Raw genomic sequence first — 132,348 nt, 5'->3', positions numbered from 1 at the left:
GCCTTACCCGCCAGTGTGGGGGAGGGGAATGGCGGCCGCCCGTTCCCTATGGGACTGTATAGAGTCCCGAGCTCTGGGTTGTGATGAGGTGGGCGTCTTTCTACCCCTTGTCCCCAGGCTCTTACTGGCGCGCTCCTGGCCGACCTGAAAGGAGGGGCGCGGCCTTCAGGCGTTCCCACTCCCCGCGCCGCCTGTCTTCCCTTTATCCCCAAACCGGCCGAAGCCGGTCAGCCGCAGATTGTCGAGCGTCCTGGGAGCTGCGGGGATGCGGACGTCCGGCGCCCGAAGCCACCCGGATGGCGCCTGGGGCACGTCCCAGCCATGTGTGCCTCCGCTCCCCCTTACCTGCCGTCGTCGGGCCTAGGGCCCCGGTTGGCGCGAGGTTCCCGTGCCTGTGGCTCGCGCCTGTACCCACCTTTGCCTAACGAACTCGCACCCTGTGTACCCCTTGACCCGCCTAACGGTCGGCAGGCCTTGAATGCCCTGGGGCCCTGGCACGAGGAGGGATCGCGAGCGCGGGCTCCACGGGTGCGCGCCGGCCTCTGTGCTCGGTAGGTTACCGCTGAATCTCCCAGAGCAGAATTGGTAAGAGTGCGTCCATTCACCAGGCGTAGACGCTGCATTCGAGGAGGCCCCCGGGTCACCCCGTGTGCACACATGCTGCGAGATGACTAATGTTCGTGGTTTCTAGCAGCACTGCCCAAAACCTAAGATGCCGTAGCCTCCCAGGCCTCCCCATGTCTGATTTGGCTGCCTTCCTCCCCCCAGCTCTAGTGGACACAGACAATACACAAATTAACAATAAGGTAGTGCTGGACCCTGCCACAGGGCTACGTTAGCTAGTGCAGGCCTGAGTGCCACCCTGGGAAGATGCGGACAAGGCATGTTTCCAACCCCAGTGCCACAGAGTCCGAATCCAGTTTTGACAGGCTTGAGAAAAGTAGAGAGGACATCAAGAGAAAGACAGCCCAGAGCTAAGCAGGGCCTGATCTTCAAAGGCCACTTAGGCCTTGGCAAGGGTGTTAACCCCGAGAGAAGGCTTCGGCAGGTGATCAGCAGGGGAGCCATAAACCCTGTGTGAAGGAAGACTCTTGCTGGATGTGAGGGGGATGCAGATGGAGCAGGCAGGGTGAATGACGGTACCTGCCATGCCCTCTACTACAAACGGAACTAGAAGCACACACCTGTGATACCATTTCAGAAGGCACTTTGGCTGAGGTAATCAAGATTATAGGTGTGAGCCACTGCGCCCGGCCAATGTCTTGGTATACTTCTTATCTTTTACACAGCTCTTTATTAAGGCCGTTAGCCCTTAGGATAGTTGCCGCAAACATTCTTCTCAGTTTGCTTACCTTTTAATTATTTTTGTGGTTTTGTGGTGGTATTTTTTGTTTGTTTTACAGACAATGTTTTGTTCCATGCAGTGACACAATCATAGCTCACAGCAGCCTTGAACTCCCGGGCTCAAGCCATCCACCAAGCTCAGCCGCCTGAGTAGCTGGGACTAAAGGCACTTTCAACCAGGCCCGATTAATTTTTTTTTTTGTAGTGATGGGGGTCTCACTACGTTGCCCAGGCTAGTCTTGAATTCCTGGCGTCAAGCAATTCCCCCACCTTGGCCTCTCAAAGCACTGGGATTATTCTACGTGTGAGCCATGATGCTCGGCCCTGATTTATGATTGCCTTTTTTTTTTTTTAAAGACAGGGTCTCACTTCGTCACTCAGGTTGGAGTGCAGGTATGTGACCTCAGCTCACTGCAACCTCCACCTCCTGGGTTCAAGCAATTCTTGTGCCTCAGTCTCCCAGATTGCTGGGATATGCCAGGTGCAATGGATCACACTTGTAATCCCAGCACTTTGGGAGGCTGAGGTGGGTGGATCACTTGATGTCAGGAGTTTGAGACAGCTTGGCCAACATGGTGAAACCCTGTCTCTACTAAAAATACAAAAATTAGCCGGGCCTGGTGGCGGGCGCTTGTAATCCCAGCTACTTGGGAGGCTGAGGCAGGAGAATCACTTGAGCCCAGGATGTGGAGGTTGCAGTGAGCAGAGATCCCGCCACTGTACTCCAGCCTGGGCAACAGAGGGAGATTCCATTGCAAAAAAAAAAAAAAAAAAAAAAAAAAAGGAAAAAAATACCAAATAGCTGTGATTACAGGCATGCACCATCACGCCCAGCTAATTTTTGTATTTTTAGTAGAGATGGGGTTTCACCATGTTGGCCAGGTTGGTCTGGAACTCCAAACCTCAAGTGATCCATCCACCTTAGCCTCCCAAAGTGCTGGGATTACAGGTGTGAGCCACTACTGCACCCGGCCTATGATTGCTTTTTTTTTTTTTTTTTTAAGACAGAGTCTCACTCTATCACCCAGGCTGGAGTGCAGTGGCGCGATCTCGGCTCACTGCAAGCTCCACCTCCCGGGTTCACGCCATTCCCCTGCCTCAGCCTCTCCGAGTAGCTGGGACTACAGGCGCCCGCCACCACGCCCGGCTAATTTTTTTGTATTTTTAGTAGAGACGGGGTTTCACCGTGGTCTCGATCTCCTGACCTCGTGATCCGCCCGCCTCGGCCTCCCAAAGTGCTGGGATTACAAGCGTGAGCCACCGCGCCCGGCCTGTGATTGCTTTTTAATATTTGGACGTATAGAAGTTTTAAATTTATTGATGTCAAAGCCATGGATATGTTCCTTTGAGGTTTAAGTTTAGACAGCCTTTTCCCATCCAGAGATTGAGCACATACTTGTTATCTTTGGTACCATTTGTAAGACACATTTTGTACAGCTTAGCCTCAATAAGATAGGAATGTGTTTTATTTATTTTCTTCTGCTTTTTTAAAAATTTGTATTTATTTATTTATTTTAGATGGAGTCCTGCTCTGTCACCCAGGCTGGAATGCAATGGCAGGATCTCGGCTCACTGCAACCTCCACCTCCCGGATTCAAGCGATTCTCCTACCTCAGCCTCCAGAGTAGCTGGGATTACAGGCGCCTGCCACCACGCCCAGCTAATTTTTGTGTTTTTAGTAGAGACGGGGTTTTGCCATGTTGACCTCAGGTGATCCACCCACCTCAGCCTCCCAAATTGCTGGGATTACAGGCATGAGCCACCGCACCTGGCCAGGAATGTGTTTTAAAACCAGTGATATCAGCTGGGCGTGGTGGCTCACCCTGTAATCCTAGCTCTCTGGGAGGCCATGGTGGGCTGATCACTTGAAGTCAAGAGTTCCAGACTAACCTGGCCAACACAGTGAAACCCCGTCTCTACTAAATTATCACATCTCATCCTTTTGGCAAAGATCAAGTGTAGGAAAAAAGATAAATTAACCAGGTGCGGTGGCATACATCTGTAATCCCAGCTACACAGGAGTCTGAGGTGGGAGGATGGCTTGAACCCCGGAGACAGAGGTTGCAGTGAGCCAAGATCACACCACTGCACTGCAGCCTAGGTGACAGAGTGAGACTCTGCCTCAAAGAAAAGAAAATAAATGCAATCATAAATAACACGGCTGGGCGTGGTGGCTCACGCCTGTAATCCCAGCACTTTGGGAGGCCAAGGCGGGCAGATCACAAGGTCAGCAGATCAAGACCATCCTGGGTAACACAGTGAAACCCCGTCTCTACTAAAAATACAAAAATTAGCCGGCCGTGGTGGCGGGCGCCTATAGTCCCAGCTACTCCGGAGGTTGAGGCAGGAGAGTGGCGTGAACCTGAGAGGCGGAGCTTGCAGTGAGCCGAGATCGCGCCATTGCACTCCAGCCTGGGTGACAAAGTGATACTCCGTCTCAAAAAAAAAAAAAAGTAATAATAATAATGATATGTCGCCCAGGCTGGAGTGCAGTGGCATGATCTCGGCTCACTGCAACCTCCCCCACCCAGGCTCAGGTGATCCTCCTGCCTCAGCCTCCCAACGAGTAGCTGGGACTATAGGCACATGCCACCACGCCAGGCTAATTTTTTTATTTGTAGTAGAGATAGGTTGGCCAGGCTGGTCTGGAACTCCTGAACTCAGGTGATCTGACTGCCTCGGCCTCCCAAAGTGCTGGGATTACAGGCATGAGCCACCATGCCAGGCCAGAATTTGTTCATAGTAGTACAGAAAATAATGGTGGGACTTAAAATTGATGATATTTTAGATTTGATGGAAACTGTTATACTCCAATTATTTTGTGTGAAGACATGTTACAGCCATTAAAATTTTTTTTTTTTTTTTTTTTTTTTTTTTTTTTTTTGAGACGGAGTCTCGCTCTGTCGCCCAGGCTGGAGTGCAGTGGCGCAATCTCGGCTCACTGCAAGCTCCGCCTCCCGGGTTCACGCCATTCTCCTGCCTCAGCCTCTCCGAGTAGCTGGGACTACAGGCGCCCGCCACTACGCCCGGCTAATTTTTTTTTTTGTATTTTTAGTAGAGACGGGGTTTCACTCTGGTCTCGATCTCCTGACCTCGTGATCCGCCCGCCTCGGCCTCCCAAAGTGCTGGGATTACAAGCGTGAGCCACCGCGCCCGGCCCAGCCATTAAAATTATATTTTCATGGATTTCTTAATAACGTGAAGTAGACTGGGCGAAGTGGCTTACGCGTGTAATTCCAGCACTTTGGGAGGCCAAGGCAGGTGGATCACCTGACATCAAGAGTTGGAGACCAGCCTGGCCAACATGGTGAAACCCCGTCTCTACTAAAAAAATACAAAAATTAGCCAGGCACGGTGGCACTTGCCTATAATCCCAGCTACTTGGAGGCTGAGGCAGGAGAATCACTTGAACCTGGGAGATGGAGGTTGCAGTGAGACTAGATCACGCCATTGCACTCGAGCCTCGGTGACAGAACAACTCTGTCTCAAAACAAAACAAAACAATAAAACGGAACCCTGAGATTTGCAAAAGAAAATATGCAGATGACCGGGCTCACACCTGTAATCCTAGCACTTTGGGAGGCCAAGGCGGGTGGATTACCTGAGGTCGGGAGTTCAAGACCAGCCTGACCAACATAGAGAAACCCTGTCTCTACTAAAAATACAAAAATTAGTCAGGCGTGCTGTCAGGTGCCTGTAATCCCAGCTACTTGGGAGGCTGAGGCAGGAGAATCGCTTGAACCTGGGAGGTGGCGGTCGTGGTGAGCTGAAATCTTGCCATTGCACTCCAGCCTGGGCAACAAGAGAAAAACTCCTTCTCAAAAAAAAAAAAAAAAAAAAAGCTGAGCGTAGTGGCTCACACCTACAATCCCAGCACTTTAGGAGGCCGAGGTGGGCGGATCACCTGAGGTGGGAAGTTCAAGACCAGCCTGACCAACATGAAGAAACCCTATATCTACTAAAAATACAAAATTAGCCAGGCATGGTGGCTCATGCCTGTAATCCCAGCTACTTGGGAGGCTGAGGCAAGATAATCGCTTGAACCCGGGAGGCAGAGGTTCTGTTGAGCCGAGATCGCACCATTGCACTCCAGCCTGGGCAACAAGAGCGAAATTCTGTCTCAAAAAAATAAATAAATAAAAGAAAAAGAAAAAGAAAATACGCAAATGATCCATAGGCTTGAGAAGTGTCCCTTTGAGTGGTAACCAAAGAAATGCAAATTAAATAAAATAACGCAAAGCCTTTGCAACTAATTTTCAAATTAATGATCATTTAAAAGAGTAATTAAGAGAGCTGGAAAGGATGCAGGGAGATGCCATCAAGGTACATTGTGGTTGGAGTGTAAATTGGTACACCCTCTCGCTCAGGGCTATTTGCAGTATAAATGCATACATTTCGGCTGGACGTGGGGGCTCACGCCTGTAATCCCAGCACTTTGGAGGGCCGAGGTGGGCAGATCACGAGGTCAAGAGATTGAGATCATCCTGGTCAACATGGTGAAACCCCGTCTCTACTAAAAGTACAAAAAATTAGCTGGGCGTGGTGACGGGCGTCTGTAGTCCCAGCTACTCGGGAGGCTGAGGCAGGAGAATGGCGTGAACCTGCGAGGCGGAGCTTGCCGTGAGCCGACATCCTGCCACTGCACTCCAGCCTGGGCGACAGAGCGAGACTCCCTCTCAAAAAAAACAAAAACAAAAACACACACATTTCATTAAAACATACATTCCATTCCTACTTTTGCACTGATTTAATTACATGATTGTTCATGGCAGCATGAAATAGGGAAGCTTTAGAAAACAACTTAATGTCTAATGAAGTATGGAATAAATTGTGGTATGAGTGCATGGGGGTAGTGGGATGGGGAGGCTGTGAGGGGGAAGGAAATAAATCTTAGGTAACGTAATGGTTTGTTGCCTTCCAAAGGGCCACAGGACATAAAAAGATATATGTTACGGTATATCTATGTTATTAAAATGTCATGTGGTGGGAAACTAGGAAAAAAGATCTAGAAAGGATCTTTAAGACGGTGATCATGAAAAAAAAAGTTGAGAAAAAATGATCTAGGTTCCGTGTGGTGGCTCACGCCTATAATCCCAGTACTTTGGGATGCCAAGACAGGCACATCACCTGAGGTCAGGAGTTCAAGACCAGCCTGGGCAACATATTGAGGCCCCATCTCTACAAAAAGTTAAAAACATGCTGGGTGCAGTGGCTCACACCTGTAATCCTAGCACTTTGGGAGGCCGAGGCAGGCAAATTACCTGAGGTCGGGAGTTCAAGACCAGCCTGGCCAACATGGTGAAACCCCACCTCTATTAAAAATACAAAAAATTAGCCAGGTGCAGTGGCGTAGGCCTGTAATCCCAGCTACTCAGGAGGCTGAGGCAGGAGAATTGTTTGAACCCAAGAAGAGGACGTTGTGACGAGCCGAGATCATGCCACTGTACTCCAGCCTGGGCAACAAGAGCGAGACCTCAAAAAAAAATTTTTTTTTTAAATATTAGCCAGGCCTGGTGGCACATGCCTGTAGTTCCAGCTACTCAGGAGGCTGAGGTGGGAGGATCGCTTGAGCCCAGGAGGTGGAGGATGCAGTGAGCTGAGATCGCGCCCCTTAACTCCAACCTAGGCAAAGTGAGGAGACCCTCTCTCAAACAAACTTTAAATTTCTGAGTGATAAACAGCATCGGCCACCTCCGGGACATGCTCGGGTGGTGCACTGCAAGCTGCGGAGACTTAAGAAAAGGGCGTCTCGGTTAGAGCCTGGGTATGGGGTATCTCCCCCTCCCCCGCCACAGCCAGGCAGTGCGGTCCGCCCTCCCAGCTGGGATCCCCGCGTCTCTCGGGCCTTCGCTGGAGCCCCACTGTTGTGTTGAAGGAGACCGTCCTTCCGACGCCGAGTCCAGCTCCACAACCACGTAAACAAATTGTGGATTCAGACACCATGAGCGGCGGAAACAAAGGCGTCCCCAGTGTCCGGCCGTCGGCTGAGGAGAAGGGTCTGCCCGACGGCCACCTGGGGAGGGACCCGAGCACGTCCTCTCCGGTTCACGCCGCGCGCCTCCTTCAGGCCGACAACACAGGCGGCTGGTTTTGAACTTTCCGGTGCGAAACTCCCAAGGCTTCAGTCAGGTCACTCACTGTGTAAAGCCAAATCAAATATCTTTTTTGTTTTTTTGAGACGGAGTCTCGCTCTTGCTGCCCAGGCTCAGCTTCCCGAGTAGGTGGGATTCCCGCCCCACCACGCCCGGCTAATTTTTTTTTTTTTTTTTTTTTTTTTTTGAGACGGAGTCTTGCTCTGTCGCCAGGCTGGAGTGCAGTGGCGCGATCTCGGCTCACTGCAACCTCCAGCTCCTGTATTCAAGCGATTCTCCAGCCTCAGCCTCCAGAGTAGCTGGGACTACAGGCACCTGCCACCACGCCCAGCTAATTTTTTGTATTTTTAGTAGAGACGGGGTTTCACCATGTTGATCAGGATGATCTCAATCTCTTGACCTCATGATCCACCTGCCTCAGCCTCCCAAAGTGCTAGGATTACAGGCGTGAGGCACCGTGCCCAGTTAATTTTTGTATTTTTAGTAGAGATAGGGTTTCACCATGTTGGTCAGGCTGGTGTTGAACTCCTGACATCAGGTAATCCGCCCGCCTCAGCCTCCCGAAGTGTTGGGATTACAGGCGTGAGCCACCACGCCCCGCCTTTTTGTCTGTTTGTTTGTTTTGAGACAGTCTCACTTTATCGCCCAAGCTGGAGTGCAGTGGCGCGATCTCGGCTCACTGCAAGTTCCACCTCCCGGGTTCACGCCATTCTCCTGCCTCAGCCTCCTGAATAGCTGGGACTACAGGCACCTGCCACCACGCCCGGATAATTATTTTTGGATTTTTAGTAGAGACGGGGTTTCACTGTGTCAGCCAGGATGGTATCCATCTCCTGACCTTGTGATCCACCTGCCTTGGCCTCCCAAAGTGCTGAGATTACAGGCGTGAGCCACCACGCCCAGCCGCTCCTTACATTTTTGAGCCTTCATAATCTTTTTTCTCTTTTCTTTTTTCTTTCCTTTTTTCTGTCTTTCTTTCCTTTCTTCCTTTCTTTCCTTCCTTGTTTTTCTTTTCTTTCTACCTTTCTTTTCTCATTCTTTCTTTCTCTCTCTTTCTTTCCTTTTCTTTCCTTTTTTTTTTTTTTTAATCGAGTTTCGCTTTTGTTGCCCAGGCTGGAGTGCAATGGCGTGATCTTGGCTCACTGCAACCTCCGCCTCCCCAGTTCAAGTGATTCTCCTGCCTCAGCCTCCCAAGTAGCTGGGATTACAGGCATGTGCCACCATGCCCAGCTAATTTTGTAATTTTGTATTTTTTAGTAGAGATGGGGTTTCTACATGTTGGTCAGGCTGGTTTCCAATTACCGAACTCAGGTGATCTGCCCGCCTTGGCCTCCCAAAGTGCTGGGATTACAGGTGTGAGCCACCACACCTGGCCCGAGTCTTCATAATGTCATTCTCCATTTGGAAGGATGCTTGGCCCACTGCTTACTAGCTCTGCATTTGTGTCTTCATTTCACGCATTTGTCCATCCAGTGAATGTTCAAGTACATTCCATTTGCCTGGCCCTGGGATGATCAGAGGAGAAAAGATCCATTTCCTGGAGAAGCTTAGAATCCAGCAGGGAGATGAAGAAAAATGAGTAATTTTACAATCCAGTCCACAGCTACGAGTTTCAGCAAGCGCTATGCACTACAGTGAGAGCCCCTAATTGGGAGCTATTTGGGAGTTGGGGAGAGTTGCTGAGAAAGTGATGCGTAACCTGGGATTTGGCAGGTGATAGGGCCTGGTCAGGCAGAGGGAAGCAGGCTTTGAGGCTAAGAGGCCAAGGGCCTGGAGCAGCAGCCCCCAAGCTGGACAGGGAGGGAGCCGATTCTACTTGGAGGGCAACCACTGAAGGCTCAAGTGACACAATCCAATTCATGTCCTTTTTTTTTTTTTTTTTTTAAAGATGGGGCCTCATTCTGTTGCCCAGGCTAAGTGCAGTAGCATGATCATAGCTCACTGCAATTCAAACTCCTAGGCTCAAGCAATTCTCCTGGCTCAGCCTTCCAAGTAGCTGGGACTACAGACACGCACCACCACACCTGGTTAATTATTTTTATCTTTAAAAAAATTTGTTGTTTTGTTTTGTTTGAGACAGAGTCTCACTCTGTCACCCAGGCTGGAGTGCAGTGGTGCAATCTCGGTTCACTGCAAACTCCGCCTCCCAGGTTCAACCAAATCTCTGCCTCAGCCTCTTGAGTAGCTGAGATTACAGGCGCCCGCCACCATGCCTGGCTATTTTTTCTATATTTTTAGTGGAGACAGTGTTTCACTATCTTGGCCAGGTTGGTCTTGAACTCCTGACCTCATGATCCACCGGCCTCGGCCTCCCAAAGTGCTGGGATTACGGGTGTGAGCCACCATGCCCTGCCTGTCCAAAAAATAAAGTAAAAAGCCAGGGGCAGTGGCTCATGCCTGCAATATTAGCACTCTGGGAGGCCGAGGTGGGCAGATTGCCAAAGCTCAGTAGTTTGAGACCAGCCTGGGCAACACGGTGAAACTCTGTCCCTACTAAAACACAAAAATTAGCCAGGTGTGGCAGAGTGCACCTGTATTCCCAGCTACTCGGGAGAGTGAGGCAGAATTGTTTGAACCGGGGAGGCAGAGGTTGCAGTGAGCCGAGATCGGGCCACTGCGCTCCACACTCCAGCCTGGGTGACAGAGCGAGACTCCGTCTCTAAAATAAATAAATAAAATAAAATAAAAAACTAAGCAGTAAAACCATCCAGGCTTGGTAGTCACTGTGGTGCTTTCCTCAGGGTCCCTTCCCACAGGCGGCTGCTGAGGTCATTTTATCAGGCCCCCTGGGCTCACCTTTTGTTCCATCCCGCACAGGTGAGCAGTCTGGGCAGGCTTTGGCCAGCTTCGCGCAGGTGCCACTGCACAGACTCTCCCTTCAGAGCAGCGCCGGAGGACGGGGTCAGGAGTCAGTGCACAAATCCCTCCCGTCCTTGGGGCCGGGCAGCCACCGCGGCGGGGAGACCCCTCGCTAAGGAGGAGGTTGGTGTTGGCTCCACTCGCCGGGTCGCCCAGGGCCCTTCACTTCCGAATCAACTCCCCACAGCCGCTGCTTTCAGGAGAAGCCAAGCCAAGTCACATACGGCACGTGCACTGGATCAAAACAATACACGTTTCTACATGCGCCAGACGGTATGTTTAGTATTTAAAGAGCAGGGCTGAAAATGAAAGGTCCTTACCCGGCTTCCTTGCGGTTGTCTCACTGCTTCCCCGCGCCGGGGCAGCCCTCTCCGCGGTGCGCGGGAGCTCGGGGAGCGCGCGCCCCCTGCCGGCCGGCCGGAGCGGGGGGCGGGTTTCGCGCCCTCCGTGCCCTGGTAGAGCTTGGAATTGCTTTGCTTGTTCCCGTCCGAGGCTACTTTGAGGTTCTAAGTGACTCCCCGTTCCCGGGTGCCTCGCCTTCGAGAAGCCCAAAGCTTCTCCATCTCCAGCGCTGGATGAGGCTCCCCTAGTTTTCCTTCTGCCCAGATACCCTGTGCTCTCACACAGGTTGTGCTGCTGGCGGGGAACCGGGACTGCAGTTGTACGTGGCCTGGAGCTCACTTCCGCTCTCCCCCTCGCTGGACCTCTGACCGCAGGTCTCTGAGCCTGTTTCTTGGAGATTTGGGATAGCTGGGAGGCCCCATGACAGCGAGACGGTGAAGCTACCAGCAATGGGGTCTGGTTCTGATGTAGCCATTGACCCCAACTTGCACAGCTGAGCTTGCACGTTCCTCCTCTCCTCCCCAGCCCCTGCCCCCACTCCCAGCTGTGGCTGCCCCGTGTCCTCTCCGGACCACCCCGCACAGCTGTGGCTGCCCCGTGTCCTCTCCGGACCACCCCGCACAGCTGTGGCTGCCCCGTGTCCTCTCCAGACAACCCGGCACAGCTGTGGCTGCCCCGTGTCCTCTCCGGACCACCCCGCACAGCTGTGGCTGCCCCGTGTCCTCTCCGGACCACCCCCCACTCCCAGCTGTGGCTGCCCCATGTCCTCTCCGGACCACCCCGCACAGCTGTGGTTGCCCCGTGTCCTCTCCGGACCACCCCCCACAGCTGTGGCTGCCCCGTGTCCTCTGCGGACCACCCCGCACAGCTGTGGCTGCCCCGTGTCCTCTCCGGACCACCCCCCACAGCTGTGGCTGCCCTCCCAGCCTCCCTCTCACACCGCTCTGTGACTTTGTCCTGTGCTTGCTCCTGACTCATGGATTTCGCCTTATCTTTCATTTTTATTTTTTACTTTAATTTTATTTTATTTTTATTTTTTAAATTTTAATTAGAAAAAAATTTTTTTGAGACGGAGTTTCTCTTTTGTTGCCCAGGCTGGAGTGCAATGGCGCACTTTCAGCTCACAGCAACCTCTTCCTCCTGGGTTCAAGCGATTCTCCTGCCTCAGCCTCCCAAGTAGCTGGGATTCCAGGCATGTACCACCATGCCCGGCTAATTTTGTATTTTTAGTGGAGACAGAGTTTCTCCATGTTGATCAGGCTGGTCTCGAACTCCTGACCTCAGGTGAACCGCCCACCTCAGCCTCCCAAACTGCTAGGATTGCAGGCGTAAGCCACCACGCCTGGCCTCGCTTTATCTTTGATACTTGCCCAGGGCCAAAGGGAAGTCTTTTTTTTTTTTTTTTTTGAGACCGAGTCTCGCTCTGTCGCCCAGGCTGGAGTGCAGTGGCGCGATCTCGGCTCACTGCAAGCTCCGCCTCCCGGGTTCACGCCATTCTCCTGCCTCAGCCTCTCCAAGTAGCTGGGACTACAGGCGCCTGCCACCACGCCCGGCTAATTTTTTGTATTTTTAGTAGAGACAGGGTTTCACCGTGGTCTCGATCTCCTGACCTCGTGATCCGCCCGCCTCGGCCTCCCAAAGTGCTGGGATTACAAGCGTGAGCCACCGCGCCCGGCCAGGGAAGTCTTACATTAGTCAAACTCACCAGATTCAGTAAAAACTCAACTCTAAAATAATTATTTGAGACCGGTGCAGTGGCTCACGCCTATAATCCCAACAATTTGGAAGGCTCAGAGGTAGGGTTACTTGAGCCCAGGACCTCAAGACCAGCCAAAGGGGCCAGGCGCGGTGGCTCACGCCTGTAATCCCAGCACTTTGGGAGGCCCAGGCGGGTGGACCATGTGGTCAAGAGATCGAGACCATCCTGACCTACATGGGGAAACCCCGTCTCTACTAAAATACAAAAATTAGTGTGATGGCGCCCGCCTATAGTCCCAGCTACTCGGGAGGCTGAGGCAGGAGAATTGCCTGAACCCAGGAGGCGGAGATTGCAGTGAGCCAAGATTGCACCACTGCACTCTAGCCTGGGTGCCTCCTGGGTTCATGCCATTCTCCCGCCTCAGCCTCCCGAGTAGCTCCGACTACAGGCACCTGCCACCACGCTAATTTTTTGTATTTTTAGTAGAGACGGGGTTTCACCATGTTAGCCAGGATGGTCTCGATCTCCTGACCTCGTGAGCCACCGTGCCTGGCCAGCAAATTTATGGGTTCTTGTTATGGAGAATTGACCTAGGTTGATATTCATTCTGCCAGAGCCAGTGGAATTTGTAGTTCCTGAAAAGAGTTGTGTTATTTGGCAAAACCTGAACTGGGCATCACTTATCTTCATGTGCTTAGCCAAAGCCCTAGAAAAACTTTTTTGAGGCTATGTGCAGTCGCTCACGCCTGTAATCCCAGCACTTTGGGAGGCCGAGACAGGCAGATCACGAGGTCAGGAGTTCGAGAACAGCCTGGCCAAGATGGTGAAACCCCGTCTCTACTAAAAATAAAAAAAATTGGCCAGGCGTGGTGGCGGGCGCCTGTAATCCCAGCTACTCAGGAGGCTGAGGCAGAGAATTGCTTGAACCTGAGAGGCAGAGGTTGCAGTGAGCAGGCAGAGGAGACCCTAGAGCAATAATCCCTGGAAATAACAGGAATTTCAGGGACAAATCCAGACCCTCAAAAACTGTGAAATTGAGGGAGTCTGAGCAGAGATCTCCAAGGAACCAGGTACTATCTGTGTGCCAGGGTGAGAGGACAGAAAACGGACCAGGTCTGTCTCTGACAGGTTGAGCAGGTGGAGTGGGAAGGAGGGATCTGGAAGGCCAGGAGGGTGGAGGGAACTGCAGGGGTGGGTGATGGTGGGCGGGGCTGGGCTTTAGCTTCCTCCTCCCACTGCCCACCCCACCCTTAGGAGCCCTTTGTGAGGGGGAGGCCCCAGCTCTGTGATGTGGGCCTGGGGCCCAATAACTAGTCCCAGAGGGGATGCCCAGGGCTCAGCTGCATGAGGACAGCAGTGCAGTTGACATGGACATTCTCTTTCCTCTGGGCAGTGTTATTGGTACAGAGCTGTGTCCCAGCCCCATTCCCGAGATCATCCATTTCGTCCTCTTCGTTGTGTTTAGCCTGGTAATCCTGATCATCTTACGCCTCTACATTCCCAGGGAGCCGTCCTCAGTGCCTCCCAGAGAGGAGAACAGCGAGAATGTAAGGAGCCCTCAGCCCACACCCAGCAGAGAATGATTCTATTTTTCCTGCTCTCTTTTCCACTTTTCCACATCAACCAGAGGCGCTCCTGTGATGGGAAATCTCACCATCCCTCTAGGGACAGCAGGGCAGGCAGGGGTTGGAGTGCATAGGATTTCCATCCCAAGCTCCCAGACCATCTGTGGGGGTGCGCGGGAAGCGTCACAGCAAAAGCAAACCCCGGGACTCAGCAGCGAGGACCCGGTCATGAGAGGGGTGAGGTCTCTTTGGGAGGACAGGCCCTGAGCCCGGGCTCATCAGCCACCTTCCCACGCAGGTGCCTCAGGGCCCAGCCTCTGTGCGAGGTGCTCTGGCGGCTGTGCTGAGCCCCTGAGAGCCTCCCACCTGAGACTGGAGTCGCCTCTGGCCTCCTTGGAAGCAGAATCCTCCCTGCCAGCCCAGAGGCACCTGCAGACCCAAGTGTGTGTGTTTCCCAAGCAGCGGAACAGGGACTGAGGACGCCCAGGGCGGGCCTCACGTAGAAAACCCATCTGTGCTTTTCAAAGAAGGAAACCAGAAAAGGTTATTATGCACTTTAGAAACCAGTGAAAGAGAAGCACACAGGGCTCCGTGAGCTGGGCGGAGAAAGTGTGTCATTCACGAGCACTATGGGTCTGCAGCTGTGGGGACAAGAGACTGAGACCTGGCCCGCGCCCTCTTTCTTGTCTCTCAGGATCAAGCTGAAGAGAGGAAATGGATCAGAATTGGAAATAGATATATCACTTTGAAAGGTAAGGCTCTGAGGGTTCCAGAAGCCCCAGAGATGACAGCTTCACTTGTCCCTAGGAACAAGCACGAAGTCTCCTAGGAAGTCATCTGCAGAGGCCTGATGGGGAAGCTCCTGGTAGGGCAATTGGAACCCGGGATCCGTCTCCGATTCCCTGCTGGGATGAAGCCATGGGGTCCAGGGAGTGGGTGTTGCCCAGGAGGGGACCAGTGACCACCTGGATGTGCAGGAGGGGATGCAGGTCTATGTGGGCAGCTGTTTAACATGGCTGAGTCCTCTGAGACTGCCCCTGTCCTCTCCCCAGGAGGTGGCGGTGACCTTCATGATGGGGCGTGTCGGGAAGCACTTTGGAGATGACAAAGTGCTGCCCACCGGGCACCTGGCTATCATTCTTGGGGCCCTGTGGCCTTGTACAGGGATGCTGGGGCTCCAGGGTCTACTCCCCGATCCCGGGGTCTCCCCTAAGGGCACATGCACTCAGCCTCCTGTAAGTCCCAGTTCCCTCCCTCGCCGCCATAACCCATCTCCTGCTTTCCAGATTGCAGAATTCTCTTGAAAGAACTGGACAACCTTGAGGTCTACATTTCCGTGGCGAAAAAGTGAGGCTCTTCCCCTTCTCTCCCATGTCCTTCTTCCTACCAGGGCCTAGGATGCCACCTGGGGCTGATCTGGGAGGGGAGATCACAGCCGTGATGGCACTAAAGCCCTGGGCAGGGGTAGGCAGAGCTTTGTGAAGTCAGCAGGGGGGGCCCTGGAGGGGTGGGGGCCGCAGGTGTCCAGTGCTCCCGGCTGCAGCCTGTGCCTCCTGTCTCCTGCAGGTGCCTGAGGAAGCTCTTTAGGGAGGGCAGCTCCCATCACCTTCCACGCCAAGTCCGCCCAGGGCCAGTGTACAAACGAGCACCTGCTAGGAACCACCAGCCACGCGGGGGGCGTGGGAAAGCTTCTCCCACCAGCTTCCATGTGTCCCCACGGGCTCCCCCGGCTCCTCTGGCCTCCATGCCGACATCAGTCCCGAAGATCTCCGTGGAGTCCCTTGCTCCTCCATTGTCCCTGAGCTCCTCCAAGCCACCAGAGCCTCTGTGTCCCCTGAAGCACCCTTCACACCGGCCACCTGCGAGCACCCTATCACCAAACCCGACGACCTCCGCAGAATCCTTAGGGTATCCGTCATCCCTGAGCTCCTCCAAGTCACCAGAGCCTTTGCGTCCCCTGAAGCACCCTTCACACAAGCCACGTGGGCGTTCCCCTCCCCGACGACGGAATCCTGGCTGGGTGTCCTGGACCGACTCCACACAGGCTGATTCCGAAACGGATGCCATCATATGCCCAATGTGCAAGGCCCCTGAGCGCTCCTGTCTACACAGCTGGTGGGTGCCTTCTAGCCCTCGAGTGATCCGAGGCGTTGGTCGCCGCAGTGAACCCGACCTGGGCCTCTCCCGGAGGCAGGAGGCTGCGAGAGCCTGGTGCCACTGCACCTCCTCACAGTACCCATTCGAGCACCCTAATCTTCCCACCCACCTACCAAAGGCTTCCTTCTAGGGAGACGCCACATGCAGGCAGGTGGAGGCAGGGGCCCTGCTTTCCTCAGCCTGAACGTGCCAACGCTGCTGGACGCACAAGACACCAAAATCCCAGACACTCCCATGGACACCGCATATCCGACATCCACGAACAATTGGGAATCTCCTGAGGACAACTTGGAGGCACGTCCCCTCCCTGATCCGGGCACCCCACAGATGCTGGAAATGCGTGTTCTAATGGATTGGGAGGGACGGAGATGGGGTCCAAACCTGCAGTCCCTGGAGCCCGTAAATCTCCTTGGGAGGCTTGGCGCCCACAGAGACCCCTTCCACAGCGCTGCACACACAGATCTTCCTTCCTAGGGGATCTGAACTCACTTAGAAAACTGCCAGCACGGGAGGGATAACATCAGCTGTGCCCCCCACTGGAGAACCCAGAGACTCTGGGTCATTGTCAACATTGCCCCCAAAATGGGCTCTCTGCTGGGGAAGATGCTCAGGAATTGTTGCTCTTTTGCAATGCCAGTCTCTCCTAACAGAACTGCAGATTCCACGTGTAGACCTGCAAACTTCTGTTCTCTGCAGTTCCCTGAGTCACACTTCAGACAATCACATTTTTTTTTTTTTTTTTTAGATGGAGTCTCATTCTGTTGCTCAGGCTGGAGTGCAGTGGCACCATCTGGGCTCACCACAACCTCCACCTCCCAGATTCAAGCCATTCTCCTGCCTCAGCCTCCCGAGTAGCTGGGATTACAGGCGCGTGCCACCGCACCCAGCTAATTTTTGTAATTTTAGTCGAGAGAAGGTGTCACCATGTTGGCCAGGCTTGTCTTGAACTCCTGACCTTGAGATATCTGCCCGCCTCGGCCTCTCAAAGTGCTGGGATTATAGGCTTGAGCCACCACACCTGGATGAATCACAAATTGTAAACCTGAATAAATGCTGCAACCTCCAATGAGAGGAAAATATCTCCTTTGTCCAATTTTAGTTTTTGTCTAGTCAAACGGTATCAATGTCGTATTTTAAAATTTCATTGGCAACAAGGCCTGAACTAGAGATGGGTGACTTCCTTATTTTGGAAACATGATAAAGACCCACAGCGAGTGGACTCTAGAAATAAACCAGCAGAGGCATGTGGGCTCACACTGGCCTCCAGGGGCTGTGCAACTGGCACATTATTTTGCACATAACTTGGGTCAGGTTTGTGAGGTCTGGTTTTTAAATGAAGCAACAACCATATAAAGATTTTCAAACAAATGAGTCAAATGTATGGCAGTATTTCTATTTTATCCTATGGCAAAATAATTCTTCCCAATTTTAATATTATTTTGTTCCTTAGGATTTGACAAAGTCTTAATGTTCAGCCAACATGGCTTAAGCTGATGAACTACTTAGTTTTTCTTTTGTTTGTTTTTTGTTTTTTTGAGACGGAGTCTCGCTCTGTTACCCAAACTGGAGTGCAGTGGCGGGATCTCGACTCACTGCAATCTCCACCTCCCGGGTTCACGCCATTCTCCTGCCTCAGCCTCCTGAGCGGCTGGGACTACAGGCACCCGCCACCACGCCTGGCTAATTTTTCTATTTCTAGTAGAGATGAGGTTTCACCATGTTGCTCAGACTGGTCTTGAACTCCTGACCTCAGATGATCTGCCCGCCTTGGCTTCCCAAAGTGCTGGGATTATAAGCATGAGCTACTGTGCCCGGCCTTTTTTATTTTTTTGAGATAGAGTTTTGCTGTTGTTGCCCAGGCTGGAGTGCAATGGCACAATCTTGGCTCACTGCAACCTCTGCCTCCCAGGTTCAAGTGATTCTCCTGCCTCAGCCTCCTGAGTAGCTGGGATTATAGGCGCCTGCCACCACGCCTAGCTAACTTTAGTATAGAGACGGGGTTTCACCATGTTGGCCAGGCTGGTCTCAAACTCCTGACCTCAAGTGATCCACCTGCCTCGGCCTCCCAAAGCGTTGGGATTACAGGCGTGAGCCACTGCGCCTGCCTTTTTTTTTTTTTATTTTTTTTTTATTTTTTTTATTGAGACAGGGTATTATGATGTCAGCAAGGCTGGAGTGCAGTGGCACTATCACGGCTCACTGCAGCCTTGACCTCCCTAGGCTTGTGATCCTTCCACCTCAGCCTCCAGAGTAGCTGGAAATACAGGCGTGCGCCACCACACCCAGCTAATTTTTTACTTTTTGGAAAGATGGGGTTTCACCGTGTTGCTCAGGCTGGTCTCACACTCCTGGGCTCAAGTGATCCTCCCACCTTAGCCTCCCAAATTGCTGGGATTACAGGCATGAACCACCGTGCCCAGCAAGAAAAGATTATTTTCCAAGATAGAAGACCAAGTGAGATCCTCAATGCTTCTCTTCACCTCTCCTTTTTTTTTTTTTTTTTTTTTTGAGACAGAGTCTCGCTCTGTTGCCCAATCTGCAATGCAGTGGCACAATCTCGGCTCACTGCAACCTCTGCTTCCCAGGTTCAAGAAATTCTCCCCCCTCAGCCTCCTGAGTAACTGGGATTACAGGCTCATGCCACGACGCCTGGCTAATTTTTGTATTTTTAGTGGAGACGGGGTTTCACCATGTTGGCCAGGCAGGTCTCGAACTCCTGACCTCAGATGATCCGCCTGCCTCGGCCTCCCAAAGTGCTGGGATTACAGGCATGAGCCACCACACCCGGCCCTCATCTCTCCTCTTGCTTGACAAACCTACACAGCCTTTTTGACCTGCTTCCTCAAACCCAGAAATATTTTTGCAAAGCTCTATTCCCCAGAGGATTCTGAGCTGTAGGAGGTGAAAGCCAGGGTCCTTTGTTCCTACTTTCTGCTCTGTGGTTTTCATCTCCTGGGGCAATGAGTGGGGCTGCCCTTTGGCAGGGCTCAGGACCAGGGTGTGAAATTCTAGAGCAGAAAGAACAAAGTTAGATATTTCAAAATATCACCTTGCTCCTTTTATTTCAGGCCCTTGATCCACTTGGATGCCCCTTTCTTTTTTTTTTTTTTTTTTTTGAGGAGTCTCGCTCTTTCACCCAGGCTGGAGTGCAGTGGCGCGATCTTGGCTCACTGCAGGCTCCGCCCCCCAGGGTTCACGCCATTCTCCTGCCTCAGCCTCCCGAGTAGCTGGGACGACAGGCGCCCGCCACGTTGCCCGGCTAATTTTTTTGTATTTTTAGTAGAGACGGGGTTTCACCGTGTTAGCCAGGATGGTCTCGATCCGCCCACCTCGGCCTCCCAAAGTGCTGGGATTACAGGCGTGAGCCACCGCGCCCGGCGGTGCCCCTTTCTTTTTTTATTTATTTTTTATTTTTGACAGAGTCTCGCTCTGTTGCCCGGGCTGCAATGGTGCGATCTCGGCTCACTGTAACCACCACCTCCCAGGTTCAAGGAATTCTCCTGCCTCAGCCTCCCAAGTAGCTGGGATTACAGGCGCCTGCTACCACGCCCAGCTAACTTTTTGTATTTTTTTTAGAAGAGACGGGGTTTCGCCATGTTGGCCAGGCTGGTCTCGAACTCCTGACCTCAGGTGATCCACCCACCTCGGCCTCCCAAAGTGCTGGGATTACAGACGTGAGCCACCGCACCTGACCTGTGGATGAACCTTTCTAAACAGGGCCCGCAATGGGCTGTGGGGCTCCCTGCCTTTTGCAGGTTTGGTGGGGCAGATACCTTTCTCCACCCTAGGACTGTATTTGTTTTCAAGTAGTCTGGCCAAAGCAATATTCCCCAAACTTTAGGCATTCTTGGATCCCTTTATGAGTTTTGCTATTTTGGCATGCTACATTAAGTTTTGCTTAATGTTTTTATGTGAAGCATCTTCCTCCTTTTACTTCTTTTTTTTTTGTTTTTGAGACAGTCTCGCTCTGTCACCCAGGCTGGAGTGCAGTGGCGTGATCTCAGCTCACTGCAAGCTCCGCCTCCCGGGTTCACGCCATTCTCCTGCCTCAGCCTCTCTGAGTAGCTGGGACTACAGGCGCCCGCCACCACGCCCGGCTAATTTTTTTGTATTTTTAGTAGAGACGGGGTTTCACTGTGGTCTCGATCTCCTGACCTCGTGATCCGCCCGCCTCGGCCTCCCAAAGTGCTGGGATTACAAGCGTGAGCCACTGCGCCCGGCCTTACTTCTTTCATTGTGATAAAATTCATATAAAATTCACCGTTTTGAAGTGTACCATTCAGTGACTTTTTTTACAATGTTGTGAAACTATCAACACTATAGTGCCAATTTCTCATCACCCCAAAAGCAAGCCCCCTTGTGTTTACACACACACACACACACACACACACACACACACTCTCTCTCTCTGTCCTCCCATCCCTTGGTAATCTAATCTATTTTCTTTTTTTTGAGACAGAGTCTCACTTTGTCATCCAGGCTGGAGTGCAGTGGCTCACTGCAACCTCCACCTCTCCGGTTCAAGTGATTTTCCTGCTTCAGCCTCTCAAGTAGCTGGGATTACAGGCGTCTGCCATCATGCTCAGCTAATGTTTGTATTTTTAGTAAATAGGGTTTCACCATGTTGGCGGCCAGGTTGGTGTCGACCTCTTGACCTCAGGTGACCCACCTGCCTTGGCCTCCCAAAGTACTGGGATTACAGGTGTGAGCCACTGTGCCCGGCTGGATTTTTAAATTTTCTTTCTTTTTTTTTTTTTGAGACAGAGTCTGGCTCTGGAGTGCAGTGGTGTGATGCTGGCTCACTGCATCCTCTGCCTCCCAGGTTCCTGCGATTCTCCTGTCCCAGTCTCAGGAGTAACTGGGACTGTAGGGCGCGTACCACCAAGCCCAGCTAATTTTTTTTTTTTTTCCTTTGAGACAGGGTCTCACTCTGTCGCCCACATTGGAGTGCAGTGGCGTGATCTCGGCTCACTGTAACCTCCACCTCCCAAGTTCAAGTGATTCTCCCACCTCAGCCTCCAGAGTAGCTGAGACTACAGGCATGCGCCACCACACCCGGCTAGTTTTTTTGTATTTTGGTAGGGATGGGGTTTCACCATGTTGCCCAGGTTGGTCTCGAACTCCTGAGCTCAGGCAATCCGCCCACCTCAGCCTCCCAAAGTGCTAGGCTTACAGGCACCCGACACCGCGCCCGGCCAATTTTTGTTATTTTTAGTAGAGACATGGTTTCACCTTGTTGGTCAGGGTGGCCTTTAACTCCTGACGTCGTGATCAGCCCGCCTCGACCTCTCAAAGTGCTGGGATTACAAGCGTGAGCCACCACGCCTGGCTCCAGGAAATCTGGATTTTTAATGTGATATCTCCAAATTCTGAAACTTTGGCAACTAATGCAATTTTTAGAAGATTGTGGGCCAGGCAGACTGCATTCTATAGAGGGAGAAAAGGAGGCCTGAGGCCGGGCTCGGTGGCTCATGCCTGTAATCCCACCACTTTGGGAGGCCAGGCAGGCAGATCACGAGATTAGGAGTTTGAGACCAGCCTGGCCAATATGGTGAAACCCCATCTCTACTAAAAATATAAAAATTAGCCGGGTGTGGTGGCAGCGCCTGTAGTCCCAACTACTCGGGAGGCTGAGGCAGAAGAATCGTTTGAACCCGCGAGGTGGAGGTTGCAGTGAACCGAGATCGTGCCACTGCACGCCAGCCTGGGCGTGCCCTGCCGGGTACAGTGGCTCACACCTGTAATCCCAGCACTTTGGGAGGCTGAGGCGGGCAGATCACCTGAGGTGGGCAGATCACCTGAGGTGGGCAGATCACCTGAGGTCAGGAGTTCGAGACCAGCCTGGCCAACATGGAGAAACCCCATTTCTACTAAAAATACAAAAAAAATGGCCCGGCGCGGTGGCTCACGCCTGTAATCCCACGTTTGGGAGGCTGTGATGGGAGGATTGCTTGAGCCCGGAAGCTCGAGGTTGCAGTGACCCATCATCGGGCCACTGCACTCCAACCTGGGTGACAAGAGCGAGACCCCGTGTTTAAAATAAGTAAAAAAAAAAAAAAAAAAAAAAAAAAAAAAAAAGGCCTGTAACAGAGACGCGACTCTCCAAAGTGCCACACAGGCAAGTGGGGGCTGCACAGCCCATGGTTTCCAGAAAGCTTCTCTTGGGAATGTAAAATAACACTTACCCTGGGACTCCTAGTTTCTAAACCTCCTGAGCCTAGAGGCCCTGAGGACCGACCAAGTGCAAAGTCCCCGACCCCCTAGACCCCCTACACGGTCCTCCGCTCCCTCTGCACCGCACTCTTCATTCCCTGAGCACCGTGGTTCCTCTGTCTCCGGGACTTCGCCCTCCGTTACCTGGATGGCCTGCAAGGCCATTACCCGCCACTCCACCCTATTTGGGCCATGTCGGCTGCAAGCCTGGCTTCCAGAACTCCGCACTCCCGGAGAGCCACGCGCAGACCCTCCCCCACGGCCCCATCGCACCCTCCCGAGACAGGGAGCTTAGGCTTGCGTCCCCCGCCGACACCCAGCACAGAGGGGCAGTCCCGGAGGCCACGCAGACCTCCCCCACCCACGCGCAGAGACCGAACCGGGGAACCGCGGGAACCAGTACAGCGCGGGGGCAGTGGCAGACCCGAGGCGCGAGGCGCGCATGCGTAGCGCGGCCTTTATTGCATCACTGCGAGTCCAGAACGCACGGCTGGATCATGAGCACGGCCCCGCTGGCGCCTGCGCGCTTGCGCATCTTCCTCTGCCCGGCGCGCGCCGCAGCCGTCGGGGTCACCTCGGGGTTGAGCTTCTTCTCTAGCAAGTGCATGCGGGCCACGGTCTCAGTCAGCATGTCTATGAGCAGTTCCCGCTGCAGCTTCAGGTAGTTGTTGTCCTCCAGCAACACTTGGCTTTTGGTCCGCTGCACCTGCGCCTTCCAGCTCCAGGCGGTCCGCGAGAGCAGCGGCGACCGCGTCTGCGCCAGCTGGCTCTCAGTGGTCCACCGCCCGCCGCGGAACACGAAGGCCTGGTTGCTGAGGCGCATGCGCGGCGCGCCGTAGGCGAGGCCCAGCTCGGCCTGGCGCATGTTGTGGTCCAGCAGGTAGAAGGTGGACAGGGAGGGCCTGCGGCGCAGCGGCGGCCGCCGTGGCGAGAAAGGCCGCGAGATGTAATCGGCCCAAAACTGCTGCAGCTGCTCCCACAGGCGGCTGGCATGGCTCGTAGCGGAGCACTCGAAGGTTGCCAGGGCGCGGACCTTGTAGGGCACGCAGGTGCTCGGAGGGGAGCCTCGGGAGCGCTGGCGACTCGTGCTGCGCTCTTGTCTCGGGAGCCCGGATGTCCAGAATGATGAAGGCGAGCCTGGGGGAGCTGCTGGGAGACAAGAGTCCGGGTGAGCAGCGTGCTTGGTACAGGCCGCCTCTCAAACCGCGAGGCCGGTGGACATGTCTTAGCCCTGCAGCTAGGGCTGCGGCTCTGTCCAACCAGCTGCTGGCCACCGAGGAGCCCGTCCCTCCACGCTGCACAGGCAGCAGTCTCACCTAAACCATCTTCCCCAAAGACCACTGAGGATCAGGCCCTGGGATGGATATGAAGAAGAAGAACGGGAGGAGGGCCTTGTTCTCTGAGTTGCAGCTGGAAGGGTGAGGGGTAGGGAATGGTAGTAAGACAAGTAAGTAGGTATTTAAAGGAGGAGTAGGACTTTGCCAGGTGGGTTGAGGATGGAAAATGGAGAGCTTCTAGGCAGAGGGAAGAGCCGAACAGGGCTTTCTTTTTCTTTTTCTTTTTTTTGAGACGGAGTCTCGCTGTTGTTGCCCGAGTTGGAGTGCAATTGCGCGATCTTGGCTCACTGCAACCTCCACCTCCTGGGTTCCAGCAATTCTCCTGCCTCAGCCTCTTGAGTAGCTGAGATTACAGGCGCCTGTCATCACCCCCACCTAATTTTTGTATTTTTAGTGAAGACGGGGTTTCACCATGTTGGCCAGGCTGGTCTCGAACTCCTGACCTCAGGTGATCCACCCACCTCGGCCTCCCAAAATGCCGGGATTACAGGCATGAGCCACCGCGCCTGGCCACTTTTATTTTGTATTTTTAGTAGAAATGAGGTTTTACCATGTTGGCCAGGCTGGTGTCGAACTCCTGACCTCAGGTGATTTGCCCACTTCAGCCTCCCAAAGTGCTGGGATTACAGGTGTGAGCCACTGTACCCGGCAGGGCAGGACTTTCATATTTCAGATGTGAACACGAGCTTGGATAGGATTGGTGCTGGGAAGAGCAGAAGAGGAAGCTGGGAAGGTGGACCAGTGCACTATGTGAAGATGCTGTACAGACAGGCTCAGAAGCTTAGACTTCCTTTTGTGGGTAAGAGGGAACTGCTGAAGGATTACAAAGCCAGGGTTAGATCTGGATTCTGAAAACAATCTGGGAGGATGTCTAGCATACCCAACAGCATTATTGCCCTCATCATTCAGTCATTTGATAGACTTGAACTAGCATCTGCTCTGTGCCAGACTCTGGTCTTGGGAAGGGGACCTGAAACAGCCTCTGCCTGCCCTCAAGATGCTCCGAATCCAGCTTGGAAGGCAGACGTGTGTATAGAGCACAGTCCAGTGTGTTCACTGACATCCTGGGGTGTGTGCCATGGGCTAGACCTATGCATAGGGCTCAAAGTATCAGAGATTGTGCACACTAAACATGACTTTTGTTCCAAACAAACTATGCCCTCAGGGAGTCCAAAGTCCAGATAACGGACAAGTCCCATTTTGCTCACTTCTCCCTGCACCCCCCCCGACCCCTACCCAGTAAGTGCTGATTCTATTATGTGAAAAAGGGAACTGTGTGTTGTTTGTAATTCCTCTTCTGCCCATGGACAGTGAGAAGAGAAAGAACTGGGGCAGGGTTCCCTCTGTTATGCCTTCATTAATTCATAATACACTTATCCCTCACATATAGGTGGACAGAGGCTGGATGGTACATACCATCCCCAAGATCTGGTTCAGGGAGATGGTCTCTGGAAGCCCACATCCAGGCCCACCCTTGAGATTGTATCTTCTCAGAGGATCCTTCCCCGTTAGTCCTCACTGTATGTTATGCCTCACCTGGAAGATGTGGTGGAGCTGCTGAGCTGCTGTCCCAGGGTTAATCCCATCTCCGACTCACTCAGCTCTTGTCCACCTGCTATGACTCACAATGCCTCCAGGCCAGGCCACCCCAGGCCAAGAAGGGGTGCTGACCGCTGAGCTGTCAGATAGACTCTGGGCTCTCCCCTGCATGCATTCAGTGCATCATTGAGCACCTACTATGTTCTAGGAACAGTTCTAGGGAAGTGAAGAAGATATTCCCTCACTGAGCTGTCATTCTTGGCATGGGAATGAAGGGAGTAGTCATAAGCAGAGTCCAAGACAGGAATTTGTTCTAGGGGAACGAACAAGATAGTCTCTCAGGAAGCTAACAAAAGGTGTCATGGGTCAGGTTCCCTAGAAGCAGAGCCTAAGATGAGCATTCTTATTCAAGTGAATTATTGGGGAAGTGCTCTCAGGAGAAGGGGTTGAGGGAAACAAGACAGGGCAGAGAAAAAGGCTAAGGCTGAGCCAGAATGTGGTCTCACCTGGAGACTAGCTTCCGCTTGCTCTCATGGGGAACTCTGAGCACAGATAGCACCACAGTTAGGCCTCCTTAAAGCACGGGAGCCCGTCTTTTGTATCCTCCTTCTACATGTCAGTTATTGGCCGGGGCAGCTGAGAGTTACCAACCAGCACCTACGGCACCTATGGGATGGGTGCACCACGAGTGATAGGGATCTCAGTGGGGCACCAACTGAGGAGGGAGGAAGATAATAGGATAGATGATGAAAATGAAAGGGCAGACTAGCCAACGTGGCAAGACCCCATCTCTACAAAAACAAATTAGCTGGGCGTGGTGGCATGAGACTGTAGTCCCAGCTACTCAAGAGGCTGAGGTGGGAGGATCACCTGAGCCCAAGAGGTGAAAGCTGCAGTGAGCAGTGATTGTGCCACTGCACTCCAGCATGGGCGATAGAGACCCTGTGTTAAAGAAAAAAAAGAGGGCCAGGCACGGTGTTTCATGCCTGCAAATCCCAGCACTTTGGGAGGGGAAGGTGGGTAGATCACCTGAAGTCACGAGCTCGAGAACTGCCTAAACAACATGGTGAAACTCCGTGTCGACTAAAAATAGAAAAAATTAGCCGGGCGTGGTGGTGGGTGCCTGTAATCTCAGCTACTCAGGAGGCTGGGGCAGGAGAATTGCTTGAACCTGGGAGGCAGAGGTTGCAATGAGCGAAGATGGTGCCACTGCATTCCAACCTGGGCAACAAGAGCAAAACTCCATCTCAAAAAAAAAAAAAAGGAATGACTAAATGAATAAGAATATCCAGGCTGGGCGCGGTGGCTCATGCCCGTAATCCCAGCACTTTGGGAGGCTGAGGCGGGCGGATCATGAGGTCAGGAGATCGAGATCATCCTGGCTAACATGGTGAAACCTCGTCTCTAATAAAAATACAAAAAATTGGCCGGGTGCAGTGGCTCATGCCTGTAATCCCAGCACCTTGGGAGGCTGAAGCAGGCAGATCACCTGAGGTTGGGAGTTTGAGACCAGCCTGACCAACATGGGGAAACGCCATCTCTTCTCAAAATACAAAATTAGCCGGGCATAGTGGTGCATGCCTGTAATCCCAGCTACTTGGGAGGCTGAGGCAGGAGAATCGCTTGAACCCAAGAGGCAGAGGTTGCAGTTAGCCGAGATCACACCAGTGCACTCCAGCCTGGGCGACAGAGCAAGACTCCGTCTCAAAAAAAAAAAAAAAGTCTAATTCTGATACGTATAGTGAAGAAAACAAACCAGGGAAATACAGAAAGTGATTTTGGGACAGGGTGAGAAGTAGGAACTAATTTAGATGTGGTGCTCGGTGAAGGCCCTTGACATTCATGCTAAAACCTGAACAATAAGGAGACCCCAGTCCCTTGAAGACCTGGGGTAGAGGGAGGAAGTGGCTGGGCATGTTTGAAGGACATGTGCCACGTGTGCGGACAGTGGAAGGAAATGAAGTCAGTCCTACCTGCTAAGCCCACCCACTTGACTACAAGGGACAGACCCAGATCCACAGGAGCTCACAAGCTGGGGCAGAGCCCGGTGGTAGCGCCACCTCCTAGGAAACTTCTGTAACAGTTTCATTGAGGTATAACTGACAGAATCAACTACATTTATTTATTTATTTATTTATTTATTTATTTATTTTTGAGACGGAGTCTCGCTCTGTCGCCCAGGCTGGAGTGCAGTGGCGCTATCTCGGCTCACTGCAACCTCCGCCTCCCGAGTTCACGCCATTCTCCTCCTTCAGCCTCCCGAGTAGCTGGGACTACAGGTGCCTGCCACCATGCCCGGCTAATTTTTTTTTTTTTTTTTTTTTTTTTTTTTTTAGTAGAGATGGGGTTTCACTGTGTTGGCCAGGATGGTCTCGATCTCCTGACCTCGTGATCCGCCCACCTCGGCCTCCCAAAGTGCTGGGATTACAGGCGTGAGCCACCACGCCCGGCCAACTACATATATTTATAACGTATAATGTGAAGTATTTCGATAATTTGTTATGTGAAATCATTCCCAAAATCAAGATAATGTATCCATCTGGAGGTATCCATTACCTTTTTCTCTTTTTTTGAGAGGAGTCTCACTTTGTTGCCCAGGCTGGAGTGCAGTGGTATGATCTTAGCTCACTGCAACCTCTGCCTCCTGGGTTCAAGTGATTCTCCTGTCTCAGCCTCCCAAGTAGCTGGGACTACAGGCACCCACCACCACACCCAGCTAATTTTTGTATTTTTAGTAGAGATGGGGTTTCACCATGTTCACCAGGCTGGTTTCAAACTCCTGGCCTCAAGTGATCCGTCCGCCTCCACCTCCCAAACTGCTGGAATTACAGGTGTAAGCCACCGCGCCTGGCCTCAGTATAAATTTTTTTTGGCATTGGCTTCTCGCCGCATAATTATTTTAAGATTTATCCATGTTGTTGCATTTATTAACAGTTCATTGCTTTTTACTGCTGAGTAGTATTTCATTGTATGGAAACACCACACGATTTGTTTTTTGTTTTTTTTTTTTTTTTTTGAGATGGAGTCTCGCTCTGTCTCCCAGGCTGGAGTGCAGTGGCGCCATCTCCGCTCACTGCAAGCTCCGCCTCCCGGGTTCACGCGATCCTCCTGCCTCAGCCTCCCGAGTAGCTGGGACTACAGGCGCCCGCCAACACGCCCGGCTAATTTTTTGTATTTTTAGTAGAGACGGGGTTTCACCATGGTCTCGATCTCCCGACCTCGTGATCCGCCCGCCTCGGTCTCCCAAAGTGCTGGGATTACAGGCGTGAGCCACTGCGCCCGGCCACGATTTGTTTTTCCATTCAGCTGTTGATGCACATTTGGGTTGTTTCCAGTTTGGGGGCTATTGCATATAAAACTGCTCTGAACATTTTGTTCGTCTGTGTGGACATATGCTTTCATTTCTCTTAAGTAAATACCTAGGAATGGAATGACTGGGTCATATGGCAGGTGCATGTTTACCTTTTTATTAAGCCACTAACAGTGAGTGAAAGTTTCTGTTTCTCTGTATCCTGGCCAACACTTGGTTTGGTAAACCTTCATTTTTAAAAAATTCGCTTAATTAAAGGTCGTGGTGGCGTTTTTGAGACAGGGTCTTACCATGGTGCCTAGGCTGGTCTCAAACTCCTGGGCTCAAGGGATCCTCCCACCTGGGCCTCCCAAAGTGCTAGGATTACAGGCAGGAGCCACGGGGCCCAGCTAGTAAGCCTTTTTTTTTTTTTTTTTTTTTTTTCCCGGCTCACTGCAAGCTCCGCCTCCTGGGTTCACACCATTCTCCTTCCTTAGCCTCCTGAGTAGCTGGGACTATAGGCGCCCGCCACCATGCCCGGCTAATTTTTTTGTATTTTTAGTAGAGACGGGGTTTCACAGTGTTAGCCAGGATGGTCTCGATCTCCTGACCCTGTGTTCCACCCACCTCGGCCTCCCAAAGTGCTGGGATTACAGGCTTGAGCCACCGTGCCCGGCCAAGCCTTTTTAATTTTAGCCATAGTGGTAGCGTGTCTAAATTGTGGGATTTTTGCTGTTGTTTTGTTGTTGTTTTAAATTTTTAACAGCAAGCTCATCCTTAATAAATTTATTTTACTTATTTATTTATTTTTTGAGATGGAGTTTTGCTCTTGTTGCCCAGGCTGGAGTGCAGTGGCGTGATCTCGGCTCACTGAAACCTCTGCCTGCTGGGTTCAAGAGATTCTCCTGCCTCAGCCTCCCAAGTAGCTGGGATTACAGGCACCTGCCACCACGCCCGGCTAATTTTTGTACTTTTAGTAGAGATGGGGTTTCACCATGTTGGCAAGGCTGGTCTCAAACTCCAGACCTCAGGTGATCCACCTGCCCTGGCCTCCCAAAGTGTTGGAATTATAGGCATGAGCCACCACGCCCGGCCTAATTTTTGTATTTTTAGTAGAGACAGGGTTTCACCATGTTTGCCACGCTGGTCTCAAACTCCTGACCTCAGGTGATCTGTCTGCCTCGACCTCCCAGAATGCTGGGATTACAGGCGTGAGTCGCCGTGCCCAGCCTCATCCTTAATAAATTGAGGCTTTAATTTGCATTTCTCTAACAGCTAATGCTATTAAGCATCTTTCCATGTGGGTATTTGTTATCTATTTTGATGAAGTGGTTGTTCAAGTCTTTTTTTTTTTTTTTGAGACGGAGTCTTGCTCTGTCACCAGGCTGGAGTGCAATGGCTCAATCTTGGCTCACTGCAACCTCCGCCTCCTGAGTTCAAGCGATTCTCCTGCCTCACCCTCCCGAGTAGCTGGGACTGCAGGCAGGCACCACCACACCCTGCTAACTTTTGTATTTTTTAGTGCAGATGGGCTTTTGTCATGTTGCGAAACTCCTGGGCTTGAACTCCTGGGCTCAAGTGATGTGCCTGCCTCAGCCTCCCAAAGTACTGGGATTACAGGCGTGAGCCACCATGCCTGCTCAAATTGCAGTTTTTGTTTGTTTGTTTGTTTCTTTGAGACAGAGTTTTGCTCTTGTTGCCCAGGTTGGGGTGCAATGCGCAATCTTGGCTCACTGCAACTTCCGGCTCTGGGGTTCAAGCAATTCTCCTGCCTCAGCCTCCTGAGTAGCTGGGACGACAGGCGCCTGCCACCATGCCCGGCTAGTTTTGTATTTTTAGTAGACAGGGTTTTCCCATATTGGTCAGGCTGGTCTTGAACTCCTGACCTCAGGTAATCCGTCTGCCTTGGCCTCCCAAAGGTCTGGGAATACAGGCCTGAGCCACCGCACCCAGCCTGCAGTTTTTGTTTGTTTGTTTTTTGAGACATGCCACCACGCCCGGCTAATTTTTTTTTTTTTTTTTTTTTTTGAGACGGAGTCTTGCTCTGTCACCCAGGCTGGAGTGCAGTGGCACAATCTCGGCTCACTGCAAGCTCCACCTCCCGGGTTCAGGCCATTCTCCTGCCTCAGCCTCCCAAATAGCTGGGACTACAGGCACACGCCAACACGCCCGGCTAATTTTTTTGTATTTTTAGTAGAGATGGGGTTTCACTGTGTTAGCCAGGATGGTGTCGATCTCCTGACCTCGTGATCCACCCGCCTCGGCCTCCCAAAGGGCTGGGATTATAGGCGTGAGCCACTACGCCCAGCCTGTGCTCTGTGTTCTTGTGCTTGGTCTGTTTATTGTTGCACCAATACTGTTGATATCTGGTAGTGTAAATCTTCCAATAATATTCTTTAAGATTGCTTCGGCTTTCTAGGTCCTTTGTATTTCCATATAAATTTTAGAATTTGATTGTCAGTGTTCACAAATAAACCCTCATGCTCACTGTTTAAAGCTTTCTCTTCTTGTCATGAAGACACTCAAGAGCTTAAATCAACCCCCAGAAGGTTGTCTGATAGACATGGAATCAGAGCCCAGGAATATTTTAACCAAGCCACTGATTCATATTCATTCTTTCTCTCTCCACAGTGTGTCTATGTTATTAAAGTCAATTTTCGGCCACGCGCAGTGGCTCATGCCTGTAATCTCAGCAATTTGGGAGACTGAGGCCGGCAGAGCACTTGAGGGCAGGAGTTCGAGATGAGCCTGGCCAACATGGTGAAGCCCTGTCTCTACTAAAAATACAAAAAATTGGCTGGGTGTGGTGGCGCACACCTGTGGCCCCAGCTACTTGGGAGGCTGAGGCAGGAGAGTTGCTTAAACCCAGGAGGTGGACGTTGCAGTGAGCCGAGATAGCGCCACTGCACTCTAGCTTGGGCAACGGTGCAAGACTCCTTCTCAAAAATAAATAAATAAAGTCAGTATTCTTTTTTTTTTTTTTTTAAGATGGAGTGTCGCTCTGTCGCCAGGCTGGAGTGCAGTGGCATGATCTCGGCTCACTGCAACCTCCACCTCCTGGGTTCAAGTGATTCTCCTCCCTCAGCCTCCCGAGTAGCTGGGACTACAGGTGCGTGCCACCACACCCAGCTAATTTTTGTATTTTTAGAGACAGGGTTTCACCATGTTGGCCAGGATGGTCTTGATCTCTTGACCTCAGGATCTGCCTGGCTCAGCCTCCCAGAGTGCTGGGATTACAAGTGTGAGCCACAGTGCCTGGCCTAAGGTCAATTTTTTTTTTCTTTTTTTCTTTTTTCTTTTTTTTTTTTGAGACGGAGTCTCACTGTGTTGCCCAGGCTGGAGCACAGTGGCACAATCTCGGCTCATTGCAAGTTCTGCCTCCCGGGTTCACGCCATTCTTCTGCCTCAGCCTCCCAACTAGCTGGGAATACGGGCGCCCGCCACCACGCCCAGCTAATTTTTTGTATTTTTAGTAGAGACGGGGTTTCACCGTGTTAGACAGGATGGTCTCGATCTCCTGACCTCATGATCTACCCGCCTCAGCCTCCCAAAGTGCTGGGATAACAGGCGTGAGCCACCATGCCCGGCCGCCTAAGGTCAATTTTCATTAGCAATCATATTTGGCCAGACATGGTGGCTCATGCCTGTAATCCCAGCACTTTGGGAGGCTGAAGCAGGTGGATCTCTTGACCTCAGGAGACAGAGACTAGCCTGGCCAACATGGTGAAACCCCTACTAAAAATACAAAAATTATCCAGAGTGCTCCAGGGGCTGAGGCAAAAGGATCACTTGAGGCCAGGAGTTTGATGGTGCAGTGAGCCATGATCATACCACTACACTCCAGCCTGGGCAATGGAGTGAGACAGTATCTCAAAAAAATAACAGAAAGAGGCCGGGTGTGATGGCTCATGCCTGTAATGTCAGCACTTTGGGAGGCCAAGGCGGGTGGATCACCTGAGGTCAGGAGTTCAAGACCAGCCCAGCCAACATGGTGAAACCCCCTCCCTACTAAAAATAAAAATAAAAAATCAGCTGGGCATGGTGGTGTGCGCCTACAATCCCAGCTAATTGGGAAGCTGAGGCAGGAGAATCGCTTAAACCCAGGAGGCAGAGGTTGCAGTGAGCAGAGATTGTGCCACAGCAGTCCAGTCCGGGTGACAGAGCTGTCTCAAAAACAACAGCAAGAACAAAAACAACAAAAAACCAACAAAAACATACTTCAGACAGATCATAGATGACCACCAGGAATGGTATACAACTTCCTTTATTTCATGGCCTACCAAAAAGAGAAAGCTACAAAACCCAAGGAAGTCTCTTTTTTTTTTTGAGACAGAGTTTTGCTCTTGTTGCCCAGATGGGAGTGTAATGGCGCAATCTTGGCTCACTGCAACTTCTGCCTCTTGGGTTCAAGCGATTCTCCTGTCTCAGCCTCCTGAGTAGCTGGGATTACAGGCGTCCGCCACAATGCTTGGCTAATTTTTTGGTATTTTTAGTAGAGACAGGGTTTCACCGTGCTGGCCAGGCTGGTCTCAAACTCCTGACTTCAGCTGATCTGCCCGCCTCGGCCTCCCAAAGTGTTGGGATTACAGGCGTGAGCCACTACACCCGGCCTCTTTTTTTCTTCTTTTTTTTAAGTTCTTGCCTACTCCTGGAAGTCTTTATCTGATTATTTGAAAAGAAAATGTTAGGAGAGATGATGGATAATTCCCACTTAAAATGGATGTTAACTCCTTTCACAAGAAGACCTTGATTTTGAGGACATTTAATGAAGACTTCAGAATTTAAAGATTCACAATTTAAAAAATGGCTCCTGGTTCCTTTGAGGATCCCCATCTCAATGTCACTGGAAAGATGAGGTTTGGAGCCTGTGAGGAAGGGAAGGGTGTGCTACCGGGTCCCAACAGGTCTGAATTGAAGGACATAAGGTTTATTCTGATGGCAGAAAGGAAAGAGAAGAGCATCTGAAGATTTTTCAGATTTTTCCACATCACTGGCATTTGTACCACACTGGGTGTGAATCACACTGGCTGTGAATCACACTGGGTGTGAATCACACTGGCTGTGAATCACACTGGGTGTGAATGTCAGTGGGTCTCTTCTGGCAACCAAGAGGAATATTCCCCAAACCAAGGAAGCTAAATCTTGTTTTTCCCCATGGAAATTTCAGTCTGGCTTCTGAGATAGTCTGTTAGTGACATTTGCCCTTCCCTGAAACAACATGGTGTTCTCTGTGCTAATATAGTTTTAAAAAAGAAGTTGGCCAGGCGCAGTGGCCCACACCTGTAATCCCAGCACTTTGGGAGGTCGAGGCGGGTGGATCACCTGAGGTCAGGAGTTCAAGACCAGCCTGGCCAACATGGTGAAACCCCGTCTGTACTTAAAATACAAAAATTAGCCAGGCGTGATAGTACGCACCTGTAATCCCAGCTACTTGGGAGGCTGAGGCAGGAGAATCACTTGAACCTGGGAGGCGGAGGTTGTAGTGAGCCGAGATCGCGCCACTGCACTCCAGCCTGGGGGACAAGAGTGAGACTTCATCTCAAAAAAAAAAAAAAAAAATCTGAAAAAAGACTGGGCGCAGTGGCTCATGCCTGTAATCCCAACACTTTGGGAGGCTCAGGCAGGATGGATCACGAGGTCAGGAGTTCAGGACCAGCCTGACTTACATGGTGGAAGCCGTCTCTACTAAAAATACAAAAATTAGCTGAGTGTGGTGGCACGCGCCTGTAATCCCACATACTCAGGAGACTGAGGCAGGAGAATCCCTTGAACCCACGGAGGCGGAGGTTGCAGTGAGCTGAGATCACACCACTGCACTCCAGCCTGGGTGACAGAGCAAGACTCCATCTCAAAAAAAAGCAAAATCAAAAAAAAGTCACTTGGGAGGCTGTGGCAGCCAGATCACTTGAGGCCAGGAGTTCGAGACGTGCCAGGACAACATGGAGAAACCCTGTCTCTACAAAAAATACAAAAATTAGCTGGGCGTGGTGGCACGTGCCTGTAATCCCAGCTACATGGGAGGCTGAGACATGATAGTCACTTGAGTCCAGGAGGCAGAGGTTGCAGTGAGCCGTGATCATGCCACTGCACTCCAGCCTGGGCCACAGAGTGAGACTGTCTCTCTCAAAAAAAAAAAAAGTAACATAAATGTTAATTTGACTTTTTGGTTTGTATTATAGGTAAAATTATAAACATGGTTTTATATTGACATAAGAGCTGTAAATTTATAGTGGGTTTATGTTTATAGACATTGATTTATTATTTTTTTACTTTACTTTTTTGAGACTGTGCTCACTCTTGCCCAGGCTGGAGTGCAGCAGCATGATCTTGGCTCATGGCCACTTCTGCCTCCCAGGTTCAAGCGATTCTCCTGCCTCAGCCTCCCGAGTAGCTGGGATTACAGGGCCCACCACCATGCCCAGCTAATTTTTGTATTTTTAGTAGAGATGGGGGTTTCGCCTTGTTGGCCAGGCTGGTCTCGAACTCCTGGCCTCGAGTGATCCACCCGCTTCAGCCTCCCAAAGTGCTGGGATTACAGGTGTGAGCCATCGCGCCTGGCCTATACACATTTAAACAACACTGTGTGGAGGTTTAATATTTTGAAATGTTAGCCAGTGTATGGTTGTTTTTTCAGGCAGACTAAGCTGTGTAAAGAAGTGAGTGGGCCGGGCACAGTGGCTCATGCCTGTAATCCCAGCATTTTGTGAGGTCAGGGTGGGAGGATCCCTTTAAGCCCAGGAGTTTGAGACCAGCTTGGGCAACACAGGGAGATGCCGTCTCTGCAAAGAAAAAAATGAAAAAAAAATGAGTGAAAGTGCCTAATCAAGAAAGAATGAAGCAGATGTCAGCTGGCTCTGGAAGACAGGAAGAGCCACCACACTGCAATCCCAGCTCGGGATAGCATGAGGCGAGGCAGTACTCTCTTCCTCTCCTTGGGCTCTTTGACATCCCTATATACTTTCCTTAAGGTAGTTTCAGTATATCTCTCTTCTTTATTATTTATTTTATTTATTTATTTATTTTTGAGACGGAGTCTTGCTCTGTCACCCAGGCTGGAGTGCAGTGGCGTGAACTCGGCTCACTGCAAGCTCTGCCTCCCGGGTTCACGCCATTCTCCTGCCTCAGCCTCCCGAGTAGCTGGGACTACAGGCACCTGCCACCATGCCTGGCTAGTTTTTTTTGTATTTTTTAGTAGAGACGGGATTTCACCACGTTAGCCAGGACAGTCTCGATCTCCTGACCTCATGATCCGCCCGCCTTGGCCTCCCAAAGTGCTGGGATTACAGGCGTGAGCCATCGTGCCCGGCCTATTTATTTTTTTGAGACAAAGTTTCGCTCTGTCGCCCAGGCGGGAGTGCAGTGGTGCGATGTTGGCTCACTGCAACCTCCGCCTCCTGGGTTCAAGTGATTCTCCTGCTTCAGCCTCCCAAGTAGCTGGGACTACAGGTACGCACCACCATGCCCGGCTACTTTTTGTATTTTTAGTAGAGGCAGGGTTTCACCATGTTGGCCAGGCTGGTCTTGAACTCCAGACCTCAAATGATCTGCCCGTCTCAGTCTCCCAAAGTGCTGGGATTATAGGCATGAGCCACTATGCCTGGCCATCTCTGTTCCTTATAACCAAAAAGAGCCCCCGGTTTAAAAGCTCTTAAAGGTCTGGGAGCAGTGGTTCATATCTGTAATCCCAGCACTTTCAGAGGCCAATGTAGGAGGATCACTTGAAGCAGCCCCTGAGCAACAAAGAGCCCCTGTCTAATTATTTTATTTTTTAGTGACAGGGTCTTGCTCTGTTGCCCAGGCTAGTGGAGTGCAGTGGCATGATCACGGCTCACTGCAGCCTCAACCTCCTGGGCTGAATCTGTCCACCTACCTCAGCCTCCTGAGTAGCTGGCACTCAGGCACATGCCACTAATTTTTTATTTTCTGTACAGATAGGGTTTTGCCATGTTGCCCAGGCTGGTCTCAAACTCCTGGGCTCAAGTGATCTGCCTGCCTCGGCCTCCCAAATTGCTGGCATTACTGGCAAGAGCCACCGTACGAGCACATAGTACATAATGATTCCTTACAAACCCTAGGCTGGGCATGGTGGCTCACACCTGTAATCCCAGCACTCTGGGAGGCTGAGGCGGGTGGATCACGAGGTCAGGAATTCAAGACCAGCCTGGCCAAGAAGGTGAAACCCCATGTCTACTAAAAATACAAAAAATTAGCCAGGTGCGGTGGCAGGCGCCTGTAGTCCCTGCTACTCAGGAGGCTGAGGAAGGAGAATCATTTGAACCTGAAGGGTGGTGGTTGCAGTGAGCCAAGATCGTGCCACTGCACTCCAGCCTGGGCGACAGAGTGAAACTCCGTCTCAAAAAAAAAAAAAAAAAAGACAAACCCTATAGTGGAAAAATGGACAAACGACATGAATAGAGAATTCACAAGGAAAAAAATATATATGGTTAATGAACATGAAAAATGTTGGCCAGGTGCTGTGGTTCACACCTGTAATATCAGCACGTTGGAAGACTGAGGCAGGGAGATCACTTGAGCCCAGGAGTTTGAGACCAGCCTGGGCAAGAAAGTGAGACTCTATCTCTACAAAAAATAAAAATTAGGCTGGGCACGGTGGCTCAGGCCTGTAATCCCAGCACTTTGGGAGGCCAAGGCAAGTGGATCACCTGAGGTCAGAAGTTTGAGACCAGCCTGGCCAACATGGCGAAACCCTATCTGTACTAAAAATAGAGAAATTAGCCGGGTGAGGTGGCGCATGCCTGTAGTCCCAGCTACTCTGGAGGCTGAGGCATGAGAATCGTTTAAACTGGGAGATAGAGGTTGCAGTGAGCTGAGATTGTGCACTGTACTCTAGCCTGGGCAACAGAGTGAGAATCTGTCTCAAAAAAATAAAATAAAAATAAAAATTGGCCACGCATGGTGGTGCATGCCTGTAGTCCTAGCCACTTGGGAGGCTGAGGCAAGAGGATCCCTTGAGCCCGGAAGTTTGAGGCTGCACTGAGCCATGATTGTGCCACTGTACTCTAGCCTGACTGGTAACTTGTCTTAAAAAAAAAAAAAGTTTAATTTCGCTGTAATAAAATAAACTTCAGTTAACATAGTTACACATCTTTTTCTTTGTCCATCATTTTGACAATGCCAGATTAGCATGAGTATAGAGAAACTATAGAGAAATGACCACTACCAGCCTAACTATTAAGAAAGTAATGGGCCGGGCGTGGTGACTCATGCCTGTAATCCCAGCTACTCAGGAGGCTGAGGCAGGAGAATCGCTTGAACCCGGGAGGCCGAGGTTGCTGTGAGCTGAGCTTGCGCCATTGCACTCCAGCCTGGGCAACAAGAGAGAAACTCCGTCTCAAAAAAAAAAAAAAAAAAAGTAATGAGAGCGAACAATACAGTCAGGATGGCTAAAGGTGACCCCAAGAAACCAAAGGGCAAGATGTCTGCTTATGTCTTCTTTGTGCAGATGTGCAGAGAAGAATGTAAAAAGGAAAACCCTGTCAATTTTGCAGAATTTTCCAAGAAGTGCTCTGAAAGGTGGAAGACAACGTCTGGGAAAGAGAAGTCTAAATTTGATGAAACGGCAAAGACGGATAAAGTGCACTGTGATCGAGAAATGAAGGGAACAGCTAAGGGAGGCAAGAAGAAGAAGGATCCTAGTGCCCCCAAAAGGCCACCATCTGGATTCTTCCTGTTCTCTTCGGAATTCTGCCCCAAGATCAAATCCACAAACCCTGGCATCTCTATTGGAGATATGGCAAAAGAGCTGGGTGAGATGTGGAATAACTTAAATGACAGTGAAAAGCAGCCTTACATCACTAAGGCGGCAAAGCTGAAGAAGAAGTATGAGAAGGATGTTGCTGATTGTAAGTCGAAAGGAAAGTTTGATGGCGTAAAGCGTCTTGCTAAAGTTGCCTGGAAAAAGGTGAAGAGGAAGATGAAGACGAGGAGATGAGGAGGAGGATGAATAAACAAAGTGTTTATCTGTCAAAAAAAAAGTAATGGATAAAAATGTGAGTGCTCCCTCTCTCTGTGTGCCTACTTTCTCCTTCAAGCAAAAGGTAGGCATGAGCAAGGATGAGGGTGGCTTTGAGGGAAGGATGAAGAGACAAGCTGTGAGAAGAAGCTGGATAGCAAGGACAAATGGATCAACAATTTTGTTCACTGTTTTCAATATACTGCCTATTTTGAAAAAAGCACAAAAGCTAAAGCTAAAATTTATTCCTTTTCTTTTTTAAATTTTCATTTCATTTCATTTATTTATTTATTTATTTATTTATTTATTTATTTATTTATTTTTGAGACGGAATCTTGCTCTGTCTCCCAGGCTGGAGTGCAGTGGCGCAATCTCAGCTCACTGCAAGCTCCGCCTCCTGGGTTCACACCATTCTCCTGCCCCAGCTTCCCCAGCAGCTGGGACTACAGGCACCCGCCCCACACCTGGCTAATTTTTTTTGTATGTGTGTGTATTTTTTTTTTAGTAGAGACGGGGTTTCACCGTGTTAGCCAGGATGGTCTCGATCTCTTGACCTCATGATCCACCCACCTCAGCCTCCCAAAGTGCTAGGATTACAGGCGTGAGTTTGAGATGAGGTTTCACTCTTATTGCCCAGGCTGGAGTGCAATGGTGCAATCTCAGCTCACTGCAACCTCTGCTTCCTGGGTTCAAGCGATTCTCCTGCCTCAGCCTCCTGAGTAGCTGGGATTACAGGCATGAAACACCATGCCCGGCTAATTTTGTATTTTTAGTAGAGATGGGGCTTCTCCATGTTGGTCAGGCTGGTCTCGAACTCCCGACCTCAGGTGATCCACCCGCCTTGGCCTCCCAAAGTGCCGGGATTACAGGCGTGAGCCACCGTGCCTGGCCTATTTTTATTTTTTTAGACAGGGTGTTACTCTGGTACGGTGGCCCAATCTTGGCTCACTGCAGCCTCCACCTCTTGGCCTTAGACAATCCTGCCACTTTGGCGTCCTGAGTAGCTGGGACTACAGGCTCAAGCCACTATGCCCAGCTAATTTTTGTATATTTTGTAGAGATGGGGTCTCATCATGTTGCCCAGGCTGGTCTTGAATCCTGGGTTCAAGTGATCCACCCACCTTCGCCTCCCAAAGTGCTGGATTACAGGCATGAGCTACCTCACCCGGCCTGATTCTTTGTAGAAAAAAATCATATGCATGTTTAAAGAAAGTGTCTTTTTTTTTTTTTTTTTTTTTGAGACAGAGTCTGGCTCTGTCACCCAAGCTGGAGTGCAGTGGCACAATCTTGGCTCACTGCAACCTCCGCCTCCCGGGTTCAGGCGATTGTCCTGCCTCAGCCACCCGAGTATCTGGGACTATAGGCGTGCACCAGGCGTGCACCAGGCTAATTTTTGTATTTTTAGTAGAGAGACGGTTTCACCATGTTGGCCATACTGGTCTTGAACTCCTGACCTCAGGTGATCCACCCCCCTCAGCCTCCCAAAGTGCTGGCGTTACAGGCGTGAGCCACTGTGCCTGGCCAAGAAAGTATTTCTGCTTCTAGAGTTTCAGGTCCCCTCTCCAGCATTAACCTTTCCTAGCAGTTTCTTGTGTTTCTTTCTAGTAAGCTTGTTTGGCCAAGCTTACATGTATGAGAATACATCTCCCTTTTCAGTATGAAAGGAAACACACCTTTCTCTGTGCTTTTTGACATAACATTTAATCTTGACTGTTGCTCCATGTCAGAATGTAAACAGGCTGTAAACCTCTTGTTACTGCACTTCCCTTTATTGCTTTTCACAGATACTGTGTTTTTACAAATTGAATGTGGCAACCCTGCATCAAGCAAGTCTATAAGCACCATTTTTCCAACAGCACGTGCTCACTTCTGGTCTGTGTCACATTTTGGGAATTCATATAATATGTTTTCATTATTATTATATCTGTCATGGTGATCCAGGTTGTTACTATTGTAATTGCTTTGGACTGCACAAACGGTGCCCATGTAAAACATCTATTTGTTTTTATTATTTATTTAGAGACGAGTTCTCACTCTGTTGCCCAGGCTGGATGAAATGCAGTGGCCCGATCTTGGCTCACTGCAGCCTCCTCAATCAGGAGTCAAGGATACCCCTGCCTCAGTCTTCCTAGTGTCTGGGTCTACAGGTGTGCACCACCATGCCAGGCTAATTTTTTTATTTTTATGTTTGTAGAGACAGGGGTCTCACTATGTTGCCCAGGCTAGTCTTGAACTCCTGGGCTCAAATGATCCACCTGCATCAGCTTCCCAAAGTGCTCGGATCACAGGGAGAGCCACCTTGCCCAGCCAATTCTTTTTTTTTTGAGACGGAGTCTCACTCTGTCGCCCAGGCTGGAGTGCAGTGGCGCGATCTCGGCTCACTGCAAGCTCCGCCTCCCAGGTTCACGCCATTCTCCTGCCTCAGCCTCTCCGAGTAGCTGGGACTACAGGCGCCCGCCACCAAGCCCGGCTAATTTTTTTTTTTGTATTTTCAGTAGAGACGGGGTTTCACCGTGGTCTCGATCTCCTGACCTCGTGATCCGCCCGCCTCGGCCTCCCAAAGTGCTGGGATTACAAGCGTGAGCCACCGTGCCCGGCCCTCGCCCAGCCAATTCTAACCTCTTTGCCAGTCCATTCTGAATGGAAGCAGTGCCTCCGCCTCAGAATCCCACTGAATTCTCCATAGTACCACAGTCTTTTGGCACTTACCTTTGCAGGAGTAGCTCTTTTGCTCACAAATGTGGTTCCTGTAACTACATTTTAAGCTCATTATTTGGATCATGTAGCATCCAGAATTTTATTCTGCTTTGAATAGCTGCTTCCCCAGGTAGACAGGAAACCAAAATTCTCCGACACAAATTTTGGGGCTGAGGGGAGGCGCCGTGGCTCACGCCTGTAATCCCAGCACTGTGGGAGGCCGAGGCAGGTGGATCACCTGAAGTCAGCCTGGCCAACATGGTGAAACCTGTCTCTATTAAAATACAAAAATTAGCCGGGCGTGGTGGCAGCCGCCTGTAATCCCAGCTACTCGGGAGGCTGAGGGAGAATCGCTTGAACCCGGGAGGTGGAGGTTGTAGTGAGCTAAGATCGCACCACTGCACTCCAGCCTGAGCGACAGAGCAAGACTTCGTCTCAAAAAAATAAAAATAAAAAAATAAAAAAAATTTGGGGGTTGAGGATTGGATGACACTAACTCATGCAAACACCAAACCCTGCCTTTCTTCCCCTTCCAGGTGGCAAGAGGGCTTTTCAGATCAGTGATACATCCGCTGATTCTAGTGTTTTCCACCCTAGTATTCAAGCCTTTGGGTGTCCAAACAAATAGAGAACAAGAGATCAGGATCTCTAAAGGTCTAGAAAAACCCTGGGCCACTTCCATTTTGTGAGGTTCTCAGCATACTGAAAACTGAAGATATGCTAAGAGTGGGTTACTAAAATGGTGGCGTATCTTAAATCTTTCCATAGCACCATCCTTTCTCTCGTCCCGTCATCCCTGTATCTCTCTGCCCTGATCCCTAATCTCACTTCAGGAAACATAAATTGAAAGTTCAGATAACCTCGGATTATATTATTCTGGACTGTGTGTTATGCTGGGCGACGAGGCTGCGCAGGCTCTTGGGCCGAGCCATGACTCTGCAGGAACTGCGGCGCCGGCTCACACAGCGCGGAGCAGTGCACGCCAGACCGGCCAGGCGCTCGCGCTGGGTTCTGCTCACGCCCGTAGGGGCCCGCGTTCGCTGCAACGGGCCCTCCTTGATGGCCGATCGTCGGACTCCTACCCCTTCTGCCGGCTGCCGTTTGCGCCGTTAGCGAAGGGCGCGCGATGCGTCCCAAGGCTCGGCTCCAGGAACCAGACGGGTGAGGGCTACTGGGGGTTGGGTTGGAACGCCCGGAAGGCACCACAGCAACAGACGCGGGAACGCCTGTTAAGCCAGCCCCGCCCCGGGACGCGCGCGCCCAGCGGTCTCGATCCAGCGTGGCCCGCCCCTCACCTCCCGCCCAACCAACAGCCACTTCCTGCCTCACTCCCGGCCAATCTTCACACTCCACGAAGAATAGCCGTAGGGGGCGTATGGGACGGTGCGTAGAGCGATGCCCACGCCGGCCAACCGGATGTCGGGGCTTGCGCGGTGGGGCGGGACTTGGCGCCGGCTGTGGCTACTCAGGGGCCAGGGGCGGGCACAGGGCCGGGCTTCGTGCGGTGGGGCTCGCTCGCGCGGCAGCGGTGGCCGAGGCCTCTTGGTTCTGCGGCACGTGACGGTCGGGCTGCCTCCGCCTCTGTCTTTACTGCGGCGCGGGGCAAGGTGTGCGGGCGGGAAGGGGCACGGGCACCCCCGCGGTCCCCGGGAGGCTAGAGGTGAGAGGGGAGACCTGAGGGCGTCCTCGGGCCTGTGAGGACCCCGGGGGGCTGGGAGCGCCTCTGCGGCTGAGGGGTCGGGCGTGGCCGGCGACTGAGGGGTCGGGCTGGCTCTTGAGGGCCCAGGCCCTGGCCGACGCGCCCGCCGTGAGCGAGGAGGCCGGAATGCGGGCCTCTTTGGTTGGGTTGCGGGCCCAGGCAGCGCCGCCGGGGTCGGGAGGCGTGGCAGGTGGCCCGACAGCCTTCTTTGACCTCTGGGAAAGCTGACTTATTCCTATGGCTTTGCTTCTAGGGCTTTCTTAGGCCTCTTTGCCGGCTGCCTGGGCAGCCGCGAGGTGGGCTGGAGTAACTGGGTAAACGTATGGAGTGGAATCGGGCCTACTAGGTACCCCTAGTAGTAGGGAAGGGTGGTATTAGACCGAGAGGGAATGTTTAGGACTAGCGTTACAGTTTAAAATTTGAAAATCCAAAGCGGAGACTGGACCCTGCCTCCCTGAAGAGAAAGGGGAATGTACCAGAAGGAGAACACGCAGTGGTTGAGAAACTTAGAAGTTACAGCACCTATTCTGGAGGCGAGTAATCCATTTGGAGAGGGACAGGGCGTTAAAAGCAGGAAAGCACCCGAAAGCTCATCTAGTGCATCTCTTTTTACAGTGGAGGCCTAGAGGTATGAAATGACTGGCCCAAGGTCATGCGATTAGTTACTGATGGTGCTGGGATTATAGTTCAGGGATAGGCCGTGCAGTGGTTAACGTTAAGGCCCTGACTCAAGTTTTTCATTGGTCATTGGTTGCTCTGGGAACTTCGGCAGTTTTCTTACCCTTTGTGCCCCCGTTCTTGTCAAGTAATGGATATAATAATACCTGATGGATTTGTGAGGATTAAATTAAGATATGTATACAATAAGACAGGGAAGTCCGACATTTAGTAACTGCTCGATAATCATTGCAATACATTATTATAATCTGAATGCCTTTGGACCAATACACTGCCATTCTAGTGAACTGGTTCAGTCCTGTTTCGCAGGACCTGAAGTCACAGTTATGGTGATGGAAGAAACCGGGCATTGTGTATTAACTGCTGGGCATGACACAGTGATTGCTGGTTGAGGGAAGTTAAACTAAGCTTAATATTAAAAGATTAACAGGACGAGGTGAACCATAGTTAAGTCTTTTTACCTCTGATTTAGGAAATGGAAGATTTTGCTTAACTTTTTAATAAGTAAATCTTTTTAAGGGGGAAGAATTTTATTGATCTTTAAAATCATTCTGTATCTCAGTCTTTTCCCAACATTGTTTGAGGGTCATGAATAGAATCAACTGCCATATTGATCAACTGTTGTACATTTGGTATAATTATACTTAGAGCAGAGGTCAAGGACTATGTGGGAGTTCTCCTTTGCATCAACCAGGGTGCACAAACAAGCCAGGTAACTGGATCATGAGAATGCTCGAATGAACTGTGTATGGGGGTCACTGTTGCACAACAGAAATTTTCTGACTTATCTGCAAATGGGTGTCAGCATTCCCCCACACCTTGCTATCTTTACTCCCCAATTCATTTAGCACATTATCTTCTCAGGGCCACAAGGGATAAGTGTTTTGACAGAAGTCGTTGCTGCCGTTTTGGCAATCACACTATTGCATGCTTTTAGTTAGAGTTCTGTTTGCCCTGGAAGACAGCTTAAGCGGATGAAATGGCAGTTGGTGAGCATGAATTGCAGGCTCATGAAACTTGAATCGTGGGCCCAGTGTGGTAGCTTTTTTTTTTTTTTTTTAGACGGAGTCTCGCCCTGTCACTCAGGCTGGAGTGCAGTGACGCGATCTTGCTCACTGCAAGCTCCACCTCCTGGATTCACGCCATTCTCCTGCCTCAGCCTCCCGAGTAGCTGGGACTACAGGCGCCCGCCACCACGCCCGGCTAATTTTGTTTTTGTATTTTTAGTAGAGACGGGGTTTCACCGCGTTAGCCGGGATGGTCTCGATCTCCTGACCTCGTGATCCGCCCACCTCGGCCTCCCAAAGTGCTGGGATTACAGGCATGAGCCACCGCGCCCAGCTATGTTTTGTATTTTTTGGTAGAGACAGGGTTTCACCATGTTGACCAGGATGGTCTTGATCCCCTGACCTCGTGATCCGCCCGCCTCGGCCTCCCAAAGTGCTGGGATTACAGGCATGAGCCACCGCACCCAGCCCAGTGTGGTAGCTTTTGTACCACTTTGGTTTCCGTAACTTCAAAATAGGAATGAGAAGTCTCCTGGGTGCCTCACCTTTAGGGGGCAATTGGGAGGGGCAGATAACATGGTGAACATGAAACTACTTTAAAAAGTGTAATGAATTGGCTGGGCACGGTGGCTCTCACGCCTGTAGTTTGAGCACTTTGGGAGGCTGAGGTGGGCGGATTACTTGAGGCCGGGAGTTGGTAACCAGCCTCGCCAACATGGTGAAACCCTGTCTCTACTAAAAATACAGAAAATTAACCTCTAGCTATTTGGGAGGCTGAGGCAGGAGAATCACTGAACCTGGAAAGTGGAGATTGCAGTGAGTGGAGATGGTGCCATTGCACTCCAGCCTGGGTGACAGAGTGAGACTCCATCTCAGAAAAAAAAAAGTATAAACTGTGCAAATAGAATATGCTGTTCATAATTCCTAGGAAATAATAAAAGTACCTAAACAGTTAAAACCTATACAGCTTTTGGTAAAACTTGTCAGTAAAGTCCTGGTTGAATTATTTGTTGCTCCAACAGATGTACTTTTTTTTTTTTTTTTTGAGATGGAGTCTCCCTCTCAGGCTGGAGTACAGTAGTGTGATCTTGGCTCACTGCAGCCTCCGCCTCCTGGGTTCAAGCAATTCTCCTGCTCAGCCTCCCGGGTAGCTGGGACTACAGGTGCCCACCACCACGTCCGGCCCGGTTTTTTGTATTTTAGTAGAGACGGGGTTTCACCGGGTTGTCCAGGCTGGTTGCGAACTCCTGAGCTCAGGCACTCTGCCTGCCTCAGCCTCCCAAAGTGCTGGGATTACAGGTGTGAGCCACCGCGCTCAGACTTACTTATGTTTTTTTTTTTTTGGAGACGGAGTCTCGCTCTGTCGCCCAGGCTGGAGTGCAGTGGCACAATCTCGGCTCACTGCAAGCTCCGCCTCCCGGGTTCACGCCATTCTCCTGCCTCAGCCTCTCCGAGTAGCTGGGACTACAGGCGCCCGCCACTATGCCCGGCTAATTTTTTGTATTTTTAGTAGGGACGGGGTTTCACCATGGTCTCGATCTCCTGACCTCGTGATCCGCCCGTCTCGGCCTCCCAAAGTGCTGGGATTACAAGCGTGAGCCACCGCGCCCGGCCCTACTTAAGTTTTTAGAGACGGGGTCTTGCTCTGTCATCAGGCTGGAGTGCAGTGGCGTGGTTATTGCTCACTGCAGTCTCAAACTCCTGCGGTTATTGGTTCAAGTGATCTTCCTGCCTCAGTCTCCTGAGTAGCTGGATCTACAGGTGGATGACGCTACTCTCAGCTAATTTTTTTTTTAAATTTTTCATAGATACTTCGCTTTGTTGCCCAGGCTGGTCTCGAACTCCTGAGCTCAAGCGATCATCCTGCTTCCTCCGACTCCCAGAGTTCTGGGATTACACGCGCGAGCCACGATGCCAACCAGGAGACCAGAAATTAAGCTCAGCTTTCTTTCTCTCCCTTCTTCCCTCCCTCCTTTCCTTCCTTCCTTCTTTCTTAAAACTGTGGTATCTGTGAATTGCTTATTTTACTTAGCATATTGTCTTCAAGGTTCATCCATGTTATAGCCTGTGATGGGATTTCCTTCTTTTTTGAGGTTGAATAGTATTCCACTGTATGCCTATACCACATTTGGTTTAATCACTCATCCATTGATGGACATTTGGGTTGCTTCTGACTCTTGGCTATTGTGAGTAGTACCGCTATGAACACGGGGCTGCAAATATCTGAAACTCTGCTTTCTTTTTCTGTTTGTTTGTTTGTTTGTTTGTTTGAGGCAGTCTTACTCTGTTTCCCAGGCTTGAATGCAGTGGTGCCATCACAGCTCACTTTATTTTTTATTTTTTTGAGACAGTCTCACTCTGTCGGCAGGCTGCAGTGCAGTGGCATGGTTTCAACTCACACTGCAAACTCCACTTCCTGCGTTCAAGCTGTTCTCCTGCCTCAGCCTCCCGAGTAACTGGGATTACAGGCATCTGCCACCACGCCCGGCTAATTTTGTGTTTTTAGTAGAGACAGGGTTTCTCCATGTTGGTCAGGCTGGTCTTGAACTCTCGACCTCAGGTGATCCACCTGCCTCAGCCTCCCAAAGTGCTGTAATTACAGGTGTGAGCCACCACGCCCAGCCTGCCCAGCTAATTTTTGTGTTTTTAGTAGAGACAGGGTTTTGCCATGTTAGCCAGGCTGGTCTCGAATTCCTGACCTCAGGTGATCTGCCTGCCTTGGACTCCCAAAGTGCTGGGATTATTGGCATGAGCCACCGCGCCTGGCGTATTTTTTTTTTTTTTTTCTTTTTTTTTTGAGATGGAGTCTCTGTGGCCCAGGCTGGAGTGCAGTGGCGCCATCTCGGGTCACTGCAACCTCCACCTCCCAGATTCAAGCGATTCTCCTCCCTCAGCCTCCTGAGTAGCCGCGGCTACAGATGTGCGCCACCATGCTAGGCTAATTTTTTGTATTTTAGTAGAAATGGAGTTTCATCATGTTTCCCTGGCTCATCTCGAACTCCTGAGCTCAGGCAGTCTACCAGCCTCCCAAAGTGCTAGGATTACAGGCGTGAGCCACCCCACCTGGCCCAACGGCTCACTTTAGCTTCAACTTGTCAGGCTCAAGCCTCTCCTACCTTAGCCTTCTGAGTAGCTGGGACAACAGGTGTGTGCTACCATACCTGGCTAAATTTTTCTTTTTTTGATTTTTTGTAGAGACAGGATCATGTTTTTTTGTTTTTTGTTTTTTTTGTATAGACAGGGTCAGACTATGTTTATGTTGGTCAGGCTGGGAAATAAGATCTTAATAGAGGGAGTTGAAGATTCTTGGGGGAATAGCACATAGAGCAGCTGTAGAGGGAGAGGGTGCTGATTACTAGCTAAAAGACTTAGAAATTTTTGCAGACATGGACTCATGATAGTTTTTGGGTGATGAGTCTGTCTTGTTGTAGGATAGCTTGAAAGAGGAGAAGGAAACTAGAGGCCCGGTAATATAAGGTCACATTAAGTATCCTGATGTCAGTAATGGAGAAGAATGAAAGACTAGGATTGATTGGGTGACTGTGTGGGCAGAGGACGTGAGGAAAAAAGGACATCTTGTGTGTGTGTGCACACACATTTCTAGTTGTGTATCTTCTACTTGTTTTCTCCCCCACCTTTTAGCTGTACTTTCTCAGGCCCAAAAATGAAAATTTACCTGCTACCAACCACATCATCTTGTGCATCTTTGTAGCTCAGTTTTTATTTCTTTAGGTCTGTGGTCCTCTGTGGAAAGAGAGCCCACTACCACCCAAGACACGTCTAATATAATACACAGGGCACTTACGTGGTTAGAAAATAAGAGATAAGCCGGGTGCGGTGGCTCACTCCTGTAATCCTAGCACTTTGGGAGGCCGAGGCAGGCAGATCACGAGGTCAAGAGATTGAGACCATCCTGGCCAAGACAGTGAAACCCTGTCTCTATTAAAAATACAAAAATTAGCTGGATGTGGTGGTGCACACCTGTCATCCCACCTACTTGGGAGGCTGAGGTAGGAGAATCACTTGAACCCAGGAGGCAGAGGTTGCAGTAAGCCAGGATAGTGCCAATGCACTCCAGCCTGGCGATAGAGCAAGACTCCATCTCAGAAAAAAAAAAGGAGCTTGTTTTGGCCAGGTGCGGTGGCTCACGCCTGTAATCCTAGCACTTTGGGAGGCGGAGGCGGGTGGATCACCTGACCAGCCTGGCCAACATGGCGAAACCCTGTCTGTACTAAAAGTACAAAAATTAGCCAGGCGTGATGGCGGGTGTCTGTAATCCCAAGTACTGAAGAGGCTGAGGTGGGAGAATTACTTGAACCTGGGAGGCGGCGGGTGCAGTGAGCTGAGATGGTGCCACTGCACTCCAACCTGGGCGACAGAGGGAGAATCCATCACAAAATAAATAAATAAAATATATAACTTTTAAAAAGTAGCTTGTTCTTAGTTTAATATTCTTGTTGAGTTCTAAAACGCTAATTTGAAAACATGTCTATTGATGATATTTGAGAAACAGTATCCATATTAAGCCTTTAATGTGAGAGGAATTATCTTCTGTGTTAATTATTTTTTTTTTGAGATGGACTCTTGCTCTGTCACGCAGGCTAGAGTGTAGTGGCGTGCTCACTGCAACCTCCACCTCCTGGGTTCAAGCAATTCTCCTGACTCAGCCTCCCAAGTAGCTGGGACTACAGGTGCCCGCTGTCACGCCCAGCTAATTTTTGTATTTTTAGTAGAGAATAGTTTCGCCATGTTGGCCAGGCTGGTCGTGAACTCCTGACCTAGTGATCCACCTGCCTCGGCCTCCCAAAGTGCTGGGATTACAGGCGTGAGCCACGGCGCCTGGCCATCTCTGTTATTTCATTGTAATGTTTTAAGAGGTACCCCCTGTAAATTAGTGTATGAAAGGGCTTTTGTCTGTTGTAAAGCACTTTACAAATGCAAAAGTTTGTTGGAAATTGTATTTGAATGCCCCACATCTGTGTAACCAATTCTCTCTATATGAGAATGTTTGTGTATGTTTCAGTTTTATTTTGAAATTTTCTAGAAATGGAATCTTTTAACTGATTTTAGGGAAACCCTTTAATCTCTCTAGGCTGCCTTTATCTGTGAAATGAAATGTTATTTTTAGCTCTGCGATTTGAAAGCTTTAATTTTAAATGAGAGAGGTTAGTGGTCTTCATAAAGTTTGATAGGTGGCAGTACATTTAACTGATTTTGCTCTTTATGTGTAGATCATGGAAGGGAAGTGGTTGCTGTGGATGTTACTGGTGCTTGGAACTGCTATTGTTGAGGCTCATGATGGACATGATGATGATGTGATTGATATTGAAGATGACCTCGACGATGTCATTGAAGAGGTAGAAGACTCAAAACCAGATACCACTGCTCCTCCTTCATCTCCCAAGGTTCGAAATGGTCTTTGAATCTATTCCTTTTACCTCTTGAGATGATAAAATTATGAAGTTAGCCAGGTGCAGGGAAATGTAGTCTCAACTACTCAGGAGGCCTAGGACAGGAGTGTGAGTCCAGCCTTGGCAACACAGGGAGATATCATCTCTAATAAAATATAAAAGAAAAACATCGTGAAGATAAATTTGGAACGTTTTCAAAGGGAAAGCAAAATTCGCTAAAATACTTATTGATCTCTCTGGCAGCCCTTGTCTTGCTAGAGCCCAATTATATGGGTTGAATTCGAAGGCCAGCTATGAAATTTTTGTGACAGTTGAAAGCAAACCAGGAGAATAGATTCTAGGTAAAAAGGCATGTTGCTGAAAATTTAAATTTTTAATTCATTTATGTATTTAACACAGGTTACTTACAAAGCTCCAGTTCCAACAGGGGAAGTATATTTTGCTGATTCTTTTGACAGAGGAACTCTGTCAGGGTAAGTGTTTTCCAGAGAAATATATCTTAGAGGCAAATATTATGTAAATAAGATGGGATAGTAGATTCCTTTTTGGATAGCATCTTATATAGTGAAATGTCTGACTTTATTTTATTTTATTTATTTATTTTTTGAGACAGAATTTCACTGTTTTGCCTGGGCTGGAGTGCAATGGCGTGATACCGGCTCATTGCCACATCCATCTCCTGGGTTCAAGTGATTCTCCTGCCTCAGCCTCCCAAGTAGCTGGGATTATAGGCATGCGCCACCATGCTAGCTAATTTGTGTGTGTGTATGTGTGTGTGTGTGTGTGTTTTAGTGAAGATGGGGTTTTGACAAGTTGGCCAGGCTGGTCTTGAACTCCTGACCTCAGGTGATCCACCTGCCTCAGCCTCCCAAATTGTTGGCATTAGAGGTGTGAGCCACTGCACCTGGCCTGAAATTTCTAACTTTAATATGTTCAGTGTTAACATCCATGTAGGAAAATAGTCTTTTGGAATTTGTTCCTTTTATTTCCACTCCTTTTCCTCCCCCACTTTACCCTATATTTTGTTCTTTGATTGAGGAAAAAATTTTTCTCTTGATGTTAAAACATCAGTGGAATTATCTCATAGGTTTGGTACTTTTTCATATAGGTTTGTGAGTTGAAGATAATGTATTATCATTAGTTGTGTGACAGATTTAAAGGTTGGAAGTAGAGTGGTTAAATAGGCTAAGAGCAGAATAGGTCCTACTTTTATGAGTATTTACGTAATTTTCCCTAGCAAGTCAACTGTCATTTTAAGACTGATCTTGGGATTTGTGTTACTTACAGGTGGATTTTATCCAAAGCCAAGAAAGATGATACCGATGATGAAATTGCCAAATATGATGGTGAGAATTCCATTTGGTTTAGATATAATAGCAGATACAGGTTTGACATGTTGTCTCCATGGCATTTCCTAAGACTAGTTTAAAAGGAAATAGTAAGCTTTAAGATTTTTCCAGCTGGGTGCGGTGGCTCACGCCTGTAATCCCAGCACTTTGGGAAGCCAAGGCAGGCGGATCACGAGGTCAGGAGATCGAGACCATCCTGGCTAACACAGTGAAACCCCGTCTCTACTGAAAATACAAAAAATTAGCTGGGCGTGGCGGCGTGCATCTGTAGTCCCAGCTGCTGGGGAGGCTGAGGCAGGAGAATGGTGTGAACCCGGGAGGCGGAGCTTGCAGTGAGCCGAGAACGCGCCACTGCGCTCCAGCCTGGGCGACAGAGCGAGACTCTGTCTCAAAAAAAAAAAAAAGATTTTTCCATGGAAGTTTTGCCACCTTTGTGTGTTGCCTAATTTTTTAAAAATTTTATTTAAGGTTCAGGGGTGCATGTGTGTGTGTAGCCTTATATTTAATAGGATTAGATCTGTTTAATCACCTGTGGTACTGAATGTTGGAAATAGGTCATTTCTAGACAGTGGTATAATACACTACAGTTTTAAAAAGCCATGTCCTAATAATATTTGCCAAATAAAGTGTGTTTATTTATTGTTTATTTACTTTTTTGAGACAGAGTTTCACTCTTGCCACCCAGGCTTCTGGAATAGAGTGGCGTGATCTTGGCTCACCGCAACCTCTGTTTCTTGGGTTCAAGCGATTCTCCTGTCTCAGCCTACTGAGTAGCTGGGATTACAGGTACCCATCACCACGCCCAGCTAATTTTTGTGTTTTTATTAGAGATGGGGTTTCACTATGTTGGCCAGGCTGGTCTTGAACTCCTGACCTCGAGTGATACGCCTGCCCTCAGCCTCCCTAAGTGCTGGGATTACAGGTGTGAGCCACCACGGCTGCCCCAGTATAATGTATTTATGCAACTAGGAGGTGTTTTTGTTTTTGTTGTTTTTTTTTTGGCATTTAAAGGACCTTCAGAGGTAGAGTTAAGCAGTGGAACTTTTTTGTGTTGTCTTGTAGGAAAGTGGGAGGTAGATGAAATGAAGGAATCAAAGCTTCCAGGTGATAAAGGACTTGTATTGATGTCTCGGGCCAAGCATCATGCCATCTCTGCTAAACTGAACAAGCCCTTCCTATTTGACACCAAGCCTCTCATTGTTCAGTAAGTGAAATGCTTGTTGGATAAAAGCTTTCTACAAAGGGTCATCTTAGAAGATATTATACAACTTTTACTCTATGTTAAAAAATTCTGAGATTATGTAAGTGGTGGTAGGGATTTTTGGGTGAATTTAAACACTTTGTAATTAATAGTTTTTCCTGCCTAATGCATTATTTTGAAACAAACTGGTTACTCATTTTCCTGACTCTAAATAACTTGCAGATTTTGCAGAACACATTTACTGGAAATCTGCATTAATGTTCAATTTAATTTTATTTATTTTTGTGGAATTTGATAACTATTCAAAAACAATAGAAGATGGAATCCTTTGTAAAGGTAAACAGTTGACCTATGATAAAACATGACCAAGATGAGGGAGAGAGGAAATACATTAAGAGAGTTTTGATCTTCCAAAATGCCATACGTTTTTCTACTTTTCTCTCTGATATTAGGTATGAGGTTAATTTCCAGAATGGAATAGAATGTGGTGGTGCCTATGTGAAACTGCTTTCTAAAACACCAGAACTCAACCTGGTATGTAATTCCCATTTCTGGAATGTGGCTGGACACCCACTATTACCTTGTAAGAATTTTGTAATTGGGCCCGGTATGGTGGCTCATGCCTGTAATCCCAGCTCCCAGCACTTTGAGAAGCCAAGGCAGGCGGATCACGAGGTCAGGAGATTGAGACTATCTGGCTAACATGGTGAAACCCTGTCTCTATTAAAAATACAAAAAATTAGCCAGGCATGGTGGCGGGCGCCTGTAGTCCCAGCCACTCGGGAGGCTGAGGCAGGAGAATGGCGAGAACCTGGGAGGCGGAACTTGCAGTGAGCCGAGATTGCACCACTGCACTCCAGCCTGGGCGACAGAGCAAGACTCCGTCTCAGGAAAAAAAAAAAAAAAAAAATTGTGAAAATAAAGACTTCCTCCTCTGCTGTTGTTTAACTCTTTTGATGAGTTGGGAATATTGACTTTGACACTAACATGCTTTTTATTCGAAGTGTAAATTACAAAGTTGTTACCAACTGTTTTTATCTGAATTTCTGGTTTTGCTTCTGCGTAAGTTTTAGTTTCAGCAAGGTTATTTCTTTGTTTTACGAGGAAGCAATAACTGTCTAGATGTGTGCATTACTTTTTTTTAGACACTTAAATGTTATTTTAAATTTACTAATGATTGCTGGTTATTCCTTTTTACTAAACAAACTTGTTAGCTTTTCCTTTAACTGTCACTAATATATTTGGAATTTTATAAGAGGAATTATCATACACTTTTGAAACGTTGCTTTTGAACACTTTGACTACAGTGACTTCACATAATCCTTTTTTGTTTCTGAAGGATCAGTTCCACGACAAGACCCCTTATACGATTATGTTTGGTCCAGATAAATGTGGAGAGGACTATAAGCTGCACTTCATCTTCCGACACAAAAACCCCAAAACGGGTATTTATGAAGAAAAACATGCTAAGAGGCCAGATGCAGATCTGAAGACCTATTTTACTGATAAGAAAACACATCTTTACACACTAAGTAAGAAAAAGCATTAGTTTGGGGGCTTATGGTATTACATATATATCATGCATTTAATTTAAAGATTGTATATCTGGCTGGGCACTGTGGCTCACGCCTGTAATCCCAGCACTTTGGGAGGCCGAGATGGGCAGATCACCTGAGATCAGGAATTCGAAAACAGTCTGGCCAAAATGTTGAAACTCCATCTCTACTAAAAATACAAATATTAGCTAGGCATGGTGGTACACGCCTGTAACCCCAGCTAGTTGGGAGGCTGAGGCAGGAGAATTGCTTGAACCTGGGAAGGAGCCAAGATCATTATGCCACAGCATTCCAGCCTGGACGACAGTGAGACTCCATCTCAAAAAAAAAAAAAAGGCCGGATCACAAGGTCAGGAGATCGAGACCATCCTGGCTAACACGGTGAAACCCCGTCTCTATTAAAAATACAAAAAAAATTAGCTGGGCCTGGTGGTGGGCACCTGTAGTCCCAGCTACTCGGGAGGCTGAGGCAGGAGAATGGCGTGAACCGGGGAGGCAGAGCTTGCAGTGAGCCGAGATCGCGCCACTGCACTCCAGCCTGGGAGACAGAGCAAGACTCCGTCTCAAAAAAAAAAAAAAAAAAAAAGATCGTATATCTGGAGAGTACCCCAGCCTCCAAATAAGAAGAATCTCAGCCTGGTATGGTTGCTCATGGGTGTAATCCCCGCACTTTGGGAGGCTGAGGCGGGCGGATCACTTGAGGTCAGGCATTCGAGACCAGCATGGCCAACATGCTAAAACCCTGTCTCTACTAAAAATACAAAAATTAGCTGGGCGTGGTGATGAGTAGCTGGTGTAATCCTAGCTACTCGGGAGGCTAAGGCAGCAGAATTACATTAACCCAGGAGGCAGAGGTTGCAGTGAGTCGAGATTGTATCATCCAGCCTGGGCGGCAGAGGAAGATTCTGTCCCCCCTCCACGAAAGAAAATCTCTTCACTTTAGTATCTTAGTTGGGAAATGACCTTAATTTGTCAGCATTAAAAGCAGCTTCTTGGCCAGGTATGGTGGCCCACACCTGTAATCCTGACACTTTGGGAGGCTGAATCGGATGGATTGCTTGAGTCCAGGAGTTCCAAACCAGCCTGATAACATTGTCAGACCCTGTCTCTACAAAATATTAAGAAATTAACTGAGTATACTGGCATATGCTTGTAGTTTCAGCTACTCAGGAGGCTGAGGTAGGAGGATTGCTTGAGCCCAGGAAGTCGAGACTGTAGTGAGCCATGATCTTGCCACTGCACTGTAGCCTGGGTGACAAAGTGAGATGCTGTCTCAAAAAAAACAAAACCTAAAAAACCTCTTTTCCACAGGAACTGAGGTTCGAGATAATTTTAAGAATAGAATAGGTATTTTTGGCTGGGCACGGTGGCTCATGCCTATAATCCCAGCACTTTGGGCGGCCAAGGTGGACGGATCACCTGAGGTCAGGAGTTTAAGACCAGCCTGGCTAACATGGTGAAGCCCAGTCTCTACTAAAAATACAAAAATTAGCCGGGCATGGTGGAGGGTTCCTGTAATCCCAGCTCCTTGGGAGGCTGAGGCAGGAGAATTGCTTGAACCTGGGAAGCGGAGGTTGCAGTGAGCCAGATTGTGACACTGCATTCCAGCCTGGGCGACAGGAAGACTCTGTCTCAAAAAAAAAAAAAAAAAAAAAAAATTGGTATTTTTTGCTGGACATGGTGGCTCACTCCTGTAATCCCAGCAGGATGGGAGGCTGAGGCGAGCAGATCACTTGAGGTCAGGTGTTCAAGACCAGCCTGGCCAATATGGTGAAACCTTGTCTCTACTGAAAATACAAAAATTAGCCAGGCGGGGTGGTGGCTGCCTGTAATCCCAGCTACTCGGGAGGCTGAGGCAGGAGAATCACTTGAACCCGGGAGGCAGAGGTTGCAGTGAGCCAAGGTCATGCCATTGCACTCCAGCCTGGGCAACACAGTGAGACTCCGTCCCCCACTCCAAAAAAAAAAAGGTTTTTTGTTTTTTTTTATCCTATAAAGAGCTTTGCTGATCTACCTAATTTCTTCCCTTTTTTTTGTTGAGAGATGTTGAATAATAGAATAAGTTATACGTATAATTATACATAAATCCAATAAAAATAGTTTTTCAGAAGTATCTTGTAGTTGAACTCCTTTGGATGCTCCAATACCTGGACAATTGACAACTGAGTTGAATCATTTTGATGCAGGTTTTTTTTTTGGTTTGTTTATTGAAGCTTTTCCTGCTAGTTTGAGATCATAAATAGGCATGCCTCTTTCTGAAGAATATAATAACCTTTTTTTTTCCTTTTTTTTTTTTTTTTTTTTTTTCGAGATGGAGTTTCACTCTTGCTCCCCAGGCTGGAGTGCAATTGTGTGATCTCGGCGCACCACAACCTCTGCCTCTTGCGTTCAAGCTATTCTCCTGCCTTGACCTCTCAAGAAGCTGGGATTACAGGCATGTGCCACCACGCCTGGCTAATGTTTTTTTTTTTTTTTTTTAGTAGAGATGGGTTTTCTCCATGTTGGTCAGGCTGGTCTGAAACTCCCGACCTCAGGTGATCTGCCTGCCTCAGCCTCCCAAACTGCTGGGTTATAGACTCGAGCCACCGCGCCCGGACCACCTTTTTAATTTTTTTGAGGCGGAGTGTTGCTCTGTTACCCAGGCGGTAGTGCAGTGGCGTGATCTTGGCCTACTGCGACCTCTGCCTCCTGGGTTCCAGTGATTCTCTTGCCACAGTCTCCTGAGTAGCTGCGATTACAGGCTTGCGCCACCATGCCCAGCTAATTTTTCTTTTTATTATTATTATTATTATTACTTTTTCCAGCTAATTTTTCTGTTTTTAGTAGAGACTGGGTTTCACCATGTTGGCCAGGCTGGTCTCGAACTCCTGACCTCAAGTGATCTGCCCGCCTCAGCTCCCGAAAGTGCTGAGATTACAGGTGTGAGTCACTGTACCCAGCCTAGAATATAACAACCTTTTTTTCTTTTTTTTTGTGACGGAGTCTTGCTTTGTTGTCCAGGCTGGAGTGCAGTGGCGCCATCTTGGCTCACTGCAGCCTCCGCCTCCCGGGTTCCAGTGATTGTCCCGTCTCAGCCTCCCCAGTAGCTGGGATTACAGGCACACACCACCATGTCCAACTAATTTTTGTATTTTTAGTAGAGCCTTGTTGGCCAGGCTGATCTCGAACTCTTGGCCATCTGTTGATTGCCCACCTCGGCCTCCCAAAGTGCTAGGATTACAGGCGTGAACCACTGAGCCCGGCTTAACCTTTTTTTGTTATTTCCAAAAGTAATACATATTTAAGGTATAGAAATTCAGAGGCCATAAATAAGCAAAAAGAAAACACTTAAAGCGAGGGAGAGGGGTTGAAGACAAGTTGGTTAATTGGTACAGAAATAAGGTAGAAGGAATAAATTCTAATATTTGATAGTACAGTAGGGAAATTATAGTTAGAACAATTTATGGTATATTTCAGAAGAGTTGGAAGAGAATTGTAATGTTCCCCATACAAAGAAAAAGTAAATGGAGCCAGGTGCAGTGGCTCAGGCCTATAATCCCTGTGCTTTTGGGAGGCTGAGGTGGGAGGATCAGTTGAGGCCAGGAGTTCTAGACCAGCCCGGGCAGCATAGTGAGACCTTGTTCCTACAAAAAAAAACAATTATTCAGGCTTGGTAGCATGTACCTGTAGTCCCAGGTGCTCGGGAGGCTGTGGTGTAAAGGATCCCTTGAGTCCAGGATTTCGAGATTGCAGTGAGCTGTGATTGGGCCACTTTACTCCAGCATGGGTCACAGAATGAGACTCCGTCTCAATAAAATAAAAAGAAAGAAAAGGTAAATGTTTAAGGTTACAGATATTTCAGTTACTGTGATTTGTTTTTTGTTTTTGTTTTTGTTTTTGTTTTGTTTTGTTTTGTTTTTGAGATAGTCTCGCTCTGTTGCCCAGGCTGGAGTGCAGTGGCCTGATCTCAGCTCACTGCAACTTCTGACGCCTGGGTTCAAGCGATTCTCCTGCCTCAGCCTCCTGAGTAGTTGGGACTACATGCATGCGCCACCACGCCCGGCCAGTTTTTTTGTATGTTTAGTAAAGTCGGGGTTTCACCATATTGGTCAGGCTGGTCTCGAACTCCCAACCTCAAATGATGGGCCTGCCTCAGCCTCCCAGAGTGCTGGGATTATAGGCATGAGCCACTGGGCCCGTCCAATGACTGTGATTTGGTCATTACACATTATATACACGTATCAAAATATCACATGTACCCCAAAAATATGTACAAGTACAATATGTCAATAAAAACATACACAAAGAAGTCACTTACAATTATCTTAAACATCAGCATTGTGATATATATTTGTCAATACGTGTATATACACATACACAACTTTATGTGCTATATCTAACTTTTTAATTTTTTTATTTTTATTTATTTATTTTTTTTGAGACAGAGTCTTGCTGTGTTGCCCAGGCTGGAGTGCAGTGGCGCGATCTCGGCTCACCACAAGCTCCGCCTCCCGGGTTCACGCCATTCTCCTGCCTCAGCCTCCGGAGTAGCTGGGACTACAGGCATCCACCACCACGCCCAGCTAATTTTTGTATTTTTAGTAGAGACGGGGTTTCACCGTGTTAGCCAGGATGGTCTCAATCTCCTGACCTCGTGATTCACCTGTCTCGGCCTCCCAAAGTGCTGGGATTACAGGCGTGAGCCACTGTGCTGGCCCTTTTTTATTTGAGACAGAAACACTGCAATCTCCACCTCCCAGGTTCAAGCGATTCTTGTGCCTTAGCCTCCCAAGCAGTTGGGTTTACAGTTGTGCGCCAACATGCCCACCTAGTTTTTGTATTTTTAGTAGAGACAGGGTTTCACCATGTTGGCCAGGCTGGTCTTGAACTCCTGGCCTCAAGTGATCCCCCTGCCTTAGCCCCCCAAAGTGCTGGGATTACAGGCATGAGCCACCACACCTGGCCCTACCTTTCTTAATAACAAAAGAGCGTGAAGTTCTTCCTCACAAGAATACTCATTTTCATTATCACTGCCACAGCAGCAGAGGATTCCTTGTTTGGATGTGCTGTAACTCAATCTCCCGTGTATTAGATATCTAGGTGTGGAATCTGGGCTTTAATATACATCAAACTTAAGATGCTTTTATGGGGCCCATGTGGCTGGGCACGGTGGCTCACACCTGTAATCTTAACACCTTGGGAGGCTGAGGTTGGGCGGATTGCCTGAGCTTAGGAGTTTGAGACCAGCCTAGGCAACATTGCAAAACCCCGTCTCTACTTAAAATACAAAAAATTAGCTGGGCATGGTGGCACGGGGCCGCCTATAGTTCCAGCTACTGCAGAGGCTGAGGCAGGAGAATCGCTTGAACCTGGGTGGTGGATGTTGCAGTTAGCCGAGATCACACCACTGCACTCCAGCCTGGGAGACAAAGCGAGACTCTGTCTCAAAAAAATAAAATAAAATTTTAAAAAATGCTTTTATGGATATAAAATTGTTTTTTCATTCTCCATGGGAGTTAAAAAGTAGAATCATGAGTGGACATGCATTTTAATAAATTAGAGGTTTGTGTAATTTCAGTAACGTAATAATACCAGCTCTATTAAAAATGAAGAAATGGACTTTTTGTACTGGGAAGTAGTTATAAGTCCACGTATTTATCTTCTCACTGGTATGTATGTGTAAGCCCAATAATTGTGTTTTTGTAGTTTCTTGATTTTTTTTTTTTTTAGTGTCTATAAGTAAAGTCTTTGGTGTTAAAGATTTTAACTATCATTTGCTGTAATTCTTAGAAACTTGAGGAACTAAGCATTTATGTTTTGTGCATAAGGAAATGGGCGTTAACTTGCCCAAGACCCCAAGAGCCAGGCATTGTTCTTACCCCAAAGCCTCAGGTCATACTTCTGCTGCTTCATGTTAGAAGTCATGATCTTTTGTATTATGGTAAAGGGAGCTTGGAAAATTAAGTACTTTTAATTCCATTTAATGTTTTCTTTCAGTCTTGAATCCAGATAATAGTTTTGAAATACTAGTTGACCAATCGGTGGTGAATAGTGGAAATCTGCTCAATGACATGACTCCTCCTGTAAATCCTTCACGTGAAATTGAGGACCCAGAAGACCGGAAGCCCGAGGATTGGGATGAAAGACCAAAAATCCCAGATCCAGAAGCTGTCAAGCCAGATGACTGGTGAGTCTTGGGGACCTGTCTTCAAGACTAAGGGAGCGTTTCATATATTCCATGTGGCTTGAACAACCAAATGTTGGTTGAGTAAGCTCTCATAATTTCAGTAATCCATGATGCAGTCTAATCTGTAGGGAAAATATACAGTACTATAGCTGGAAAGGGGCCATAATGTTATCATCTGTATTGACTCACCATTTTACAAGCCACAGAATGCCATACTTGGTAGAGTTTGTCTGTGGTGACACTGTTGGTTTGTGGCAGAATCTCAGGTCCTTTAACCTGGCTACTCCAGGGCTTCTGTGAACTCACATTTAAAGCCAAAGTCCTGAAATGTTAAATTTTAATTTGAAAAATAACCTTTTTCCTATTTAAACAATACTCAATTCTCTGCTCTGAGTTGGTCGGTAGAATACAAAGCCACAAGGACACCACCATCTGCCTACACAGAGCTTGAAGTCCAGTTGTGAGGCATGATGTTGGCATGTGGTATCGTAAGGGTTCATGAGAAGGTGCCACAGGAGACCAGAGCACCAGGTGTACCTAAACCAGGCATGGTTTCTTGGAGCAAGGCAAATCAGATTGAGACTTGGCAGTGAGGTGAGAGTTAAAAGAGTTGGTGAATATGGGAAGGGGTGTTTCTCATTGAAGAATGTCATATGCAGTAGAGGAGCTGCAATGAGCTTGACATGCAAGGGAGAAATTACATGGCCTTTTATGTAGGGTGCACATTGAAGAGTGAGGAGAAATGAAGATAGCTGAGGCTGTATTCTTGTATATGGCTATCTTTGAACTTGCAACTTCATACGGTGACTCCAGAAACGTCAGAAAGTGAACAAAGAAATTCTTACACTTTGTAAAAGTATCCTCCTATGCTTAGCAATTAAATTCTAGATGATCTTTTTCCTCCTTGAAAGGTAAGATACATTTAACTGAACTTTTGTACTGCACTAGTATAAGTGCCAAGTTTATTTGTATATTTGGTGTATATTAGATTTGGACTTAGCCTTGTTCAGTATTATATTCCTTAACTAGCTTTATCACCTAAGAAGGCCCCTGTACCCATTAAGCGGCCACTCCCTGTTTCCTCCCCCAACTCCCAGCAACCACTAACCTGCTTTCTGCCTCTCTGCATTTGTCCACTTTGTATATTTCATATAAAATGGAATCATACAGTATGTGGCTTTCTCTGTCCAGTTTCTTTCATTTAGGACAGTGTTTTCCAGGTTTATCTGTGTTGAAGCATGTATGACTACTGCATTCCTTTTTATGATTGAATAAATTCTACTGTTTTGATAATGCCACGTTTTATTTATCCATCCTTCGGTGGACATTTAGGTTGTTTGCTCCTTTTTGTCTGTGATTATGAATAATGCTGCTATGAATGTTCATGTACTGATTTTTATATAAATATGTTTTTTCTTTTCTTGCTTTTTTTTTTCTTTTTTGAGATGGAATGTAGCTCTGTCGTCCAGGCTGGAGTGCAGTGGCGCCATCACGGCTCACTGCAACCTCTGTCTCCCGAGTTGAAGTGATTCTCCCGCCCTAGCCTCCTAAGTAGCTGGGATCATAAGCGCGTGCCACCACGCCCAGCTAATTTTTGTATTTTTAGCAGAGATGGGGGTTTTACCATGTTGGTCAGGCTGGTCTCGAACTCCTGACCTCAGGTGATCTACCCGCCTCAGCCTCCCAAAGTGCTGGGATTACAGGCGTGAGCCACCACTCCTGGCCTCTTTTCTTTAGACATGGTCTCTCTGGGTTGCCCAGGTAGGAGTGCAGTGGTACGGTCACGGCTCACTGCAGCCTCTACCTTCTGGGGTCAAACGATCCTCTCCCGCCTTAGCTGCCCAAATAGCTGGGACTGCAGGTATGCATGCCTGGCTAATTTTTATGGGTTTTTTGTTTGTTTGTTGAGACAGAGTCTCGTTTTGTCACCCAGGCTGGAGTGCAGTGGCACGATCTCGTGTCACTGCAGCCTCTGCCTCCTGGGTTCAAACGATTCTCGTGCCTCAGCCTCCCAAGTAGCTGGGACTACAAGCGTGCACTACTACAAAAAATACTTGTATTTTTAGTAGAGATGGGATTTCACCATGTTGGCCAGGATGGTCTCAAAATTCTGATGTCAAGTGATCTACCAGCCTCGGCCTCCCAAAGTGCTGGGATTACAGGCGTGTGCCACTGTGCCTGGCTGTGTATGTTTTTTCTTTTTTTTTTTTTTGAGACGGAGTTTCGCTCTTGTTGCCCAGGCTGGAGTGCAATGGTGCGATCTTGGCTCACTGCAACCTCTGCCTCCCGGTTTCAAGTGATTCTCCTGCCTCAGCCTCCTGAGTAGCTGGGATTACAGGCATGTACCACCAGGCCTGGCTAATTTTGTATTTTTAGTAGAGATGGGGTTTCTCCATGTTGGTCAGGCTGGTCTCAAACTCCTGACCTCAGGTGATCTGCCTACCTTGGCCTCCCAAAGTGCTGGGATTACAGGCATGAGCCACTGCACCTGGCATAATTTTTGTATTTTTTAGTAGAGAGAGAGTTTCATCATATTGGTCAGGCTGGTCTCGAACTCCTGTCCTCAGGTGATCCGCCTTGGCCTCCCAAAGTGCTGGGATTACAGGTGTGTGCCACCGCACCTGGCCTTGTGTATTTTTTTTTTTTACTAGAGACTGGGTTTCACCTTGTTGCCCAGACTGGTGTGGCCTCAAGTGATCCTCCTGCCTCGGCCTCCCAAAGTGCTGAGATTACAGGCATGAGCCACTCTGTCTAGCTATAGATATATATTTTCATTTCTCTTGGGTATATATACCTAAAAGTGGAATTGCTGGGTCATGTGGTAACTAACTTTTTGAGAAACTGCCAAACTGTTTTCCAAATCAGCAGCACCATTTTACTTTCCCACCAGCAGCATATGAGCGTTTTAGTTTCTCTACATTCTTTCCAGCATTTGTTTTTATGAGTCTTTTTTATTATAGCCAACTTGGTACTAAGTGGTATCGTTTTGATTTGCCATTTCCCTATGGCTAATGATGTTAAGCATCTTTTCATGTGCTTATTGTATGTTCATATTGTATATTTATACATTTGTATATCTTCTTTGGAGAAATGTCTATTAAAATCATTTGCCCATTTTTAAATTGGGTTGTCTTTATATTATTGACTTGTAAAGATTTATTTTACTAGGCCCTTAGCAGATGGATGATTTACAAATATTTTCTAAGAGGAATTATTTTAAATTTTGAGATTAAAACCAAATTTTTTTTAGAATACTCTGTTCTGATCCACCAAGTGGTACTATACTGTGACCAGTGTTGCCATAACTGGCTTTCTTTTGTGTTTAAGGGATGAAGATGCCCCTGCTAAGATTCCAGATGAAGAGGCCACAAAACCCGAAGGCTGGTTAGATGATGAGCCCGAGTATGTACCTGATCCAGATGCAGAAAAACCTGAGGATTGGTAAGAACTTCAGTTAACTTTTTTTAATTACCTGGTTTTTTTGTTTGTTTCTTTTGAGATGGAGTCTCACTCTGTCTCCCAGGCTGGAGTTCAGTGGCACAGTTTTGGCTCACTGCAACCTTCACCTCCTGGGTTCAAGCGATTGTCCTCCATCAGCCTTGTGAGTAGCTGGGATTACAGGTGTGTGCCACCATACCCAGCAAATTTTTGTATTTTTTGTATTTTTAGTAGAGATGGGCTTTCACCGTGTTGGCCAGGCTGGTCTCAAAGTCCTGACCTCAAGTGATCTGTCTGCCTTGGCCTCCCAAAGTGCTGGGATTACAGGTGTGAGCCACCACACCCAGCGTAAGTTACCTGTTTTTATTGAAGTCAAACTTAATACTTAAATATAGCCAAGATCCCTAATTTCAGGGTACAATTTGACAATTTTAATTATATTTTCTTCTTTTTTAAAAAATATATTTTTCCTGAAAAACTGTTCTTACTGGAAATACAGAAACAGGAGAAGCTGGTCTGATACTGTGAAAACGTTTCAGCAGGATCTTGGCAGCCCTGGGCCAGCCAGCTGTTCATAGTCCTGCATCACAGAACCTGTTTCTAATTTGTTGTTTGGCCCTCCATAGGGATGAAGACATGGATGGAGAATGGGAGGCTCCTCAGATTGCCAACCCTAAATGTGAATCAGCCCCTGGATGTGGTGTCTGGCAGCGACCTATGATTGACAACCCCAATTATAAAGGCAAATGGAAGCCTCCTATGATTGACAATCCCAGTTACCAGGTTTGTGCCTCTTGATGGTTGTTTTCATTAATCTGTTTGTATTCAGATGGAAGTTTTATCTAGAGTAAGGCTGCCAGGTTGGTCATTATATTCAAGCTGTTGAATTAAAAGCAGAAAGTAGACTTCCTAAGTTGGAAGACAGCCTAATGGGTTAGGTGTTGCAAAGATAAACCTAGAAACTGGAGTGAATAACTTTCTTTAACTTACTTTATTTATTTATTTGTTTATTTATTTATTTTTGAGATGGAGTTTCGCTCTTCTACCCATGCTGGAGGGCAGTGGTGTGATCTCGCCTCACTGCAACCTCTGCCTTCAGGTTTCAAGCGATTCTCTTGCCTCAGACTCCCGAGTAGGTGGGATTACAGGCGCCTGCCACCACGCCTGGCTAATTTTTGTATTTTTAGCAGAGATGGTGTTTCACCATGTTGGCCAGACTGGTGTCGAACTCCTGACCTTGCAGTCCACCCACTTCAGCCTCCTAAAGTGCTGAGATTACAGGTGTGAGCCACCACACCCGGTGAACTTTCTTTTTTTTGAGACTGAGTGTCACTCTAGCGCCCAGGCTGGAGTGCAGTGGCGCAATCTCGGCACACTGCCACCTCCACCTCCTGGGTTCAAGCGATTCTCCTGCCTCAGCCTCCCAAGTAGCTGGGAGCACAGGCGTGCACCACCTCACCTGGCTGATTTTTTGTATTTTTAGTAGAGACAGGGTTTCACCATGTTGGCCAGGCTGGTCTTGAACTCCCAACCTCAGGTGATCCACCCGCCTTGGCCTTTCGAAGTCCTGGGGTTTCAGGCAGGAGCCACTGTGCCCAGCCAAGAGTAACTTTCATAGTTGCTTTGTAATTATATTTAAAAACAAAAGGGGCCGGGCGCGGTGGCTCACGCCTGTAATCCCAGCACTTTGGGAGGCCGAGGCGGGCGGATCACGAGGTCAGGAGATCGAGACCATCCTGGCTAACACGGTGAAACCCCGTCTCTACTAAAAATACAAAAATTAGCCGGGCGAGGTGGCAGGCGCCTGTAGTCCCAGCTACGCGGGAGGCTGAGGCAGGAGAATGGCGTGAACCCCAGGGGGCGGAGCCTGCAGTGAGCCGAGATCGCGCCACTGCACTCCAGCCTGGGTGAAAGGGCGAGACTCCGTCTCAAAAAAAAAAAAAAAAAAAGGAAAAGAGAAATGGAAAACTGTTGATTTGGGTACCCTGCTCTTGGGTGCCAGGGTTGCTTCAGCCATAGGCTCCACAGCTGAGTCTGGACAATCTGTGATGTGGTGAGTAGAGAACTGTGGTTTGAGTCAGCATCTTGACTACATCAAGTCAGCCCACCGCTTGGCCTCAATGCTTGCAACTATAAAAAGGCTGAGGCCCAAGGGAGATGGTAAGGATACAGGTAGTAAGGTTGTGAAGCTTTGGGCCTCATGCAAAAATGTACACCCTCAGACCTTTGTTCCTTTTATCTTTCTAGCCAAGTAAAATTATAATCTCTACGAAGAGTGGCAATTAAAATTATTTATAATCATTAATTTGTCTACTTTGTCTATTTATATGCAAATACTGATATATGTATACACATATACAGAAACAGGAGAAGCTGATCTGATACTGTGAAAACATTTCAGCAGGATCTTGGCATAGTATATGTATATATACATATACTAATATATGTTTTTCTGTAAATTTTTTATTTTTTTCTCATAGTCTTTAAAGATGTTCTGTGAATGTATTTTTAATTGTGTAGTCAAACAATAAGATAAAAGTTTTACTTTAAAAAAGTTGCCCTTATAATAAAAAAATAAATAAATAAATAAATACATAAATAAATGTAAATAAATAAATAAATACAGTAAAAAAAAAAAAAAAGTTGCCCTTTAGGCTGGGCATAGTGGCTCACGCCTATAATCCCAGCACTTGAGAGGCCGAGGTGGGTGGATTACCTGAGATCAGGAGTTCGAGACTAGTCTGGCCAACATAGTGAAACACCATCTCTACTAAAAGCGCAAAAATTGGCCGAGTATGGTGGCACATGCCTGTAGTCCCAGCTGCTTAGGCACAAGGCTGAAGCGCAAGGATCACTTGAACACAGGAGGCAGAGGTTACAGTGAAAAAGAAGTTGCCCTTTAGTTGTTCTCCTGTTGGCGGCCATTTAGGTGGATTGTCACTTTTGCTTTCAGAGTCACTGCTGCTGTAATGATCCTTGTACATCTTTGGGTGTATGTTGTAAGTATTTCTCTAGGTAGTTATCTAGAAGTGAATAGCTGGTTGATGATCATGTGCGTTTTATTTTAAATTACCACTGAAGAAGTATGTGCTGACTTAGGCTCCCATTCTCATTAGCAGTTGGTAAGAGTGGAGGCTGTTGAATGGGCCAGTAACTTGAGGGGTTGGTTTGGACCAAGGTCATGGGTGATAGTAGAAATTGGAAGTAGTTGGAGTCCTGCAGTCTTAGAGGCAGAGTGTGTAAAGTAATCTGTAGCATTTATTATTTATTTTCCTGTTGCTTATTTCAAGTTTCATGAAGTTGGCATTTCTCTCCATTGTTCATGCAAAATTTCTCTTACAGTAGATTCACCATAAACTTTTGTTGATCATTATCTGAAATGATTTTCTAAAACATTTTTTTCTAGGGAATCTGGAAACCCAGGAAAATACCAAATCCAGATTTCTTTGAAGATCTGGAACCTTTCAGAATGACTCCTGTTAGTGCTATTGGTTTGGAGCTGTGGTCCATGACCTCTGACATTTTTTTTGACAACTTTATCATTTGTGCTGATCGAAGAATAGTCGATGATTGGGCCAATGATGGATGGGGCCTGAAGAAAGCTGCTGATGGGGCTGCTGAGGTTCGTGTTTGCTGCTTGTGCATTTGTATCTGTTATTGTAAGGAGCTATTATTTTGTGAAAGTCTGTGTAAGGTTTTTTTCTTCATTTGGCAATATTGGCATAAAAAGTATAACCATATGCCTGCAAAAGACACAATATTGGGTTTTGGGGCATGATTTCATTAGTCTAATGTAGTGGCTTTAGAGACTATTTGTGTTATGTTCAGGGTTTTTTTTTTTATTATTAGTCTGTGTATATATTTTGAAATTTGTCTTTTAGGCTATATTTTAATGCACTCTTATATGTTGAATCTCAGTTTACACTACATATAGAATTTTCAAACAACCGGTCACGTGGCCAATCTAAGAATTGGAGAGCCAGGGATACTGAGATAAGAAAGTCACCGGATCCTGAGGTTAAGGGAGCCTTTTGCAGGTGATGTAGAAGCCAGCTTTTGCACCTATGAGAGTGAAATCATCTTGATTATAAGGAGACCAAGAGGATGGAGGCTTTCTCTAATTTCTTTTTTACATTTTATGAACATTTTCTCTGAAAAAGAAGGTCCTGCGTAGTGCCGTGCCATAACTGAACTGCAGAAAAACAACGCGGCCTATGTTTGGTGTCAAAAGCCGGAACTTTGAGTCAGTCCTGTCTTGTTTTTCAGCCAGGCGTTGTGGGGCAGATGATCGAGGCGGCTGAAGAGCGCCCGTGGCTGTGGGTAGTCTATATTCTAACTGTAGCCCTTCCCGTGTTCCTGGTTATCCTCTTCTGCTGTTCTGGAAAGGTAGGAAGTTTTTTTTTTTTAGAATCAATTTTAGAGACATCACTGTAGTGATTATTAAAAATAACTAAGATATGTTGCCTGAGGTTTTCTTTGTAGTGGCTCATGTTTGGTGTTGACTTCAGAAACCTTACTTTCTGTTCCTCAGTGGCCGTTTATTGTGCCCAGATGGGAGCAGGATTTATAGTCCGTTGGTTGCTATTATTATTTATCCTAATCTGTTACTCTCCATAGTGTTCCGTAGCAACTTTCTAAAAAAGACAATAAACTTAGATACAAAACTAGCCACTTGGGCAATAATCAGCTTTGCCTGCTGGCATAGCTATTTCTATTCTTTGTAATTCAGTCTTTGATTCCTCATTATCCATTCTGCCTTCACCTTCCCCACTCTCAAAACAGTATAGGGTACCACAGCCTTATTGTTAGTTTTTCTTGTTTAGCCTTTTTTGCATGCTATCATGAAAAAAGAAAGTCTTATTTTGGCCTCTCCTTCTACTAAATGAGGATTCTGCTTCATCTGGCATTCATAGCACTTTGTAACTGGATCCCAAGTTCCTTTTCCAGCCTCAGCCTCTGCCACTATTCTGTGTATCTGTGCCTCAGTCACCTGGACTTTTTTGACCTGTATTTTCCTGCCTGGCCCTTTTGTTTTTATTGTTCTACCTTGAAACACACAAGCCCATGTGCACGCACACACATACACACACGCTCTTCAGGGTAGGAATTACATCTTATTTGTTTCTGTATATCTATCCCTGTATACAGCCTGGAACAGAACTTTGCCTTAGACATTCAGGAATTATGTAACATAATACATGAACATGTAAACAAAATTGTACTTTGGGGAACATTTCAGAAACAGACCAGTGCTATGGAGTATAAGAAAACTGATGCACCTCAACCAGATGTGAAGGAAGAGGAAGAAGAGAAGGAAGAGGAAAAGGACAAGGGAGATGAGGAGGAGGAAGGAGAAGAGAAACTTGGTAAGAAATAGAGTCCAGAAAATCTGCTTTAAGCCAAGACCCTACGATGTTGTTAAACCTTTACAGTCAAGTTAAGGATTGTTTTTAGCCAGGCGTGGTGGCTCAAGCCTGTAATCCTAGCATTTTGGGAGGTTGAAGCAGGAAAATCGCTTGAGCCCAGGAGTTTAAGGCTGTAGTCAGCCAGGATAGTGCCACTGCACTCCAGCTGAGCAACAGAGTGAGACCCTGTCTCTCTCTCTCTTTTTTATTTTTTAAGACAAGGTCTCACTCTGTCACTCAGGTTGGAGTGCAATGGCACAATCACAGTTCACTGCAGCCCTGACCTTATAGGCTCAAGTGATCCTCCTACCTCAGCACCCAGCCAAGTAGCTGGGACCACAGGCATGCACTACCATGCCCAGCTGTTTGTTTGTTTATTTATTTATTTATTTGATATGGTCTGGCCCTGTTGCCCAGGCTGGAGTGCAGTGGTGTGATCTCGGTTCACTGCAGCCTTTGCCTCCCAGATTCAAGCGATTCTCCCACCTGCGCCTCCTAAAGTGTTGGGATTACAGGCATGAGCCACCAGACCCAGCAAGATCCTGCCTCTTAAAAAAAAAAAATTGTTGGCCAAGTGCAGTGGCTCACGCCTGTAATTCCAGCTCTTTGGGGGTCAAGGCAGGCGGATCATGAGGTCAGGAGGTCGAGACCATCCTGGCTAACATGGTGAAACCCCGTCTCTACTAAAAATACAAAAAATCAGTCAGGCGTGGTGGCAGGCGCCTGTAGTCCCAGCTACTCAGGAGGCTGAGGCAGGAGAATGGCGTGAACCTGGGAAGGCAGAGCTTACAGTGAGCCGAGATTGCGCCACTGCACTCCAGCCTGGGTGACAGAGCGAGACTCTGTCTCAAAAAAAAAAAAAAAAAATTGTTGGCCAGGCACGGTAGCTCACGCCTGTAATCCCAGCACTTTGGGAGCCCAAGGTGGGTGGATCATGAGGTCAAGAGATCCAGACCATCCTGGCCAACATGGTGAAGCCCCGTCTCTACTTAAAATAAAAAAGTTGGGCTGGGCGCGGCGGCTTACGCCTGTAATCCCAGCACTTTGGGAGGCCGAGATGGGCGGATCACAAGGTCAGGACATCGAGACCATCCTGGCTAACAAGTGAAACTCTGTCTCTACTAAAAATACAAAAAATTAGCCGGGCGTGGTGATGGGCGCCTGTAGTCCCAGCTACTCGGGAGGCTGAGGCAGGAGAATGGCGTGAACCTGGGAGGTGGAGCTTGCAGTGAGCCGAGATGGCGCCACTGTACTCCAGCCTGGGCGATAGAGCGAGACTCCGTCTCAAAAAAAAAAAAATAAATAAAATAAAATAAAAAAATTAGCCAAGCATGGTGGCAGGCGCCTGTAGTCCCAGCTGCTCGGGAGGCTGAAGCAGGAAAATCACTTGAACCCGGAAGGCAGAGGTTGCAGTGAGCCGAGATTGCGCCACTGCACTCCAGCCTGGCGACAGAGCAAGGCTCAGTCTCAAAAAAAAAAAAAAGTTGTTGGCCGAGCAAGGTGGCTCACGCCTATAATCCCAGCACTTTGGGAGGCCAAGGTGGGCGGATCACCTGAGGTCAGGAGTTCGAGATCAGCCTCGCCAACATGGTGAAACCCCGTTTCACTAAAAATACAAAAATTAGCCAGGCGGGTGGTGGGCACCTGTAATCCCGGCTACTTCGGAGGCTGAAGTAGGAGAACCACTTGAACCTGGAGGCAGAGGTTGCAGTGAGCCGAGATCATGCCATTGCACTCCAACCTGGGTGACAAGATCAAAACTCCATCTCAAAAAAAAAAAGTGGCTGGGCGCGGTGGCTCACGCCTGTAATCCTAGCACTTTGGGAGGCCAAGATGAGCGGATCATGAGGTCAGGAGATTGAGACCATCCTGGCTAACACGGTGAAACCCCGTCTCTACTAAAAATACAAAAAGTTAGCCAGGCGTGGTGGCAGGCGCCTGCAGTCCCAGCTTCTTGGGAGGCTGAGGCAGGAGAATGGTGTGAACCCGGGAGACAGAGCTTGCAGTGAGCCGAGATGGCGCCACTATACTCCAGCCTGGGCGGCGACAGAGCAAGACTCTGTCTCAGAAAAAAAAAAAAAAAAAATTGTAGATATAGAGATGTGTTCTAATGCTAATGTATAATCACCAAAAATAATAAGGTTTTGCTCAGTTGTTTACCTTCTGTCTTAGAAGAGAAACAGAAAAGTGATGCTGAAGAAGATGGTGGCACTGTCAGTCAAGAGGAGGAAGACAGAAAACCTAGAGCAGAGGTAAAGGAAAGGGGCCACATTTTGTTTTTCCAAGTTGAAGGTACACTTATGTAAAGGGAATATTTCAGTAGGGTAGTTTACAGTGGCTTATGGCCGTAAAAATTCTGTTAACGCCAATTTTGTTGAAGTAGGATTCTTTGTGATACAGGTCAGTGTTTTGTTTGATAATTTTAAGCTACATATTAATCTCAAAAGTATCTTTAGCTGAAAATGATTTTCTGGAATAAGCAGAAGGTTGTAGGGGGAAAATGAAATGCTTGCTAAGAAGGAAACTTCGGGTCATTAACAGTCTATTTGCCCCTCCTCACTGTGCCCTGAAAAGTATTTCTTATACAAATCACTGTGTTCTAAACTTTTTGTCCCCATTTTCCATAGATGCATTCATTCATTCATTTACCTGACATTTGTCGAGTGCCTATTTTGTGCCAGGCATTGTCAGTGGGTAAGGCAGACAAAGATACTCTGCCTTTAGGGAGCTTAAATTCTACTTGGGGGAAACAGGCAATGAGCAGTAAACATTTTAAGGAAGTAAACAACACAGCATATTAGGAAGTGAGAAACTATGAATAATTAAAACAGGAAAAGGTATTAAAAGTGCTAGAGGTAGGCGGGTCACCATGTTAAAGCCTTTACTCAAAAGATGACATTGAACCAAACACTTGAAAGAGGTAGAGAACTTTTCCATGGGGATGTAAGTGGGAAGAGCATTCCAGGCAGAGAGAACAGCCAGTATTGAGGCCTAAAGTGGTTGTCTACAAGGCCAGTATGGTGAGTGGACAGAGAGAGTGGAGAAAAGAAGGGTGGAGAAGGCTCCGGGTTAGACAGGCTGTTGTGTGGACTTGGCTTTCCCTCCTAGTGAAGTGGGCAGCCATCACAGGCTACTGGACACAAGTGTCACAGGATGTTGTGTTTCCTAAATACCAGGGAGAATCAGGGGGACCAGTTAGGTCCCTGTAATCATCTAGGAAAGATACGGTGGCCCCACAAAGGGTGACAGGAGAGGAACAGAGGGTATGAGAACTAGTCGGGGATCTGGATCTTGGTTTTGTGGTAGATTGGATATATGGAGTATGAGAGAAAAGGAACAGTGTTCATTGTCTGTACCATTGCCTACTAAAGTCCTTTACCCAGCACCTCTGTCTGAATCTGGTCTCTCCTGGAAAGCTCTCCTCAGGTTTTACTTCCAGGTACAACTCTGCCTTCCTATTAATAAAGGTCATTGCTATCTGTATCTTTTGTATATTTTCCATGGATATGTTCTGTCTTAACTCGAATGCAATTCTTAAAAGTAGAGACCATGTTTCCCCCAAACTCCCTCACACATTAAAAAGTTGCTGGTGCATTTAAAAAACGGGAATATTTTCATAGGGTAATTTACAATCTTAGCAACTTGTGATAGAGTACAAACAGCAGCAGCCTTGGAGTCAGTCTACTTGGATAGCCTTCCATCTCGTGAATCCTTGGTTTCTTATCCTCAGAATGGGGCTAATGTGCCATAGTCCAGTAGATTGTTTGGGATTAAGCAAGATTAAGAAATCTCAGTGTCTGATCCTTTTTTAAGAAAATGTTTATGGGTTAGATTGAGAAAAGTGTATGTTTATAGAAAACAATAAAGACTAAACTGAATTAGAGTAGGCATAATTCCACCACCTCTGAGATACCCATTCTTCTTGGTGCATTCTCTTCTAATCATTTTCCTCTTTTTTTTCATCAAATAAGTTACCCTCAGCCTGGCTGATCTTGAATATATGGTGAACTTTTATTATTTTTTAAATGTGCTAATTATAGTGAATTTCTTTTCTTTTCAATCAATAGGAGGATGAAATTTTGAACAGATCACCGAGAAACAGAAAGCCACGAAGAGAGTGAAACAATCTTAAGAGCTTGATCTGTGATTTCTTCTCCCTCCTCCCCTGCAAGAGTGGTCCTAGGAGAGGACCTGGCACACCTTAGGTTGACATTCAGAAAACTTCAAGACATCACCATCAGCAGGCTCCAGTTGAACACTAGTCTGTGTAACTTTAAACATCTAGCAGTAAATACTTGCAGTTGTGATATAAAGGACCCTGTTTCTGTAGAAAAGAAAACATTTAACATAATGGTTGTGAAATGTAACATGAAGCAAACTAACTTCTTTTTTTTTTTTTTAACATCTTTGTTTTTAAAATAGAATGATAGAACTTTGCCAGTCTTTAAGATCTTGGCTTAATTTAATGTATTAATCTGTTTGTGCAAACATAATACCACCATTTAAAAATGTTAGGGAGATGAGTTGCAGTTTTTATAATAGATTTTTTTTTAAAGTTTGGTATTGTAAAACATCCACATCTCTGTCCCTCAAAATTGATAATCACGTTTAAAGTGCAGTCATATGTGGTTATAATCTTGTTTTGTTTGCTTCCATTATTCAGTTCCTCCTAAGAAAATTGAGGAGAGGGACTGAATAGAAGCCCAAATTTATGTAAAAGTTGCGTTTAAGTTGTATTAAAAATAGATATATAAGAAAAAAAAATCTTTCACTTGATGTTGGTTAGACCAGAAAGTGCGTGTGTTCTGTAGCTCAGTTCCCAGACAGCTTTGCAGGTAGTGGAGGAGGTGGCTTCATGTGGCACTTGGGCGTTCATACTCCACTTGGGAGGGTCAGGCTGTGGCCTTCTGGAGCAGGTGGCTTGTTAAGGAACACTAGCAGGGCATGGCACATGAGCTCCGGAGTAGATGTCTTCATCACTTCTTCCACTGTGTGTTGACACTGTTTTCCTTACCTATTTCCTCAAATCCCCAGCTTTCTCCTCTGCTATGCATTTTCTTCACAGTGCAGCTTGCAGTCCGTTGCTGAAAATGATTATAAGCCCTGCATAATGTTAAGCTTTATTGTGATTATGTGTATGTTTCTTCTTTCTTTTAAGCAGACCCATACCTTTCCAGGGTCAAAGTACAGAATAGAATACAATCTTTGATTTTTATCCATTTCTTTTACTCTGTGTAAAGACTTTAGAAGTCTAATTCACAGGCGAGCCAATACAGAATTGACTGCAGTTGAACAGACTAGAAGTATTTGTGGGAGGAGTGACATGAAGCATGAGTTATCTGATTTTTTTTGTAGCTGCTAAATATTTTAAGCCTTCATTTGCAATTCATGTAACAATTGTGTCATAAATTACACAATAAAGCAGTCCTGTTCAAATCTTTTTTTTTAACGTGGCTTGTAGAATTTTTAAAAAAGTGATCTTAGGTTTGTTTTTTCATGCGGAATGCAGATGGGTGCTATCAGAGCCTCCCACACCACTATAGTGTAATAATGTTATTATTACTCTACACTGAAACGTATTCAGAGTTAGATGTTATTTTAGCTTTAGTTGTTCTTTAGAGGCTTTCAGATGTACCGATGATACTGTTTCTTGCACTGAATATATAAACACTCCACAGTGTTTATATTGGGAAGATATTGGGAAGGAAATATATTTGTAAAAGATGAAGGCTGTATCTATTTTTTTTTCTTTTTAAACTGGTTCACTTAAATTCTTTTGAGGATGGGATGTATTTTTCTTGCTGTTCAGTGCTTTTTCCTTTTCATCTGTTGTTCTGTCGTCACAGTGACCTTAGCTACATAGCAGGCTTTCCCAGATAATATTGATTACAAATAAACAGTTGTTACTTAGCAAGACCTGAAAATATGTCTGCAGGTTTCTCCTTGAAGCAAATATGTGGGATCATTGCATTTCCAGAAATCTGCCTCCTTCACCCTCCGTTTACAGTATATGTCATGCCTCACTTTCTTCTAGCTGAGCTTTAAATCATTAGAGCTTAAATTGTCAGATTGTTCATTGCCTTTCCAGGGTTATTTAGTAAAGTTTGTTCAAAACAAAAACGCCTTTTCTTGGTTCTTTTTTCAGTTATTTTGAAGGTCCACCATCTTGATTAAATGACACATTAATGAATGACCAACAGCAGCTTTCAGCTCTTAAAAAGAAACTTATATTATGATTTTACATGCTGGTTACCTGTTCCATTGTTGTCAAATGCCCGCTCTCCATCAGCTGTGTTCCTCCATTTTCTTATCCACAAAGTACTCCTCACTTTTCAATTTGTCATGTTACTAAATGGTGTTACATTAAAGCCTGTGTTAAGTGTCTGCTTTTGACTGAATTTCTTCATAGTAACCTTCAGTCTGTGTATGTTACTATGTTCAATTAGTGGGTTGATCTTCCTTTAATTGGCCACTATGTGAGAGTTCACTAATAGGCAGAAACTATTATGGACAGTGAAATAATGACTTTATCTCACCACATGAATTTGATGCAGTCTTTTATGTTTAGCCCTTGCCTCTTCCTGCCCACATGATTGCAGTGCAGTAGTTTCTGTTAGTGTGGACAGCAGCTCAGAAAAGGAGGGAATGCTACTGATAATTTGTAGATAATATTCTTTAAGGCTTAGGGGAACCATTGAACTTTGAAATTTTTATTAGAAAATTATTTGTTGGGAATCAGACTCCATCATTTTACATATACTTAAATACTAAAGGGATATTTTTGAAAGCCCAGTTTTTTATGTGCTATTAAATTTTTAGATTACATACTAAAGAAAAGTATGTACACAGAATGTAGTGCTCCTAGTTACTATTTTTTCTATTAAAGAAATAGTTTAGTTCTGGTGTAAAATTTCTGTTTGAGTGCTGAAAAAAAAAGCAGGACTGCATTATGGCACTTTTGCCTTGGTGGCCCACTTTCTCCATTTAAAACATTAGGATTTGTATTTTTCTGCTGCGTTTGTATGAAGACATATTAGATTGTTTTCTCTTGATTTTAAAATAAAACATCATGAGCCCTAGTAAAAAAGCTAGAGTAACTGCTGATGGTGTATCTCAATGTGCAGCCTCCTGCCACCTCCTGCTTAACCTTTTAGCAATTAGAGTGCCCATATCTAGAGTTCCTGATATCCTTTGGCATCACACTATCTAGTTTTAGTTCTAACACTGTTTCATTGCCCCAGTCCCTCTACTCCCCTTTGCCTATTAGTTTTAATAATGGGGCATAATTTGTCTTGGTTTGATTTTGTTGAGTAACTCAGTTTCACCTAAAGGACTGTTTTTGGCCGGGAGCGGTGGCTCACGCCTGTAATCGCAGTACTTTGGAAGGCCGAGGTTGGGCGGGTCACCTGAGGTCGGGAGTGGGAGACCAGCCTGACCGACATGCAGAAACCCCGTCTCTACTAAAAATGCAAAATTAGCCGGGCGTGGTGGCGCGTGCCTCTAATCCCAGCTACTCGGGAGGCTGAGGCAGGAGAATCGCTTGAGCCCGGAAGGCGGAGGTTGTGGTGAAACGTCATCCTTTGCATTTCCAGTTCCCTCTAATGGAGCTGGACTCTTGCATGCTTTTTGCTCCCATCTTCTGGACTTTTTTTTTTTTAAGTAGTGACTAATACTGCACTTTTGAAACTTGCTCGGGCTTTTATAAATAGGTGGAAACTGACTACCAGTGGTTCGGGATGGTGCAAGAGGAAACTACCAGCTCACTAGACGATTCTGACCAATTATGGGGCTGGATATAAGGAATAAGGTCAAAGTAAAACGGCTGACATTAAAATAGCGTGGCTACTTACAGTTTATCAAACTCGAAATTTAAAAAAGAATAAAAAAAAAAAAAGGTCTCTGTACTGCCAGGCGGGCGACAGGGACTGGCCAGCTGCGCCGCACCCGCCGACCAGATTCCCCTTTTCTCGGGGGAGCCGGAAGGGCCTGCCTTCAGCGGGCGATGTGCAGGAAACCAATAGCCGCCTCTGGGACGGGCTCCTGTCAGTCACGCTTAGCTCCGCCCCCAGGACTAAGGTCCGCCCAGGGGCTTCCCTCCGCCCTTCGCTTGAGAGTTCTTTTAAATACCGCTCTGGAGCCCGAGCGCGCCTCTTGCGTGCTCGTCCCCACGCCCTCGGGCGGCCGGTTCTTCCTTCTCTGATTGGCCAGGACCCCTGCTCATCAGTCGTGACGCACAAGGTCTCCTACCGAGGCCCCGCCTTCTTCCGAGAGGCCCGAAAACAATTTTAAGATGGCGGCCGCGGCGGTATCGCGGAAAACAATGGGGCCGGGGCGGTGGGGACAGGCCGAGGCTTGAGGTAGGCAGCAAGCGCCGGCTGGGGGTCGGGCCGAGCGGGGCAGGAGGAAAACTCGCCGCCGCGCGCGAGCCCGCTCCGCTGCCCTCGGGGGCATGGCGCGGCCGTGAGGCGGACAGGGGTAGCCGCGGGGAGCGAAGCCCGCAGTGCCAGCCGGCCCCGAGAGGCCCGGCCCCGGGCCCGGCCCGTGCAGCCCGCGGCCCATGGTGCTGCCCACCTGCCCCATGGCGGAGTTCGCGCTGCCGCGGCACAGCGCGGTCATGGAGCGCCTTCGCCGGCGCATCGAGCTGTGCCGGCGCCACCACAGCACCTGCGAGGCCCGCTACGAGGCCGTGTCGCCCGAGCGCCTGGAGCTGGAGCGCCAGCACACCTTCGCCCTGCACCAGCGCTGCATCCAGGCCAAGGCCAAGCGCGCCGGCAAGCACAGGCAGCCGCCCGCCGCCACAGCCCCGGCGCCCGCCGCCACAGCTCCGACGCCCGCCACCGCGGCCCCGCGCCTGGACGCCGCTGACGGCCCCGAGCACGGCCGCCCGGCCACGGTGAGTAGGGCGCGGGAAGGCGCTTGTCGTGGCGGCAGCCCCCTCTCCCGAAAACGCTTCCTGTGACGCGGATCGGGCCGCTGGGAGACTTTCCCAGGCGTCCGCGACTCCTGGATCTGGCTGGAGAGAGGGTAACATGGCAGGGAGCTGAGAGGTTGTCATCTTCGGGAAGTGGCACGGTGGCGTTACTTTGGGAAAACAGCACCGTGAGAGCCTTGCAGGAGGCCCGACCTGGGAAGGCTGGCGAACGCTAACCGGAGGGTTTTTCTTCCAGACTTGATTCCGGGATGTTGAGATCTTTATTCGAAATAGACTAGCATTCGAGTCGCCTGTGATGGAGGGAGTTCCTGCACCGCAGGCCTGGTCTCATTTATTCTGCAAATGTTTATTGGGTCCTTGCCTTTTACAAGATCCTGTCCTGTAAGCAGGGTCAGGGCTTTCATATGGAAATAAGTCGGCCTTTGGTTGACCAACTCAAACTCCTCTGAATGGAAAATCAAGAAATGTTTGGAAAACTTAGTAAAATGTTCAATGAGTTGCATATAAGTATTCCTTGTTCAGGTAGCCTGAACTTTGTGAACTTGAGATTCCTGCAATATTGTTGACAATTCTAGTTTTAATTTATCAGGCCTGTTTAAAATCTCTGATGATGTTAGATTGTTGGTCAATTATTACTCCCTTTGTGCTCTCAGTAAATGTTCCTGAAATTTGTTGGTTAGAGGTTTTTCTCCCTGAAACAGATTTACAAGGGAGACAAGGTTTTTCAATGGTTTTCTTGGGGACTTTATTTTAAAACAAATGTGAAAATCTAATTTGTTATGTGTATTTTTAAATTCATACCTTTATTATCTCTCACCTGGGCTATTGCAGTGCCTGTCCCTAGCTAACTAACCAGTCTTTAGGCGTTTAGTTTCTCTCTCCCTTCCTCTCGAAATGCTAGAAATCCTTCTATTGCTTGAAGGGATGAAGTTCAAAGTCTTTGGTTTGGCATTTGGGACCAGTCTGACCTAACCTATCTTTTAATGTCCCTCACAGGTCCTCTGCTCTGGTTGAATTGTTTTTCTCATTCTCTTCCACACTAGCCTTGATTGCTGGGCTAGAAGAAAAAAAAACACTCAGATTTCATTGCTTATTTTATCAACTGGTCAAGCCTTCTCATCTTCACTTCTCTCATCTGTAAACTAGGGGCATGTTGGGCTTATTATCTCCCTGTGTTCTTTCCCCGCCCTCCCCTCACTCTGTTGCCCAGGCTGGAGTGCAGAGGCACAGTCATGTCTCACTTCAGCCTCAACCTCCCTGGCTCAAGACTCCTCAATCCTCCCGCCTCAGCCTCCTGAGTAACTGGGACCAACCACAGTTGCACACCACCATGCCTGGCTAAATAAAAAAAGTATATTTTCTGTTAGAGATGGGGTCTCACTATATTGCCTAGGCTGGTCTTGAACTCCTGGGCTCAAGTGATCCTTTCTTCCAACTTGGCCTCTGAAAGTGCTGAGATTATAGGCATGAGCCACCGCACCGTGCCACCCCCAGGGTTTCATTTAAGAATAAAAAGAAATGAGCGTGGACATGAAAATACAGTATTTCATAAATTTAAAGGCCGCCTGTGGGACCCTCCTCCATCCCTTTCAGAATCCTGCCACCCTGACAGTCCCAGCTTATCTCTTTGTTCTGCCTTAAAGCTAGTTCCTGACCACCCTAACCCACAGCAGTAAGAATCTCCTTTGTCAAAACATTTAGGAAACATATTAATTTATTTATTTTGAGACCGAGTCTTGCCCTGTCGCCCAGGCTGGAGCGCAATGGCGCGATCTCGGCTGACAGCAATCTCCGCCTCCCGGGTTCGAGTGATTCTCCTGCCTCAGCCTCCCTACTAGCTGGGATTACAGGCGCTGGCCACCATGCCCAGCTAATAATTTTTGTATTTTTAGTAGAGATGGGGTTTCACCATGTTGGCCAGTCTGGTCTCGAACTCCTGACCTCAGATAATCCACCTGCCTCGGCCTCCCGAAGTGCTGGGATTACAGGTGTGAGCCACTGCACCTGGCCTATTTATTTTTTTTTTGAGACAGAGTCTCGCCCTGTCACCCAGGCTGGAGTGTAGCAGCGGGATCTCTGCTCACTGAAACCTCTCCCTCCCCGGTTCAAGCGATTCTCCTGCCTCAGCTTCCTGAGTATCTGGGATTACAGGCACACACCACCATGCTGGGCTAATTTTTGTATTTTTAGTAGAGACGGGGTTTCTCCTTGTTGGCCAGGCTGGTCTCGAACCCCTGACCTCGTGATCCACCCACCTTGGGCTCCCAAAGTGCTGGGATTACAGGTGTGAGCCACCGTGCCCGGCCTATGCTATTTATTTTTAGCACATGGTCACTTATTACTTTAGGTCACATCTTTCCAACTAGACTGTCAGCTCTGGGAGGCAGGGAGGGCTTGGGCTCACAGTTGGGTATTACACATCTTAGGTGCATCTTAAGTGCCTGTTGAGTTATTGATATAAACTTGGTAGTGCTTTACTCAATAATAATCTCTCCTCCTATACACTAGCCTCAAAAAGCAAGTTGATGTAACTTCATGAGCCACGTTTCATGGCTCATAGTAACAACTCTTGTAAGGAGGGACTTTTTAAATTTTTTTTAGGGAGTTTCGCTTTGTTGCCAGGCTGGAGTGGAATGGTGCCATCTTGGCTCACTGCAACCTCCGCCTCCCAGGTTCAAGCAATTCCCCTGCCTCAGCCCCCCAAGTAGCTGGGACTACAGGCTTGTGCCACCACGCTCCCCTAATTTTTTGTATTTTAGTAGAGACAGGGTTTCACCATGTTGGCCAGGATGGTCTCGATCTCCTGACCTTGTGATCCTCCCGCACCGGCCTCCCAAAGTGCTGGGATTACAGGCATGAGCCACCACGCTCGGCCTGTGTAAGGAAGGACTTTTAAGAGTAGTTCGTGGTCATTGCAATTGAAGTAAATAATGAAAGCTCATAAAAATCATAGTTTAATACACAAATAGTTGCCTTGAACCCTCCTTAGAAAGTATATTAGTGGGGGCTGGGCGCAGTGGTTCACTCCTGTAATCCCAGCACTTTGGGAGGCAGAGGTGGGCGGATCACCTGAGGTCAGGAGTTCGAGACCAGCCTGGCTAACATGGTGAAACCCCGTCTCTACTAAAAATACAAAAATTAGCTGGACATGTGGCATGCGCCTGTGGTCCCAGCTACACGGCAGGCTGAGGGAGGAGAATCGCTGGAACCTGGGAGACAGAGGTTACAGTGAGCTGAGATCGTACCACTGCACTCCAGCCTGGGCAACAGAGGGAGACTCTGTCTCAAAAGAAAAAAAAAAAAGGTAGTAATGATTCAATTTTTGTTTAAAGTTGTTCTAAGAATTTAGACCCTATATGATTTTTTTAGTCTTGAGTCAGTGGAGGAAACTGGGCATGCTGTTTGACAATAAATTAATTCTGAGTGTGTTAGAATTTGAATCTAATTTGTCAGTCATTCCTTTTAATGTCAGAGCTTAATCAGATATGCCATGTTAAGGTGATGTCTTTTTATCACATTAAACCTTGACCTATGGACTTCTTGAGTTTAAACTCTACGGTGGATGTGCTTTTCTGTGTCTCTGCTAGGAAGAGGGACGCTTTCCATTTGGACTCCAAGTTAGTCTAGCTGAGCTCTTTGGCCTTGGAATGGGGTCATCGGAACAGAAGATAAGTATCATTAAGAAAACAGTGGCTCCTTCCATTCAGGGGGAAGAGAGTCCTTGAGTATGTACGATTTTGGCTTGGAGAAACAGCTTTGCACAAAGAGATGGAAAGAAGGTACCTCTTAGTCATTGTTATTTCTGACAACTCCACGTATTTGATCTCATTAATATTTCTTACATAAGGAATATTATAAGTTCTTAATTTTTTTCCAAGTGAACTGTATACTGTTTGGCAGTCATTTCATAGTTACTTCACCAGCAACCCATTTGTATGACTGAGAAGGGATCAGATTTACTGCTAGAGTTTACTTCACTTCAGATGATTGTTTTCTTAGGATATCCCACCACAGCGAAGTCTCAGCCACTATCTGCTTAGTCTGTTAGAGATGAATCAGAAACACTGTTTCAGGCTTTTTCTCTATTCTAATTTTCAAGGAATGAGTCTATTAGGTTTTCATTTCTTTTCCTTTTTTCTTGAAACAGGGTCTGGCTCTATCACCCAGTGGCACGATCGTGGGGCACTGCAGCCTTGAACTCCTGGGCTCCAGGGGTCCTCCCACCTCAGCCTCCTGAGTAGCTGGGACTACAGGTGTGCACTACCACACCCGGCTAGGTTTTAAAGTTTTTTGTAGAGATGGGTGTGAGCCACCTTGCCTGGCCGGAAGTTGCTTTTCTTACTTAGTTTTAGGTGTGTGAAGTTTCTTTCTCTCTTTTTTAACCTTTTATTTGTAAATAATGTCAAACTTAGAGAAAAGCTCTAAGTTTGGTACAAAGAATTCTGGTTACTTAGATTTACCTGTTGTCACTGTTGTGCCCCATTTGTTATCATTTGCACATTCTCTCTCTCCCACCCTCTGCCTCTTTTTCTCTCTCTCAGACTTTTATTCTCTGAACCACCTGAGAGTATGCTGCACACCTCATAGCTCTCTGCTCCCAAACCACCCCATGTGTACCTTTTAAGAGTTAAGAAAGCTGTTAATTTTGTAGACCAAACTCATGTAAGAATTATGAAATAACAAATTATTTCTAGGAAGTAGATATTTCTGAATATAAAATAGATACTATACTGTAATCATGTGGGGTATTAGTTTTTTTAAAAAGATGATCAGTGTGGCTTTAGGATCTCATTTCTTCCTGTAATGCCTGAGACCTTGTCTAGAACCCTCTTTCCTTTTTTGTCTTCAGTATCTCCCTTCCCAACTGAGTCTTTCCCTTCAGCTTCAAATATTGAACAAATATTCTCCACACTGACAAGTCCTGTGTTTTCTCACTGTCAGAATAGTATTCCATATTCTTCCTTCCCTTTGCCCTTCCCACTTGAACTTCTCATTTACTCATTAGCCTATGGTAATGTGCCTTCTACCTCTTCTATTCCTCTGAAGTTGCCTCCGTAAAGGACACCAAGGATGGACTTGCCAAATTCATTGGCATCTTTTTTTTTTTTGAGACAGGGTCTCACTGTGTTGCCTAGGCTGGAGTGCAGTGGCACCATTATGGCTCGCTACAGCCTCAACCTCCCAGGCTCAAGTGATCCTCCCACCACAGCCTCCTGAGTAGCTGGGACTACAGGCGTGAGCCACCACACCCAGCCTCATTGGCATCTTAGTCATCATTCTTCGTGACTTCTTCCTTTTCTTAGCTTCTCATCTCTTCTGATTTCCTTTTCAGCTTTCTGACTTTTTTTCTCAGTCTCCTTACTATTTTCCCTTATTAATTCATGCAGCAAATATTTGAGTGCCTGCTGCAGGCCAGAGTACAGTCAGTCCTCCGTATCTGCGCATTCTGCATCTGCGGATTCAACCAACTGTAGATAGAAGATATTTTTTGGAAAAAAACAGTAAAGAAATAACAATACAACAAATAACACAAATTTTAAAATGCAGCTCAGCATGGTGGCTCATGCCTGTAATCTCAGATCTTTTGGGAGGCTGCGGTGGGAGGATAGCTTGAGCTCAGGAGTTTTAGACCAGGCTTAGCAATATAACAAGACTCCATCTCTAAAATAGAATAGAATAGAACAGAACGGAACAGAATGAAATAGAATAGAATAGAAAAATAAAAATAAAAATATAGCTGGATATGGTGGCTCACACCTGTAATTCTAGCACTTCAAGAGGCCAAAGCTGGTGGATTTCTTGAGCCCAGGAGTTCGACACCAACCTGAGCAGCATAGTGAGATGTCATCTCTATAAAGGCGTGGTGGCATGCACCTGTGTTCTCAGCTCCTTGGGAGACCGAGGTAGGAGGATTGTGTGGGACTGGGAGGTAAAGGCTGCAGCAAGCTGTGATTGCGCCACTGCACCTTAGCCCCTGGGTGACATCCAGACCCTGCCTCAAAAATAAATAAACTAAAAAATAAAAATATGATAACATTTACATAGCATTTCTATCATACAAAGTATTGTAAGTAATCTAGAGGTGATTTAAAGTATACTGGAGGATGTGTATATATTATTGCAAATACTAGGCCATTTTATATAAGGGACTTGAGCATCCTTGGATTTTGGTATCCCGGTGGGGCTGGGCAGGGATCTTAGAACCAATTCCCCGTGGATACCAAGGGAACTACTGTATATAGTAGTGAATAGGACAAATTAAAATTCTGCTGTAATGGAGAAAGAGGAAATCAGTAATTTTGTTAATTTTGTTATAATAAGTGCTAAGCAAAAATTAGAAACAGAGTAATGTGATACTAAATGACAGTAGTAGCTTAAGATGCCTTGATTGGAGCTTGATGATTGAGAGGCTGTCAGTCAGCTGAAAGTCTTAGAACATTCCAGTCAGAGAGAACCACCAGTACAAAGTGTCTGAGGCAGGACCCTTCTGAGTCGGCATGAAGAACAGAAAGCAGGCCAGTGTGTCTGGAGCAGTGTGGCACCTAGGACCAGATCAAGTGCAGTAGGAAGCAGTAGCAGGATAGGGAGCAGAAACATGATATGATCCAACTTAGGTTTTTTTGCTCTGCTGCCCAGCCTGGAGTGCGGTGGCGCAATCTCAGCTCACTACAAGCTCCACCTCCCAGGTTCACACCATTTTCCTGCCTCAGGCTCCCAAGTAGCTGGGACTATAGGCCCCCGCCACCAGGCCCGGCTAATTTTTGTTTGTTTGTTTGTTTGTTTGTTTGTTTGTTTGTTTTTTAGTAGAGACGGGTTTCACCGTGTTAGCCAGGATGGTCTCTATCTCCTGACTTGTGATCCGCCCACCTCAGCCTCCCAAAGTGCTGGGATTACAGGTGTGAGCCACTGTGCCCGGCCGATCTTTAAGTTTTTAAAGATTGTTCTGGTGCTAGGTGGAGGATGCCTGGGGTTGGTATGGACAGGAGTGGATGCATATAAAGCTTTTGTAGCTCTCTGGATGCCAGGGCTGGGGCTGGTGGTAGCAGTGGAGATGGAGAAGAGGAGATGGGTTTTGGACAGTTCCTGAGAGCAGAGGTGACAGGACTGGGTTGCTGGACTAGATGGCTTTGTTTTGGGGGCAAGAGAGGGGAGTGTTCAAGGGAAATTCCTAGTTTTATGGCTTGAGAAACTTTCTTTGCACTTTAAAAATATTAGTGTTCTCTAGGCAACTATATCCCTGACCATTTTCACTCTTTTTTTTCCCTGGGTAATGTTATTGATTCTTTCATAGCTTCATTTGTCACCTGTAATAATACTCTCCAAATCCCCAGTCCAGATCTGTCTTCCAGATTTCAAATCCACATTTCCAGCTGTCTGCTGGACATTTTCATCTTTCCAGGATATATTTCCGACATATCCAAAATGGACTTTCCCTTTTTCCTCCCAAATCATATGTTCCTTCTAAGTATTTTCCCTAACCCAGTCATCCAGAGTAAAACCTGGGAATTTTCCACTCCTTTTCCACAATTCCCAGCGTTCAGTTGGTGGTTCTTTCAACCAACATTGAAGTCCTGCTGGAGCCAGGAATCGTGGTAGATGCTGAACCTGTATCGCATAGCCTAAGTGGGGGCAGATGATACATAGGTCATTGCAAAGCCAAGTTCAGGGCTAAAGCCTGTGAGAATATTGAGAAAGGGGGATGCCTTTTTGGTGAAGTTTGGAAGGCTTTAAAGAATTGACTCTTGGCCGGGAGTGGTGGCTCACGCCTGTAATCCCAGCACTTTGAGAGGCTGAGGTGGGCGGATCACTTGAGGTCAGGAGTTCAAGAGCAGCCTGGCCAAAATGGTGAAACCCCGTCTCTAGTAGAAAATACAAAAATTAGCCGGGCATGGTAGCATACACCTGTAATCCCAGTTACTCGGGAGGCTGAGGCAGGACAATCACTTGAACCCAGGAGATCGAGGTTGTAGTGAGCTGAGATTGTGACATTGTACTACAGCCTGGGTGGCAGAGCGAGACTCTGTCTCAAAAAAAAAAAAGAATTTACTTTTAAGGTGGATCTTAAGCTTTAGCTAGATGCTTTCCCCAAAGGTGTTCCATGGAACACTAATTTCATGGGCTGTTGAAAGTTACATTGGAACACATTTGAGGAACACTGGGCTAAACAATTCTTTTTCCCTCTGAGCATCTGCACATATCGGCTAAACAAATTTTTTTTATTTTTAAAATTTATTTTATTGATATATTTTTTGAAACGGAATCTCCCTCTGTCACCAGGCTGGAGTGCAGTGGGGTGATCTCGGCTCACTGCAACCTCCACCTCCTGGGTTCAAGCAATTTTCCCACCTCAGCCTCCCAAGTAGCTGAGGCTAATTTTTTGTATTTTTAGTAGAGACGGGGTTTCACCATGTTTGCTAGATTGGTCTCGAACTCCTGACCTCGGGTGGGCCACCTGCCTCGGTCTCCCAAAGTGCAGGGATTACAGCTGTGAGCCACCGCACCTGGCCAACAAATTTAATTTGCTTTATTAAGAACAGTTTTGGCTAGGCACGATGGCTCATGCCTGTAATCCCAGCACTTTGGGAGGCCAAGGCGGGTGGATCACCTGAGGTCAGGAGTTTGAGACCAGTCTGGCCAATATGGTGAAACCTTGTCTCTACTAAAAATAGAAAAATTAGCTGGGCGTGGTGGTATGTGCCTGTAATCCCAGCTACTCAGGAGGCTGAGGCAGGGGAATCCCTAGTACCTGGGCACCGGAGGTTGCAGTGAGCCGAGATCGTGACACTGCACTCCAGCCCAGGTGACAGAGTGAGATTCCATCTCAAAATTAAAAAAAAAAAAAAAACCAGAACATTTTTGCCACATTAAGTGTCTCACACCGGTAATCCCAGCATTTTGGGAGGCTGAGGTGGGTGGATCATTTGAGATCAGGAGTTCGAGACCAGCCTTGCCAACATGGTGAAACCCCGTCGCTACTAAAAAAATGAAAATAAATTAGCTGGGCGTGACGGCACACACCTGTAATCCCAGGTACTTGGGAGGCTGAGGCAGGAGGCAGGAGAATCACTGGAACCCAGAAGGCGGAGGTTACAGTGAGCTGAAATTGTGCCACTGCACTCCAGCCCAGGTGACAGAGCAAGATTCCATCTAAAAAGAAAGAACATTTCAAATCTTTAATATGCGGCTATGCATGAAGACATGAGCTCTTATCAAGGGGCATTTAATAGGACTTTGATTTCCTTTAGGGCACTAAGCAAAAGCACTAGTCGTTCTTTGAATTTGGGACTTAAAGGCAAGAAGGTGAGTTAGGTCATGAAAACCCTTATATTTGAGACTGGGTGTTTGGACAAAATAATGTTGAAATACTGTGAACTCCTTCACACTTTTTTTTTTTGAGACAGAGTTTCGCTCCTGTTGCCCAGGCTGGAGTGCAATAGCACCATCTTGGCTCACTGCAACCTCTACCTCCCGGGTTCAAGTGATTCCCCTGCCTCAGCCTCCTGAGTAGCTGGGATTACAGGCAGGTGCCACCATGCCAGGCTAATTTTGTATTTTTAGTAGAGATGGGGTTTCTCCATGTTGGTCAGGCTGGTCTCGAACTCACGACCTCAGGTAATTGGTCCACCTCAGTCTCCCAAAGTGCTGGGATTACAGGCGTGAGCCACCACACCTAGCCAGCAATGTTACTCAGTATTTTGAAACCTGAATTGTGTGGCAAAAAATCACAGTTACATATCATCAAAAATTAACTTATCAGTTGACAACTTGGTTAGTCTTTTAATTTCGTTGAAAACTAAGAATTAGAAACCATGCGACTTGCAAAAGGATTTATCTAGTCATTAGTCTTCACTCTCAGTGAGAAATATAACAAAAAGGCTTTAGCAAGTCTTATAAATTGGTTATTGATTATGCCTGTTATTCTTTCAGTTAAGAGGTACCTTGTTTCTTTCTTTCTTTGTCATTTCCCAGCCCCCCACCCCTGAAACAGAGTCTCAGGCTGGGTTTATTTTTTATTTTTTGTAGAGATGAAGTCTTCTCTGTCTCCCAACCTGGAGTGCAGTGGCTATTCATAGGTGCTATTATGGTGCACTATAGCCTTCAACTCCTGAGCTTAGCTCCCTAGTAGCTGGGACTACAGATGTGTGCCAATGCACCTGGCTTTCACACTTTTAATTAGTGTGTTTTTGCTGTTCTGTATTAGACTATGAGCAACTTAAGAGCAAGACCAAGAGTCTGGCATTGTACCTGCTGTATTTGGCAGTCATCAAGCATCTGTTGAATGTGTGTTAATGGTATTATAGAAGGAACTCTGAAGTGAGAGTCAGAAGCTGTATGGCTTTGGGCTAGGACCAGTTTAGAAGTGGAGTTGATAGAGGTAAGGCAGTAGGTCCTGATTTGCACACCCACGTTTAGGGCTTCATTGATCACACTAGGAGGGAGCAACCTAAATGTCCATCACAGATGAATGGATAAAGAAAATGTGGCATATCCATACAACGGAATATTATTCAGCCTTAAAAAGGAAGGAAATAGGCCAGGTGCGGTGGCTCACGCCTGTAATCCCAGCACTTTGGGAGGCCGAGGCAGGCCGATCACGAGGTCAGGAGATCGAGACCATCTTGGCTAACATGGTGAAACCCCATCTCTACTAAAAATACAAAAAATTAGCCGGGTGAGGTGGCAGGCACCTGTAGTCCCAGCTACTCGGGAGGCTGAGGCAGGAGAATGGTGTGAACCCTGGGAGGTGGAGCCTGCAGTGAGCCGAGATCGCGCCACTGCACTGCAGCCTGGGCGACAGTGAGACTCCATCTCAAAAAAAAAAAAAAAAAAAAAAAGGAAGGAAATACTGTTATATGCTACAACATGATCTTTGAGGACATTATGCTAAGTGAAATAAGACAGTCACAAAAAATAAATATTGCATGATTCTACTTATTTGAGATGTCTAAAATAAACTCATAGAAACGGAAAGTAGAATGGTAGTTGTCATGGGCTCAGGGAAGAGATAGGGGAGTTGTTCATGGATATAACTAGATGAGTAAGTTCTAGTTACACAACAATGTGTATTTGGTTAACACTGTTGTATACTTTATTTACTTATTTTTTTGAGATGGAGCCTCACTCTCTCGCCCAGGCTGGAGTGCAGTGGTGAGATCTCGGCTCACTGCAGCCTCCACCTCCCGGGTTCAAGCGATCCTTGTGTCTCAGCCTCCTGAGTAGCTGGGACTACAGGTGCCCACCACCATGCCTGGCTAATTTTGTATTTTTAGTAGAGACGGGATTTTGCCATGTTGGCCAGGCTGGACTCAAACTCCTGACCTCAAGTGATCCACCCACCTCGGCCTCTCAAAGTGCTGGGATTACAGCCATGAGCCACTGCACCCAGCCGACTACTGTATACTTTAAAAAGTTAAGATGGTAAATTTTATGTTCTGTGCCTTTGACCACAGTTTTTGAAAAATGAGACAGAAGCTGTGATTTTATAAACCACATGCCCTAAAAATGTTCCAACAATATTATAAGAGTTGTTTAATAAAGGCATATCAATAAAATTTAAGGACCAGTGTAAGTGGTCCAGCATCTGAATAATAGGAATTACAGGAAGAGAGAAAACAAGGTGGGAAGTGACTTGTAAAATAGTTGATAACAGAAGCACATGAGCCAACAGATTAAAACTGTATACTTGTGCCTAGCACTAGGGAAGAAAATAGACCTTCTGAACACTGAGTTTATAGAAAAGATTTACAAGCTTCTGGATGGGAGAGTACCAGGTCACATATCAAGAATCAGAATGTCTTTGGACTTCATGGCAGCAGCATAGGAAGCAAAAAGAGAATTGGAACAATGTCTTCAAAATTCTGAAGGAAAGTGATTACTAACTTGGACTCCTATACCTAGCCAAACTATACAACAAGAATAAGTGAGAAAAAGGTGGTGTTTTTTGTTTTGTTTTGTTTTGTTTTTTGAGATGGAGTCTCACTCTGTCGCCTGGGCTGGAATTCAGTGGCATGATCTTGGCTCACTGCAACCTCCACCTCCTGGGTTTGAGCGATTCCCCTGTCTAGGCCTCCTGAGTAGCTGGGATTACAGGCGCCTGCCACCACGCCTGCTAGTTGTTGTTGTTTGAGATGGAGTTTCGCTCTTGTTGCCCAGGCTGGGGTGCAATGGCGCGATCTCTGCTCACTGCAACCTCCGCCTCCGGGTTCAAGCGATTCTCCTGCCTCAGCCTCCCGAGTAGCTGAGATTACAGGCATGCGCCACCACGCCTGGATAATTTTGTGTTTTTAGTAGAGACAGGATTTCTCCATGTTGGTCAGGCTGGTCTTGAACTCCCAACCTCAAGTGATCCACCCGCCTCGGCCTCCCAAAGTACTAGGATTACAGACGTGAGCCACTGCACCCAGCAAATTTTTGTATTTTTAGTAGAGAAGGGGTTTCACCATGTTGGCCAGGCTGGTCTTGAACTCCTGACCTCAAGTGATCTGCCCGCCTCGGCTTCCCAAAGTGCTGGGATTACAGGCGTGAGCCACTGTGCCTGGCCGAAAAAGGTTTAAAAAATTTAAATGTCACATACTCCTTCTCAAGAAGCTACTGGAAGATGTGTTCCACCAAATTGAAAGAGTAAATCAAGAAAGAGTAAGACACGGATACAGCAAACAGGAGCCCAACACAGAAGACATGGCCTGGGAGGCCCACAGAGGATGGTGAGAAGTGATCCTAGGGTGGCGGCTCTGCAGCAGACGTGGAGGGCAACTGAGCCATACTGCAGCAGTGTGACCCACCGAGAGCTGAAGGCAGGCCATGGTGAGCTTAGAAGCAGGAAGTACAGGGCAGCCCCCTCGCTCTGACTGTATTTCCACTGCAGGTCCAGCGCCTGGTCCCCACCTTGGCCCTGCCAGGTGCCTGACTGTGCCGAGCCCTGTGTTTCCCAAAGCTCCAAGATCTTGCTCACGACTTCCTCAGGAGGGGCTTTGTCAGCTCCCAGAGAAGCAGAAGTCAGATCACAACCTGGAGACTGATGCGCTAACCTCCTGGAGCCTCCATCCAGCAGGGGCAGTGCTGCCCTCTCCTTGCACTGCCGGTGTGCACCTGCTCTCCGCTTTAATATTAATCATCTTTGATATTCATTTACATGTAGTTATAATAGCTGCCCAAATAGTGAAATAGTAAATAAAATTACCAGATGATCTTCTGTGGATGTGGCCATGTGCTCATCTCCTGCGGATTCTTGCTTAAGACTTCACATGCTTACTCTGTGAGCCCTTTCCTGAGCACCTTATTTGGAATCATAAGTCCCACCAACTCTCTTTTTCAGTGATTTGTTTTCTCGGGAGTACGTCTCAGCTAGAATATAGGCTCTAGGAGAGCCTGTGGTTTTGTTTGTTTGTTTTCTCTGCTGTATCCCTAGGGCCCAGAGAGTGGCTGGCTCAGTCAGCTCTCAGTAGATTTTTTTTGTTTCTGTTTTTTTTTTAAGACAGGTTCTCTCTGACTCCCAGGCAGGAGTACAGTGGCCTGATCTAGGCTCACTGCAACCTCTGCTTCCTGGGCTCAAGCTATTCTCCTGCTTCAGTGTCCTGAGTAGCTGGGATTACAGACATGAGCCACCATGTCTGGCTAATTGTTGTATTTTTTGTAGAGATGAGGTCTTGCCGTGTTCCCCAGTGGTCTTGAACTCCTGAGTGCAAAGCGAACCGCTTGCCTGGGCTTCCCAAAGTGCTGGGATTACAGGCCTGACGGCTCTCAGTAGATTCTTATTGGATAAATTGAATGAGATGATGAGGAAGAGTTGGCTAGAAAGAGAAAGGTGGGCAAGGATGACAATTTCCAAGGAGGCAGCTGGCACGGAGCCACAAAGTGCCTGCTGTATTGAGCCCTGTGTGCAGTAAGGAGCTGCTGCTGGACCCAGGCGGCAGGTCCCGGGGGCTTCCATTATCTTCAGTGCCGTCCTGAAAACTTAGTTGTTCAAGGCTACTTTTTTTTTTTTTTTGAATCAGAATCTCGCTCTGTTGCCCAGGCTGGAGTGCAGTGGCACGATCTTGGCTCACTGCAACCTCTGTCTCCTGGGTTCAAGCAATTCTCCTGTCTCAGCTTCCCGAGTAGCTGGGACTACAGGCGCACGCCATGATGCGTAGCTAATTTTTTATTTTTAGTAGAGACGGGGTTTCACCATACTGGTCAGGCTGGTCTCAAACTCCTCACCTCAGGTGATCCACCCGCCTCGGCCTCCTAAAGTGCTGGGATTACAGGCGTGAGCCACCATGCCCAGCTAGCTATTTTCTATAGTTATACTGTCCATGAAGGTGGCCATCAGCCAGGTCAGGTTCTTAAGCATGTGGAATGCGCCTTGTTAAACTTGACTTGTGCTAAAAGTGTAAAATACACACTGGATTTCGAAAACTTAGTACCAAAATTTTTTTTGGTGCACTCACTTCAGTGGCTGTCACCTGTAATCCCAACACTTTGGGAGGCCAAGGCGGGCGGATGATGAGGTCGAGTTTGAGACCACCCTGGCCAGCATGGCGAAAGCCCGTCTCTACTAAAAATACAAAAATTAGGTAGGTATGGTGGCGCACACCTGTAATCCCAGCTACTCGGGAGGCTGAGGCAGGAGAATCACTTGAACCCGGGAGGCAGAGGGTGCAGTGAGCCAAGATCACGCCACTGCACTCCAGCCTGGGTGACAGAGCGAGATTCCGTCTCAGAAAAAGAAAAAATACAGATTATGGCCAGGCACAGTAGCTCATGCCTGTAATCCCAGCACTTTGGGAGGCCGAACTAGGCAGATCAGTTGAGCCCAGGAGTTCAAGACCAGCCTGGGCAGCATGGCAAAACACCATCTTTACAAAAAATTAGCCAGGCTTGGTGGTATACACCTGTAGTTCCAGCTACTAGGGAGGCTGAGGTGAGAGGATCATCTGAGCCTGGGAGGTCAGGGATGCAGTGAGCTGTGATTACACCACTGCACTCCATCCTGGGCAATAGAGTGAGACCTTGTCTCAAAGAAAAAAAAAAAAAAAAACACTGATTACATGTTAAAAAGATAATATATTAGGTTAAATAACATTATTAAATATATTATTAAAATTTTTTTATTTATACCACTGCACTCCATCCTGGGCGATAGAGTGAGACCTCGTCTCAAAGAAAAAAAAAAATACTGATTACATGTTAAAAAGATAATATAGGCCCGGTGTGGTGGCTCACACCTGTAATCCCAGCACTTTGGGAGGCTGAGGCAGGTGGATCACGAGGTGAAGAGATCAAGACCATCCTGGCCAACATAGTGAAACCCCCTCTTTACTAAAAATGCAGAAATTAGCAGAGTGTGGTGGTGCACGCCTGTAGTCCCAGCTACTCAGGAGGCTGAGGCAGGAGAATTGCTTGAACCCGGGAGGCGGAGGTTGCAGTGAGCCGAGATCGCACCACTGCACTCCAGCCTGGCAACAGAGCTAGACTCTGTCTCAAAAAAAAAAAAAAAAAAGTGTGTGTGTGTGTGTGTATATATATATACATATATATATGTTTAAATCACATATTATTAAAGATATTAAAATTTTTTTCTCAAAAACTACTGATTATATGTTAAAAAGGTCATATATATTGAGTTAAATATGATATTAAAATTAGCACCATCTGTTTCTTTTTATGTGCTACTAGCAAATTTAAAGTTGCATATTTTGCCCACACTTGTGGCTGGCATATTTCTATTAGTGCTGTTGAGTAATGAGTACATTTGTATTGTGTTGAGTTTAACACTTTATTAGATACTCTTTTTTTTTTTTTTTTTTTTTTTTGGAGATGGAGTCTCGCTCTGTCACCCAGGCTGGAGTGCAGTGGCGTGATCTCAGCTCACTACAAGCTCCGCCTCCCGGATTCACGCCATTCTCCTGCCTCAGCCTCTGGATATTAGATACTCTTTATGTCCTCTTTCATCTGCGGAACTCATTTATTTTATTTTATTTTATTTTTTTGAGAAGGAGTCTCACTCAGCTGCCCAGGCTGGAGTGCAGTGGCGCAATCTCGGCTCACCGCAACCACCATCTCCCGGGTTCAAGTAATTCTCCAGTCTCAGCCTCCTGAGTAGCTGGGATTACAGGCACCCGCCATCATGCCCAGCTAATTTTTGTATTTTAGTAGAGACAGGGTTTCACCATGTTGGCCAGGCTGGTCTTGAACTCCTGACCCCAGGTAATCCGCCCGTCTTGGCCTCCCAAAGTGCTGGGATTACAGGCGTGAACCACAGCACCCGGCCCATCTGTGGAATTCTTACCTTACTGTCACTTCACAATCACCGGAACAGGAAAGACTGTATTCATAATTACTGATTTCAGTTTGCTCACCTAAATCCTAGATGCTGTTTTTTAGTGTGTGTGTGTGTGTGTGTGTGTGTGTGTGTGTGCGCGCGCGCGCGCTGTGGTGAAGGAGTCCTGAATTCACATTGTCTTTGGCCTCTGGCAGTCTGCCTTCTGATTTCACTACTCAATTAAACTAGTCTATCCTGACATCTCTAATGCGTTCTTACTTTCATTACCCTCCGTGCTACGTTTGATAATATTTCAAATTTTTCTTCTTAAGATAGAATTGCTGCACTTAACTCCCAGATCCGTTTGGACAAGTAGTTTCAATTGTTTTATTTGTTTTTTTGGTTTTTTTTTTTTTTTGAGACGGAGTCTGGCTCTGTCACCCAGGCTGGAGTGCAGTGGCGCGATCTCGGCTCACTGCAAGCTCCGCCTCCCGGGTTCACGCCATTCTCCTGCCTCAGCCTCTCCGAGTAGCTGGGACTCCAGGAGCCCGCCACCATGCCTGGCTAATTTTTTTGTATTTTTAGTAGAGACGGGGTTTCACGTGGTCTCGATCTCCTGACCTCGTGATCCGCCCGCCTCGGCCTCCCAAAGTGCTGGGATTACAAGCGTGAGCCACCGCACCTGGCCAATTGTTTTATTTGTAAAGGGAATAAGGGTGTCCAGCTTGGTCAGAGGAGTTTGAGGAGTAAATGCATGTTCTGGACTTACACACCAAGTGATTGATGCCTCGAAGAAAGCAAATGGCTAAGGATTAAGACAGTAGTGGATGAGATGAATAATGGGGGAGAAGTGTTTCTGTTTGGGTTGTTTTATTATTATTATTATTATTATTATTATTATTATTTATTTATTTATTTATTTTTGAGACAGGGTTTCGCCCTTGTTGCCCAGGCTGCAGTGCAATGGTGTGTGATATTGGCTCACTGCAACCTCCGCCTCCCGGGCCCGGGTTCAAGTGATTCTCCTGCTTCAGCCTCCCAAGTAGCTAGCTGGGACTGCAGGCGTACACCATGGCGCCTGGCTAATTTTTTATTTTTGGTAGAGATGGCGTTTCACCATGTTGGTCAAGCTGGTCTGGAACTCCTGACCTCAAGTGATCCACCCACCTCGGCCTCCCAAAGTGCTGGGATTACAGGCGTGGACCACTGTGCCTGGCCTTGTTTGGGTTGTTTTAGAATGTAAAATTGGGCTGGGTACAATGGGTCACGCCTGTAATCTCAACACTTTGGGAGGTCAAAGTGGGTGGATCTCTTGAGCCCAGGGGTTTGAGACCAGCCTGGGTAATACGGCGAAACCCCATCTCTTAAAAAAATGCAAAAACTAGCTGGATGTGGTGGCTGCATCTGTAGTCTCAGATACTCAAGAGGCTACGATGGGAGGATCACTTGAGCCTGGGAGGTGGAGACTGCAGTTAGCCAAGACTGCGCCACTGCACTCCAACCTGGGTAACAGAGCGAGACGCTGTCTCAAGAAAAAGAAATAAATGAATATGAAATTGAAGGCAGGCATGGTGGTTCACGCCTGCAATCCTAGTCTTTTGGTAGGCCAAGTGAGGAGGACTGCTTGAGGCCAGGAGTTCCAGATCAGCTTGGGAAACATAATGAGACCCCATCTATTTGAAAAGTAAAAAATTAGCTGAGTATGGTGGCGCATGCCTGTAGTCCTGGGTACTGGGGAGACTGAAGTGGGAAGATAGAGCTCAGGAGGTGGAGGCTGCGGTAAGGTAGGATCACCCCACTGCACTCCAGCCTGAGTGACAGAGCAAGACCCTGTCTCAAAAAGAAAAAAAAATGTGAAATTGAGCATATATTTGAAAGAAGCCACTACCACAGTGGTTCTCAAAGTTGGCCTTTGTCAAAATCACCTGAAGGGCTGACTAAAACCACTTTCTGTGTCCCACCCTTAGAGTTTCTGACTCAGTGAGTATGGGGTAGTGCCTGGGAATTTGCATTTCTAATAGATTCCCAGGTGATGCTGATGCTACTGGCCTGGGATCACACTTTGAGAACCATTGCTCTAGAACAAAACAAATTCAAGTTATTTTTGAGGTGAAGAGGGGACGAATTTGAAGGGCAGAAAGTCTCAGATGAGGCAGGTCCAGAGGGAATAAGAAGGTGCAGCTGAAGGGAGTTAATCTTTGCCAGGAGAAGTGCTTCCCTCTTATAGAAGAGAGAAAAGAGTTGATAAGACGCTAAAATGTTTTGAGGTGAAAGAGGCATATTTAAGGGAGTCACCTAAGTTGGACTTTGAGACACAGCTTTAAATCAAATAGATCTGTGTCCAAATCCTGGTTCAGCAGTCACACTCACATTCCAAGTTGTATAACTTCTCTAAGCCTTAGTGCCTTTATCTTGAAATTCAGGATAACCTAACAGCATTTACCCTGTAGGTTGTTGTGAAGATTCAATGATGAGCTAGTACTGCTTCCTGTTAGTGAGCAGAGAGAGCGAGCCTGTGAAACAAAGAGACAAAGAATAGAGTGGCCTTGACGGTAGCAGTGGGGGAGGTGGGAAAGTTAACTCTGTGAACTTTCACTGGATACCTGTAATTTGCTGAGCATTAGACTTGGCCCTGGGGATGAAAAGGGCAAGGCTTTGGTCTTCAGGGATGGAAGGAGATGCAGAGAAAGTGAACACGTACAGTACGACACAAATGCTTTACCACAAACATGAAATGTAGTATTATATACAAAGTACTGTTAGAGCATTAGGGATAGAATAAAGAATTTGACCAGCAATAGGGTAAGTGGTTGGAGAGAAAACACTACAGAGTTGATGTTTGAGCTAAATCAAGCTTGTCCAGCCTGCCGCCGAGATGGCTTTGAATGCAGCCCAACACAAATTCATAAACTTTCTTAAAACACTATGAGATTTATGCATGGACCTTTTTTTTTTTTAAGCTCATCAGCTACTATTATTGTTAGCTTATTTTATTTGTGGCCCAAGACAGTTTTTCTTTTTATTTAGACAGAGTCTCATTCTGTCACCCAGGCTTGAATGCAATGGCGCGATCTTGGCTCACTGCAACCTCTACCTCCCAGGTTGAAGCAGTTCTTCTGCTTCAGCCTCCCGAGTAGCTGAGATTACAGGCACCCACCACCACGCCCAGCTAATTTTTTGTATTTTTAGTAGAGAGAGGGTTTCACCATGTTGGCCAGGCTGGTCTTGAACTCCTGACCTCGTGATCCACCTGCCTCAGCTTCCCAAAGTGCTGGGATTACAGGCATGAGCCACCATGCCTGGCAGTTTTTCTTTCATTGTGGCCCAGGGAAGCCAAAAGATTGGACACCCCGAGCTAAATCTTAAAACATTAGTAGGAGGTGGCTGGTTGCGGTGGCTCATGCCTGTAATCCTAAGACTTTTTGAGGCTGAGGCGGGTGGATCACGAGGTCGGGAGATGGAGACCATCCTAGCTAACACGGTGAAACCCTGTCTCTACTAAAAATACAAAAACAAAATTGGCCGGGTGTGGTGGCGGGCGCCTGTGGTCCCAGCTGCTTGGGAGGCTGAGGCGGAGGAGTGGTGTCAACCTGGGAGGCCGATCTTGCAGTTAGCCCAGATCATGCCACTGCACTCCGGCCTTGGCCTGGGCGACAGACAGAGCGGGACTCTGTCTCAAAAAAAAAAATTAGTAGGCGGTCACCAGCCTGGAGGCATATTCTCAGTCCTGAAAGACATTCAGTTTAAGTTGGGGCCCCAAGGGAATGGCAGGGAATTCAACAGAGAAGTTGATTCGGATCAGATCAAACAGGACTTTATGTGCCAGGTTAAGGAGTTTGAACTTTATCTGTAAGTAATGGGGAAATAAGACACTTAAAATGGTGCAGATAGGTGTTTTATAGTGGTCACACTGATAACATCATAAAGGGTGTGTTAGATCCGAGAGAGAATAGAGAATTCAGCATTAAGTTATTTCTGTCATCTAAGATAAAAAATGAGGACTTGAACTAACATGGGGGTGGTATGGAGGTATCTCACTGGAGAGAGATTTAGAAGGGAGAATCAGAACTCAATGCCTGGTCATCGGAGAGGACAAGGATTGACCCATGCACTGAGACGGTGCGTGAGAGCAAGGTGTGCATTTGGGGAGGAAGGCAAAGAACCCAGCTCGGACTGGCAGGTATATCCTACCTGCCATTCACATGGAGAGTCCCAGTCTACAGCTGAATATGTGGGTCTGGAGCCCAGGAGAGAGGGCTGGGCAGGAAAGATAAGGATCACGGAAGTGTTCCCTCAATAAATATTTGAGTACCTCCTCTGTGCCAGGTTGTCAGGCTGTAGCTGAGACCCTGAGTGCAGTGGAGTTGTCTGGGGAGGTGACTTCATTGAAAAGGAATGAAGGCCCTGCAGGCATCATCAGTTAGGCAGCAGCCTGTAGAGTGGCCTTGGAGGCAGGGGCAGGTCCAGAGTGGTCATGTGGGGCTTAAGGGAGGAAGGTGTCTGGAGAAGGGAGGAGTGCTCATCAGTGCCCAGTGCCTGGGGAGGTCAAGCAAGACTTCACACTGAAGGAGGGCCCTTGGATTTAAGAATGAGGAGGTTGCCTTGGTTAGTATGACAAAGTGGAGACCAGTCTTCTTTGAAGAAGCTCTGAAGGGAAGGAAGAGGACTAGCTGTACAGCGAGAGTGCTCAGTAAGTGGCAGTGAAATGCCTCACAGCCACCCAGGAAGTGGCTGTGACTCACCCCCCACCCGCCTGCTTTTTTAGATGAGGAACCAACGCTTTTTAGGATGTTCAGTAATTTACCTGTGAGCACACAGCAGCTAAGCATCCAGAGGAGGGATCCTAACCCGGTCTAGCTGCTCTCGATGCTGCTAAATGGTATGTGGAATAGGACAAGGGTAAAAAGATGGGAGATATTGTGAACACTGGCCGGTGCTCAGGGGAGGGAAGAACCAGGAAAAAGGGAGATGAGTGGAAAACAGAAAAGTGTGGGGACTGATTGAGGGCCTTGAGAAGCCTGGCGGGGGATGGCAGAGAGAGCCCAGGCAGAGAGCATAGCTGTGGAAAGGAAGGGCACCACTCTCACATACACGGAGCCCCTCACCCAAATCAGAATTTCCCCATACATGGGAAGACTGCGGTAGGTACACTTTCAGGAGTTGTGGTGATACGTCTTTTCATATAGAAGAGCCTGATTATGTTCATAGAATAACAGAGTTCTAGAGGATTTTAGAGAGGTCTAGTCTAATCAACAAATAATTATCTGCTGTTCTCTAAGTTAGCTCAAGTCTGTTACTCCAAAATAACCTTCTGACCCTCTCTGGCTACTAACCAGTCTCTCTCCTCTACTTTTCTTAAATAACAGCTTTATTTATTTCTTTTGTTTTTTATTTCAGTAGTTTTTGGGGTATAGGTAGTGTTTGGTTACATGGATACATTCTTTAGTGGTGATTTCTGGGATTTTGGTGCATCTGTCACCCAAGCAGTGTATACTGTACCCATTATATAGTCTTTTATTCTTTTATCCCTCACTCCCCCCACCTCAGTCCCAAAGTTCATTATATCATTCTTATGCCGTTGCATCCTCATGCCTTAGCTGCCACTTATAAGTCAAACTATACTTAAATAACATCTTTATTGAGATATGATTTACTTGCCATACAATTTATGCTTTTTTTTTTTTTGGTAGAGACGGGGTTTGTCATGTTCCCCAGGCTGGTCTTGAACTGGCCTCAAGTGACCCACCCACCTCAGTCTCCCAAAGTGCTGGGATTACAGACGTGACCCGTTGCTTCCGGCCACAATTTATGCATTTTTAGTATATTTACAGAGTCGTGCAACCATCAGCACAATCAATTATAGGACATTTTTATCACCCCAGAAGAAACCATCACCATCAGTCCCCCCACTGCCCTCCGGCCCTAGGCAACCTAGACTAATATATTTTATCTCTTTATCTCCCTTTGTAAACTAAACTTGGGGAAGAACAGCCCGTACTGTTTCTACTACTCAAGTCCCAGTGACTTCTCAAGTCAAGTGTTTTTACTCCATCACTCCTCTGAAACTGCTCAGGCAGTGCCATCCGTGACCCTCTAGCTACCAGTCCCAGTGGACATGCTGAGCGTTGACCTTTGATGCATTCAGCCTGTCAGTCTCCCTTGTGCTCTGTCTTTGGCATGGGCTCTTCATCTGCCCCTTGGCTGGATTCTCACTCTTCCTGAATGATTGGATCTGTTCATATGTTCAGCTGCATGCCATGCTGATGACTGCCTTTTCACAGAACTCATAGTCAGTATAATTCATTGCCTTTTGGCCGTTACCTGGATGTCACGTAATCATGGCTGAAACTGAACTCAGCTTCTACACCAAGGAGAACTCTGCTTTGCTTTGCTTTTTTTTCTGCTTACCCACGTACTCAAATTAGAAACGTCTTTCTCCCTCCTAATATAAATTGGTCTCCAATACCTGCTGAATTTTCTTCCACCCTAACTCTAAAATCATTTCTTTCCATACCCACAATCAGGTCCTCAGCTCCTTCTCATGGATTATTTCAGCAGTTTCCTACTTGGTCGCTGGCTGTATAGCCTTCCTCCTGAGATCCATTCCCCACATAATCATTATAAGAGCACTTGTAAATACACAAATGTGACCTCATCTGCTAAGCCTATTAAAATGATATTCAGCACTATAACACCAATAAGTATTTATGCCCCTGCCCGCCAACCCCCAGCCCTGTCCAGCCCAGCCCCAAATCTGAATCTGATCAAGCTTCTTATTACCAGTTCACAGGAAATACAAGGGATAGAAGAACTTGTAAAGGAACCATGAGGATACAAACAGCCAACTATGGAAGTGGGAAATTCTACAGAAGTGATGAAGCTTCTTAGGCAAATAATTGTCAAAGGAAAAAAAAAAGAGGGAGAGAGAATTGTTGAGTCTTAAGAGTTTGTCAACCAAATGCATTGTGTTAGATCCTGATCTGAATAAACCCACTGTTAAAACAGTTTTTTTTTTTTTTTGAGACGGAGTCTCGCTCTGTCACCCAGGCTGGAGTGCAGTGGCACAATCTCGGCTCACTGCAAGCTCCGCCTCCCGGGTTCACGCCATTCTCCTGCCTCAGCCTCTCCGAGTAGCTGGGACTACAGGCGCCCGCCACCACGCCTGGCTAATTTTTTGTATTTTTAGTAGAGACGGGGTTTCACCGTGGTCTCGATCTCCTGACCTCATGATCCGCCCGCCTCGGCCTCCCAAAGTGCTGGGATTACAAGCGTGAGCCACCGCGCCCGGCTAAAACAGTTTTTTTATTTTTTATTTTTTTTGAGACAGAGTGTCGCTCTGGGATTACAGGCGTGAGTCACCACACCCGGCCAAAATAAAAATTTTTAATTTACTTTCACCATTAAGCTGGATCCTTTTGCGCTTTTTTTTTTTTTTTTTTTTTTGAGCTGGAGTCTCGCTCTGTCGCCCAGGCTGGAGTGCAGTGGTGCCATCTCGGCTCACTGCAGGCTCTGCCTCCCGGGTTCACGCCATTCTCCTGCCTCAACCTCCCAAATAGCTGAGACTATGGGCACCCACCACCACACCCAGCTAATGTTTTGTATTTTTAGTAGAGATGGGGTTTCACTGTGTTAGCCAGGACGGTCTCGATCTCCTGGCCTTGTGATCCGTCTGCCTTGGCCTCCCAAAGTGCTGGGATTACAGGCGTGAGCCACCGCGCCTGGCCTTTTTTTTTTTTTGAGACCGAGTTTCCCAGACTGGAGTGTGGTGGCACGATCTCAGCTCACTGCAACCTCTGCCTCCCGGGTTCAAGCGATTCTTGTGCCTCAGCCTCCCGAGTAGTTGGGATTACAGGTGCACTCCACCACACCTGGCAAATTTTTCTATTTTTAGTAGAGACAGGGTTTCACTACATTGACCAGGCTGATCTCAAACTCCTGACCGCAAGTAATCCACCCGCCTTGGCCTCCCAAACTGCTGGAATTACAGGCATGACACACCGCTCCAGGCCCAGTTTGATTTTTTTAACATCCAATAATGATGTGGTTACTTTTCAAAGAGCTTTTATATTTTAGAGATAAAAGTTGAAGTATGGGCATGGTGGCTCACACCTGTAATGCCGGCACTTTGGGAGGTGGAGACAGGCAGATCACTTGAGGTCAGGATTTTTAGACCAGCCTGGCCAACATGGTGAAACACCATCTCTACTAAAAATACAAAAATTAGCTGGGTGTGGTGGCACGGCTGTAATCCCAGCTACTCGGGAGGCTGAGGCACAACAAGAATTACTCGAGCCTGAGAGCTGGAGGTTGCAGTGAGCCAAGATCGCACCACTGTACTCCAGCCTGGGCAACGGAGTGAGAAGCTGGGCAAAAAAGTTGAAGTATTTAAGGAGAAATATGATTCCCAGGTTAGCACAGGGAGTGGGTGAGTATAAATGAGACAAGATTGGCCATGTGTTTCAGCTGGAAAGTGGGTTTGTGGAGGCTCATTATACTTTTCTGTCTACTTTTGGTGTGTTTGAAATCTCCCATAATAAAGAATAAAGGAGTTAGTTTGTCTTAAAAAGATATTGATGAGATAGGAACATTTGAGCACTGATGGGATGTGGGATAATAATTATTTTTAAAAACTTTGTATTAGCTGGCCGCAGTGGCTCACACCTGTAATCCGAGCACTTTGGGAGGCTGAGGTGAGTGGATCACCTGAGGTTAGGAGTCTGAGACCAGCCTGGCCAACATGGTGAAACCCCGTCTCTACTAAAAATACAAAAATTAGCCGGGTGTGGTGGCGGGTGCCTGTAATCCCAGCTACACAGGAGGCTGAGACAGGAGAATCACTTGAACCTGGGAGACAGAGGTTGCAGTGAGCCGTGATGGTGCCACTGTGCTCCAGCCTGGGTGACAGAGTGAGACTCAGTCTCAATAAAAAAAAAACTTTTTATTATGGTAAAATACATATAACATAAAATTTACCATCTTAACCATATATAGATATATACAGTACAGTGGCATTGAGTACATTCACATTTTTTTTATTTGTTTGTTTTTGAGACAGAGTCTCGCTCTGTCACCCAGGCTGGAGTGCAGTGGTGCCATCTTGGCTCACTGCAACCTCTTGAGCCTGCAGCCAGGTTCAAGTGTTTACCCTGCCTCAGCCTCCCAAGTACCAGGGATTACAGTCACATGCCACCTCACCTGGCTAATTTTTGTATTTTTAGTAGAGATGGGTTTCACCATGTTGCCCAGGCTGGTCTCAAACTCTTGACCTCAGGTGATCCACCAGCCTCGGCCTCCCAAAGTGCTGGGATTACAGGCATGAGCCACTGCGCCTGGCCTTTTACTTTCTATTTCTGTGAATTTACTATTCCAGGTACCTCGTGTAAGTGGAATCAATATAGTGTTTTTTTTTTTTTGTAACCAGCTTGTCTTGATGTGATGTCCCTAAGGTTCATCCATGTAAATATGTGTGACAATGTTGTCCTTCCTTTCGAAGGCTAAATACTATTCCACTGTATGTATATATCACTTTTTTTGTGGCGGGGACGGGGTCTCTTGTCACCCAGGTTGGAGTGCAGTGGCTCCATCTCAACACACTGCAACCTCCACCTCACCTGGCTAATTTTTTGTATGTTTTTATAGAGACAAGAGTTTTGCCATGTTGGCCACGCTGGTCTCGAACTTCTGAGCTCAGGTGATCTACCCACCTTGGCCTCCCAGGGTGCTGGGATTATAGGCGTGAGACTCCGTGCCCGGCCTATATCACATTTTTTAATCCAGTCAGGTATTTATGGGCACTTGGATTGCTTCTGCCTTTCGGCTGTTGTGAATAGTGCTGCGACACACAAAGAGTTACAGATACCTCTTTGCTTTCTTGCTGTCAGTTCTTTTGGGTAGATACGCAGAAGTAGAATTCCTGGCTAGTATATGATAATTCTGTTTTTCAGTTTTTGAGGAACAGCCACACACTTTTCCACAGCGGCTGCCCTATTTTACATTCCCACTAATAGTGCACCGAAGTTCAGTTTCTCCACATCTTCACCAGTACTTGTTATTTTCAGGTTCTTGTTGTTATTGTTGTTTTATCGTAGCCATCCTAATGGGTGTGAGGTAGTGATGAAAAAGAATTGTTAATGTTTTAGGTATAATAATGGTATCATAATGTCATATACACATTTAAGGGTTCTTTTTATTTATTTACTTATTTATTTATTTTTAGAGACGGGGTCTCACTCTGTTGGCAAGGCTGGAGTACTGTGGCGTGGTCTCAGCTCACTGCAACCTCCACCTCCCGGGTTCAAGCAATTCTCCTGCCTCAGCCTCCTCAGTAGCTGGGACTACAGGCATGCGCCACCACGCCCGGCTAATTTTTTGTATTTTTAGTAGAGATGGGGGTTTCACCATGTTGGCCAGGCTGGTCTCGAACTCTTGACCTTGTGATATGCCCACCTTGGCCTCCCAAAGCACTGGGATTACAAGCAGGAGCCACCGCGCCCAGCCAAGAGTTTTTCTGTTTTTTTTTTTCGAGACGAAGTCTCACTTTGTCACCCAGGCTGGAGTACAGTGGCATGATCTCAGCTCACTGCAACCTCCACCTCCCAGGTTTAAGCAGTTCTCTGCCTCAGCCTCCCGAGTAGCTGGGATTACAGGCGCCTGCCACCACGCCCAGCTAACTTTTTGTATTTTTAGTAGAGACAGGGTTTCACCATCTTGGCCAGGCTGGTCTTGAACTCCTGACCTTGTGATCCACCCCTCTTGGCCTCCCAAAGTGCTGGGATTACAGGCGTGAGCCACTACACCCGGCTAAGAGTTCTTTTTAGAAATACATACTGAGAAGTATTTGTGGATTAAATGGTATGATCTCTAGGATTTGTTTTTTAAATAATCCAGTTGTCCGGTGGAGGGAGGTAGAAGTGAAACCAAATTGGCCAAATCCTGATATGTTTCAGTTGCATGATGTTTGCATGGGGGTTCATCATACGGTTCACTCTAGACTGCGTATTTTCAAATCTTCCTTTAAATGACATTTTGGGGCCATCGTGATCATTCCCAGCCTCTCTCTCAGCACACTCCCCGTTGTGCTTTTTACATGTCAGCAACTGAAACTACTGCTGCTTTTCTGCTTGCCTCCTCCACCCATTCCCACACAGTATTCATTTGTGCATCTTTGCCTTTGCCTCTTAGCCCGGAATGCCTTCCTCCCCTCCAGAGGACTCTTCTGTTTCCCTGATACCCTAACTCAGGTATTCCCTTCTCTGGGAAGTCTTCCTGCCATCCCTACACTGTCCTGCCCTCCCTTCTACTTCCTCCCCAAAGACTGCACCTCTATAGCTTCTCCATCACATCCCAGAGGAGGGGGCAGATCAGCATGTCTTCATATTCTTATCCCTGGGCTTAGTTACCCTGCCTAGAATATAGTAAAAACCTAGTGAATTTGGGGGGCTTTTTGTTTGTTTGTTTTTTTGTTTTGTTTCGTTTTGTTTTGTTTGAGACGGGGTTTCACTCTGTCGCCCAGGCTGGAGTGCAGTGGCATGATCGTGGCTCACTGCAGCCTCTGCTTCTTGGGCTGAAGCCATTCTCCTACCTCAGCCTCCTGAGTAGTTGGGACTACAGGTGCATGCCACCATGCCTGGCTAATTTTTGTATTTTTTTCTTTTTCTTTCTTTCTTTTTTTTTTTTTAGACAGAGTCTCGCTGTGTTGCCCAGGCTGGAGTGCAGTGGCGTGATCTCCACTCAACTGCCACCTCCACCTCCCAGATTCAAGCAATTCTCCTGTCTCAGCCTCCCAAGTAGCTGGGATTACAGGCGTGCGCCACCACGCCCGGCTAATTTTTGTGTTTTTGGTAGAGACAGGGTTTCACCATATTGGTCTTGAACTCCTGAGCTCAAGCGAACCACCCACCCGCAGCCTCCCAAAGTGCTGGGATTACAGGCTGAGCCACTGTGCCTGGCTGTGAATTTTGAATAATGACTTGCAGTCTATTTACTGTTAATTTATATACAGCCTGTACAGAGCAGTGTCTGCTGTATAGGAGGACTTCGGTGAATGAGTACTCTGAGCCCCTGAGAGCGTCTCCTTGTTCAGAATAAAAATTGGTATTAGAAGTATAGCAATGTGGGCCAGGTGAGGTGGCTCACACCTGTAATCCCAGCACTTTGGGAGGCCAAGGCGGGCAGATTGCTTGAGATCAGGAGTTCAAGACCAGCCTGACCAACATGGTGAAACCCCGCCTCTACTAAAAATACAAAAATTAGCCAGGCATGGTGGCATGTGCCTGTAATCCCAGCTACTCAGGAGGCTGAGGCAGGGGAATCACTTGAACCCCTGGGAGGCAGAGGTTGCAGTGAGCCGGCATGGTGCCACTGGACTCCAGCCTGGGTGACAGAGCGAGACTCCTCTCAAAAAAAAGAAGTACAGCAATGTGGAGTTTCAAAGCCAGTGGAACTCTAGATCATCTAACCCAGCCATCTTCAGATTCTAAATGGATTATGTCTTAACATCACACATCCAGTTGGCAATCGCCTGCATTGTTTTCATGTCTACCAAGCAACCTTCTGAGCCTCATTGGTTTCCCAAATTGGTTTTTCTGTAGTGAAGAGAATATACTGACTGCCTGCCAAGCACAAGAATCAATCTATTTAACAGTTTTGTTTCTCAGTGAATTCTAACTTTGCTTGATTATCCTGCAGAGATTGAATCGTTAAATATTTACATAGCTTTGCTTTTAAAAAAGCTCTTTAAAAACTTTTTATCAAACAAGGTGATGGTTATATGCACATAGAACTATACACATGCATTATACTGATATCAAATTCCTGGGTTTGATATTGTGCTGTAATTAAGTAAAATACAGTCATTGGGGGAAACCGGGTGAAGGGTGTACAGGACCTCTCTGTACTATCTGCAATTTCCCATGAATGTATAATTATTTCAAAAACGTTTAAATTTAAAAAGATGATGTGAAAATGTTTAGGCACCAAACTACAGAGTTTTCTGGAAAATACCAGAACTGGAACTTACCTTCTCTATGTCCTCGACAAGTGGATTCAGTGACAGGAATGGAGCTTATAGGGATCTTTAGTTCTCATCATGCTGAGTGGTTTGTATTCTAAATCAGTGACTATTCCAAACTAGTAAGACAAATAATGTCTTTAAAAGTGAGAATTTTACTAGCAGGAATTTTAGAACTTTCAGACAGTTCTGTGACTTTTTCTTTTCTTTTCTCTTTTTTTTTTTTTTAATTAACATAGCCGTTTTCTGTCCCCTAGGCTGGAGTGCAGTGGCACAATCATGGCTCACCGCAGTCTCCCTCCTGGGCTCAAATGTTCCTCTCACCTCAGCCTCCCAAATAGCTGGGACTACAGATATGCCCCAGTGTGCCTGGCTAATTATTTATTTTTTTTTAGAGATGGCATCTCACTATGTTGCCCAGACTGGTCTTGAACTCCTGGGTTCAAGTGATCCTCCTGCCTTATCCTCTCAAAGTGCTGGGATTACAGGCGTGAGCCACCACACCTGACCATTTTTTTTTTCTTTCTTTCTTTCTTTTTTTTTTTTTTTGAGACAGAGTCTCGCTCTGTCACCCAGGCTGGAGTGCAGTGGCGCGATCTCGGCTCACTGCAGGCTCCACCCCCAGGGTTCACGCCATTCTCCTGCCTCAGCCTCCTGAGTAGCTGGGACTACAGGCGCCTGCCACCTCGCCCGGCTAATTTTTTTGTATTTTTAGTAGAGATGGGGTTTCACTGTGTTATCCAAGATGGTCTCGATCTCCTGACCTCGTGATCCGCCCACCTCGGCCTCCCAAAGTGCTGGGATTACAGGCGTGAGCCACCACACCTGACCTTTTTTTTTTCTTTTTTAAAAATATTTTACTGGCCCAGTGCGATGGCTCACACCTATAATCCCAGCACTTTGGGAGACCAAGGTGGGCAGATCACTTGAAGTCAGGAGTTCAAGACCAGCCTGGCCAACGTGGTGAAACCCCTTCTCTACTCAAAATACGAAAATTAGCCAGGCATGGTGGCACACGCCTGTAATCCCAGCTACCCGGGAGGCTGAGGCAGGAGAATAGCTTGAACCTGCAGAGGTTGCAGTGAACCAAGATCGTGCCACTGCACTCCAACCGGGGCGACAGAGCAAGACTCCGTCTCAAAAAAAAAAAAAATTACAAAGATTGTTTGTGGCGCTGGTATGTGGGATTTCCTCACAGCACAGTTCATTTTTCTGGTAGTGACACCTGCTGGGTATCTGCGCTTCACCTAGGGGAAGGTGCTCCTTTTTGTATGGTTTGAAACTGACTCACTCTGTCCTGCTGCTGGTGTTTGATATGCAGGCTTCTCTTTTGGCATCGCTCTCGGAAGTGGGATTAATTCACCAAGTCTGTTCTGACAAAGGGGGTCTGTTGGCAGCAGACCCCAGCATTCAGAAGGGATCCTTCTTGAGACATCAAAACTCAGGAAACCTTGTGTAATTTTCTCAGTTTCACTGGCAATAAAACAGGAACAATGATATTCATCTAGGGTTGTTTTGAAGGTTGAGTGAGATCCTGAATTAACTGGGAATAATAGTTTAAGAATAATTAACTGGGAATACATCATAAGTAACTGGAAATGAGGGGTCAGCAAGCACATGACTTAAGTGAGGACTTCTTCCTACAGCACTTGGTTCAGATTTGTGCTTTATCAAAGTAACAAGTTGCTACTTGACATGGATTTCCCTTCCTCAAGTCACTGAAAACTTGAGTGTTGCATGAAATGGACCTACTTTACCTGAAGAGAGGGTCAGGGCTCCTGAGTGTCCTGTGGACATACAGGGCGCTGGGAGAGAAATGTTGGGATCGGGTTGGAATTGCCAATAGTTAACAATTATTGCCTTAAAAACTTCTGATGCTGTAAGTCCTACCCTCTCGTGGAGTCCCTCTGACTGATGAGGAACACAGGTTGGGAGGGCGGGGTCTCAACACATGGTTAAAATAATTCAAGTGAGAGAAATGGGTGTTAATGAATGGAGAGAAGTGGGTGGGTTCAAGAAATGTTAAGGAGGTAGACTCCATAGGACTTGGGTACCGATTGTATGCAGGGACTAAGGAGGAGCGGGAGGGAGGCTGGTTTCTGGTTTATGTGACAGGGCAGCTGGTAGTGACAGTCTTATGTAGGAACAGAGGAAAGGAAACAAGACTGGGGAAAGGCTGGCCTCAGCTTCGGACAGATGTCATCGGAGTCATCACTCAAGTAGAGAGGGGCTCAGTAGGTCTTTGGATAGACAGGAGTAAGAGCTCTGCAGAGGTGGGGCATCAGATGGCACATTTATTCACAGACACCAAGTGCTGGGCACTGTCCAAGGCACTGGGGTCTCTGCTTGGCATTCTAGTGTCGGGTTAGGCCCTGACACTAGATGAGTGCCTCTGGGGAGGGGATCAGCAAGAAAGTACTGTGGTGTGGGTGGCAGGTGATGTGGATGATGGAGGAGATAAGCCACCTGAATTAGATGCTGAGTCATCCCCAGAAAAGTTAGAGGGAAGAGGTGCTCTGGACAAAGAGAAGAGCAGGTGCAGAGGCCCCAAGCAACACTGAGCAGGCACATTTGAGAAGCTATAAGCTGTAAGCCAGCCACATGACCCCAGCATGGTGCACAGCAGGGAGGGCTATGAGGGAAGTTGGAAGGGACAAGGGCTGAGTGGATCAGCGTTTGGTTCCCAGACAGTTGGGTTTATTTGAGTGCGATGTTCAGTCATGGGAATTTGAAGGCATGGGAATGTGTGAAATCTCTCAGGTAGAGTATGTAGAGTAAAAGGTGAAGAGGACTGTACTATTTGATAGAAGGGCAGGAGAAGGGGAGACTTTTCAAAGGATACTAGAAACAACCAACCATAAAAGCAGAAGAGAATGCAAGAAGAGTGGTAAAGAAAAAGGGAACTTTAAAGATGGAAGCAGGCCGGGTGCAGTGGCTCACGCCTGTAATCCCAGCACTTTGGGAGGCCGAGGTGGGCAGATCACAAGGTCAGGAGATTGAGACCATCCTGGCTAACATGGTGAAACCCCGTCTCTACTAAAAATACAAAAACAAAATTAGCCAGGCATGGTGTAGTCCAGCTACTCAGGAGGCTGAGGTGGGAGAATGGCGTGAACCCGGGAGGTGGAGCTTGCAGTGAGCTGAGATCGCGTCATTGCACTCCAGCCTGGGTAACACAGAGAGTCTCAGTCTCAAAAAAAAAAAAAAAAAAAAAAGATGGAAGGAGGCCAGGTGCAGTGGCTCACACCTGTAATCCCAGCACTTTAGGAGGCTGAGGCAGGAGGTCGCTTCAGCCCAGGAGTTTGAGACTAGCCTGGACAACATAGTGAGACTCCAGTCTCCACAAAAGCAAAAAAATTAGCCAGGCATGGTGGTTCACGCCTGTGGTCCCAGCTACTCAGGAGGCTGAGGCGGGAGGATCACTTGAGCCCAGGAGTTTGAGGCTGCCATGAGCCTTGATCACCCATTGTATTCCAGCATAGGCAACAGAGTGAGACCCTGTCTCTTAAAAAAAAAAATTAATAAAGGGCCGGGTGAGGTGCCTCACACCTGTAATCCCAACACTTTGGGAGGTCGAGGCGGGTGGATCACATGAGGTCAGGAGTTTGAGACCAGCTGGCCAACATGGCGAAACCCCATCTCTACTAAAAATACAAAATTAGCTGGACGTGGTGGTGCACACCTGTAATCCCCGCTGCTCGGGAGACTGAGGCAGGAGAGTCACTTGAACCTGGGAGGCGGAGGTTCCAGCGAGCTGAGATTGCACCATTGCACTCCAGCCTGGGCGACAAGAGCGAAACTCCGTCTCAATAATAATAATAAAGATGAATTATTAAGTGGCAGATGATACGAGGGAGAGGAAGGACTGAAAATATGGCCTATGTGTAACAGTAGGAAGATCATTGCTGGCCTTGGAGAAAGCAGTTCTCAACTCCTCCCTTCCTTTTCCCCACATCCCATCGATTTCCAGATTGGCCAGGAATGTAATCCGTATTGCCATAGATCAAGGTGCTAGCTCTAAGGGGTGGGAACTGGTGGCGTTTGGCTGACAGGAGGATGATAGAAGAGATAAAAAAGAGGAGGCAGGAGGAAAAGCAAATTTCCTGATGAGTAGGGCTAGAAAGTGGCATTGGCTGCTAGTGCATAAGGAGCACTGATGAGAGAACCACGCGTGTCTTCAGCAGCTGTGTCTGTCAGCTCAGAGTGGAGGCATGTAGGTGTTGTCATTTTTTGGTGAGTTTGGCCACAAAGCATTCTGGGATTGTAGCGGTGGGTGGTTGAAGAAGGAGGAAGTGGAGATAGGTGAAGGATTATCCTTCCTATAAGGCTAGTGCATGGTGGGTGAGAGACTGACAGGATGCTGCTTAGGAGTCCAAAAGGTGTGGCCAGCTCCAGCTTGATTCAGAGCAGTGGTGGTATCCTGGAGCTCCTCTCCCAGAGCAGAGGATGGCAGGTGGCACCTGGAGTGTGGCCTCCCAGGGACGGAGCTGGCATAGGCTAGAATGGGAGTGAGGTCAGCAGGGTGTCTTGGTGGAAGGCTGAGCACACGTGGTTCTCCAGCTGACCACGAGCATCTGATCATATTATCTCCCAGGACTGGGTCCTCCTGGAACCCTGTACACTGCAGAAGCTCTTCAGTAGTTACAACAGGCACCTTTGAGCTGAGCACCCAGAAGTACCAGAATGTGCTGGAGCAGGCTCCTGTGTTTATACATGGCAGCCAGTCCAGTATTGCTTGATAGCACCTTTTGTGTTTGTTCTTACGTAACTTTTAATCTCTTCAGGCTGTTTTCCCATCTCTATTGTGATTCTTGGAGTTCAGGCTCCAAGGCTTACTCATCCTTGCCCTGCATATCAGACACTCCTGCAAATGCTCAGGGCTTAAAAATCTGCCGGGGCCACCACATTACACACTCCTATCCCCGCCCACGTTATTCCGGTTAAATTTTGTGAGTAGTTGACAAAATGCCCTACTGTTTCCTTTGGTTAAAAACAATAGGTATTACAAAATTGAGTTGTGACACTGGAACTTGTCTGCAGCTGTTTGCATGTGGATATTGAATGAGGGAGTGGTACCTTTTGTAATTGTTAGAGCAAAGAAAGATTCTGTTTCTAATCTGAGACAACTAGCTGACTCATCAGGTGCCTTGACCCTTTAGATTTCCGTCTTTCTTTTCCCCCTAGGAAAATGGAAAACTGAGCTCACAAGTTTACAGATAGCCCAGACCTGGCACTGTGGAACAAAAGAAAATGGTAGAAAATATGAAAATCAAGGAAATGTTAGCAACTAATTTTTTATTTCCTCTGACCATTTAAATGGGTATGAATTTGCCTTCCACAAGGAAAACTTTTCAAATAATGGCTTTTATAAAGGGTCTGTTTTATGTGCATGGTTCCCTTCCACCCCTAGGTGGCAGGAGAAAGCAGAAGAACCTGCATGAAAGTAAAGCAAACGCCCTGCAGCTGTGGGGCAGTGTTCTGAATCCTAGGATTGTTGCTTACCTCTGCCCTGCAGTTCCATTTGTCAGGCATTCCTGCGATTTTTTTTTTTCAGACCGACTTAGTTACCCATATATGGATTTTTAAAAATACTGACTTGGCTAGGATTTATAGAGCACTGTGTAGTCAGCTTTAACTGTTCAGAAATAAGCAAATCTTGATGTGGGGAAAAGAACAGGAACATTAGAATTGGGGATTAGAGGTTGAGAAAATGGTCCTCCCTGGTGTCCAGTGGGTAATCTGCTGTTGAGAACTGATGCCCGTGGAGTTGCCCCAGGCGGGACACCCAGGCCAGGGCACTTCACCTGGGCTCCTGGGGTTGGTGTGGAGAGTCAGGTGGCCTTTCTCTGCAGCCGGAGAAGCTAGCACAGGGGGCTCCCTGTCTCCTCTGAATCCTGTCTAAAGGTAATGAAGGCTGTTACTTGGAACATTTTCTAATAACATGCTATAGATGCTTAGGGTTTATGGGAAGGGGGGATGGTACTGGCGTGGGGGATAAAGGACAAAAACATAATAAACACAGGAAAGGAGCAGCATGTGTTCAGAAGCTGAGCATAGGCACCTCCTCTGGGCAGTGGAGTTGAGTCCTGACTGCAGCACATGCAGCTGAGGAAGTAGTAGAAAGATTCCATCTTCTGTCCCCTTCCCATCCCTTCTGACATGTTCTTATCTTGAAATTGCCGCCCCTGAACTCCCAGGGTACTTACTGTGTGCTGCTCTCAGTCTGTAGCCATGTCTGTGTCTGTCCCATGTCCTGAAAGCCCACAAGAGGAGGAGCTGTCTTGTTTGTCTTTATGTTCCCCACAGCACTTGTCTCTGGCACAAGGCAGAATCTTAGTAACTTTAGTGGCATGAATCCATCGAGAAGGAAACAGGAACAGAGTCACAGTGTCACATCAGACATGATTGTGTTCAAGCAAATAGTCCCAATAAGAAGTAGTGAGAGGCTGTCAGGGCGCGGTGGCTCACACCTGTAATCCCAGCACTTTGGGAGACTGAGGTGGGCAGATCACCTGAGGTCTGGAGTTCGAGACCAGTCTGACCAACATGGAGAAACCCTGTCTTTACTAAAAATACAAAATTAGCCGGGCTTGGTGGTGCATGCCTGTAATCCCAGCTACTCCGGAGGCTGAGGCAGGAGAATGGCTTGAACCCGGGAGGCGGAGGTTGCTGTGAGCCAAGATCACGCCATTGCACTCCAGCCTGGGCAACGAGCAAAACTCTGTCTCAAAAAAAGAAAAGTGAGGGGCCAGGCACAGTGGCTCATGCCTGTAATCCCAGCACTTTGGGAGGCTGAGGCAGGTGAATCACTTGAGGCCAGGAGTTTGTGACCAGCCTGGCCAACATAGTGAAACCCTGTCCCTACCAAAAAATACCAGAAGTTAGCCAGGCATGGTGGTGCACATCTGTAATCCCAGCTACTTGGGAGGTTGAGGCATGAGAATTGATTGAACCCAGGACATGGAGGTTGCAGTGAGCTGAGATTGTGCCACCACACTCCACCCAGCCTGGCGGCAGAGCAAGGCTCCATCTCAAAAAAAATAATGTGTGTGTGTGTGTGTGTGTGTGTGTGTGTGTGTGTACTCTCTGGCCTTTTTTCGTTGGCTCCATTCTTGGGCATACCTCCAGATGAGATGGCTGTGGGCAGCCTCATGCCTGTCTCCTGCAGAAAGAGGACTGCAGAAGCACTTTAGCTAGACGTCAGTTCTGACTGGCCAGGTACAGGACCGTCAGGGAAAATGGAGGTGTGTCCCCAGAAATGGGAGTGTAAACTACGCAAGCAGAACCCACTGGCAAGCGTTGCAGGGACATCAGCCCTTGGCTTGTTACTGTCATAGCAGAGCAAATTCATATGTATCTTAAGTCATTCTTTTCAATGTTTTTCAGCATCTTCATGATACAGTTAAGAGGAATCTTGACAGAGCCACTTCCCCTCAGAATGGTGATCAACAGAATGGCTACGGGGACCTCTTTCCTGGGCATAAGAAGACTCGCCGGGAGGCCCCTCTGGGAGTTGCCATCTCTTCCAATGGACTGCCTCCAGCCTCCCCACTTGGTCAGTCTGACAAGCCTTCTGGAGCCGACGCCCTGCAGTCCAGTGGGAAGCACTCTCTGGGGCTAGACTCTCTCAACAAAAAGCGTCTGGCTGACTCCAGCCTCCACTTGAATGGAGGCAGTAACCCCAGTGAGTCATTTCCTCTGAGCCTGAATAAAGAACTGAAGCAGGAGCCTGTCGAAGACCTGCCTTGCATGATCACTGGGACTGTCGGCTCCATATCGCAAAGCAACCTCATGCCAGACCTCAACCTTAACGAGCAGGAGTGGAAGGAGCTCATCGAGGAGCTGAACAGGTCGGTGCCCGATGAAGACATGAAGGACCTGTTTAATGAGGACTTTGAGGAGAAGAAGGACCCAGAGTCTTCTGGCTCTGCCACACAAACCCCCTTGGCACAGGACATTAATATTAAGACGGAATTCTCTCCAGCAGCCTTTGAGCAAGAACAGTTAGGCTCTCCACAAGTGAGGGCCGGGTCTGCAGGGCAGACCTTTCTGGGGCCTTCGTCTGCCCCTGTGAGTACAGATTCCCCCAGCCTAGGGGGCTCCCAAACCTTATTCCACACCTCTGGTCAGCCCGGGGCGGACAATCCCAGTCCAAACCTGATGCCGGCATCAGCCCAGGCCCAGAACGCACAAAGAGCCCTTGCAAGTGTGGTATTGCCCAGTCAGGGCCCAGGAGGGGCCTCAGAGCTGTCCTCTGCCCACCAGCTCCAGCAGATCGCTGCCAAGCAGAAGCGCGAGCAGATGCTCCAGAACCCACAGCAGGCCACCCCGGCACCGGCCCCGGGCCAGATGTCCACATGGCAGCAGACGGGGCCCTCCCACAGTTCCTTAGATGTCTCTTACCCCATGGAGAAGCCTGCCAGCCCTTCCAGCTACAAGCAAGACTTCACCAACTCCAAACTGCTCATGATGCCTAGTGTGAATAAGAGTTCCCCTCGGCCCGGAGGCCCCTACCTCCAGCCCAGCCATGTGAACCTGCTGAGTCACCAGCCACCGAGTAACTTGAATCAGAACTCCGTGAATAACCCAGGGTCTGTGCTGGACTACGGCAATACAAAACCCCTTTCTCATTACAAAGCGGACTGTGGGCAAGGCAGCCCGGGGTCTGGCCAGAGCAAGCCAGCCCTGATGGCTTATCTTCCCCAGCAGCTGTCCCATCTGAGTCACGAGCAGAACTCCTTGTTTCTGATGAAGCCAAAGCCAGGAAATATGCCTTTCCGATCACTGGTTCCACCTGGCCAGGTAAGTATGAGCCTTTGCTTTCTGTTCCTCTGCTGCAGACACTTCAGTGAGGTTACTCGCTACTTTGGATGTTAGTTGGATCCGAGGTAGTTGTGGGAAGAGGGAATAGCTGCTGTCATCCTTTGCTCCTCTTGGGAGTGGAAATTTATAAAATAAACCACGGTTGATTGTTAATAAAAAATAGGGTAAAGTTACCTAGCATAGCTTGATTTTTAACTACACAAAGGTTTGAGGAATCACCTGCATTTAGTCCAGTGTCTTTTTCATGCCGTAGGATTTAAATTAAGTAATTTGTGACCGTGTTTTGCAGATAAACATTACATTTAACGTGCTTCCTAGAGGCTTGGCTTTTTTTTTTTTTTTTTTTTTTTTTTTGCTACCTTTCAGATCTCCATGTACAAAATTCCCTAATTTTTGGTAAGCTTATAACATTGTAGGCACTTGCTGCTTCCCAGCACAGCTCAGCTCTGTGCTTACTTTATCATGGTTCTAAAGCCTGGTAGCATCACATGGAAAATGGCCCTTCGGGTTGTTTCCTGTTTTCTGCTAGTGCAGATAAGCCTGCAGTGAACGTGAATTTGTAATACATGCTAAAATTTTGCAAATTAAAAAGCCCAGTGCCAGTAATATCCTGAGGAAATAGACGCACTCCTATATTGATGAGAGTGTGTAAATGAGCTCACTGCTTTTGGGAAGTCATTTGACATGACATATTTTTCACGTGCTATAAAATGTTCATATGCATTGACACACTATATACCCGAGAAGTTGATCTACAGAAATAATCCAAAATAAAAGAAAAAGTTATACCCAAGATATTCATTGTGTGGTTATTTCTAATAGCCAAAAACTGTAAGCCGTTTAAGCATCTCCTAGTGCTGATAATTCCACTTACTTCAGCCAGTAAGATGTCTCACGCCGTTCAGCACCCCCTGAAGAGAGGTTCAGCTGCACACAGTGAGGGTGCTTGCCATCCGCGTAGCACTCTGCACCTTACGAAGCACTCTCAGTAGTTCTTAAGCTTCCGGTGACTAGAGTGAAGAATTTATACCACAGAATGTTAGAATGAATAACTAGAAAGGAGCTCAACAAGCTGAAACTGGTTTAAGTAATGATTGCTTTTTGCCTATCTTCTGCTAAGTTCTCCCCTTTTCTTCTAAGTGTCAGTAATGACAGGATAATATTGCGGTGGCCTTTGACATGACTCTCACTTTTTGGCCTATATATTGACAGAGAATATCTGTTAAAGTTCTCATTGATTCTCAGTATTTTTTGAGGATGGGTATCTGAGAAAAGCTAAGCAATCTCTTCCAGTAAAATGCTTGTACAGATGTACGGTTTCGGGTCGTTCAGGGATGGCCCCAAATCCAAGGTTTATGCACATGGGACAGAGTGGTCTCCATTGACCAAAGCCCCCTTCAAAGTGTTCTTCCCCTAGGCTGGGCGTGGTGGCTCACGCCTGTAATCCCAGCACTTTGAGAGGGCCGAGGTGGGCGGAGCACCTGAGGTCAGTAGTTCGAGACCAGCCTGACCAACATGGAGAAACCCCATCTCTACTAAAAATACAAAATTAGCCAGGCGTGGTGGCACATGCCTGTAATCCCAGCTACTCGGGAGGCTGAGGCAGGGGAATCGCTTGAACTTTGGAGGCGGAGGTTGCAGTGAGCTGAGATCGTACCATTGCACTCCAGCCTGGGCAACAACAGTGAAACTCTGTCTCAAAAAAAAAAAAAAAAAGTATTCTTCCCCTATTGGCCCCCTCTGCACTCACATGTCCTGATAAGTGAGCATTCCTAAGCCTTGATTGCTTACTGGAACTATCGTGCGCAAATATGAAAGCTTACATCTGCTTAATGTAAAACCATACCTTTGTCACTGGTGAATCACTGGGAGCAAAACTAACACGTGTGGAGTAATTGTTTGTTGCTAGGCGCCTGTATGCTCAGATGTCGTCACTTTTGGTCTGTGCTCCAGCCCTGTGGGATTGGAGGTCAGAAGGGAAGCAGAGACTTGGCTTCAAGAGAGTGAACCTTGAATTCACTGAATGGAGCTTATTTGGTCTGATCAGAGCTTAGAGACTTCACAGTCTCCTATCTGTGTTGACAGGAGCAGAACCCTTCCAGTGTCCCTGTGCCAGCCCAGGCTGCCAGTGTTGGGACCCAGCCTCCTGCCGTGTCCGTGGCCAGCTCCCACAACAGCTCCCCCTATCTCAGCAGCCAGCAACAGGCCGCTGTAATGAAGCAGCATCAGTTGCTTTTGGACCAACAGAAACAAAGGGAGCAGCAGCAAAAGCATTTACAGCAACAGCAGTTCCTTCAGAGGCAACAGCACCTTCTCGCAGAACAGGTAAAAAGAAAGGTGGAAGGAAACCACTGCTTCCCACCTTTGCCTGCACCCTGAGTCACTGCTGCACTCACACCTTCCGCTTGTGTGTGTGGAATTTGCACTGACTTGCATGCCTGTTGTTAGAGTGCTTTGCCTTTTAAAAACATCTTTCCAGGAATGTGGCATTTCTCAGACAGGGGCAGTCTATGTCAGAAGCTGCTTCATGTCACTTAGTGGAGAGTACTCAAGGCAGACTCAGGGGCTAAAACTGTTTGTGGAAGGGACATTTTCCCATGTTTCTGGTCAGCAGCTTCCAAGCCACTGAGCTCACGTGTCTGTCAGTCCACTATGGGGTCAGCTTTGCTGCCACTACAGAGCCTGTTATAAGCCAGAATGTGAAGAGGGAAGTGAAGTCATCCCTGAGGGGAAACACAGTTCACTCGCTTGGTTACCAAGTATAGTGCGCAGGCACTAAGGGTTACAAGTGAGAGTTCTTTTTTTTGTTGTTGAGACAGAGTCTTGCTCTGTCACCCAGGCTGCACTGCAGTGGTGCGATCTTGGCTCACTGCAGCCTCCACCTCATAGGTTCATGCAGTTCTCCTGCCTCAGCCTCCCGAGTAGCTGGGACTACAGGCGAGAACCACCATGCCTGGCTAATTTTTGTGTTTTTAGTAGAGATGGGGTTTCACCATGTTGGCCAGGCTGGTCTTGAACTCCTAACCTCAAGTGATCCACCCATCTCGGCCTCCCAAAGTGCTGAGATTACAGGCGTGAGCCACCACGCCTGGCCTTAAATTACATCTTTAAGACATAAGGACTGGCTCCAGACAGTGAAGTTCCTTGAGGACAATCACTGCCTCAGTTCTGCCTTTAAAAAAAGCAGCTTTATTGTGATGTAATTCACATAGCATGTACTTCACCCACATCAGTGAACAATTTAGTCATTTTTAGTATATCACAGTTGTGCAACCATTACCACAATCCATTTTAGACATTTTCATTACCCTAAAACAAATCCCATACCCATGAGCAGCCATTCTCCCATCCATCCAGCCTCTCCAGCTCCTGATCTACTTTCTTTCTCTATAATTGTCTGCTCTGGGCCGGGCGTGGTGGTTCACGCCTGTAATCCCAGCACTTTGGGAGGCCGAGGCGGGCGGATCACAAGGTCAGGAGATCAAGACCATCCTGGCTAACACGGTGAAACCCCATCTCTACTAAAAATACAAAAAAATTAGCTGGGCGTGGTGGCGGGCGCCTGTAGTCCCAGCTACTCGGGTGGCTGAGGCAGGAGAATGGCGTGAACCCGGGAGGGGAGCTTGCAGTGAGCCGAGATCACGCCACTGCACTCCAGCCTGGGCAACAGAGCGAGACTCCATCTCAAAAAAAAAAAAAAATTTTGTCTGTTCTGGACATTTTATATTTATGTTATGTCATTTTCAATCATGTACTATGTAACAGCAATTGATTCCTCTTGATAATAATATTCCATTATATGGACATGTTAAATTTTGTTCATTCATCTGTTCGTGAACATTTAGGTTTCTTGTTTGGGCTGTTAATGAGTATTGTTGTTGTGAACATTCATGTACAAGTTTTCATATAGACATCTGTTTTCGTTTTTCTTGGGTAGATACCTGGGAGTGGAATTGCTTCATCACATGGTAATTTTTATGTTTAACCTTTGGAGGAACTGTCAGACTGTTTTACAGGCTGTCTCATTTTACATTCCCACCAGTGGTATATGAGGGTGCTGATTCCTCTACATCCTCACCAACCACTTGTTATCATCTGACTTTGATTCTGGCCATCCTAGTGGGATCTCATTGTAGCTGTGATTTGCATTTTCCTAACCAGCTCTCCATTTTTTAAAAACAGATATACCTACCTTTTCAAAAAGTCATTGCTCCCTAGATCCGTTTCATACTATTTAAAAACCCCAAAATGAAATCAGCACTATTTCCACAGGAGCCCATTTGTGAGTAACAAACTTGGATAAGTTACTTTCTTCTGACCTCCCTCACTCCATTTGTTTTGGATTTTGTTATATGTTGGTTTTGTTTTGTTGTTCTTGGCATTTTCTAGGAGAAGCAACAGTTTCAGCGCCATCTGACCCGCCCACCACCCCAGTACCAAGACGCGACACAAGGCAGCTTTCCACAACAGGTTGGACAGTTCACAGGTAGGGGGTGTCTGCATGAGGAGCAGGGACAGGGGAGGCCGCTGCCTGGTGCTGGTTGAATCCCTGCTGTCTGCCCAGCTCTATGCCTTGACTTCATCAAGCTGCATGCATTGTCATCATACACACCTCAGTTTGCCTAAGGGTCCTGGTTTTCTAGTTACTCTACGGCATCAGGAGAAGAGGGCACAGAGGCAAACCACTAGAACTACCTTTGCGGGGTCCCTGGCTGTACAGTTTTCTGAAGCAAAATCATTTCTAGTTGGAGGACATCTTATCAGCAGGAAATAGCTTCTGTAATTCTCAAGAAAGTTCTTTGCTTCTGCTTTTATGTGTCTTCAAAAAACGACTCTCCTATCTTCCAGATAAGGACCTAATGCACTTGCGTGGCCTGTGGCTTCTTTCTGTCTTCCCGTCTGCCCACTTGAGTATCACAGATGGCAGCATCACTAGTGGACAGTTGGCCAGAAAAGGGCAGGAAGCACACTTGAGTCTAGCTGTTGTCTCTGAGATGTGCCAGGGAACTTCATAGGCCATCCCTCCAGAAAGGCACAGAGATTTCAGGGAATGGACACAGGAAGCTCTGGTCTGCCCGCCTTCCTAGCTCCTCTCAGAATGTCTTAGAAACCTGTTTTAACCTGTTTTTCCTTATTTGGGACCTTGCTATAAAGGGTCCCAGAGAGACTGATTGCAGCTGTGTGTCCTGGAGGAGACCAGGGGCGGTTTTATGTGTGTGCTACTTGGGGTCAACGTGGGGTTAAAATCTGCAGGCATTTCAAAAGCATGGGTCTGACCCATGTTTTCTGCCTTCAGACCCATCTGACATTTTGTGGATTATTGATGGGAATGAAATAGCCTGTTTCAGCTCTCCTCTTATCCTCAACCCAATTTTATTATTGTTGTTTTGAGACAGAGTCTTGGTCTGTCGCCCAGGCTGCAGTGCAGTGGCGTGATCTCAGCTCACTGCAACCTCCACCTCCTAGGTTCAAGAGATTCTCCTGCTTCAGCCTCCCAAGTAGCTGGGATTACAGGCGCCACCATGCCCGGCTGACTTTTGTATTTTTAGTAGAGACGGGGTTTCACCATGTTGGGCAGGCTGATCTCGCATACCTGACCTTGTGATCTGCCCGCCTCGGCCTCCCAAAGTGCTGGGATTACAGGCATGAGCTACCATGCCCGGCCCCAGTTTTTATTATATAGTTGCTAGTAGAGAGGAAGAAGAACAAAGCATTGAGTTACGGCCAATCCCTGAACAGTGACTCTCCTACCCACAAAACCTATTTCAGTTAATGGTGTTACCATATGTCCATTGCTTAAGCCAGGAGGCCTAGACAGCAGTTCCCTGAGCATAGGGGTGCTTTCTCTTCCATCCTCTGCTGTCTCTCCAGCACAGCACCTGCCACAGAGTGGGTACTCAGTGAAGATCTGGTAATTTCCTGCGACTCCTCCCTCCTTTGGCCATCTTGTCATTTCATAGTATAAATGGTGTGCCATAAGGTGGTATATTGTCTGGTGAGATGTTGTCACACAGTCCTGCGCCTCCACCCCCCATTCCCACATGGTCTGCCCTCCCTCATCTCTGTGACTGAACAGCCTCTCCCCAGCATGGTCTCAGCCACACTCTCAGTCCAGCCACTCTTGGGCTTTACAACCCTGTTCTTTGTTTGTTTGTTTGTTTGTTTGTTTGAGACAGAGTCTTGCTCTTTCGCCCAGGCTGGAGTGCAGTGGCACGATCTCGGCTCACTGCAGCCTCTGCCTCCCAAATTCAAGCAATTCTCCTGCCTCAGCCTCCCGAGTAGCTGGGGGCATGCGCCGCCACGCCTGGCTAATTTTCGTATTTTTAGTAGAGACAGGGTTTCACTGTGTTGGCCAGGATGGTCTTGATCTCCTGACCTCGTGATTCGTCCGCCTCGGTCTCCCAAAGTGCTGGGATTACAGGCGTGAACCACCGCGCCCGGCCACAACCCCGTTCTTCACATGCCATCCACAGCTCTTCCCTATCTGGCCGAAACTAGCTCTTCCATTTTATCTCTAACCAGCTGGCCACTGTCTCCATACCCTGGCCACGGCCAGCCTCTGAAAGTTCCCCACACAGGTGCCTTTTTCTGACTCTGCCCTTGCACACACTTGCCTGGAATGCTCTTTTTCCCCAAACTGTTAAATTGCTAAACTTATGTGCTTTTAAACCTAGTGGATTCATCACCATCTCTCTCAAGCCTTCCCCGATGCCAGGGCGTCCGGCCTGCACCCTGCAGCCTGCTGGCCAGGCGTGCCCCATCGCGCCCCATCATGCCATGTGCTAACTTTGCCTCCCAGAGGCGGATCTTGCGTTGAGTCCACCTCAGAGTCCCCGGTGCCCACCACAGGGTCCCCACAGAGTAGAAATTTGGTGGGTGCTTGAAAGTTAGATGAAGCAGGTCACTGGTTTTCTCTCCCCTGGGGCTTTGTCCTTCCTCTGTGCCTTTCTGAACCCCATCATTGTTTCAGAGACCAGGCCTCCATTCCACCTGTGGGAGGCTTTCTGCCCTGTGTTCCCCAGGGCCCTCTTCCCAGTGTGCTGTGAACGTGAGACTTCTGGTGCTGCGGCTCGGGTCTCAGAGGGACCCGGTGGTGGTCGACTCCTGACTGCCAGACTCTTCTCTGTCTTGTAGGGTCCTCTGCTGCCGTGCCCGGCATGAACACCTTGGGTCCATCCAACTCCAGCTGTCCTCGAGTGTTCCCTCAGGCTGGGAATCTGATGCCAATGGGCCCTGGACATGCTTCAGTTTCCTCTCTCCCCACAAACTCAGGCCAACAGGACCGGGGTGTGGCTCAGTTCCCTGGCTCCCAAAACATGCCTCAGAGCAGCCTCTATGGCATGGCTTCTGGCATAACCCAGATAGTTGCCCAGCCCCCGCCACAGGCCACCAATGGACATGCCCATATTCCACGGCAGACCAGCGTGGGCCAGAACACCTCCGTCTCAGCTGCCTATGGGCAGAACTCTCTGGGAAGCTCTGGCCTCTCCCAGCAGCACAATAAGGGGACCCTGAACCCTGGTTTAACAAAGCCACCAGTCCCAAGGGTGTCACCAGCCATGGGAGGCCAGAATTCCTCCTGGCAGCATCAGGGAATGCCGAACCTGAGTGGCCAGACCCCAGGGAACAGCAACGTGAGTCCCTTCACTGCAGCCTCCAGTTTCCACATGCAGCAGCAGGCCCACCTGAAAATGTCTAGCCCGCAGTTCTCCCAGGCAATGCCCAACAGGCCCATGGCTCCCATGAGCTCAGCAGCTGCTGTGGGGTCCTTGCTACCCCCAGTGAGTGCACAGCAGAGGACCAGCGCCCCTGCCCCAGCACCACCCCCAACAGCCCCTCAGCAGGGCTTGCCTGGCCTGAGCCCAGCAGGGCCTGAGCTGGGGGCCTTCAGCCAGAGCCCTGCCTCACAGATGGGCGGTCGGGCAGGGCTGCACTGCACCCAGGCCTACCCTGTGCGGACCGCGGGCCAGGAGCTGCCTTTTGCCTACAGCGGGCAGCCAGGTGGCAGTGGGCTCTCTAGTGTGGCTGGACACACCGATCTGATCGACTCCCTGCTGAAGAACAGGACTTCCGAGGAGTGGATGAGTGATTTGGACGACCTGTTAGGGTCTCAGTAATGGAAGGATTTGTAGTGATTTTAGTGTTCATTCATCCTATATTTTTATTCTCAGATTCAAAGAAAGAGCAACTACTTTGGACCAAAAGCCCATGGCCTGGGGAGCTGGGCAGGTATAGCCCAAGCTCCAGGTGAGGCTGGCCCTGGGCAGGGTCTGTGGCTGCGCCCCTCAGGCCAGCAGTTCAGGTCCATCGGGCTGGCCCCAGCCCATCTGCTGGCATCAGTACCTGGTGTTGGGACAGCAGGATAGGGTTCTAAAGGTGGTTTTCTATCCAAATGACCAAAAAACCAACAGTAACAACAGTGAAACCCCACAATATCAGGCTTATAAAAATCTGTGCCATCATGGTGATTTTATCCAAGATTTCTCCACTTACCCCAGTGTTGGGGACAAGTTTTTGTTGAAACTTTATATAGCAGAATTATTTGCAATTTGTAGCATAGAAAAGATTTTTAAATTTTTTTACAAAAGGTTTTTAAACAGATTAGGGTAGGTGATGGTTTAAATCAATTAAGTGGCATTGGAAACCTAGGGTTTCCTTTTGATTAAGAGCCTTTTTTGTTTCTGCTCTTTGTCAGCTTTCAGGGGAGAAGGAGGCCACTGGAAAATTATTTCCCTAAGTGCAGGCTGTTGACTGCGTATGCCAAAAAGGGACAGGAGGCATGGAATAGTAGGTCTGGTGACACAGCTAGGGTCTTCCTAGCAGCTCCTCCTCCTCCCTCCCAAGGCCCCCAGGAATCCTTTCCTCCCATGTCCTGGCAGCCGGACCCCAGGCTACATGTGGAAGGTAGAGATGTGGGGGTCTTGTGTCCTGGAGTATTATGTCTCCCCACCTTCTGCAGTTTCTCTGAACGTGTATGTTGCCCATGGTGGGAGCGTGGTCACTGTGCAGTTGTGCACAGATGTCTTTCCTTTACCTGTGGCCTTTCTGTCTGCCTCTCCTTCCTCTCTGCAGCCCAAATGGAAAACAATTATTTACTCCATTGGAGGGGGAAAGCAAGAGTCTTAGAATTCCTAAGGGAACCCTAGCATAAAGGTTTTGGGGAAGGAGGCCGCAGGCCGGCCCAGAGGAAGCAATTCCACTTTGTTTGACAACTTTTGCCACTCCCATGTCAGACGACTTGCACTTTTTAAAGAGATTGCTTTATAACACTAAGACATCCTTTCTAAAGATTCAAGTGGACTTGACTAAGCTGAGGGTCCACAAAATAGAATATGACATGTGAGCCGTTTTTTGAAAACGAAGATGGAGAGAGCACTTCCCCTTAACGAAAGCAAAGTGGTAAGCACAGGGTGAGACCCTTTTACACAGAATGGTGGAGAGAAAAGAGAATGCTGAAAAGTGGCTCAGATGCAGAGTGTTCTATGGAGAAACTGCAGCCCCATTTCTATTTCCCTGGAGTCTCCCAGCGGATCATTCAGGAGTGTCCTATGTGAGAATTGAGCCAAGGAAGATACTCTGCAACCAGCCTGAGTCGCGGTGAGGGGCCGAGAGGTTGTACACACATCGGTAGTTACTTTGCACCAGCAGTGCCTTTCTCACTGGGGGTACTTGGACCCTCAGATCTTCTTTTCTAATAGCCATTTGCCACCCCAGGTGGTATGTCGGCCATTTCTCCTTAAAACACCTTCCCTACCTTTCCCATGTACTCAGTTTAGCTCTCAAAGAAGGGGTGACTCATAAAGCCAGTGAAAATTCCACCCTCTGAGCGAGTTCCCCAGTCTGAAGGGGAAGAGGGTGGCCTCAGCGGCTTTTCTCCCAAAAATCGGCTGAAGGCTGGTTGTGGATCCTTGTTCCTCTCTTGACCCCATCTGGCTGCTGCCCCGTCTCCCACCCCTGTCCCCAGGGCTTGCTGGCCCTGCACTCTGCCTTAGTCCTGGGGCCGGCAACACAGTGGGCTCCTCACTTGCTGCAGTGTCATAGCAATAAAATGTGATTCTTGGGGTCCCCCCAGGGAGCTGCCCATGGCTTTATTTATGAATCTGGTTTTCGGGAGTCAGGGGAGGAGATGACTTTGCTTCTGTGCACAGCCCCGTCTTCCAGGAGCCACGACTCAGAAGAAAAGGGTGCTCAGACTTTTGTTATACACATTTGCTTTGTGTAAATAAATGTTTACAATTTTATATGAAAGATGGAATAAGCGCTAGAGCTTCCAACTGTATATTTTTTACTTTTATAGATTTTAAAACTATGATCCTTTATATGTGTGTTTTGGGGGAGCTATGATAAGTTTTATGGCAAACGGTTGGTATTGTTAACTTTTTATTGTCATCAAAAGTGCATAAAAGTCCTATTAATCCCCATATTCTTCTACTGCCCTTAACTCTGGTATACACCAAAAAGAAATCTTTACTTTCCTTGTTTTATCATTATAAAAATAAAGTATTTTGCTAGTATGGAAACAACCTTTGTATTTGACGTCACCTGGGGTCTGCTGGCAGAAGTTTGGGGATTGGTTTTCTTCTGTAATTTAGCTGCTTGCTTTTCTTGTTTTTTTTTTATTTTTATTTTCTTTAAAGAAATGCTCGTTGAGTCATAGATTTAGCTGCTTTCTTATTGTACATTGTTGAGTGGGAGCTGGTTTGGTTGAAGCCTCAGAGGAGCTTCTGTTATCTGCTGATAGATACTAAATTAGAGCTAGCATCACCCTGAGAAAGCAGCCTGTCTCCGGGACTCACAGGCATCCATGCAGCTGATGGAGGGAGCTGGGCCGGACAACTGTGCTGTCGTAGCTGCTGGGTGCTTCTCGTGCTTCATGTAGAACTCTTAGGTTTGCCCCTGAAGTCTGTCTGCTCCATGTCCTATTTAGTTTCTTTTCAGCATAGAGCTTGGTTTTCTCTTTTTTTAATTGTAAGAATGATGTGCTCTGGCATGTCACACTGTGAAAGGGGACCAGATGATGGAGCCTGGACTGAAAGGGTGAATGGGGCCTCTCACCTCAGAACTCTCCCTGCTTTGCTTTGCTGGGAGCAGGGGGCAGGGCAGCCTGGGAGAGGCCGGAGTTCCTCAAAGGGCAGAGAAGAACGGCCTTCAGGGGACCACAGCGAGGAAACATGCCACGATAGACTCAAAAAGCTAGATTATGCTAATAAAAAGGGGAAGACATCTGTGACACACAGGAAACAGTGTTTGTGGCCTTGCCATAGAAGGCACAGTGAAGGAGGAAAACTGCGGAGACTCCCTGTGAATTCTTGGCTAAGAATGCACGTTATGTGCAGTGATCCAAAAACACAAACGAGAACAGAAGTGAGTGGCTCTGCCTGGGAGATGCACAGCGCTGAGCGGCGCCCAGTGCTGGCTGCAGTATGGGAGGCTGGCTGCTGTATGATTTTTTGTGGGAAGAAATTTTGTAGAAGTTATCAAGCTTCGTAAAATGTTCGTGCTGTGTCTGCCTAGGCAGTTGCAATTCTGAGAAGCGATCCTCGAAAATGATTCTGGGTATAGAAAAAGGTACAGCACAGTGGTGGTCTTAGTATGGCTGTTTACAGTCGCAGAAAATTAGATGCTAAACTGCTGCCCTAGGGGATTGGTTAAGCAAACTGGTGCTTCCACTCCATGAGATAGGATGCAGCCATTTGAAATATTTATGAAGGATTTGGACATAGTCATTTGGAATAATGGTTTTGTTGGGGCTCTTAACTTGCAAGCCAATAGAAAAGAAATCTGGCTAATAGAATCCTATAAATTATTTCCCTAGAGCCCATTTTTAAGGTTCCCAGTAACTTTCAGAATCAAAGGAGACGTCGGATGGCCAGGCCTCAGTAGTGGCAAGGCCCAGGCAGTTCCAGATCCCTGCAGCCTGCCACTACCCCGAGTCTCTCCAGGTCACCAGCCAGGCTTGGGGGTGATGGAGGAGGACTCGGTAAGGGACAGTTCACTCGGCAAATGTTTAGGGAGCACCTGCTGTGGCCAGGCATTGCCCTAGAGGCAGGGAATATGGCAGGAATTGCGGCAGTACAGGAAGGCAAGGTCCCTGCACTGCAGAGCTCACAGTCTCATGGGAAGGAGTTCTCACACAGGTCAGGTAAGTGTTCGGGAGAAACTAAAGCCAGGTAACGAGAGAGGGCAGTGGGGCTGCAGAGGCTGGGGTGGGCCACAGACTACTGTAGACGTGGTAGCAACGTAGGTCTCTTAAGAAAGTGACACACAACATAGGCCTAATCACAGCACTTTGGGAGGCCAAGGTGGGAGGGTCACTGAGACCAGCCTGGGCAACATAGAGAGACCCTGTTTCTGTAAAAAAAAAAAAAATTAGGCATATGGTAGCACCCACCTGTGGTCCCAGCTACTCAGGAGGATGAGGTGGGAGGATCACTTCAACCCAGGAGGTTGAGGCTGCAGTGAGCCAAGATCATGCCACTGCACTGCAGCCCGGGCAGCAGAAACCCTGTCTCAAAAAAAAGTGCTGTTAACAGGAAGAGGGAGGAGTGCTGAGGAGCAAGTTAACAGATGCCTGCACATGTTAAATTTAAAAGCAGGCCGGGCACAGTGGCTCACGCTTGTAATCCCAGCACTTTGGGAGGCCCGGGCAGACAGATCACCTGAGATCAAGAGTTCGAGACCAGCCTGGCCAACATGGCAAAACCCTGTCTCTACTAAAAATACAAAAATTAGCTGGGCGTGGTGGCACGCGCCAGTAATCCCAGCTACTTGGGAGACTGAGGCAGGAGAACGGCTTGAACCTAAGAGGCAGAGATTTTAGTGCCAGGATCGTGCCACTGCATTCCAGCCTGGGCGACAAAGCTAAACTCAAAAAAATAACAACAAAAACCCACAAATTTAAAAGCAAGCAATATGCCACTGCATTTAGTAGGATGGTGGCTCTTGCCATCCTCCAGGTGCCTGTGAGCTGCAACGAGCCTGCAGTGCGGGCCTGCGCTGTTCTGAAACCTCTGCCAGCCTGGGCAAGGCTTGCCTGCCTCCCCAGTCCAGCCCCAGAAGATGCCCAAGGTAAGTCAAGGACAAGCTCCAGGGTCTCTTGCTTGCCCCTGGAGTTGGATGGCACACCATGGTTGGTGGCATTATCAGTAATGCTCCCTGCAGGCCAGCCAGCTGATGCCTGGAGCCGGCAATGTGGCTCTAAAGCTGTTGAAAGATGCAAGATGTTAGCTACCTGTGAACTTGGTCCAAAGCTAGTGGCTGAGGCCGAGCGCAGTGGCTCATGCTTGTAATCCCAGCACTTTGGGAGGCCGAGGCGGGCGGATCATGAGGTCAGGAGATCGAGACCACGGTGAAACCCCATCTCTACTAAAAATACAAAAAATTAGCCGGGCGTGGTGGCGGGCACCTGTAGTCCCAGCTACTCGGAGAGGCTGAGGCAGGAGAATGGTGTGAACCCGGGAGGCGGAGCTTGCAGTGAGCCGAGATTGCGCCACTGCACTCCAGCCTGGGCGACGGAGTGAGACTCCGTCTCAAAAAAAAAAAAAAAAAAAAAAGAGCTAGTGGCTGAACTTCAGTGTTCCAGGCCCTGCCCTGTCCAGCACAGGGAATGGTGAGTGGTGACAAGTGTTCTTGACTGGACCTTTCTTCCCCTTTTGCCTTCAAGCAGTTAATGTCCTGGCCACTCTTCAGATTGGCTTTACTTATGCTTCATGGATAATTTGCTCTTCGCACGGTTACAGTAAGCTGAGCTGCAGAGTTTAGCTAGTGCATGAAAACCATTTCATGGACATTGGGAAAGATAACTCCAGAGCAGAAACCAGCGCCACAAGGGCAGAATTCAGGGATCCACCACCCTGTCAGTCTTCTGGGAGGGGTAACGTACATTGGGAAGAACTAGATGCCATGTGCTGCAAAAACAAACAAATGCAGCAGCTGTCTGCTGGAGGCAGGGCTGCAGAACGGACTTACTCTGAGGATTTCCACACTGCAGGCGACCTTAAGCAAGCCCTGACCGCATGGGCTGTGGTGAGAAGCAGCAGGCCGCATTAGATTGCTATGTGGGATCAATGCGGAGGCCTCCACTTTTCTTTGCGCCTGGAAAGCAGAACTTTTCAAGACTGAGGACGAAAAACTGGAATTTTGTATCCTTATTAAGATCTAACTACATTTTATGTAGCAGAGACAACTGCTTGCTCACTACTTCTGGATTTATTACTACTGATATTATTTCTCATGAATTTTAAAGTTTTAGGCTGGTTCTATACTTGTAATAACAGATTATTTTATATAACGCAAGACAGAGTCCAACCACATGCAGAATCTTCAAGAGCTATAGATACTGCCATCCGACCTATCTAGAGCTAGAGGCCTAAGGAGGTCCTAGTCCCCAAGTAATAAAGAATTTAAATCTTGGCAGGGTGCGGTGGCTCATGCCTATAATCCCAGCACTTTGGAAGGCCAAAGCAGGAGTATTGCTTGAGTCCAGTAGTTTGAGACCAGCCTGGGCAACATGGTGAGACTCCATCTCTACAAAAAATTAGCCGAGCGTGGTGACACACGCCTGTAGTCCCAGCTACTAGGGAGGCTGAGATGGGAGGCTTGCTTGAGACTGGGAGGGCGAGGCGGCAGTGAGCCATGATGGTACCACTACGTTCCAGCCTGGGTGACAGAGTGAGACACTGCCTGAAAATGAAAAAAATCAAATCTCGCTGGGCATGGTGGCATTTGCTTGTAGTCTCAGCTACGCAGGAGACTGAAGAGAGACAGTTGCTTGAGGCCAGGAGTTTGGGGCTGCAATGAGCTATGATTTTACCTGTGAATAGCCACTGCACTCCAGCCTAGGCAACATAGCAAGACTGTCTTTTTTTTTTTTTTTTTTTTTTTTGAGATGGTCTATGAATTGCTCAGGCTGGAATGCAGTAGCATGATCATAGCTCACTGCAGCCTGCACCTCCTGGGCTCAAGCACTCCTCCCACCTCAGCCTCCCGAGTAGCTGGGGCTACAGGCGTGTACCACCATACCAAGCTAATTTTTAAAAAAATTTTTTGTAGAGACAGGGTCTTAGTATGTTGCCCGGGCTGGTCTGAAACTCCTGGGCTCACGCGAGCCTCCTGCCTCAGCCTCCCAGTGTTAGGATTACAGGCGTGAGCCACCACACCCAGCCAACCCTGTCCCTTAAAACATAAAAAGATAAATCTGTGGCTTCTTTTTGATTCTTGCTTGTGCAGTAACAGGCATGTTCCTTAAACTTTGCAGCTGTCTGTCATTCCTTGCATTTAACCTACTCTATCCAATTGATCCTGGATTCCCCTCCCCTGGGTCCACTTCTTAGTAGACCTATGGCATTGTAAGAACACTAGAGCAGGAGAACAGGGCGAGTCTAAGCCTCACCCTGCTAAGTGTGCCACTGCTGACCATGTATGGGACCTCTTTGTGGCTGTCCCAAAGCGGGGAGATTGGACCAGACTGAGCGGACAGTCACAGAGGCTGTGATACAGCCCAGATGCCTGTCAGGACTGAGACCCATTTCCAGGAGTGTTGGACACTCGTTGTTCGGAGCTGCCGCCAGCTCACAGCTGACTCTTCCTGGGAATTGTGTTCAGTGGAAGGGAGCTGCCCAAGGTTATGCCCTCTTCAAGGGGCAGCCCATGTCTGGAGACTTGTCAATATGGGAGTATGGAGACCCCAACGCCCTTGCCTCAATTTGGGACATCTCCAAAGAGCCATCCTGGCTCCACTGCACCAGTGCTGTCGGCTGAGGCCTCTGCTGCATCTGCATCTCAGTTCCACCTCTCGCCTGCCCACTCCAGCAGCGCTTGCTCCCTTATGAGTGGTGCTGATGCCCTTTGAAATCTGCCTTTGGGGCACCTGGCTCGAGAGAGTTGGTGCGGGGAGTGGTCCCAGGAAGCCGACTGTAAGCTGGCTCGCTGCTGGCTGCTGGCCGCTGGCCATGATGACCCCATCACCCATGGCAAGTGGGACAGCTGTAAAGAGGAACTGTTAAACGTTCGCCGTGGTGACACCAGGGCAGGACACTGAGGAAGGGAATAGAGTACCCTAGGCCTTTGGGAAGTGTAAGTGGAGGAGTGACTGTGACCTTGAGGGAGATGTTGCTGGGGTTATAGGTGATGCCTCGGAGAAAGGTAATGAAAAGCTGACCCTGATTAATCACTAGAAAAGGCACAATGTGAGATCCATCAGAGGCCTCCTTGGCAGCCAGGCAAGAGGGTGGCTCTGCTGTGACCTAGGACTCAGCACCCTGGCACAGCCCCCAGGAAGCAGTGCCTGTAGGCTGCCAGCTTGGCTCTCTGAAGCTTCCCAGGAA

The 132,348-nt window shown here is 47.8% G+C and overlaps 5 protein-coding genes and 1 long non-coding RNA gene across 10 annotated transcripts; 4 read left to right on the top strand and 2 right to left on the bottom strand.

Annotated features, from left to right (window-relative positions):
• Positions 1-8,817: 8,817 nt before the first annotated feature.
• Positions 8,818-10,718, bottom strand: LOC115837631. The gene is made up of 3 exons (XR_004032668.1): positions 10,616-10,718; positions 10,233-10,529; positions 8,818-8,982 (listed from the first exon to the last, which is right to left on the bottom strand). It is a non-coding gene; the product is annotated as an uncharacterized LOC115837631 (long non-coding RNA).
• Positions 10,719-13,635: 2,917 nt separating this feature from the next.
• Positions 13,636-17,285, top strand: C2H5orf60 (chromosome 2 C5orf60 homolog). Of its 3 annotated transcripts, none has more exons than XM_030824604.1 (6): positions 13,636-13,883; positions 14,596-14,653; positions 15,188-15,248; positions 15,468-15,809; positions 16,238-16,352; positions 16,804-17,285. In XM_030824604.1, the coding sequence occupies exons 1-6, from the start codon at positions 13,662-13,664 to the stop codon at positions 17,002-17,004; spliced, it is 999 nt and encodes a 332-aa protein (XP_030680464.1). In that variant the 5' UTR covers positions 13,636-13,661; the 3' UTR covers positions 17,005-17,285. The 3 variants fall into 3 exon arrangements, with proteins under 3 accessions (XP_030680464.1, XP_030680478.1, XP_030680473.1); XM_030824618.1 differs by having other exon boundaries at positions 16,189-16,352; XM_030824613.1 differs by having other exon boundaries at positions 16,177-16,352.
• A 5,295-nt stretch (positions 17,286-22,580) lies between these two features.
• On the bottom strand, positions 22,581-25,184 carry CBY3 (chibby family member 3). The gene is made up of 2 exons (XM_003279557.4): positions 25,025-25,184; positions 22,581-23,420 (listed from the first exon to the last, which is right to left on the bottom strand). Exons 1-2 carry the CDS (start codon positions 25,068-25,070, stop codon positions 22,738-22,740), a joined length of 729 nt encoding a protein of 242 aa, XP_003279605.1. The 5' UTR covers positions 25,071-25,184; the 3' UTR covers positions 22,581-22,737.
• Positions 23,187-38,447, top strand: LOC100590601 (high mobility group protein B3-like). Of its 2 annotated transcripts, XM_030824594.1 has the most exons (2): positions 23,187-23,439; positions 37,946-38,447. In XM_030824594.1, the coding sequence occupies exons 1-2, from the start codon at positions 23,385-23,387 to the stop codon at positions 38,386-38,388; spliced, it is 498 nt and encodes a 165-aa protein (XP_030680454.1). In that variant the 5' UTR covers positions 23,187-23,384; the 3' UTR covers positions 38,389-38,447. The 2 variants fall into 2 exon arrangements, with proteins under 2 accessions (XP_030680454.1, XP_030680448.1); XM_030824588.1 differs by lacking the exon at positions 23,187-23,439 and having other exon boundaries at positions 37,827-38,447.
• Positions 38,448-42,569: 4,122 nt separating this feature from the next.
• On the top strand, positions 42,570-75,400 carry CANX (calnexin). 2 transcript variants are annotated; one of them, XM_003279553.3, is made up of 15 exons: positions 42,570-42,766; positions 49,722-49,895; positions 50,301-50,374; positions 51,189-51,247; positions 52,313-52,454; positions 52,904-52,985; positions 53,791-53,983; positions 59,984-60,173; positions 63,501-63,614; positions 64,238-64,394; positions 67,018-67,233; positions 67,878-67,997; positions 68,851-68,977; positions 71,189-71,268; positions 73,084-75,400. In XM_003279553.3, exons 2-15 carry the CDS (start codon positions 49,725-49,727, stop codon positions 73,135-73,137), a joined length of 1,779 nt encoding a protein of 592 aa, XP_003279601.1. In that variant the 5' UTR covers positions 42,570-42,766; positions 49,722-49,724; the 3' UTR covers positions 73,138-75,400. The 2 variants fall into 2 exon arrangements, with proteins under 2 accessions (XP_003279601.1, XP_003279602.1); XM_003279554.4 differs by having other exon boundaries at positions 42,576-42,713.
• Positions 75,401-77,282: 1,882 nt separating this feature from the next.
• MAML1 (mastermind like transcriptional coactivator 1) lies at positions 77,283-126,543 on the top strand. The gene is made up of 5 exons (XM_003279556.4): positions 77,283-77,909; positions 114,587-116,002; positions 118,109-118,348; positions 120,413-120,509; positions 123,158-126,543. Exons 1-5 carry the CDS (start codon positions 77,574-77,576, stop codon positions 124,138-124,140), a joined length of 3,072 nt encoding a protein of 1,023 aa, XP_003279604.1. The 5' UTR covers positions 77,283-77,573; the 3' UTR covers positions 124,141-126,543.
• Positions 126,544-132,348: the final 5,805 nt, after the last annotated feature.

This window comes from Nomascus leucogenys, chromosome 2 (genome assembly GCF_006542625.1).
Source record: "Nomascus leucogenys isolate Asia chromosome 2, Asia_NLE_v1, whole genome shotgun sequence".
NCBI lineage: Eukaryota > Metazoa > Chordata > Mammalia > Primates > Hylobatidae > Nomascus > Nomascus leucogenys.
Note: the sequence above shows the minus strand (reverse complement) of the source record. Positions and strands in the feature narration are given on the sequence as shown.

Bases quoted from the DNA above. Each gene is read 5' to 3' on its own strand.
- C2H5orf60 (XM_030824604.1), top strand. From the start codon at position 13,662: ATGCCCAGGGCTCAGCTGCATGAGGACAGCAGTGCAGTTGACATGGAC. The intron at 13,884-14,595 runs GTAAGGAGCCCT...CTTGTCTCTCAG, and splicing joins GAGAGGAGAACAGCGAGAAT to GATCAAGCTGAAGAGAGGAA. The intron at 15,810-16,237 runs GTATCCGTCATC...TGCTTTCCTCAG, and splicing joins ACCTCCGCAGAATCCTTAGG to CCTGAACGTGCCAACGCTGC.
- CBY3 (XM_003279557.4), bottom strand. From the start codon at position 25,070: ATGTGGGCTTCCAGAGACCATCTCCCTGAACCAGATCTTGGGGATG. The intron at 23,421-25,024 runs GTATGTACCATC...CTTGTCTCCCAG, and splicing joins TGAACCAGATCTTGGGGATG to CAGCTCCCCCAGGCTCGCCT.
- LOC100590601 (XM_030824588.1), top strand. From the start codon at position 37,837: ATGGCTAAAGGTGACCCCAAGAAACCAAAGGGCAAGATGTCTGCTTAT.
- CANX (XM_003279553.3), top strand. From the start codon at position 49,725: ATGGAAGGGAAGTGGTTGCTGTGGATGTTACTGGTGCTTGGAACTGCT. The intron at 49,896-50,300 runs GTTCGAAATGGT...TATTTAACACAG, and splicing joins CTCCTCCTTCATCTCCCAAG to GTTACTTACAAAGCTCCAGT. The intron at 67,234-67,877 runs GTTCGTGTTTGC...CTTGTTTTTCAG, and splicing joins CTGCTGATGGGGCTGCTGAG to CCAGGCGTTGTGGGGCAGAT.
- MAML1 (XM_003279556.4), top strand. From the start codon at position 77,574: ATGGTGCTGCCCACCTGCCCCATGGCGGAGTTCGCGCTGCCGCGGCAC. The intron at 118,349-120,412 runs GTAAAAAGAAAG...GGCATTTTCTAG, and splicing joins AGCACCTTCTCGCAGAACAG to GAGAAGCAACAGTTTCAGCG. The intron at 120,510-123,157 runs GTAGGGGGTGTC...TCTGTCTTGTAG, and splicing joins ACAGGTTGGACAGTTCACAG to GGTCCTCTGCTGCCGTGCCC.